The 144,179-nt window shown below is 44.9% G+C and overlaps 1 protein-coding gene across 1 annotated transcript; it reads left to right on the top strand.

Annotated features, from left to right (window-relative positions):
* Window positions 1-28,977: 28,977 nt before the first annotated feature.
* On the top strand, window positions 28,978-109,360 carry tmie (transmembrane inner ear). Its single transcript, XM_041189299.1, has 4 exons — window positions 28,978-29,073; window positions 52,011-52,125; window positions 101,913-102,062; window positions 109,254-109,360. Exons 1-4 carry the CDS (start codon window positions 28,978-28,980, stop codon window positions 109,358-109,360), a joined length of 468 nt encoding a protein of 155 aa, XP_041045233.1.
* The last annotated feature ends 34,819 nt before the right edge of the window (window positions 109,361-144,179 follow it).

Here is a 144,179-nt window from a genome sequence, read left to right as displayed (position 1 = left end):
GCCATGATCTTATTAAATGGCAGAGCAGGCTTGAGGGGCTGAATGGCCTACTCCTGCTCCTTGTCCGTATGCTTTTATGTTCATACGTGACTCCAGCCTCACTCTGTGGTTCACTCATAATTGCCATCTGAAGTGATTGAATAAAGCCACTCAGTTGTATCAAACTACTAACAGAAATTTGGTTCAATCGAATCATTCCTGGGACAAGGGGCTTATCTTATGAAGAAAGGTTGAACAGGTTGGGCCTATACCCATTGGAGTTAGAAGAATGAGAGAAGATCTTATTACAACATAAAAGACCATGAAAAGGCTTGATAGGATAGATACCATGGGGAGACCAGAACCAGGGGATACATTTAAGAATAAGATGCCATGCTTTTAAGGCGGAGATGAGAAGTTTTTTCTCTCAGGATTGTTAGTTTGTGGAATTCTCCTCCCTAGAAAGCAATGGAGGCTGGATTATTGAGTATATTCAAGGCTGAATTAGGTAGATTTTTGATAGACAAGGAAGTCAAGGGTTATGGGTGGGCATTTAGCAAAGTAGAGTTGAGACCACAACCAGATCAGCCATGATCTCATTGAACGGTAGAGCAGAATGACCTATTCATGCTCCTAAGTCCTACGTTCTTATGTGCCTCTGTTCCTAAGTTCTCAGAGTAAATAGAAATGGGCAATACATGCCAGCCTGGTCAGTGAAGTTCAGATCCCAAGAATAAATAATATGAAGAAGTTTACCCAGGAATTCTAACAGAGAAAGATGAGCAAAAGCGGAAAGAACTAAGCTCACTGGCAAAAGCAATTAGCAAACTACATGGTTGAACAGAGGTGGAAGAAGCTTCCGGAAAAGTAATCGATACCATCCTAATGAGATATAATGAAAGTTAAAAGGACAGATGACTCCTTGTGTTTATCAGAACAGTTCTCTCAGAACTTGGCCTCGGCACCTCTGAGTGAATCAACAATGGTATTGATATCATTCTAATTGCTTTTTGGAAAGATTTAAATTCCAGATAATTGTTTAAAAAGAAGAATCTGACTCTATTCAGACAATAGAGGTGCTTTCCTAGATGTCATTTCATATAATTAAAAAAATGATAACTTTGACCCTACCTCTTGGTGGTTATAATAGCAAGTAAGGCAATGGCCAGGTGAACAGTTCGCCAAATCCAATCACTTGTCAGCCAGTACCATAAAATCTGTCAGATTGTGTATCAAACCAGTTTATTAATTTTCTTCATAGAAGAGAGAGAGAGAGAGGAGGGGTGTTGAAATGGTGAGCTGAAGCAGGGATCATTCTTACAGACAGAAAAGAGCTGTTCAGCTCTGTGGCCCGTTTTGCTTCTCAGATGCTGACTGACCAGTTGCATATTTCTGGTACTTCCTGGGTACAGTAGTGTCATGGTTAAAGTGTGACTAGACTTGCAGAGGTTGTGAATGCAAATCCCAACGTGGCAATTTAGGAAAATGGTGGCCTGGATTTTTATCAAGTTGGGTTGACTTGGAGCCCTTTTAAAAATGGCTGGCAGGTCCTGATTCCTGGATTCCCGACCCCATTCCTGGGTTGTGTGGTTTTTGAGCGTGCCTTTAAAGGGTGTGGATCAATTCCTGTCAGAAGCCCACGTTCGGCACTCCCAACCTGACCGGCTCCACTGCTGAGATAGACATGTCCTACTTTTCTGCAATTTTCATGGAGTCAGGCCAGGTTTTTAAAGAGTCCTGGTTCACAGCCCCTCAGATGAGCCGTGAACCCTAGACTGCATGAGGGGACCTTTTTAAAGGTAAGTTCAGAAGGTGCCCCTCATGCCCCTATGCCAAGTTATGGCACCCCTACCACCCGTGTCCCCTCATGCACCGTATGCCAAACTCTGCCCTTTCATCCACTCCCTATATCCCCTCATGCCCCTAAACCGTATTGACATAAAGTAATTCATTGATAACTTTGTCCTATGTTTAAAAAAAAATCTGCACTACCAGCTAATAAAAATGTCAATTATCCAGGCCCTTTGAAATCTCCAGAACCACAATCCCTTGAAGCCACTAACCTTGTACAAAGAAACATTGACAGAGATCAGAGAGCCTGAGTTGTCAAACAAGCAATCTTTCCTCCAGGGAGCAGCTGTCCTAATATTCTAATGGCTGTTTGGGCATTCAGCCAAGCCTCATTATGTGTGCTTGGCTTAGTTTCTTTATCGTCACTGGGTCAAAATCTTGGAATTCCCTTCCTAACATCACTGTTTGTGCACCTACACCACATTGACTGCAGTGGATAAAGAAAGCAGCTCATCAAACCTTCCCAAGGGTATTTAGGGATGGACGATAAATAATGGCCTAGCCAGAGATGCCCACGTCCCATGAAGGAATTTTTAAAAAATTATTTTTTTTTCAAAGTTCTTTTTTTTTATATACACTTCACTATGCACTATAGGGTTCATTGGTTCTAGAAAGTGTACACTGGGTCTGTGGGCAGTTTGGCATAGGTGGCACAAGGGGACATAGAGAGTGGATGGGGAGGGCATGAGGTGCACTGGATGGGCCATGCGCAGTGTTTGCAGGATGAAGGGGTGTGAAGAGTGAGGGCTGGAGGGCCTTTGTGTTGTCATTTTAACTGGGACAAACTCCTATGGCATCAAGGTGGGCCTTTTAAACAGCTCACCTCCATATCTGGCAACCCCTATGGCTGCCTCCAAACTCCTTCCCAGATTGGCTGGCCTGACTCCAGCCTGCACCAGCCCCCATATCACCTCCCTTCCTACCCCCTGCCCCACCCCAGCAATGAAGATCCTGCCTTTGTGAGCATTGTCTCCCAACTCCCCCTACCTACCTTGAGGATGAAAATCCAGGCCGGCATCTGCAAAAAACATCTGTAAACTGTTATAAAAGCTGAACTGATTGGCTAATTTCCTTCAGGAAGAAAGCTTTACATTAATAAAGCAGTCTTCACAATCAAAGGATGTCCCAAAATGCTTTACAGCCAATGAAGTACTTTTGACATGTACTCACTGTTGTAATATGGAAAACGTGGCAGCCAATTTTGGGCACAGCAAGTTCCCACAGACAACAATATGATAGTGGTCAGATAATCTGTTCTTGTAACATTGGTTGAGGGATAATTATTGGCCAGAACACCAGGATAATACACCCACTCTAAGAATTGTTATGGGATCTTTTACATCTGCCTGAGAGTCCTTCAGTTTAACATCCAAACATCAGCAACTCTAACAGCGCAGCACTCCCTCAGTATTGTACAGGAGAAGCAGCTTTAATTTTTGTGGTTAACTTCTGGGGCAGAGTTTTACATCCCACGGGTGGGTGTGTGTCCAATCGGGAGTAAAATAGTGTGTGATGACCTCGGGCAAGCGTCCCAACATCATCGCACACTCGCATGATATTTCAGTCGGCAGGCACGCGCAAGAGTCTGCAGCACACCCGCTGACAATTAAGAAGCCTATTAAGATCATTAATCATTTAATTTAATCCTATTTTTCGCTGTCCGTCCAACCTTATGTTTGGCGAGCGAATAGGCTAGGTGGCCTTTGCATTTTTTAGGAAACCTCATCCACAGGCAGGATAAAGTTTCTAACAATAATTTTTTAAAAATTAAACATCAGGTGACTGGAGCAAAGAAATCATGTAAAACGACCATGTGTTATGCCAATGGACTTTCTTTTGCCCAAATTAAGAAATTGAATTAAATAACTTTCATGACCTCAGACTACTTCACAGCTAATTAAGGGTTGTACAGAAACACAATAGCCAATTTGCACACAGCAAGGTCCACAAATAACAATGAGATAAATAACCGTATTTTCTGATTTTGTTCTTGCTGGAGAAGAATAAGTGGTGGCCAGGACACTGGGGAGAACCTGCCTCCTCTTTTGCAAATAGTGCTACAGAATGTGTTACATCCACTTGAGAAGGCAGGATGGAAGGTTTTGGTATAATCTCTCTTCCAAAAGATGTACTACACTGGTGTCAGCCTGTGATCAAGTTTCTAGAGTGGAGTTGTAACTCCATAACCTTGTGAATCAGAGGTGGGAATGCTAGCACTGAGCCAAGGCTGTCACCTTAGTGGAGTTGCCTACCCATAGCCATCCCAAGAAGGTGATGTTGATCCTTCGTCTTGGATCCAGAGTAGTGATGTTGAACAAAGTGGAAGGGGAGGTTGATGAGGGTAAGTGCTTTCAGGCTTTAAAGGAGTCTTTTGAAGCTGGGGAAAGTGGTGGTAAGGCAAAGAGCTTTGTGAACAGGGTTGAAAGTTAATTTCCCTAAATGTGTGGAAGGAGCAAAGTTTTTTTTAAAGTATTTCTTGGGATGTGGGCATCGCAGGCAAAGTCAGCCATCAATGCTGGAGCAGAGGGAGTGGTAGGACAGGAATACTACATAGGATACCAAAGTTGGAAGGGCAGAGTGCATGCTGGTAAATAGGGCTGGAAAAAGCTGCAAGATGGAGAAAAGTCACAAGAAAGGATTTCGGAGCATAGGAATCGCTAGACAAAGAAAAATTAGTCATGTGATTTGAAGACACATTAAATGAAAATATTGAAACCACCAGTGATTTGTGATTAATAAAAAATTCAAAGATCTCAAATGCTGATCAGTGACACCCTCAAGATGGAAGCAACTTATTAAAAATAAATATTTTCAACGCAAGCAGCAGTCTCATCTTGGCAAAATTACACCATAAAAATATTTCTGATTGACCAAGATATGAACGTCCTGTCGCATGCTTTTCCTGTGACATTTATCTGTCAGTTTCTGATCAAACTTTCAGCTAAATTACTGGAGATCACTGAAGCAGATATGGTTTTATTAAGAAGCTCAGTTGCAGGACCAAACCACATGATACAGGACACCTAGGCTGAAGAGGATAGGAGAAAAGATGGGATGAATCAAGACATAATAGAAATGTTTGCAATTATGAAAGAAAGGGACCGAATAGATAGAAGCAGACAGACTTCAGTTGTTGAGAGATCAAGAATGGGTCATCACCACCTTCTCAAGGTCAGTTAGAGATGGGCAATAAATGCTGGCCTAGCCAGTGAAGCCCAGATCCCTTGAATGAATAAAAAAAAGATAAGATTAAATGCAAGAGATTTAGAACAGAAGTCATGTGAAATCTCTTTACACACAGAAGTTTGAGGCACAGTGGTATTCACTTACAAGGTTAGTAATGTCAGCAGAAATGCTGTAAATTATCAAAATTAGATTGGATAAATGGATGAAGGGAAAATGTTTGAAGGGGGATGAGAACAGGACGGATAAATATGATTAGAACTATTTGTTCATGTGGAAGGCAAACGCCAATATGGCTAAATAGCCTATTTTCATGTTGTACCTTATCCGTTTGCATTGAGTGACAATGGCAGATCATGGGAAGACTTACTAATGTGGTCATTGGCATAATTACTGGTGATCATTCTTATTCTGCAGTTTTTGAAATCCCGAAGGTACAGGAACCCCTGGTTTGGAGGAGCTCTACCATGAGAAGAAAAAAAATAAAAACAAAAAACTGCGGATGCTGGAAATCCAAAACAAAAACAGAAATACCTGGAAAAACTCAGCAGGTCTGGCAGCATCGGCGGAGAAGAACAAAGTTGACGTTTCGAGTCCTCATGACGCTTCAACAGAACTAAGTAAAAATAGGAGAGGGGTGAAATATAAGCTGGTTTAAAGTGGGGGGGGGTGTGTGGGAGGAGAGAAGTGGGGGGGTGGGGGGGTGGTGGTAGGGACAAGCAAGCAGTAATAGGAGCAGATAATCAAAATATGTCACAAACAAAAGAACAAAGAGGTGTTGAAGGTGGTGATGTTATCAAAAAGAATGTGCTAATTAAGAATGGATGGCAGGACATGCAAGGTACAAATAGCTCTAGTGGGGGTGGGGTGAAATAAGACTAAAAGAGCATAAAAGGTATAAATTTAAAAATAATGGAAATAGGTGGGAAAAGAAAAATCTACATAAATTATTGGAAAAAACAAAAGGGAGGGGGAAGAAACGGAAAGGGGGTGGGGATGGAGGAGGGAGTTCAAGATCTAAAGTTGTTGAACTCAATATTCAATCCAGAAGGCTGTAAAATGCCTAGTCGGAAGATGAGGTGCTGTTCCTCAAGTTTGCGTTGAGCTTCACTGGAACAATGCAGCAAGCCAAGGACAGACATGTGGGCAAGAGAGCAGGGTGGAGTGTTAAAATGGCAAGTGACAGGGAGGTTTGGGTCATTCGTGCGGATAGACCGAAGGTGTTCTGCAAAGCAGTCGCCCAGTCTGCATTTGGTCCCTCCAATGTAGAGGAGACCGCATTGGAAGCAACGAATGCAGTAGAATAATTTGGGAGAAATGCAAGTGAAATGCTGCTTCACTTGAAAGGAGTGTTTGGGCCCTTGGATGGTGAGGAAAGAGGAAGTGAAGAGGCAGGTGTTGCATATTTTGCGTATGTATCTCCCCTTGTCCAGTCCCTTCCCAGCTACATCCGTGATTCCTCTGACACCTTAAGTCACATCAACAATTTCCAGTTCCCTGGCCACAACTGCCTTCTCCTCACCATGGACGTCCAATCCATCTACACCTCTATCCCCCACCAGGATGGTCTGAGGGCTCTCCGCTTCTTCCTCGAACAAAGGCCCAAACAATCCCCATCCACCACTACTCTCCTCCGTCTGGCTGAACTTGTTCTCACACTGAACAATTTCTCCTTTAACTCCTCTCATTTCCTCCAAATAAAAGGTGTGGCTATGGGTACCCGCATGGGACCCAGCTATGCCTGTCTCTTTATGGGGTATGTGGAACATTCCTTGTTCCAGTCCTACTCCGGCCCCGTCCCACAACTCTTTGTCTGGTACATCGATGATTACTTCGGTGCTGCTTCATGCTCTCGTCGGGACCTGGAAAAATTTATTAATTTTGCTTCCAACCTCCACCCCTCCATCATTTTCACATGGTCCATCTCTGACACTTCCCTTCCCTTCCTTGACCTCTCTGTCTCAATTTCTGGTGATAGACTGTTCACCAATATCCATTACAAGACTACCAACTCCCACAGCTCCCTCGACTACAGCTCCTCACACCCTGCTTCCTGCAAGGACTCCATCCCATTCTCTCAGTTCCTTCGCCTCCGTCACATCTGTTCTGGTGATGCTACCTTCAAAAACAGTTCCTCTGACATGTCCTCCTTCTTCCTTAACCAAGGTTTTCCACCCGCGGTCGTTGACAGAGCCCTCAACCGTGTCCGGCCCATCTCCCGCGCATCCGCCCTCATGCCTTCTCCTCCCTCCCAGAAACATGATAGTGTCTCCCTTGTACTTACTTATCACCCCATCAGCCTCCACATTCAAAGGATCATCCTCTGCCATTTCCGCCAACTCCACCCCCCCAGCGGCATTCCATAGGGATCATTCCCTCTGTGACACCCTGGTCCACTCCTCCATCACCCCCTACTCCCCAACCCCCACCTACGGCACCTCCCCATGCATACGCAAAATATGCAACAGCTGCCCTTTCACTTCCTCTCTCCTCACCCTCCAAGGGCCCAAACACTCCTTTCAAGTGAAGCAGCATTTCACTTGCATTTCCCCCAACTTAGTCTACTGCATTCATTGCTCCTAATGCGGTCTCCTCTACATTGGAGAGACCAAACGCAGACTGGGCGACCGCTTTGCAGAACACCTTTGGTCTGTCTGCAAGAATGACCAGACCTCCCTGTCGCTTGCCATTTTAACACACCACCCTGCTCTCTTGCCCACATGTCTGTCCTTGCCTGCTGCATTGTTCCAGTGAAGCTCAATGCAAACTGGAGGAACAGCACCTCATCTTCCGACTAGGCAGTTTACAGTCTTCCGGACTGAATATTTAGTTCAACTTTAGATCTGGAACTCCCTCCTCCATCCCCACCCCGTTTCCATTTCTTCCCCCTCCCTTTTGTTTTTTCTAATAAGTTATGTAGATTTTTCTTTTCCCACCTATTTCCATTATTTTTAAATCTATACTTTTTATGCTCTTTTAGTCTTATTTCACCCCACCCCCACTTGAGCTATCTGTACCTTGCGTGTCCTGCCATCCATTCTTAATTAGCACATTTTTTTAGATAATATCACCGCCTTCAACGCCTCTTTGTTCTTTTGTTTGTGACATCTTTTGATTATCTGCTCCTATCACTGCTTGCTTGTCCCTACAACCACTGCCCCCCCCCCCCACTTCTCTCCCCCCACCTTAAACCAGCTTATATTTCACCCCTCTCCTATTTTTACTTATTTCTGTTGAAGGGTCATGAGAACTCGAAACGTCAACTTTGTTCTTCTCCGCCGATGTTGCCAAACCTGCTGAGTTTTTCCAGGTATTTCTGTTTTTGTTTTCTACCATGAGAAGATTCCTTCCATATGTCTGCACCTTTCTTCAGCTGACTCACATCTGTTTGGTTCAAACTTGTAAATTGCTCTTGTGGTTGTAGTGCACCATCTACCTCCATCTGCAGCCGCCCACTCCCACACCTATTGATCAATGTCAGCCACAGAGAGAGTTGTCTTTTCAATTGGTTTTTAAAGCATTTGTGAAGTGAAGTGCACCACAATCTTACTTACCGGAGCATAGTTCACTCTAAAACACTGCTTTAGACATTCTGCAATCTTCTATGCGTGATATATGTCCTGCTCAGTGCAATTGAATTTACAAGAGAATGCATTCAAGACTGGACAGTGAGGACTTCGTGTGATCTGATGTCCATGATAGGTTGAAGATAGCATTGATTGAAGTGCTACAGCATCACATTTGTTTCCTGTACAGAAACCATGATTCTGACCCATATAAGAGGACAGTGATGACAACTGTCTTGTGTACTTATATTTTGGTAGACATGTATAGTGAAATGGTTTCACCTGAAACACTCGAGAAGCAGCCAAAGGAGCTGTTGTCCTTGGACAGTCGATTGTCTATATTCTTGATGATGGCATAATTGTAACAATGATACCTAGGTTCTATTCTATTGCATTGAAGTTGCTGCTACCAGTACTGATCTGCAGTGGATTGTAATTTCCTCAGGCTATGCTTGGTACAGCACTTCTGTTTTCTTTAGGCTAAGAGAAAGATCAAAGACATTTGCTGCCTCGGAGAAACAATTTCACAATGAGCTGAAGTGCCTCCTCTGTGTATGTCATGTTATGATCCTGTTAGGGATCGTTAACATTTAAAGAAGAAATCTGAACACCCAGCAATTAACCGACCAAACTGCAACAAGATTTCACATTTTTAAACAGAAAACAACTTTATTGTATAAAAGAGAGAAATTAAACAAAGCAAGCACTGCTAACTTAACACTATGGGCGGGATTTTCCACACCCACCCACCCACGACGGGGTTGGAAAGTCCTTATAAAGACTTATGCCATAAACTAGGCTCTACTTCGTTTATTTGCCACCACCCCCACCCCGAGAGTTCCCTTATCTTACAAAATTTTGAAGGTTCATTCACTGTACCTGGGACCAACCCAAAAGGTATGCCACTGTTCAGAATTTACGTTAATTCTCTTTGGTATTCCAGCTATTCCTCAAGGTACACATTACATGAGATCCTTCCATTAGCTTTTGGCTAAGTGAGCCTGCAAGTTTCTTTAAAGGTCTCTTTAACTCCTTGCCCTGGCAATGAACATCCATACATAGACTGCTTTTCCCCAGTCTGCTCCCACAGCTTCTGTACAGCTCTTTCTAAGCTAACAATTCAAGCTGACTGCTTTCTGCCACAAGGCTCTTTGAAGGCAACTGTAGATTTTGTGCATTAGCTGCAAACTAGAGCAAACACGCCAGCTGCTTTTCCTTCATGAAACTCAAACTGAAGTGCATGCTTCTGTCAATAAACATACAGATAAATTAAACAAAAGAGCCTCCACCCTGAATTACTATCTGTATGGCAATGTGGCATGATTTAGGCTGATTCAAACAGAAATGCAAATTAATTATTTTACTTTGTTTATGCAACTCTGATTCTGCAACCCATAGGAATAATGTATATTGCTAATGGAGTTTTTCTCTCTCAGAATCCCTGATTTCATTACAAGCTTACAGATGGATGATTCACAGTTCAAGCTCATTCACCATCAACGCTGACCTTGTAAGAAAATAAAAGGCTGCCTTTTAAACTCAGGGCAGAATTTTTCATGCGTGTTGGTAGCGGGCGTGTTTGGCAGTGTGAGCGGACAATATGGTGAGAAGGCCATAAAGTCAGTTTCACAACGTCTTGAAACCAGTTTGTGATCATCCACTTAACCCATCAATGGCGGGCCATGTTTCCCTCTGTCGGACACCGGAACTTCATTGTAATACATCTGCATATTATTGTAAGCCCAGCTCACTGGAATCATCCTCCCCACCCCCCACATTGGATCATTCAAGCATGTTGGTGTGATTGCACGCCAATGTGTTTCACAACAGCATATATAAGGCATGCACCTGGTGAGCTGCACTTTGAGGGGAACTCAGAGGGGAGTCCACAGAAACATTGCACAGCACTCATAAGGGTTGTCTTTTGAACTTCAAGCCTGAGATTCCACATATTCAAGTAAGAACACACGCAAGTTGCTTTTTCCCAGCTGGCTGACATTGCTGTGCTGGGCCAAGGGAGTGGGCAAGGCCTGCCCTGCAGTTGAGGGGCGGGGGAAGAGGAGGGCAATAGCTGCACTGCGGTTGATGGTAATGCACAAGCAGGTGCAGAGTCAAGGCGGAAAGCAGTCACACATTAGGGTGAGCTTGTATAAAGTGACTACTTATCTGCAGCTGAGACAGTTCAGATGCAGATACATTGACACGATTGGAGTCGGGCCTCTAGCTTATCTGTCCATTCAAGCAATGCAGAGGCATGAAAGTGGTCCAGAACTTTTCACCCCTTGGGCACATATTGCAAACTAATAAGTGTTTTAGTGGACTGCAGAACAATTGGAAATTGGAGAACTGGGCAAGTTGTACAATCTCTTTGCTAAAGCTGGTCATGGAGCAGTCACTGGTGGAAGCCTCACAGCCCCTTGCAATGTCATCATCCCTGTTTGGACCAGTTTCCCCCATGACTCAAGCTAACAGTGCAGCCTTGCAGTGCAGATTAAGAGAATGCATACACCTAAGCTGAGAGGACAGCATGCAGTCCAGTGGGCTAAGCTGCTACCAGTCAAGTGAAGTGAGGCAGAGTTGGGTGGGGTTTCAGGCAGCCATTCAGTGCACTAAGCTCTGGCCATCCAAGTGGTGGTCAGAACTCCCTAGGGCACATTAAGTGGCCTTCAGACTTAACCAAGAGAGGTTCTCAGAGCTAACCCACGTCTCCCTTTCATCCTGCAGGAGTCCAACATCAGGAGCATAAAGCATGGTGACCTAGCTGTATGCCTCATGGCTTACAGGGAGTGGAGACGAAAGAGAGGAGGGCAAGGGCAGAGGGATCAGCAGCACCCTCAGGAAGAAGGGGAGGCTGGGGCTCTCGCACAAGCTGAAGAGCCACAATGAACCATCACTAGTGGGTGCCTAGCTAGACCCAGGGTCTATTGATGCTGCCATTTATTCCTGCAGATGACCGAGAACTAATGTCGTCAAAGACTGTGCATACCTAGGGAACTGGTTGGTCACATCTGCCACCTAATGCAGGATTTGGCATCACAGGGACTGGGAGGGCATCCACTACCCGTGGCCATGAAAGTGACCACGGTGCTCGATTTTTACACCAGCGGCTCATTTCAGGGCCCCACAGGTGACCTCTGAGAGATATCACAAGCCTCCACCCAAACATACATCTATGAGGTCATAGACACCATATTCGCGAAGAGACACAACTTGCATTGACTGCACTCATGTGGCTTTCAGATCTCCATGGCAGCAAGCGGTCAACTATACCAACTGCAAGGACTTCATTCGCTGAATGTTCAGCTGGTGTGTGACCACCACAAATGTATCATGCAGGTCTGTTGCAAGTTCCCAGGGAATGTCCATGCCTCCTACATTCTCAGTTGGTCTCAGATCCCTGACGTCTTCCAGGGTCCAGAGAGGCTGCAGGGTTGGTTTCTCGGGGACAAGGGCTGCCCACAGAGGACGTGGCTGATGACACCCGTGCATGGCCTCAGACCGAAGCAGAGGGAAAGGATAACAAGGCTTATGCTGCAACTTGGTGCAAACTATCGGGATGCTGAAAATGAGGTTCTGGTGCCTGGACCAGTCTGGTGGAGCCCTGCAATATAGTCTGCAGAAGGTGTCATGCAATTTTGTTGCCTGTTGTGCTCTTTACAACCTGGCACTGCAACAGAGAGAGGAGCTGGCTGAAGAGGAGATGGAGGAGCTGAACATCTCCAATGAGGAGGAGGAGGTTGATGGTGATAAGGGTGAGGAGCTCTTCGAAGGTGAGGATAATGGTGATGAGGTCATTGTACTGGCCAGTCAAGGCAGGCGTGCTCAGGGGGCCCTCATAGCTGCTAGATTTCTGGAGGATGATGACAATATGCAGTGGGGAGACACCATTGCATCTGTGAACATTCGACTCCAGTCTGGCTGATCACCACGCACATGCCCTCTACGATCAGGATCCTGTCATGGAGATGCAGCGGAGGCTGCAATAGTCACTGGATTCCAGGATATGTGGTGAGGGCACTCTATAGCTCTTCACATAGCCAGATGGGAGTCAGACATTCATAGAGGCTGAGGGCAGCTCACTTGCACTCTGTGATCAGGATCATATAATGGAGATCCGCCCCCCCGCCATCCCCCCCACCTTAAACCAGCTTATATTTCACCCCTCTCCTTATATTAACTCAGTTCTGTGGAAGGGTCATGAGGATTCAAAACGTCAACTCTTTTCTTCTCCGCCGATGCTGCCAGACCTGCTGAGTTTTTCCAGGTAATTCTGTTTTTGTTTCATAGCATGGAGACGCAGCCGTGAAACTTTAAATGTACCTGATCCTTTGCCAGCCTTCAGTGCCTTTCCCATTCAGGAGCATAACGTCACTGGTCACAGATGCTGAAGAGATGGGGGCCAGCCCCACTTTAAAAAGGTGCTGAGAGCACAGAGAAAGAATGACGGAACTCTGACTGCTGCCCACGACACTCTGGCAACAATGACAAGCACCACTGAGGTGCAGGCATCATAATATTTCCTGTGAGTGTGAAGAGGGACCATCACTTTGGTCTGAAGGCTGCACAAAACACAGGGAAGAGGCCCTGGATTGAGATACCTGCTTTTATCTTGTGCAGGAACCAAGGTTTTACATCTGAGTGATACGAACATTGCTCATCAGAACAAGTAGTCATAGGTAGGGGGACATTCTTGGAAGTTTATTTACAATAGTGAACATTATGTACATGATTAACACCCTTGGCCAGGCTGTGCAACTACATTTTCTTACACCTCCCCAACCCTGCCGCTATGTCTTAGCACTCACCCAGCATCCACAGTGGATGTGGAGGCAGCCTGCTGACTGCTATGCCCTGTCTATGATGACCTTGACGGATGTCCACTGGAGGGTTGAGACCTGGTGATCCCCAGCCTGCTTTCAGGGTCCTGATGTGTGGCCGTGGCACCCTCCTCAGCCTATGGAGCTGGAACTGCTGGGGTCACAGGGAGAGGGGATTCGGATGGGCCAGTAACTCCTGGAGTCACCTGGATGGATGGGTTCAGGGTGTGCACTTCCTGATCCTCCTCCCTATGAGTGCCTGAGGGCCCCTGGCTGACTCCATGAGAAGAAAGGGAAGCTGGAGTGAGATCGAGCTGCCCCACACCCCTCTTGTGTTTACACTGCTGGAGGCCAACCATGGCGCCAGCGATGACATTCAGCCCAAGCAACAGTGCAAGACCGAAGTCCTGGACCAAGGTCTACATGGCAGCTGCCATCCTACCGGCGTTGATCTCGGTGCGCTGGCATACTGGCGCTATCACCTCAGACTGAAGACTGAGAGGCTCCTCCATCGTGCCTTGCAATCTGAGGAGTGCAGCAGACATCCTTTCCTGATGTTCCTGAGCTTGCCTTTGCAGCTCCTGCAGCTGAGGCGTGACCGAGTCTATCTGACTTGGACTCAGCAGATTTCTGGCCTCCAGCAGTCCTCCAGGTGCCAGAAACCTGGGAAGTCCCTGCTGCCGCCTGCTGTAGATCAGACAGTGCGATATGCTCCCCAGATTGTGACCCCAAGGCTACTCTAGAACTAGGTCCCATCGAGGTGTGTGTTTCTGTGCTGGTGGGGCATGTGGCTGAGCGCAGTGACAGGTCTTCAATTAGGGTGTCATCAGATTTTTTTCCGTTGTGTCTTTGGGGCTTGAGTCGAGGATCTGGATTAAGGAACCCCCCTCCTCTGGCTGTTTCTCAGATGTGCCTATGAAAGCAGGGAGAGCTAATTAGTGCATGGCAGTGGCCTGTGAAACAGGACACATCACTCACAGCATGGTTGTCTGATGGATGTTGCACTGCACTGGATCCTCACTTGGTAGAGCACCACCGACCTCACTGTCAGCACAGGAATGGTCTAGATTCTCACCGGCCAGCTGGATGACTCTACTTTCAAAGTCCATGAGGACCTTGATTTCAGGCATTCCTCCACCAGTCTGTGACCTCTCCCTCTTGTTGTGTACAACCAGCTTGTCCTACATGATTAGAGCTGGAGAGTGTGTAAGCAGGACGCCTGCCAGGCCAGATGATAAGTATATCTGGCATGTGTGTGGTGAGTGGTCCCATGGACGACTTGAGGAGAATGAAGGTGTGTCTGAGAGAGTGAATGGTGATGTCTCTTGAAATGACAGTGAGTTTGATCCCTGTGGAAGCATGATGGGTTTGAGTGTGTGTGAGCTGAGAGTGATGGGAATAGTAACCTATCCTTGTGGAATGGAGGAGATCATTCATCCTCTTTTGGCAGTGGGTGGCTATCCTTTTTTGCAGGGCATTGGCACTGATCACCAGTGCCATTGCCTCCCAAGATGGAGTAGTGATGTTGCTGTCCCTCCTGCGGCCAGAGTGGGGGTAGAAGACATCACAGGGGGCCTCCGTGGCACCCAGAAGGCACTCGAGAGACCCATCACTCAACTTGGGAGGCTGCAGTCTTCTTGCCTTTTAGGGCCATGTCTTCTTTGCTTCAGTCATGAGCTGGAAGCACTGAGGTGTGCGCGCAGCTGCACTTTAAATATGGAACCCAGCATAATGAAGCGGTGAGGTGATGGCATGGAGGGCGAATTGGAGGCTGTCCACCAGCAAAACAGCATGGTTCCCGGGGATGCATGATTAATGAAGCAGGATTGGGACGATACAGTGTGAAAAGCTGCCATTGCTGTTGGCACGTAAAATGTTCTTTCTCCCGTCCGCTACCACACCTAGTGTAAATCTGGGACAATTCCACCCTCAGACATGTTTGAGTTGCATTTATTTCAGGATTGCTCATCAGTTTCTCAGTTGCCCCCAGATATCTTCCTTTAAAATTTTAAATTTCTAAAACCATAAGTTATATTCTAAAATTTTTAACCTTAAACTAGATTTTCATTACAGCCAGAGGAACAGAGGAGTGCTCCAGATGCTCTCCCATGGTTTTGGCATGTGCCAATAGTTGTCACAGGTTGAAGAGAACACCATCTGTTCAGAAGCTGCTGGATATACCCTCTGTCAAGCCTGCCTTTGCATCTCAAATCATCATGCTGAAGAAAATAGAGAAAAGGTTCAGTGCCAGAATACAAATTTTCTTAAGAGCATTGGAGAGAGAATGGAGCATTGGGCTCCATTCTGCTTGAGCTGACCTTTCTGGCCTTCGTGCAATTGACGAAGAATGGTGAAGCACCTTGGAGAGTACCTCAATCTCAACAGTATCTTCCAAAATCCACCACAGCTGTCTGTATTGAACACTTGTTGAGATCTATAAAAGTAGCATGATTCATTCTCTACACTTTTCCTGGATCTGTCTCAGCACAAAAACCATGCCTGTAGTTTGTCTATTATGTATGAATCTGCACTGACTTTCAGGGAAGCTTTCTTCAGCTGTTGTTGAAACAAGTCTGTTTGGAAGTACTCTGACCAAAATTTTACCTGCAATTCAGTGTAAGGTGATGCCTCTGTACGAAGAACCCTACTTCGGCCATGATAAAGTAGTCTTCATAGTCTTTAGTATATGTAATAGCAATTTGTCTTTTGTTATTCATTCATGGAATGTGGGTATCGCTGGCTAGGCCAGCATTTATTGCCCATTCCCCAATTACCCTTAAGGTGGTGATGAGCTGCCTTCTTGAATCACTGCAGTCCATGTGGTGTAGGTACGCCCACAGTGTTGTAAGTACACCCACAGTGCTGTTAGGGATGGAGTTCCAAGATTTTGGCCCAGCGATAGTGAAGGAATGGCGATATATTTCCAAGTCAGGATGATGAGTGACTTGGAGGGGAACTTCCAGGATGTGGTGTTCCCATATGTCAGCTTCTCTTGTCCTTCTAGATGGTAGCAGTCATGGGTTTGGAAGATGCTGTCTAAGGAGGCTTGGTGAGTTCCTGCAGTGCACCTTGTAAATGGTACGCACTACTGTTACTGTGTCAGTTGTGGAGAGAATAAATGTTTGTGGAAGGGATGCCAAGCAGGCAGGCTGCTTTGTCCTGGATGGTGTCAAGCTTCTTGAGTGTTGTGGGAGCTGCACTCATTCAGGCAAGTGGGGAGTATTCCATCACAATCCTGACTTGTGTCTTGTAAATGCTGGACAGGGTTTGGAGAGACAGGAGGCGAGTTACTCGCTGCAGGATTCCTAGCCTCTGACCTGCTCTTATAGCCACCGTGTTTATATGGTTAGTCAATTTCAGTTTTTCCCCTGATTCCCATCGACTTCAATTTTGCTCTTTGATGTCACATTTGGACGAATGCTGTCTTGATGTCAAGGGTAGTTATTCTCAACACCTCCCTGGAATTCAGCTCCTCGTCCATATTTGGACCAAGACTGGAGATCTGGAGCTCAATGCCCCAGGCAGAACCCAAACTGAGCATATTATTGCTGTTTAAGTGCTGCCTGATAGCACTTTCCATCGCTTTTCTGATGATCGAAACTAGACTCATAGGGTGGTAATTAGTGGGATTTGATTGCCCGGAATTTTGTGCAAGGACATACCTGGCCAATTTTCCATATTGTCAGGCAGATGAAGTACAGCTACAGTGTTGTAACTGTACTGGAGCAGCTTTCCCAAGAGTTTGGCTTGTTCTGGAGGACAAGTAATCAGCACCACATCTGGCATATTGTCAAGACCCACAGCCTTTGCTGTATCCAGTATCCAATGTGGCATAGATACATTAAGTGCTGTTAGGGATGGAGTTCCAGGATTTTGACCCAGCAATAGTGATATATTTCCAAGTCAGAATGATGTGTGTCTTGGAGCAAAACTTACAAGTTGAATGTTCCCTTCTGTCTGTTGCCTTGTCCTTTTAGACGGTAGAGATTGTGGGTTTGGAAGATGCTTTTGAAGGAATATGTTGGTGGGATAGGACATACCCAGGACTGGTGATGGAGGAGTCAGGCTTTTGCTTGGCTAATCTGTGTGACAACTCTCCCAATTTTGACACAGGTCCCAATATGTTTTTTTTGGTAAGGATGACAGTGCAGTGTCTGCCTTTATTATCTCCAGTGCCTAGGTCAGTGCTGGGTGGTGTGTCTGGTTTATTTCTTCAACTTTTCCATCACTTTGTTATAACTTGCTAGGCCATTTGTCCATAGATCTCTGAAGGCAGGGGGGCATGCTAGTGGGGTGGTGAAAAAGACGTATGGGACACTTGACTTTATCAATTGAGGCATAGATTACAAAAGTAGGGAGGTCATGTTGGAGTTGTATAGATCCTTGGTGAGGCCACAGCTGGAGTACTGTGTGCAGTTCTGGTCGCCATATTATAGGAAGGATGTGATTGCACTGGAGAGGGTGCAGAGGAGATTCACCAGGATGTTGCCTGGGATGAAACATTTAAGTTATGAAGAAGGGTTGGATAGACTTGGGTTATTTTCATTGGAGCAGAGAAGACTAAGGGCGACCTGATCGAGGTGTACAAGATTATGAGGGGCATGGACAGGGTGGATAGGGAGCAGCTGTTCCCCTCAATTGAAGGGTCAGTCACAAGGGGACATAAGTTCAAGGTGAGGGGCAGGAGGTTTAGGGGGGATGTGAGGAAAAACCTTTTTACCCAGAGGTTGGTGATGGTCTGGAATGCACTGCCTGGGAGGGTGGTAGAGGTGGGTGGCCTCACATCCTTTAAAAAGTACCTGGATGAGCACTTGGCACAGCATAACATTCAAAGCTATGGATCAAGTGCTGGTAAATGGGATTAGGTCAGGTGTTTCTCATGTGTCAGTGCAGACTCGATGGGCTGAAGGGCCCCTTCTGCACTGAGATTCTGTGATTTCAGAGGGCTGTTAAGATTCAAGCACAGTGCTGTGGATCCGGAGTCACATGTAGGCCAAGCCAGGTAAGGGCTGTAGATTTCCTTCCTGAAGGCCAATAGAGAACCAAATGGGTTTAACAACAATCCTGTTGTTTTACAATTATTAATGAGACTAGCATTTTATTTCAATTTTATTAACTCATTGAATTTAAATTCCTCCAGCTACCATGGTGGTATTTGAACTCATACCTCTGGAGCATTAGCCCTGGGTTTTGGATTACCAATCCAATAACATTAGTACTATGCTACTATCCCCCACTAGGCAACAATCAAGAGCTGTTACCTCAGGTTGAATTTTACACTCCATCCAAACACTGAAGGAAAATGATTATTCTGAGTTTATAGTAGTACAGGAACTGATCCCATGCTATCAACCCTTCCTCTTACCACCCCTCTGTTCTCAGCCCAGATGGTGCTCAAGGGAGTAATGGCGAGAAGCTAACCCACAGTGTTGCACTTTATAAATACAAGCTGGAAAGGCGGTGATAGTTTTACCCATGGCTGAACTTCAGATTTTCTAAATTCAATAAATCAGTGTCCCTATTGTATCTGTCATGAAATGGGCAATAAATTCCAATGTCAGGTTCAAATCACCAATAATCTGTTGAGATAAGCAGCATCAAAGCAGCAGCTGGACTAAGATAAGACAAACCATGTTGACATTTTTAAAAATTTGTCCTCATTAATGTCTTATTGCAGTCAATATAATGACAAAGCTTGGCTGCAGAAAAAGGATAATAGGAACATAAATGAGCACGAGAAAAGGCACAATCAAATGCCTCGCTGGAAAAATTAGATGAAATGAAAGTATGTTGAGCCATTAACACAGATAGCTTTTCTGATGGATCGATGTGTTTGTATTGAGGGGTAGATTACATGCTAATTATTGGCGAAAAGAGTCCATCATCAACATTGTGCCTTCTGGGTTAATTGTCCTATCAGGGGGAATTCTTTGAATTTAGCCACAGGAGTTAGAAATTACAGGGCCAGTTGAGCATGAACTTCCCAGCAACTGGAGGAGCCTTAATAAGCTTTGTAACTTCATTGAGAATGAAACCAAAGCCACTATTCAGTAGCCTCCGAATACTGAGTGATCAGTGGGGTACTCGCATCCAGTCAATCCTCTAAAAGATACCATCATTCTGAAAAAATGCAGTTCATTATCTGTAAAAAAGCAGCAGAAGAAATAGTTGTTTTATGTGCTGTTGGGCAACAGGAAAGGCAGAAGAATGAGCCTTGTAGGTATTTATGCACAGGCCGCCCATAGTCAATACAGGTGTTCGCCACATTCTGCCAGTTCATGGACCTCACTTCTTGGCCATTATCCTGAACATTTAACCTTGCCAATAGCTTTGTCCTGCAAATCCCACATTTGCTTCATCCCTCCCTTCAAGACCTCTTGAATATTGCCCGAATATCCACTCTGGGCAATTAGCCTTTGTATCTGATAGCTCTGTCACATGTCATGATCACTTATATTGGCTCTTCTGTTCCTCAAGACCTTCATCACAAAACATGGGAGCATTTGAGCTACAAAGTGGCTTGTTCACTTCTATCAGCTGCTCAGAGTCTGAGATTTTGTAATTAATTCTAATTAATCATGAGAAATGAAATTTAATAGTTTGATTGCCATGTTTGCTGAGTACTGTCCCGCCATCATTATCTGTTGCTTTACCAGTGTCTTCACCATTGTTCCTCTCTTGTTACACCAAATCTCCAGAATTGAATTCTGTCTTGAATAGGCTTTGTGATGACTCAGAGCTTTCAGAATTTTCCAAGTCATCAGCCTTGATGAAAGTCTATCTCCCAGCATGTAAAGCATTCAAATGTGCATAAAAAATAGAAATAATTGTAGAATCTTCTAAAGCAGGAGGACTATCACACAGCACAGAAGGCAATGCTAATAGATTAAATGATTATCCTTTAAACATCAGGAGTGAATTCTTTGCATGAACTTACAGTCTAACTGACCATCTAAAAGGATGATTCCTTTCACAGTCTATTATTGAAGGGCTTTAAACTGTGGTATTCATGACCATAATGTTCATGTTTTCACACATATCTCTAAACTCATCATTGAAAAATTCTCTTCCATTATCAATCAGGCACTTTGCTGTTCTCCCATGTCTGATCCCTGTCCATTTCTCCATCATTTTGTCTACAACACTTCTGTCCTCACTATTATAGAAAGGTTTAATCTGACTGGGGTCTATAAAATGTAGAAAGAAAATATTTCAGTCTTTGGCCTGTACCTTTAGATCCATATTTTGTTAAGGTCAAGTGCCAACTTTCACCTTTAGACATTCATCCTCTGCAATCATGTTCTCTCCAGAAAGCCAGCTTGTGAAGGATAGAACTAGAGCCAATTTTTTCACGTCTTGAAGATTTATTTAGAATTATGCTTTACAAGCATACAGTTCTGAATCCTAAAACTACAGTTTCAGTTAGTGTTCATTTATAGTGAATTCCCAGTTAATACCCAACACCTGCATGCAATTAACACAATTAGTATACAATTAACAATATTGTTACATACTAATGCTGAACCATAAACCTCTAATCCCTAATCCCAATACTTTGTTTGCACTTCAGTCCCACACTCCTGATCTACGGAAGGGGCCAGGAAGGAGAAGGACCTCCTCGTGAACCTACTCCTGGGCTTGGCCAAATTAGCCATTAACAGGTCCAGGCAGCTGGCGATCGAGGGGGTTGTCCCACCCGACATTCGCAGCCGGGTGTCCCTGGAAAGGGAGCATGCGGTGTCTGCCGGCACTGTTGAGGCCTTCCATTCCCAGAGGGCACCGAGGGAACTGGGGTGCTTTATCGACCCCCTTAATCACATTTTGATTTGATGTTTGTAAGTCTTCTTTAAACTTTGTCTTTGGTTTTACAGCTATCCTAATTTAGGAGCTGTGTTTACTTTATCCCTCATTTTGTTAATTTAATTTATTAGGTTGGCTTTTATAAAAATAAAGAGCTAATCCCAATACAGCCAACACTGACTCCAGCAGAATCATTGACCACAGTGCTACCTGGTTTGACTAACACTAACATGGACAACCTTTACATCCTACAGACTAACCCTAGGCCTGTAGATCATAACCAGACTTTCAACCTGCTGCCCAGGTGTAAAAGCGCTGACTGTATTGGCCGCAAATTACAGAAAGCGCCTAATTTTCATTTCCACTGATTTCAATTGACAATTGATTCGGATCATCACTTTTACATCTGGCCCATAAGTTGTACATCTGACCACAGACTGCCAACCTTGCAGATGAGATTGAATAACCAAAAACTAGCCATTAACAGAGCACCTTCTACAAAGATCACGGGCATGGAACAATGTAGTACTGGTAAACACCACGGAATCAGTAAAGTGAAATTATCCTCTTTGCACACCCTCTTCCTTCACTTCTCTCCCCAGCCTTCATCTCTCAGCCTGAGCACAAGTCAGGTAGCATACATCCGATCTGCAATCCACCTCATTTGACCGGAACATGGTTGAGACCAATACCAAGGTCCGTTCCTCTGTGGAACAGGTCATGTTACAGATTTAAGAGGCCTGTTGCCTTGTGAATGTTCTCCAGCTTCCAAAACCCCCTCTCCCTCCTTAATCTTTGGTAGAGGCATTTTAATCTGGAAAGAAGGACACAAATTTTTACTGTTATGACACAGCCGATGGCAAAGAGTGAGTTGTTCAAATCCCAGAGGGAAACTTGAAACAACTGTCATAACCCATTTTTGCAATTTGTATGTTTCGAGATGCAGGCTTTGAATTCAGTAATAAGACCACCGAGACTCAAGAGGTTTTTTTATAAAACTAAATTAAATATTTATTAATACAAAAAAACTTGTAAGCACATACGTGTGTCTACCATCTTATTACTATAGTAACTACAAAAATCCCCTAATTAATCTCTGTCACATCCACATTAAGGCAACAGTAAATTTCATAGATTTAAACAGATACCTGGCAAAGCACAACCTGGACAGTTGCATTCAAAATTAGTTTCTTTCAGTTCTGGGTCCCTGCAGACAGCAGCTTGAGGCTGTTCACAGTTGTTGGATCTCAAAATGCCTCTACCTTACACACAATCTCCTTTCTCATTTATACATATCTTTCTCTTTGAATGTAAATTTTCCATTGTATCTCTAGGCTTTTAACTTTACCTCTTCTAACAATAACATCCTTTCATCCCACCTATTTTATTAGTTAGCTGAAAAAAATAAACACATTGCTTGGCGTGCAAGATTTCACCCATTCTTTTGAATGGTTTATTTAAAAATGCAAATTGCCCTCTTGACACCTATGCTTCTAAAATTCCCCATGTTTATCTATTTCAAACTTACTTCTTTCTATACATCAGGGCTTCTAAACCAGATCGCTTTAGCCCAATGAGGACCACACACACAAACACACACACACACACACACACACACACACAGACACAGACACCACTAAACTCTATTTTAAAATAATAATTTCCAATAACATTGTAGACATTAATCTCTTCAGTACCCAGGTCCTGCGATGATCCCATGCCACTAATGGAAATTGAGTTCTCTGAGCATCTAGTCCAACATTCCTCCCTCAATCATAGCCACCAAAAATAGACTTATGGTCATTTTCCTCATTTGTTGTTTGTAGGGCTCTTGCAAACTGCCACAATTTTCAGCACAATAATAATGATCACACTCCAAAACTATTTCATTGCTGCTGGAACACCCTGATGATGAGAAAGATGCTTAATGAACAAAGGTTCTTTCTTTCTTGCAATGATTTCTTAGCTGTATTTCAGTGCTAGTGCTCTCAGCTCCGAATCAGAGGTGTTGGCTTTAACCCCCACTCGAGACTTGAACACATGGGGCAGGATTCTGCCCTTGGTGGGGTTGCTGGGTAGGGATAGTCAGGCAGCCGACCGCCACCCGCGATCTGCTGCGCACCACGATTTCACAAGGGCAGGCCAAGTTAGCCTGCCTGTTTGGGTGGGGTGGGGGTGGGGGGGGCAGAGTTGGGCCTAGCGCGCAGTTCGTGCATGCATGCGAAAGAGCGCTTCAATCTCCCTGAGGCACGGAGCTGCTTCAGACACATTGAAGCGCTTTTTAAAAAAATTAACAAAGACAGTAAAAATTTAATAAAACTTGTCCCCTCATGTGACTCTGTCACAAGAGATGGGACATGTTTTTAATTCCAAAATAAAGTTTTTATTTAATGTTTATTAGCTATAGGAAACCTCATCCTGCTCATGGATGAGGTTTCCTAAAAAATGTAAAGACCGCTTGGTCATTTCGCCTGACTGTCAACCATTAGGTTGGATGGGCAGCATAAATTTCAAGTTAATGAGGGTATTAATGGCCTTAACAGGCCTTATAATTATCGACTGGCACACAGCCGACTCCAGTGTGCACTCACTGAACGCAATATTGCATGAGTGCACAATGACTTTAGCACACATGCCTGATGTCATCGTGCAGAATTTTTCGTCCCGCAGGTGGACATGCACCCAACCTGATCGGGACTAAACTAGTGTGCGATGACGTTGGGCAAGCAAGACGATGTCATCACACACTCGCGTGATATTTCACTGGGTGGGCATACACAGGTGCCAGACTGGCACCACCATTAATTAAGCGGCTACTTAAGGCCCTTACTAATCCAATTGACAGAGATTTTTCCTTCCAATTTTCTGCTCGTCACATGGGCAAAACGGGCAGGCGGCCAGCCAACATTTTCACAAAACTCATCCAAGGGTGGGATAAAAAATGTCAGTAGCATTGCCCGTGTGACTAGAGAGGAGTTTTGGAGGTAGTTTGCAGCTAGTTTCTTAATGGTACTTGGCAGCTTAATCTCTGTTTGGGGTTTCATTCTTAGCATTTCCAGGCTTCATTTCAGGACACATTGCTGTCTGCCAGGTACCCAGAGGATTCAGACTGTGTGGACCCTTCCAGGTATTAGATAGCCTTTCCTTACCCTGGTAATAGGAATTGTGGCCTCCACTGGAGTTATCACCTTTGAGGAGGAAGAGAAAGGTAGAAGGGAGAGGAGGCCACGTAGCCTATGCAACTTCCGGGGGAGGGGCTTGTGGGGGGAACGGCGCAGGAATGAGGAATGCAGGGCCAGCAGGTAGTCCAAGGCGATGAGGCGCAGGAGACACCACTATCCTGCTGCCAGGGTTTATGGTGGCAATGCAGCTACCTCAATATGTCTGAGGTGCAATGCCAAAGGAGCCTCCGCCGCTCAAGGGAGAACGTGATTTCCATTTTCCAGATGATTGGGCCTGAGATCAGTTCTGACTGTGTGGGTGGACACCCCATGTCAGTCGCTCTGAAGGTCACAGTGGATCTCAACTGCTATGCCTTCGGTTCTTTCCAGGGGTCAGTGGAGGATCTGTGTGGCGCCTCCCAAACAGCTGTCCACAGTTGCGTCAAGCTGGTGACAGAAGTTCTGTTCAGGCTGGTACTGACATTTATTCATTACCACATGGACGAGGCCAGCCAGGCTGAGTGAGTCAGAGGCTTTGCAGTGATTGCTGGGTCCCCCCGTGTCCAGGGAGCCATCAACTGCACACACATGGTCATGAAGGCACCAGCAGGTCAGCTGGGTGCATTCGGAAGGGATTCCACTCAATGAACTTGCAGATAGTGTGTATATATGTAGATTCTGCAAGACTGTACAAGCTACCCTGGAAGCTCCCATGATGCGCACACCCTGAGACACTCTCAGGTGCCAAGGCTCTTCAGTGCTCCAGCCCAACTGGATGGATGACGAGGGCTATCCATTGAAGAGGTGGCTCATTACGCTCTCTCCGCCATCCAAGAATAGTGTTAGAGCAGTGTTACAATATGAATCATGCCTCCACAAGGGCAGTGGTAGAGAGGACCATAGATCTTCTCAAAATGCGCTCCCAATGAGGGACGGAATAGCCCTGGGAGTCTTCAACATCGAATCCAGACCCTATGAAGTCTCATGGCATTGGGTCAAACATGGGCAAGGAAACCTCCAGCTGATTATCAAGTACCGCCCTCCCTCAGCTGATGAATCAGTGCTCCACCATGTTAAACACCACTTGAAGGAAGCACTGAGAGTGGCAAGGGCGCAGAATGTACACTGGGTGGGGGACTTCAATGTTCATCACCAAGAGTGGCTCGGTAGCACCACTACTGACTGAGCTGGCACAGCCTGAAAGGATATCGCTGCTAGACTGGGTCTGCGGTAGGTGATGGGGGAATCGACAAGAGGAAAAAGATACTTGACCTCATCTGCACCAACCTGCCTGCTGCAGATGCAACTGTCCATGACAGTTTTGGCAGGAGTGACCACCACATAGTCGTTGTAGGGACAAAGTCCCGCTTCACATTGAGGATATCCTCCATCGTGTTGTGCGGCATTACCACTGTGCTAAATGGGAAAGATTTCGAACAGATCTAGCAACTGAAGAGTGGGCATCCATGAGACACTGTGGGCCATCTGTAGCAGCAGAACTGTGCTCGAACACAATCTGTAACCTCATGGCCCAGCGTATCCCCCGCTCTACCATTACCATCAAGCCAGGGGATCAACCCTGGCTCAATGAAGAGTGCAGAACAGCATGCCAGGAGCAGCACTAGGCATGCCTAAAAGATGAGGTGGTAACCTGGTGAAGCTATAACACAGGATTACTTGTGTGCCAAACAGCATAAGCAGCAAGTGATAAACAGAGCTAAGCGATCCCATTACCAACAAATCAAATCTAAGCTCTGCAGTCCTGCCACATCCAATTGTGAATGGTGGTGGACAATTGAACAAATTACTGGAGGAGGAGGCTTTACAAATATCCCCACCCTCAATGATGGGGGAGCCCAGCACATCAATGCAAAAGATAAGGCTGAAGCATTTGCAGCAATCTTAACCAGAAGTGCTGAGTGGATCATTCATCACAGATGCCAGTCTTCAGCCAATTCATCACTTACCTTTGGGAAAAGCAGTCAGAGTGGCAGACCTGTGGGAGATACACAGAGTGGAGAGATAATCAACAGCCCGGGGAGCGCGGCCTACATCAGCACCTTGGGGGAGATCTGTAGGAGAGGCGGACCTGTCAGCTGCTTGGAACCGGCCCATGCTGAGTTCAAAAGAAGAGTGAGCAAGAAACAAATTGTGACATCACAGGAAAGAAGCAATTTGATTAGTTGGAGAAGAGGCTAGCTGCTTGGTGAATACCTGGTGAGTGTTTAAGGTTTATTCTATTCCTAAGGTTTAAAATAAAGTAGGAACTGTACTTTTTGGTAAGGTTTATTAAGTAAGGCCAACTAAAATAATTTTCTACTTGGATAAAGCAGTGAGAGCTCAGGGGATAAAACAGTGAGACGCCGGGAAATAAAACAGCGAGAGTTCGGGAGATAAAACAGCAAGAGTTCAGGAGATAAAACAGCGAGAGTTCAGGAGATAAAACAGCGAGAGTTCAGGAGATAAAACAGCGAGATTCAGGAGATAAAACAGCGAGAGCTCAGGAGATAAAACAGCCAGAGTTCAGGAGATAAAGCAGTGAGGGTTCAGAGGATAAAATAACAAGAGTTCGGGGATAAAACAGTGAGAATTCAGGGGATAAAACAGCGAGAGTTCAGGAGATAAAGCAGCAAGAGTTCAGGGGATAAATCAGCGAGAGTTCGGGAGATAAGACAGCTGGGTGGAGAGACAGTCAGGAGATAGAAAGCAGTGCAAGTAAAGGAATGTAAATTTCTAAACAAGCACACGGAAAGTAAGAATTTATAGGGAAAGGAGAGAGAGCTGATTTGTGAGTGAGGGTGAAGAATTTCTACTTTCTACTAATCTCCAGTTTATAATTAATAGAACAAGAGTAAGGCTAAAGTAAGTAAAAGGAACTAAAGTTTATGGAAAAAACAAGATTTAAATGTTTAATGTTAAGACATGGCAGGACAGCTCAGCCAAGTTGAGTGCCCGTCCTGTGGCATGTGGGGAATTGTGGACACCTAGATGAGCTCATGTGTAGGAAGTATAATGGGCTGCACAAGCTTGAGCTTCACATTTCAGAGCTTGAGCAGCGGCTGCAGTGTTTCCATGAGGCAAAGAACTACGTGGATAGTACGTTCACAGAGGTGGACACACCGCAAGTTAGGAGCAAGCAGGAGAAACAAGCCGGCAGTGTAGGAGACCCCAGAGGGTCTCACTAACCCGTTTTCCATTCTGGGTATCGTGAAGATTAATGGCTCCTTGGAGGAGTGCAGCAGGAGCCAAGCCCATGGCACCATGGGTGGCCCAGCTATACAAGTGGGGAGGAAGAAGAGCGGAAGGGCATTACTGATAGGGGATTCTTTAGTTAGGGGAGCAGACAGACGTTTCTGTGGCCGTCAACGTGACTCCAGGATGGTTTGTTGCTTCCCTGGTTCTAGGGTCAAGGTTGTCACAGAACGGCTGCAGGATATTCTTGTGGGGGAGGGCAAACAGCCAGAGGTCATGGTCTACATTAGTACTAATGATATAGGTAGGAAGGGGGATGTGGTTCTGCAATCGGAATTTAGGGAGCTAGGTAGAAAACTAGCAAGCAGGACCTCTAAAGTAGTAATCTCCAGATTACTCCCAGTGCCATGTGCAAGTGAGTACAGAAATAGGAAGATAAGACAGATGAATGCGTGGCTGGAAAGATGGTGCAGGAGGGAGGGCTTTAGATTCCTGAGATACTGGGACTGGCTCTGGGGGAGATGGCACCTGTACAAGCCGGACAGGTTGCATCTGAACAGAACCAGGACTGAGTTCTTTGCGGGCAATTTCGCTAGTGCTGTTGGGGAGGGTTTAAACTAACTCAGCAGGGGTGTGGGAACCAGGAGAGAATATCAGAAAGTAATACCAGGGTGCACGGAATGTTGGGAGAGGCAGATAGTACTAAAATAGAGAATAGAATGTTAGTAGATGGAGTCAGACTAAAGGAGCAAGTAATGAAGTCCAAATCAGGGTTATACTGCATGTATATGAATGCACAGGGTACAGTTAATAAAATTGGGGAGTTAAAGGCACAAATTGTGCTTGTGTGATTATGATGTTGTGGTGATCACAGAAACCAGGCTTCAGGAAGGGCAGATCTGGGTGTTAAATATTCCTGGTTACAAAATGTTCAGAAAAGATAGGAAAGGGAAAAAAGGATGAGGGGTAGCATTTTTGGTTATGGAGAATATTGCAATACTGGAGAAGGAGGATGTGTCAGAGGATTCAAGGACAAAATCAAATTGCCTGGAGCTATGGAATACGAAGGGTGCAATTACATTGCTCGGTGTAATATATAGAACACCAGCCAGTGGGAGGATATAGAGGAACAAATCTGCAAGGAAATTACAGAGAGATGTAAACATCGTAGAGTAGCTATAATGGGGGACTTTAATTGCCTGTACATAGACTGGGATAGTGGTAGTGTAAGAGACAGTGAGAGACAAGCGTTCCTAAATTATATTCAGGAGAATTTCCTACAGCAGTGTGTGTCCAGTCCAACAAGAAATGAGGCACTGCTAAACCTAGTTCTTGGTAATGAGGTGGGCCAAGTAGATCAAGTGATAATGGGGGAGTATTTAGGGGACAGTGATCATTGTATCATAGGGTTTAGGACGATGGTGAAAAATGACGTTGGTCAACCGGAGTAAGGATAATCAACTGGCACGGAGCGGATTTCAATGGGGCAAGAACCGAGCTGGGCCAAATAGATTGGAACCAAAGGTTAGTGTGGAAAACCAGTAGCTGAACTAGCTGGGTTACCTTCAAAGAGGAGATGATTTGGGCACAGTCAAGGTATGTTCCCTCAGAAGGGAAGGGTAGGACAAAGAAATCCAGAGATCCCTGGATGACAAAGGAGATAGTAATTCAGTTAAAGAAGAAAAAGTATCCTTATGACAGGTGTCAGTAGCAAATACAATTGAGAACCAAGCTGAATACAAAAGGTTCAGAAGGGATGTGAAAAAGAAAATACGAGAAGCAAAGAGGAATTATGAAAAAAGACTGGCACCTAACATAAAAGAAAATCCCAAAGTATGCTTTAAGCACTATTCTATAGTAAAAAGGTGGTAAAAGGAGGAGTAACAGCAATTAAGGACAATAAAGGTGATTTACACATAGAGGCTGAGGTATTAAATGAATACTTTGCCCTGTCCTTACTTATGGGGTAGATGCTGCCCAGGCCATGGTGACAGAGGAGGAAACTCAGTCACTAGAAGGTTTAAAATTGATAAGGAGGCGATATTGGATAAGATGTCAGTACTTAAAGTTGATAAGGCACCGAGACCAGATGAGATGGAACCAAGAATACTGAAGTAAGTGAGAATGGAAATTGCAGTGGCACTGGCAATAATCTTTCAATGTTCCCTGGATTCAGGGGAGGTGCCAGAGGACTGGAGAATTGCAATCATTATGCCCTTGTAAAGATCTGCCCTGCAATACAGACCAGTCAGTTTAACTTCAGTGGTGGGGAAACTTTAAAAAGAGCGGGATCTAAGAGTCAGAGTGGAGATTTAAAAAGAGCGGGAGCTGGACTCGAGGCTGAAAATGGCGCGAGGACAGAGCGAGAGTTCCAGAGAATTTCAGCTGAAAGCGGCACGAGGACGTTGCGATTCAAAAAGTGACACAGGGGAGGCAGCTGATTGGTAAGAAGAGTCAAGTGAGTACTTCTTCTAAACTGCTGCAATCCATTAGCTTAAATAAAATAAGGTGAGGACTTTGGACTATAGTGGGAGTGTTTGGAGTGGAATAAGGCCGCTAGCAAAATTAGTATTCTTTAAAGGGAGTAACTAATGAGCTTATTCTAAAGGGAAGCCATGGCAGGAGAGCTCACACTTGTGATATGCTCCTCTTGCTCTATGTGGGAAGTCATGGACACTTCCAGTGTCCCTGGTGACCATGCGTGTAAGAGTTGTGTCCAGCTGCAGATACTGGTTAACCACATTTTGGAGCTGGAGCTGTGGGTGAATTCACTGTGGAGCATCCGCAATGCTGAGATTATCATGGACAGCACGTTCAGTGAGGTGGTCACACTGCAGGTAAACAGGCAGAAAGGAGATGGGTGTCCACCAGACAGAGCAGAAGAAGGCAGGTAGTACAGGAGTTCCCTGTGCCGTCCCCCTCTCTAACAGATATACCATTTTGGAAACTGTTGGGGGAGATGACTTCTCAAGGGAAAGAAGCAGAAGACAAGTCCATGGCACCACAGGTGGCTCTGCTGCACAGGAGGGGAAGAAGAAGAGTGGCAGGGCTATAGTGATAGAGGATTCAAGAGTAAGGGGAACAGATAGGCATTTCTGCGGCCACAAAAAAGATTCTGGAATGGTATATTGCCTCCCTGGTGCCAGGGTTAAGAATGTCTCGGAGAGGCTGCAGAGCATTCTAAAGGAGGAGGATGAACAGCCAGCGGTCGTGGTACATATTAGTACCAATAACATAGGTAAGAAAAGTCTTACAAGCTGAATATAGGGAGTTAGGACATAAATTAAAAGGTAGGACCTCAAAGAGAGTAATCTCAGGTTTACTACCAATGCCACACGCTAGTGAGAGTAGAAATAACAGGATATGTCAGGTGAATACGTGGCTGAAGAAATGGTGTAGGGGGGAGGGATTCAGATTCCTGGGACATTTGGACCAGTACTGGGGAAGGCGGGACCAGAACAAACGGGACGGGTTGCATCTGGTCAGGGCAAGGACCAATGCCCTCTGGGTTGGGGGGGAGGGGTGTTTGCTAGTGCGATCGGGGAGGGTTTAAACTAGAATGACAGGGGTATGGGAATCTGAGCAGGGAGACAGAGGAGGGGGAAACAAGGTAAAAAACAAAAGACAGAAAAAGAAAGCAAAAGTGGAAGGCAAAAAAACAAGGGTGAAAAACAAATGGGGTCATAGTGCAAAATAAATCTAAGATGACTAACAAGATTAAAAAGACAAGTCTAAAGGCATTGTATCTTAATGCGAGGAGCATTCTCAACAAGGTAAATATATTAGCAGCGCAAATAAATATAAATGGTTATGATATTGTTGCAATTACGGAGACATGGCTGCAGGGTGAACAAGATGAGAACTGAACATCCAGGGGTATTCAATATTTAGGAAGGACAGACAAATAAGGAAAGGAGGTGGGGTAGCATTGTTATTAAAGAGAAAATCAATGAAATAGTGAGGAAGGTTATTGACTCGGAAAATCATGATGTGTAATCTGTTTGAGTGGAGATAAGAAACACCAAGGGGCAGAAAATGTTGGTGGGGGTTATCTATAGGCCCACAATAACAGTAATGGAGATGTAAGGGAATGCATTAAGCAGGACATTAGAGATGCATGCAATAAGGGTACGCCTGTAACCACGGGTGACTTTAATCTACATATAGATTGGACAAACCAAACTAGCAATAATACTGTGGAGGAGGATTTCCTGGAGTGTAATTGATGGATTTTTAGACCAATACGTTGAGGAACCAACTAGAGAGCAGGCTATCCTAGACTGGGTATTGTGCAATGAGAAAGGATTCATTAACAATCATGTTGTGTGGTGCCCCTTGGGATGAGTGCCCATAAAATGAAGGAATGAATAGAGAGTGAAGAAGCTGAATCCAAAACTAGGGTCCTGAATTGAAATAAAGGGAAATACAAGTGTATGAGGTGCAAGTTGGCAATGATGGACTGGGGAACCTTACTAAAAGGGTTGATAGCGGATAGGCAATGGCTAATATTTAAGGAACGTATGCATAAATTACAACAATTATTCATTCCTCTCTGGTGCAGGAAAGGTGGCTCAACCATGGCTTACAAAAGAAATTAGGGATAGTATTAGATCCAAAGGGAAGACATATAAAATTGGCAAAAAAGCAGCAAGCAGAAATGTTGGGAAACCAAGGGTCTAGTGAGGAGGGAGGAATTGAAGAAAATCAGTATTACTAAAAAAATGGTGCTAAAGAAATTATTGTGGTTAAAGGCTGAAAAATCCCCAGGGCTTGATAATCTACATCCCAGAGTACTAAAGGAAGTGGCCATGGAAATATTGGATGCATTGGTGGTCATCTTCCAAAATTCTACAGACTCTGGAGCTGTTCCTATAGATTGGAGGGTGGCAAATGTAACCCCACTATTTAAAAAAGGAGGGAAAGGAAAAACAGAGAATTACAGACCAGTTAGCCTAACATCAGTAGTGGGGAAAATGCTATTACAAAAGACGTGATAACAGAACACTTGGAAAGCATTAACGGGATTAGGCAAAGTCAGCATGGGTTTATGAAAGGGAAATCATGCTTAACTAATTTACTGGAGTTTTTTGAGGATATAACTAGTAGAGTAGATAAGGGAGAACCAGTGGATGTGGTGTATTTGGATTTCAAGAAAGCTTTTGATAAGGTCCCACATAAGAGGCTAGTGGGCAAAATTAAAGCACATGGGACTGGGGGTAATATACTGGCATGGATTGAGAATTGGTTGACAAACCAGAAACAGAGAGTGGGAATAAATGGATCTTTTTCCGGGTGGCAGGCGATGACTAGTGGTGTACTGTAGGGATCAGTGCTTGGGTTCCAGCTATTCATGATGTATATAAATGACTTGGAGGAGGGAACCAAATGCAATATTTCCAGCTTGCTGATGACACAAAACTGAGCGGGGTTGTGAAGAGGATGCAAGGAGGCTTCAGGGTGATTTAGACAAGCTGTGTGTTTGGGCAAACACATGGCAGGTGCAGTATAACATGGATAAATGTGAAGTTATATGCTTGGGTGTGAAAAACAGAAAGGAAGAGTATACTTAAATGGTGAAATATTGGCAAATGTGGATGTACAAAGGGATCTGGGTGTCCCTGTGCACCAGTGAATGAAAGTAAATAGGCAGGCGCAGCAAGCAATTAGGAAGGCAAATGGTATGTTGGCCTTCATTGCAAGAGGATTTGAGTTCAGAGGTAGGGATGTCTTACTGAAGTTATACAGGGCCTTGGTGCGTACAGTTTTGGTCTCCCTACCTAAAAAAGGATATACTTGCCATAGAGGGAGTGCAGTGAAGGTTCACTAGGCTGATACCAGGGATGGCAGGATTGTTATATGAGGAGGGATTTTTTTTGACTTGGCCTGTATTCACTAGTGCTTAGAAGAATGAGAGGGCATCTGATTGAAACATATAAAGTTCGAACAGGGCTAGACAGACTGGATGCAGGGAGGATGTTTTCCCTGGTTGGGGAGTTTAGAACCAGGGGCTAATGTCTCAAGATATGGGGCAGGTCATTTAGGACTGAGGTGAGGAAAAATTTCTTCACTCAGAGGGTGGTCAACCTGTGGAATTCTCTACCACAGAAGGCTGTGGAGGCCGGGTCACTGAGTATATTCAAGAAAGAAATTGATAATTTTTTGGATATTAGGGGCATCAAGGGTATGGAGAGAAAGCAGGAATATGGCATTGAGAAAGAGGATCAGCCATGATCATATTGAAGGCAGAGCAGGCTCGATGGGCTGAATGGTCTACTCTTGCTCCTAGATTCTATGTTTCTAAAAACAATTATTCGGGATAGAATTAATTGTCACATGGAAAAATGTAGATTGTTTCGGAAGAGTCAGCATGGATTTGTTAAAGAAAAATTCTACCTAACTAACTTGCTGGAGATTTTTGAAGAGGTAATAGAGATGGTTGATGAAATGGTTAATGTGGTGTATATGGACTTCGAAAAGGCGTTCAATACAGTGTCACACAACAGAATTGTGAGGAAAGTTATTTCATGGAATAAAAGTGACAGTGGCAACATGGATACAAAATTGGCTGAGGGATAGGAAACAGAGAGTAATGATTAATGGGCATTTTTTAAGCTGGAAGAAGGTTTATAGTGGAGATCCCAGGAGTCGGTATTGGGACCCTTGCTTTTCCTGATATACATAAATGATCTAGATCTTGGTGTGCAGGGGACCATTTCAGTTTGCAGATGACACAAAACTTCGGAGAATTGTAAATTGTGAGGAGGACAGTGTGGAACTTCAAAAGGACATTGACACATTGGTGGAGTGGGCAGATAGGTAGCAGATGAAGTTCAATGCAGAGAAGTGTGAGGTGACACACTTCGGCACAAAGAACATGGAGAGACAGTATAAAATAAAGGATACTATTGTAAAGGATGTGCAGGAGTAGGAAGACTTGGGTGTATATGTACATAAGTCATTACGGGTGGCAGGACAGGTAGAGAGAGCTGTTTCTGAAGCATACAGTATTTTAGGTTTCATCAAAAGAGGCAGAGAGTACAAGAGCAGGGAGGTTATGATGAACTTAAATAAGACAGTGGTTAGACCTCAGCTGGGGTATTGTGCAAGTTCTGGGCACCACACTATAGGAAGGATGTGAACGCATTGGAGAAAGTGCAGGAGAGGTATACAAGAATGGTTCCAGGGATGAGACACTTCAGTTATGAGGAAAGATTGGAGAAGTTGGGACTGCTTTCCTTGGAGAGGAGAAGGCTAAGAGGAGACTTGATAGAAGTTTTCAAATCATGAGGGGTCTGGACAGAGTACATAGGGAGAAACGGCTCCTGCTTGTAAATGGATCGAGAACCAGAGGGCACAGTTTTAAACTGTTTTGCAAAAGAAGCAAATGCTAGGTGAGAAAAAATTTTTGCACACAGCGAGTAGCTAAGGTTTGGAATGCATTGCCTGGAAGTGTGGCAGGCTCAATGGAGGCATTCAAGAGGGCATTGAATGCTTATTTAAATAGAAGCAATGTGCAGGGTTATGAAGAAAAAGCAGGAGATTGACAATAAGGTAAATGCTCAAAGAGCCAGCGCAGGCACAATGGGTCGAATTGAAGTGGTCATCAACTGTGCTATCAAGAGGCACTTGCTTAGCAATAGCCTGTTCACTGACACCCAGTTTGGGTTCACCAGGACCAGTCAACTCCTGACCTCATTACAGCCTTGTTTCAAACATGGACACAAGAGCTGAACTCCTAAGGTGAGGTGAGAGTGACAGCCCATGACATCAAGGGAGAATTTGACTGAGAGTAGCACCTTAGGTAAGATGCTACATGATACATGAATGAATAAGATTAAAGACTACAGAGCCAGGGGACAAGTGGCAGAATGGGGAACAGAGAGCGGTAGTTATGGTATAGCATAGAGTGGCACAGTTATGGTACTAAGTGGTAGTTATTAAGAATGCCAGAAGGTGGGAACACTGACCAGTGTTGGGACCACAACGTGCACACTTTATATTAATGATTTAGACTTTGCAATCAAAAATAAAATTGCTAAGTTTACAGATGGCACTATTTTTTTAATTTTGTTGAGGGGGGAGGGAGGTGAAGAGGGGTAGTCAATCCAACAAGGAATGCAACAAATTACAAGGCATCAATAAATTTGTCGAGTGGGCACAGTATTTAATTGGGAAATGAATTTCAACATAGATAAATGTGAGGTATTACATTTTGGCAAGAAAAATAAGTAGGTGCATATGAGGTGAGGTGAGACCAAGTGTGATATTAAGGAGCCTCAGCAAAAACTAGAGTCAATGGGAATCAGGGGGAAAACTTTCCATTGGTTGGAATCATACCTAGCTCAAAGGAAGATGGTTATGGTAGTTGGAGGTCAGTCATCTCAGTTCCAGGAAATCACTGCAGGAGTTCCTCAGGGTAGTGTTCTCAGCCCAACCATCTTCAGCTGCTTCACCAATGACCTTTCTTCTATCATAAGGTCAGAAGTGGGGATGTTCGCTGATGATTGCACAATGTTCAGCACCATTCGTGACTCCTCAGATACTGAAGCAGTCCATGTTCAAATGCAGCAAGACCTGGATAATATCCAGGCTTGGGCTGACAAGTGGCAAGTAACATTTGCACCACACAAGTGCCTGACAATGACCATCTCCAACAAGAGAGAATCCAACCATTGCCCTTTAATGTTACCATTTACCATTAGCAACATCCTGGGGGTTACCATTGACCAGAAATTGAACTGGACTAGCCATATAAATACTGTAGCTATGAGAGCAGGTCAGAGGCTAAGAATCATGTAATGAGTAACCCACCCTCTGACTCCCCAAAGCCTGTCCACCATCTACAAGGCACAAGTCAGGAGTGTGATGGAATACTCCCCACATGTCTGGATGAGTGCAGCTCCCACAACACTAAAGAAGCTTAACACTATCCAGGGAGAAGCAGCCCGCTTGATTGGCACCACTTCCACAAACATTCACTCCCTCCACCACCATCACACAGTAGCAGCAGTGTGTACCATCTACAAGACGCACTGCAGGAATTCACCTAAGCTCCTTAGGCAGCACTTTCCAAACCCAGGACCACTACCATCTGGAAGGATAATGGCAGCAGATAGATGGGAACATCAACACTTGGAAGTTCTCCTCCAAGCCACTCACCATCCTGACTTGGAAATATATCACCGTTTCTTCATTGTCACTGGGTCAAAATCCTGGAACTCCCTCCCTAACAGCACTGTGGGTGTACCTACACCACATGGACTGCAGCGGTTCAAGAAGGCAACTCACCACCACTTTCTCAAGGGCAATTAGGGAATGGGCAATAAATGCTGGCCCAGCCAGCGAAGGCCACATCCTGCGAATGAATAAAAAAATGAGCTTCGATGGCTGAGGTGCCCTGGCAGATGTCAGTACCAACTAATGTACCTCAATGTTTCGATGTTGTCTCTGTAAAAAGATAAAGTGGACTCCTCCCCTAATGTCTGTAACATTCCAACATTATAATGACTGTATTCCAAAATTATTTCATTGATTGTAAAGCATTTGGGACTTCCTCAAACAATGAAAGGCACTGGTGTCATCGGATCTGAAACCCTTCTTGTTTTACAATGTGACATTGATGTTGGGATTCCACCTGGAATATAAACCCTCTAAAAATACAAGTAAGCACAACTAATAATCCCAATTTGGCAGTTTGGAATGAAAATTTGCTATCAGTAAAAGTGACTAGGAAGCTGTTGGATTGTTGTAAAAGCCCGACAGGTTCACGGATCTCCCTTTAGGAGCCTAATTGTCCTTAATTAGCCTCCATGTGATTCCGGTCGCACACAAATGGTTGACTATTATCAGTCCTCTGAAATGAACAACACTATTTTGAATTTTAATAATATAAAAATATCCCACAGCAATTCACAGGAGCATTATCAAACAGAATTTAATGCTAAGTCACGTAAAGAGATATTGGCCGGAGTTTTCCATCCCCGTTGGCGTCGGGTGTCATATCGGGTGTGATCAGACAATCTGGCGAGAAGGCCAAAAATCTGTTTTACGTTGTCGTGAAACCAGTTTGCGATTGTCCGCTCTGCCCTTCAATGGCGGGCTGCCTTTCTCGCTGTCCAACTTCGGAACCTAATTTCAATGCATTTGGCTTGGCCATCTTGCCTGCCTGTCGGAATCACCCCCGTTAGATCATCTGGGCACATAGGCGTGATTGCACATCGACGTGTTTCACAACCGAACATAAGCAACATGCACCTGGCGAGCTGCACTTCACTCATGACTTTGAGGCTTGTTTGCCTACTTTGCTTCGGCAGCGCTCACAGTCATCAGCGTGAGTCTTTGCTGGCAACACCACAGCACCACAGGGCTGACAGGCACGCCTCTAACTACCAGATCAACCGTAAGGTGTGGATGGCTTTTCAATGGCTGCAGGGCTAGGCCTTGCTTGGGGAAGGGAGAGAAGTAGCCTCAAGCAAGGGAAGAGGTTGCAGGGTTAGGACAGTACTGGGGAAGGGGGTTATCTCAGGGTGTCTGTGGGGACACATGTTGATTTGTGCAAGTGGCCTCGAAAGGTTGAGGGCTGAGGAGGCAGTCTCCAGAGGAGATAAGGCAAGATGGATATTTGAGGGTGTGTGTGAGGAAGTGAGTGGTGATGTCCCTTGAGCTGGCAGTGAATGAGATGCCAACGAATGTGTGATGGACTTGTCAGTGTGTGAGCTTAGAGTGATGAGATGGGTTGCCTTACCTTGGAAGCACAGATGAGATCATTCATCCTCTTTCTGCACTGGATGGCAAACCTCTTCTGTGCAGCATTGGCACTGACCACCACCACTGCCAGTGCCTCCCAAGCCGGAGTGGTAACACTGATAGGCCTCCTGTGGCCAGAGCAAGGGTGGAGGACTTTGTGGGGCCGCTCCACAGCATCCATAGTGTTCCAAGGACATGTCAGAAAAATGAGGGGGTGGGGGGGTTTGGGGGGCTGCAGTATTCTTGGCTTTCTGGGCCATGTCTTCTGTGCAGCAGTTCTGCGCTGCAAGCAATGAGAACTGTACACACAGTTACAGTTGAAATAAGGCGCCCAGCGTGAGGAAGCGGTGAGGTGATGCCGTACCAGGTGAATTGGTGGAACCCGCCAGTGATACGGCGTGTTTCCTGTGACTGCATAAATAATGAGATGGGAATAGGACGATAAGGCATGAAAACCCGCCATTGCAGCCAGCAGGTAAAACGTTATTTTACATGCCCGCTGCCACACACAACACAATTCTGGGACAATTCCACCCATTACAGCAGATATCCAAAAGATGATTCAAAGGAGTAAGTTTTAAGAAGCATCTTCAAAGAGAAAAGAGAAGTAAAGAGGCAAAGAGGTGTAGGGAGAATATTCCAGAGCTTAAACCCTTGGCAGTAGAAGGCATGGCCACTAATAGTGGAGCAATTAAAATCAGGGATGCTCAGGAGGCCAGAATGGGATAACTCAGAGGGTTGTAGATAACTCAGAGGCTGGAAGAGATGACAGATATAGGGAATGGCCAGGCCATGAGGGATTTGAAAACAAGGATGAAAATTTCAATATTGAGGCATTGCTTAACCAGAAACTAATGTAGGTCAGCAAGCATAGTGGTGATGGATAAGCAGAGCTTGGTGCTGGTTAGAACACAAGCAGTTGAGTTTTGGATTACCCCGAAGTTAATGGAGGGTAGATGGAATAGTCAAATCTAGAACAAAGGTATGGATGAGGATTTCAACAACAGATGGGCTGAGGCAATGATGGAGTCTGATATTTTGCAGAGCTGGGTGGTCTTAGTGATGCCATGGATATGTGTTCTGAAACTATGTGTTCAAGGCCAAATATGACATCAGGAACAGACCAGTTGAGCCTCAATTAGTTTGTAGGGAGAGGGCTGGAGTTGGTGTTAGGGAATGGAGTTTGCGGCAGGACTCAACGACAATGGTTTCAATCTTCCCAATATTTAGTTTGAGGCAATTTCTGCTCATCCAGTAATGAATGTCAGACATGTGGAGTGCTGAGGGAGAAGGTGGTGAGGTAAATCTGGGTTTCATCAGCGTGCAAGTGGAAACTGATGCTGTGTTTTCAGGTGATGTTGCTGAGGGACTGGCTATAAATGAGAAGTAGGAGGGAGTTAAAAACTCAGTTGTGTTAATTGTAAATAACTTTCAAATTCAGAGAATTATTATACAGTGTTAGCTACTTACCAGAACTGCAATTAAACCAACAGTTGATACTTTTTTTTTAATTCATTCACCGGATGTGGGCTTCACTGGCTGGGCAGAATTTATTGCCCATCCTTAGTTGCCCTTAAGAAGGTGGTGGTGATCTGCCTTCTTGAACCGCTGCAGTCCATGTGGTGTGGGTACACCCACAGTGCTGGTACGAAGGGAGTTCCAGGATTTTGACCCAGCGACAGTGAATGAACGGCAATATGTTTCCAAGTCAGGATGGTGAGTGACTTGAAGGGGAACTCCTAGGTGGTGGTGTTCCCATCTATCTGCTGTCCTTGTCCTTCTAGATGGCGGTGGTCATGGGTTTGGAAGGTGCTGTCGAAGGAGTCTTGGTGAATTCCTGCAGTGCATCTTGTAGATGCATAGAGACCAATGTGAACAAGGCAAAGTGTATCACTAACAGTTGTTACTAGAATTTAAGGCAGCAGAGATTGCAAAGTAAGAGCTTTTGAGCTTTAATCTCATCTAATTTTCTTTGCCTCAAGATTTGCTTCATTAAAAGTTATAAATCCTTCACTCCTCCGTTACAAAGCAAGTATTGACAAAAGTGCCCGGCAGATGACCAACAACTGACATTGGCAATGCTGTTAGTGAGTTTAATGTATAGCAGTCAGAAAGGAAGGAGAGTGATGAAAATAAGTTATTGTCATGCTTGTTGGGACCCAGTTGCTTAACAAGCTCTTATTGTTATTGTGAAAGGCCAAAGTTCAGAATTCAAGATAACATCAAAGCTGCAAATATCATTAGAGATAAAGTAGGAAGTATTGGTTAGACAAAGAAAAGCGCTGGAGATTTAAAAGGAAATCAAGTTTGAGAGGGGTAATGTCTTTGTTGGGTTGTGAAGAAATGAGTTAGCATAGGTATGGTGTGATGAGTCTTTACACAATGAGGATGAAGTGGGAAGGACGAGTCTGTGCAATGGTACATTTAGAGTTGAAAGAAATAAGAGAAAAGAGTTAAGAGGATACATGGAGAAAGATAACATCAATCTTAACAGGGTGCTTTTATCTTGAAGAACCTCCCAACCGAAACGAAAAAATCATACCAAGCTTTAATAAGGGAAGTGGAAGAGAAGACAGAAAGCAAGGTCAGAAAGATGAAATAAAATCAGGAAATGCTGGAAATATAGCAAGTCATGCAGCATCTGTGGAGATTGAGGAACAAAGTTAACCTTTCAGGTTAATGACCTTCCTTCACAACTGGAAAAAATTAGAGATATAACAGATTTTAAGCAAGAACAGGGGCAGAGGAAGGTTTGGAGAGGGATATAAAGAACTTGATTGGAAGATCCTTTATAGGATGGAGGGCAGTCATTAAATGACAAAAGGGATGATGGTGCAAGGCAAAAGGAGATTGTAATGGAACAAGTAACAAAACAAAAGATGGGTCTAGAGGAGGTGTAAAAGGAAAAGCATAATCATCACTAACAGATGCCATCCAAAAAAATGGGGATAGCATTTGTGATCTGAAATTATTGAACACAATATTGAACCTGGGAGGCTGTAAAGCGCCTAATTAGAAGATGAGGTCCTGTTCCTCAAGCTTACATTAAACTTCATTGGAACAGTATAGGAGGCTGGAGACAGAGAGGTAAGAGTGGGAGTTGGTTGGGGAATTTGCTCGTCATTTTAATTCTCCATTCCTGCCTCTCCTGGCACCCACAACGAAAGTAAAAACAGGCTCTGACTTTTCTTTCCACTATCTTTATTTGATGGGGAAACCACAACAGCTTCTCCGCTCAGGCCACTGGTTAAAACAAAGGTTGGGGGCCAATGATGTCATGGAGGCTGATCTGTATATTTAAAGCACTTCCAACTCCTGTCTGCTCTGAAGAGAAAGAAAGAACTTGCATTTATATAGCGCCTTTCACTTTAGGACATCCCAAAGCACTTGACAACCAACTAAATATTTATCAAGTAGTCACCGTTATAATGAGGTAAACGTGGCAGCCAATTTTCACTCAGCAAGCTCCCATAAATAACAATGAAATAAATGACCAAATCATCTGTTTAGTGATGTTGGTTGAGGGATGGATATTGGTCAAGATACTGGGGAGAATACCACTGCTCTGTTTGAAAATAGTGCCATGAGATTTTCTTTATCCAGTTAAGAGGGCAAGACAGGACTTTAACATCTCATTTGTCTGACAGCACAACATTCCCTCTGCACTGCATTGGTGTCAGTCTGGATTTTGTGCTCAATTCTCTTGTTGTGGGGCTTTGAGCTCATGATCTCCTACCTCAAGGTTGAGTGTGCTACCAATAAGCCAGACTACGCTCTATTCTATACCATTCACTGTGCTATATTTGTATTTTCTCATCTCGCTTCTCCTCAAGTGAATTGAGGAACTGGTTAAATTAAAATATCTAACCTTATGACATTGGAGCTACATGATTAGTGTAGTGATCAACATTACAATTCCCAACAAGCTTAAGTCTTGTTATTATAAATGGAATATTTCCTGTTGGAAAGCATTAATAAGGTTTCCTTTTCTGAGCCTACTTATCAGTTTAATTAAAATCTATGTGTCGATAAGAGAAGGGAATGAAAGAAATCATACCATGATCACCAAACTGAAGCACATTTATCCATAGCAGCTGTCGTCAACTATTAAACATTTACCTCACCGTTTTCTGTCCACAAAGAAAAATAAACTCTACAACCTAGAAATTTACCAATGCCATTCCCGCTTTATAGATGTAAAATGATGGCGGGTCGTATGAGGTACACATTATGTACTCGAATTGTGCCAGCAGCCATATTGGCAAAGTCTGAACTCTGGGGCGGAATTTTATGCCAGCAGGATTTTGAAGTCAATGGACTTTGAATGGCTTGCTGCATTTTATGCCCCCACCACTGCTGCAACCGGGCCGTAAAATTCCACCCTAGGTTTCCAGGGTCTAAGTTTAAAACAAACCCTTTACACGTGCTAATAAGGGGCTTAAATCTTGTTTCCAGACCCCTTTCAAAAATTGAGCTTCTCTGTTCACAGCCAGGGTGGGGTTGGCTGTGATTGGTATGACCAGTCAATTATCAGTTCTTAACGGGAACGCTGGAGACCGTCATCAAAAATTTATATTTAAAATGCTTATGTGGATGTAGATTTAGCAGGACCAAAGTCGGTTATCAGCTCTTTCCACCAAGTACTTCCTGAGGGCTACAGGCAGCAATGCAACCAGAGAAAATTTAATCTGCTTTACCTGAGAACTGCCTGGGATGCGCAGGAAGCACCCAAAGCTCACCAAACTAATTAAAGTGAGGATCATTATCAGGTGTACTTCTGGCCCACTTGTTCTGACACAGGAATCATTCATTACCCTCCGTTCTTGACATCAGGTTGGCATCGAATTTCAGTGTACCTGGGAGCAATAGCTGGCCATCACTCATATATATAGAGGGACTGGGTGGCCAAGGTATGGGGTGGGAGCTTAGACCACTGTGGGACTGATGCCCAGCCTGTAAGAACCAGCATCTTCAGAAGGGATGGGGAACATCTGAAAGGAATGAACCCCTTTAGGCTAGGGTGACAACTAAGCTGTAGTACCTTTCAGATTCAATAGATGACAGGAGTGAAGCATTTTGTAGAACTTAATGGATATTTTTTAATTAGTTTTTTCTCCAAGGTAATTGAATCATGGCCCAGAACCTTTGATCTCCAGATGGTCATACCCCAGAGCTACCCGGCAAGATGTGCTGGGGGACCCCTCGGAAGACCTCACGCACTGACTACATGGGAATTGTTGGGAAGTTTGGACTTCCGATGGGGGCAATTATCCTGAGTCTGGAACCCTACAAAGATCTGAGTTAAAGTCAGTGACTTTGGATGGTTCCAACTTACTTAGCAGAATAGTTACCCAGGAAATGTTAGAAGGATTAAAACCTGTTCTAAGTCCTGGATAACTGTGTTACTAACTGCCCCCTACTTCCTACTGGACCCCCCAGCTAGCCCACCACCCCCCCGAACCCCACTCCGACTAACCCACCCAGCCGAACTAGCTCCCCAAGCCCCTTGACTATCCCCAGACCACCAGACAACACTCTGACCCCCCAACCCAATTACAATTCTTGACTCCCCAGCAACCCCTGACATGAGCCGCTCAAGCCTCCCGACTACCACCCCCTACCCCCTACTACAAACCCCAACCTGACTACCCACCAACCCCCTGAGCCCTCGACCCACCCTACCATCTCACCCACTTACCTTACACACTTACATTCTCTCCATAGCTTGTCAAAGTGGCTTTGGGACATTTAAATTTACTGGAGCAAGGCAGCTGGTGCTGCAAAAAGTGGGCGTGGCTTGGTTTCCCCCCCCCAGACACTCCTGCACTACGAAGGAAGGGTTTCCAAAACAGGCATGCTCCACATTTCTGAGGAGACCCCGGTTCGGAACTCTGGGTGGAAACTGTGGAGCTCTGATGTAAGGTAAGTAAATAGGAGCAGAGTGGCAATCTGATGGTGATAATCCAGAGTGGTGACCTGGCATGTCCTGACTCAGAAAGAAACCTATAAATAACTTTTTAAAAACAAACCTGCCTGGGCTTCTTCTGGCTTTGAATCCAGCTCCTGACATACGCAATCTCGCATTGAAGCTATTACTGCTCCCCTGCCCAGAGTGCCAGTCAAAGCTTCAGAAAGTCTATCCCCTCCTCTGGATTTTCAATGGCATTACCATCATCGAATACCCCATCAACAGCCTAGAGTCACCATTGATGGGCAATAAATGTTGGCCTTACCAGCGATGTCTAAGTCTCACGAAAGAATCTTCTTTTGAAAATCAGGCTATGATAACAACACTGGAATCCGATCAACATATTTAAAGAGGGCAGCTTGGGGCAAATATCCTGGCTGCCTGCTGTATGAAATTATCAGGTCAGGGTGGGGAAGGAGTGAGTAAGTCACACTGCTCCATTTCGACTGCCCCCTGACCTCCTTCCAGCCAGGTGGAGGTAGTTAAAGTCAGAGACTTGTAGTCAACAAATTTCTAATTCCTGATTTACTTCATCTATTCTCTTAGGTAGGAAGATTCCTTGGAGCTGCTCCTGTCACACTGCCATAGCTTCACTCACGGAGCCTCAGCAGGTCTGAGGAAATTCCTGACCTTAGCCTTTTCTATCTTTGTGTTGTCGCTCATTGTGAGCTTTGGTTTGTCCCGGGCTGAGACTGCAACAACTCACTAGAGCTTCTTTAGAACTGTTCCCACTCAAAACTTCCACCATGTCAAAGGGCTAGAGCAGCAGGTGCATGAAAATACCGACCATCACTGCCAAGTTTCCCTCCCAGCCCCATTTCAACTTGGTCATGTATCTTCATTGTCACTGGGTCAAATCCTGGAAATTGCTACCTAACAACATTATGGGTGTACCTGCATCATAGGGACTGCAGCAGTTCAGGAAGAAGGCCACTACCACCTTCTCAAGATCAACCAGGAATGGACAATAAATACTTGCCAGTGACACCCACATTCCAGAGAGAGATAAATAAATAAAAGATAAAGTCTTAATATTTGAAACTTTAATGGTGAAATAAATAGAGCAGGAAGGATATGAATCTAAATGGAAATCAATTATTCGACCTGACTGAAATCACCATAACAATCTTAAGTGCTCTGGTTCAGATTTTCATCAGCAGGGATCAACTAACAGCATCAGTTAACAATAGTCTGTGTTCAATGATTGGCAGCTCTACCACAACTTCTTTTATTCAGATTTATGCTTTAGAAATTCAAGTATTTAATAGCTATGATTCAACGTTCCAAATATTTAAATATATACCATATTGCATTCAATGTTTGAAGAACCACCAAAAATATCTAGCCCTGTGTTATTATTCACAACTGTCCCTGTACTTTCAAGACAGAGAAACGTACTGATAGCAGAGAAAGCAAGAGGAAAGAGGGAAGGAGATAAAAAGCAAATGGAACCGGAAAGACAAGAAAGAAACAGAAATAGAGAGAGTAGGAAAGAGAGGAAGTCAGAAAAAAGAAGTATTAGAGAGAAAAAAGGGAGAATAATGAGCAGAGAGAAAAAATAAGTGAGTCGGTCAAAGGGGAGAAAATAAAGAGAGACAAAAACAACATAATTGTGCTAATTCAGTGATTTATGAGTAAGGCCCTTCAGCAAAATACATAGCAAGAATTGTGGTTCAGAAGTCAAGATAGAAAGGTCTGTATGAATAAGGTCTGCTTGAATAAATATTCAAGAGGTGTGGGTATTGTAATTGCTACTTTTATTTCAAGCTCTCTGGAACGTTCTCTTTAATATAACAAACATTATTTTAAAATAGTGATAGGGAATCTACTGTCCATTTTATATCACTCCTGATTTTTATTTCTGTTGAAATTTAGATTCATTATCACCTGTTTGCAAAAAGTCAAGATCCACCCCAAAAAACTTGATTCCATTAGGGGCCCCTTTAGTGTAATATTGATATTATGCAAGTACAATACAAATCTCTGGCCTCTATGTCTGTACATGTGTTACAACTGAGAGAAACTCCATTCTGGGCTTTGCAAGGCCCACAGTTTGTGCTTTTCACCATCCCCTCAGCCCAACAAATCCTTTGCAAAATTGATTGCAGTGCCCAGACCTCTAAGTCCAATTATTGCTCTCAAAACTTCAGTGAGGTGGGACAGGAAATTACAAAGGGGCATATATCATTTTGATACATTAACGACCTGGACTTGTGTATGAACAGCGTAATTTGAAAAATTACAAATGACACAATATTCAGAAATGCAGTATATAATGAAGAAAGCAGTAACAGGCTTCAGAGAACATAGACCAGTGAAATGGGCAGACACATTATCATGTTATTATAATGATATAATAACTTGGCCATATTTACTGTACAAGACACAAGGCACCAATCGCTCATAAGCAACTGGGTAAACATGTTGTGGGTTCAAAGCAAAAGTGAAACTAAGACTGGATCACATGACTCATTTCCCTTCCAGTGATGTCATGCTGACATCCCGTAAAGTCATACTACAACACATATGTCAACAACACAACTTATATAGTGTACTTAATGCAGTGACATGCCCTGAAGCACTTAACAAGCGCAATATCAATGAAAACATCTTTGATACTGAGCCACAGAAGGAGACATCAGGATAGATGACCGAAGCTTGGTCAAAGAAGTAGGCTTTAAAGAAAATCTTAAAGAAGATAAAATTTAAAATAAATACAAGTGTGAAATGATACATTTTGGTAAGAAGAATGTAGAGAGGCAATATGAACTAAATGGAACAATTTTAAAGGATGTACAGGAATAGAGAAGCTTGAGGATGTATGTACCCAAATCTTTGAAGATAGCTGGACCAGTTGAGAAGACTGTTTAAAAAAAGGGATACAAGATTTTTGGTTTTACTAATAGAAAAGTAGGGTGAATCATCCCAGATTTGCACTAAGTGCAGTGGTGGACATAAAACATGACGTTTTACCCACCGGCTGCAATGGCGGGTTTTGCACAGTATCATCTGCTTCCCAGCGCGTCCTGCCTCATTAATAATGCATTCACAGGAAATACATTGGATCATTGGTGGGCAGGCTCAGATTTGCCTGCCACACCGTGGCATCAGCACTACCTTGATCCTGGCACCATATTTAAAGTGTACCAGAGCACAACCTACTTCATCTCTACAGACCAGGACTGCTCCAGGTGACATATGGCCCCAAAAGCAAAGGTGACAGCAGATGCTAAATTTAGTTACACCTCTTTGGGCTGCCTGCTGGGCACAGTGGAAGGCTGCCATGATATCCTCTACCCCTTCTCCACAGGAGGTCCACCAGAGTCACCCTAGGAGGTGGTGGCGATGATGGTCAGTACCGATGGAGCACAGAGGAGGTCAGCCATCCAGTGCAAGAAGAGCCTGACTGATCTCATCCATTCCACCAGCGTAAGTCAACCATCGCATCCCTCTCAATTCATACACTCTCAAACCCATTACACATCCACAGGGATCTCACATCTCAAGGAGCAACACCAATAACTCTCACACACACTCTCATATCTCCATCAGGCTCATATCCTCTGGTGCTGGCATCCTCATCCTGTCCATGGCTCCGCCCACCACACAAACATTCCATGCATCCTTATCGTCTGCTGTGCCATGTGTCTTGCTCACAGTCGCAGGAGAAGCTGGCTCACAACAGCGGGGAGAGGACCCAGACTGGGGGTGTGGAGTGGCCAACATTAGGCTCCACACTCACTTTGAGGATCATACCATTGTGCTGACTGGTGAGGACAGTGAGGTCCGCGGCGAACGCCCATGTGAGGATTCTATACCAGATCTTCCCTCTCTCAATGCAGCTGTGTGTGCTCTCTCTCCTGGTTTTGACTCTACTGCCATGCACTAATTATCATTACTTGGGTTCACAGGGAGCTCTGCCAAGTGACCAACGCTCTTAGCTAACCAACGCCTCAGATTCCTTACCTCCAGCTAAAAGGACACCTCCTCCATGAAAGAGCTAGAAATAAACAGCCTGGAAGACCCGTCACAGTACTTACCCACACCCTCCTCCAGCGCAGAGACACACACCTCAGTGGGACCTAGATCTAGAGCAGGCTCAGGTTCCTAATCTGGTGGTCACCACATGGACACATGTCTGCAGCAGGAGGAGGCAGATTCAGCTGATCACTCCAGCAGTCAAAAGATTGCTGGGGAAGAGGCACCTGTAAGGCAGAGTCATATGATGAGCCTCTGGAGTCGGCCTTCCAACTCATTGTGGAGAGCCAGCAGAAGGTGGAGGAATATCACACAGAGTTGTTGGAAGCCCTCAGCAGAGTGGCTCCTGAGTTGAAGGAGTGCATCCGCCTGCTCTCTGATGAAGTGGTGCCCATATGTGCATGTATGGAGATCTCCATGGGAAGGATGACAGATGCCATGGAGACCCTGGTCCAGCAGAATGTGGAGATGTGCACAGATCTCTACTCCATTACTGTAGTCATGGCTGAGTTCCTGCAGTAGCAACACAAGAGGTAAGTGGGGCACCTCGACGGCCCCCCCAGATGCTTCTTCCCCTCAAGGAGTCAGGCTGGGGCCCTTGGGCATCCGAAGGGACAAGGAACAGCAGCTGGACATCCTTGGGTTATCCACTCAGGAGTCTCAGAGGCTGTCCGCTCCCTCCAAGTCCCGTTTGCCTACGACCCCCTTAACCTCATCTTCTGTCACTACAAAGGGAGCAGCTGGCCCACAGGACAGCCAAAGCAAGCTGGGGTTCTCAAGGACTCAGCTCTTCAGAGGACACACGTCAAAGTTATTAGAGGGAACAGAGCCAACCATTGCACAAGCTGTCTCTACCCCTGCTACTGATGTCAGTTGAGCACCTAGAAGAAGTGGTAGGCCTAGAAAAGTTAAGAATTTCTGATCACATGTGGTTGCACGGGTGAACACATTTTGTCATTTTATAATCTGAAAATATATTCACTTTCATGTAATGTTGTATTTCAGGTTCATTTACAGGCTTCATGAGTGCTCCCCCCACATCCCCCACACCAACTGCCCCCACTAGCAGTTCAACTGCAGCTAGACCACGAGTGCACGAGTGATTCTGAAGGTGAAAGTCTATGTGGAAGGGTCTTTCGGAACCTCATGTAAGCACTCTCCCATGCACACAGAGCCTTTCTCCATCACACTCATTTCACTGTCGCGAGCATATTCAATGTTACCTGTTGGGGTTCTCTTTCAGTTGGCCACCTGAGCTGACCTGCATCTCCACCCATCCACCAGTTGCCTGTGCCCATCCAACACGAGGCTCCACTTACTTTTAATTTCAAAAAGACTGTAGTGGTTAAATTCCACATGAGCTCCCTCACCATTGTCCTGTGCCTGTCACCTATGCCCATTCCTCATAACCATAGACACCCCAGGCTTCCCAACCATAAACTTCCAGACTAAACCCTTGTCAGCCCAGGAGAATGAGCACATTCCCAACTTCCTGCAAATCCCACCCCAATCCACATTGGCCTCCCCAGCCTCCTTCTTCCACCCCCTATGTCCGTGTTTACCTCCATGTCCCCACCAACCACCCTTTTTACTGATATTGTCACCCTCCCACCCTACCAGCTCTCTCTGCCACCTGTTACTCTATCCCTTCCTGCCACGCCCACCATCAGTTTGCTCTCCAGGACGCTGCCATTGACTCCACAGACCCATCCCTCATATGTTTACCTGTTTCCCCGCAGCACACCACCCCCCCAACCCCGTACCAGCCTATGGCAAAGTCTATGAATTTCCGAAGCCTCAACGCAGTTGAAGCTACTGTGTGGAGACATCCCAACACCCGAGTGCTGCTTTGCGGCAGAGCCATATGCATGAGGATCCACGCACCACGCGATTCACATGTTCCCTCAGAGTCTGGTAGCTGTAGGCATCTTTTTCTCCTCAGATGTCCGCGATCTGAGCAAGGTCCTAAAGGTAATCCTGACTTCTGCACGTCACGCTTTTCCAGACATGTTCTGGGCCGGTGTGTTTTCCTACTGGCATAACGGTAAAATGGGCGTGGGGGGACAATTCTGGCTGGGCCTTACTTTGCATCCCATTAGCAGGATGCAAATCAAGATCATGCCAGCCTCGAGTGGGATTTGTGATTCGCCATGGTGGACACCATCAAATGATCCTGCAGTGATTTCAAGCTAGCATGAAACTGATCTCTGCCCCTCCTGCCAAATTCTGTCCCCTTCCACCCGCCATGATGGCCATTGCAAACGGGAGATGATTCCACCCTTAGGGTACAAAAGCTGGGAGGTTATGTTAAATATTTATAAAACACTGTTTAGGCCCCAAGAGATTTACTGTATTCACTTCTGATCACCACACTTTAGCAGGGCTGTCAAGGCCTTAGAGAGGGAGCAGAAGAGATTTACTGGAATGGTGTCATGGATGAAAAACTTCAGTTATGTGGAGAGACTAGAGAAACTTGGTTGTTCCCCTCAGAGCCTAGAAAGTGAAGTAAGAGGAAATTTGATAGAAGTGAAGGGAAAATCCTGAAAGGTTTTAATAGAATGAATATGGAGAAACTGTTTCTATTGTGAGAAACGTTGATAACCAGAGGATGCAGTTTTAAGGTGTTTGACAAAAAATCCAGCAGTGCCTGAGGAAACATTTTTTATACAGTGAGGAGTTGTGATCTGGAATGCGAAGGATGGTGGAAGCAGAGCCTGTAGTAACTTTCAAGAGAATTGGTAAAAAATTGAAGGGGAAATAATTACAGAGCTAAGAAGAAAGGGCAGGGGAGTAGAACTAGTTGGATAGCTCTACCAAAGAGCTGGCACAGGAACAATGAGTCAAATAGCTTTACTTCGCTGCTGTATCATTCTCTGACTCTACAAACAGATGAAATGAGTGGGAAAAATTATGGCGCGTAGAATTCAATGTGGGGAAGCATGAGGTCATTCACTTTGGATCTGAAAAAGACCAATCAAAGTGTTTTTTATCCGGCAGAGACTATAGGAACCGTAGATGATCAAAGGATTTGTGTGTCCACGTACACAAATCTAGTGCATAGAACAAAAATTAATCAAAAAGATAATTAAATATTGGCCTTTATCACTATGGGGTTGGCATAAGAAGGGGAGGAAGTTATTCTTCAGTTTCACAGCCCCTGTAAAGTGCAGACCTGAAGTACTGTGCTCCGTTTTGGACATGGAAGCATAGGAAAAATCTGTTGGCTGTGGAGCAGGGACACTGCAGATTCAATTAAGGGTTAAATTGTGAGGACAGGTTGCATAAACTTGACTTGTATTCATCAGCTTAGATGGTTGAGAGATCATCAGGTGTTTAAAATGATAAAGGAATTAACTATGCAGATATAGGAAAACTATTTCATTTGGTGGGGGAAACCAGAACAAGGGGCATATTCATTAAAGCTAAGCTATTCAGGAATGAAATCAGGAAGCACTTTTCACAAAAATTGTGATAGAAACCTGGAGCTCGATTCCACAAAAGACTGTGGATGCTGTGACAGCTGAAATTATCGAGACTGAAATTGATAATGTATTATGAGGAAAGAATATCAAGAAACAAAGTGGGTAAATGGAATTGGGATACAATTCAGCTATCATTTAATTGTATAGCAGACTAGGCTCATAGGGCTGAATAGTCCACTCCTGCTCCTATATTTCCAGTAAGTTTACACCATTTCATATTAAGTGAATGCAGTTATAGCATGTTTTAAAACCAGCAAAAGGGTTAGTGACATTCTTTTATTTTGCAGTCCACTACAATTCCTCCAAAAAAATCGGACCCTGTGACATCAGAAACTGTGGTTTTCTGGGGACTGCGACTATGGCAGGTGATCGGGGTCTTCTCCATATTCGTCTTGGCCGTGAGTAAGTCATGGTAACCAATTAGTTCTTGTTCTTATGGGCAATAAGAAATATGGCCAGGGCTAGCTGTGGCCTGTTGGGATATTGACTGAGATGGGAGTCAATGCCTTTCCATTCCTTGCTCTCGAGTAAAGAAAATGTAGAATGCTTTTGGGAGATAGTCTTCGTATTGAGTGAGAGGGTCTATTAAAGATGGACTATTGAATAGACATATTAGCCCTATATATTTCCCTCTTTTTGTAGGGAAGTGTTGGCTTCTGTGTGACAACTGCTCTGTAGATATGTGATGCTTGGCTGAACTCACTAAAGGTGGAATCACAGCTGTGGGTTTGAGCCCCATCACTGAATATTATGCTGTATTTCTTGAAATTGGTTCTTAAGTAAGACAGTAATTATGATTCACATAACATCCTTCCAAAGACTGAATTCCTGCTCCTGAACATTCCTATACTTTGATAGTTAATTGTTGCTCCGTTTGTAATTTTTAAAACTCAATGCATTACTACAAGATATATATGGGCAGGTACTCCACCTTTGAAATTATGGCTAAATTGGTGAAGAGCCATTCAGTAGTTTTGATTTACAGGGCTTTCAGAAGGCAAATGATAAGTGTCCTGAAGTGAGGTTTTGAAGACAATGAAGGATCAATTGAACTTATGATGCATTGGTTAATTTGCTTGGGAATTGGTTTTGCAATAGAAAATAAAAGACGATAAATGTTGAAATTCTTATCTATGAGGAAAAGCTTGTATTCACATATCACCTTTCACAACCTCAGGACATCCCAACGCACTTTACAGCCAATTAAATAATTTTTGTTGTGCAAATATCAGCTGTCCCATTTCCTACTTTACAACAAGCTTCATAAGTATTTCATTGGTTACAAAGCGCTTTCAAATGTCCTGAGAATATGAACCAAAAACAAAAATAGCTGGAAAAACTCAGCAAGTATGACAGCATCTGCGACGAGGAATACAGTTAACGTTTCGAGTCCATATGACTCTTCATCAGAACTCTTCATGAGACTATGAAATGTGTTATATAAATTAAAACATTGCTTAATTAATATATTGGATCTCTAATGGTATTGTTCGTGGTGAGTTGAAGTATATGACTCCTCCTTATCCTCTCTGCAGTTTTTGGCATGGTTGACAACACTGTTTTCCTCCAAAGCTTCTCCTCTATCATGCAATTTAGTGGGATTACCCTCACTTAGTTCCACTTTTACCTTTCTAATAATAATCAGCCAATCTCCAGGAATACCTTTCCAGCAGTATTACCTCTGGAGTCGCCCAAGGATCTGTCCTTGGTCCCTCCTTTTTCCTATTTGCATGTTGCCCCTTTTGCTGAAACATAAAATAGACCGGCTGTGCTGAGTAAAGGATTTTAAAATAATTTGAAAGAGATCTTATTTATTTTCCCACTGTATTCAGTCACCGTGATCATCTGTTATAGGAGATAGGCATTTTAAGATTCCCCAGAATTTCCGGGCTTATACATGGGCATCAGGGGCAGAATCCTGCGGGTGGGCGCGCGCCCGACCCAATCGGGAGTAAAATAGTGCGCGATGACATCGGACGAGCGTCTCGACATCATTGCATACTCGCATAATATTTTGGTCGGCGGGCATGCGTGAAACTAGGCAGCACTCCCGTTGAAAATTAAGAGGCCTATTAGGGCATTAATCAATGAATTTAAATCTATTTTTTGCTGTCGGTCCAACCTTACAGTTGGCGGGCAGGTGACTAGGCCAGGCAGCTTTTGCACTTTTCAGGAAACCTCATCACAGAATCACACAGTGCAGAAGAGGCCCTTCAGCCCATCGGGCCTGCACCGACACGTGAGAAACACCTCACCTACCGACCCAATCCCATTTGCCAGCACTTGGCCAATAGCCTTGAATGTTATGACGTGTCAAGTGCTCATCCAGGTACTTTTTAAAGGATGTAAGGGAACCCGCCTTCAACACCCTCCCAGGCAGTGCATTCCAGACCGTCACCACCCCCTGGGTAAAAAAGTTTTTCCTCAAATTCCTGCTAAATCTCCTACCCCTCACCTTGAACTTTTGGCCCCTAGTGACTTACCCTTCAATTAAGGGGAACAGCTGTTCCCTATCAACCCTGTCCTTGCCCTTCATAATCTTGTACACCTTGATCAGGTTGCCCCTCAGTCTTCTCTGCTCCAACAAAAACAACCCAAGTCTATCCAACCTCTCTTCATAAATTAAATGTTTCATCCCAGGCAACATCCTGGTGAATCTCCTCTGCACCCCCTCCAGTGCAATCACATCCTTCCTATAATATGGCGACCAGAGCTGCACACAATAGTCCAGCTGTGGCCTCAGCAAGGTTCTATACAACTCCAACATGACCTCCCTACTTTTGTAATCCATGCCTCAATTGATAAGGGCAAGTGTCCCATATGCCTTTTTCACCACCCCACTAACATGCCCCTCTGCCTTCAGATTCTATGGACACACATGCCAAGGTCCCTTTGTTCCTCAGAACTTTCTGGTGTCATGCCATTCATTGAATACTTCTTTGTCAAATTACTTCTTCCAAAGTGTATCACCTCACACTTTTCAGGGTTAAATTCCATCTGCCACTAATCTGCCCATTTGACCATCCCTTCCTGTGGCCCAAGACACTCAACCTCACTGTTAACCACCCAGCCAATCTTTGTGTCATCCATAAATTTACTAACCCTACCCCCCACATAGTCATCTATGTCATTTATATAAATGACGAATAATTGGGGACACAGCAGAGATTCCTGTGGTACACCACTGGACACTGGCTTCCAGGCACTAAAGCATCCTTCTGTCATCACCCTCTGTCTCCTACAACTAAGCCAATTTTAAATCCACCTTATCAAATTACCCTGTATCCCATGTGCATTTCCCTTCTTTGTAAGTCTCCCATGTGGGACCTTGTCAAAGGTTTTGCTGAAATCCATATAAACTACATCAACCGCACTACCCTCATCTACACACCTGGTCACCTCCTCCAAAAATTCAATCAAATTTGTTAGGCATGACCTCCCTCTGACAAAGCTACGCTGACTATCTCTGATCAAACCTTGCCTCTCCAAGTGGAGATAGATTCCCTCCTTCAGAATTTTCTCCAATAGTTTCCCCACCACTAACGTGAGACTCACTGGCCTATAGTTTCCTGGCTTATCTCTCCAACTCTTCTTAAATAGCGGAACCACATTAGCTGTCCTCCAGTCCTCTGGCAACTCCCCCGTGGCCGGAGAGGAATTAAAAATTTGGTCAGAGCCCCTGCGATCTCCTCCCTTGCCTCCCTCAGCAGTCTGGGACACAAATCATCCGGACCTGGAGATTTGTCCACTTTTAAGCCTGCCAACACCTCCAGTAGCTTGTCACTTCTTATATCGACTTGCTTAAGAACCTCGCAGTCTCCCTCCCCGAGTTTGATACCTTCATCCTCATTCTCTTGTGTGAAGTATTGGTTCAACACTCTAGCGATGTCCTCTGGCTCCACCCATAGATTGCCCTCATGGTCCCTTATGGGCCCTACTCTTTCCCTGGATATCCTCTTCCCTTTGATATACTTATAGAATATCTTAGGATTTTCCCTACTTTTACCAGCTAAAGCTTTACTCTCCTAATTGCTTTCTTAAGCTCCACCCTGCACCTTCTGTGCTCCACTAATGCCTCCACTGATTTGCTTCCCTTGTACCTGGTAAAAGCCTCTCTTTTCCTCTTCGTTGTATCCTGAAAATTGCTGGTCATCCATGGTTTTCTGGGCTTGTTACTCCTTCCCATCACCCGAGAGGGAACATGTTGAGCCTGTACCCTCCCTATTTCCTTTTTCAATGACCCCACTGCTCCTCTGTAGATTTCCCCACAAGCAACTGTTCCCAGTCTACCTTGGCCAGACCCTGCCTTATTTTACTAAAATCCACTCTCCCGCAATCCAAAACATTTTTTGAAACTTGTCTATTTCTTTGTCCATAACAAGCTTAAATTGTACCATAACAAAAACAGAATTACCTGGAAAAACTCAGCAGGTCTGGCAGCATCGGCGGAGAAGAAAAGAGTTGACGTTTCGAGTCCTCATGACCATTCCACAGAACTGAGTGAATATAAGGAGAGGGGTGAAATATAAGCTGGTTTAAGGTGAGGATGGGTGGTGTGGTTGTAGGGACAAGCAAGCAGTGATAGGAGCAGATAATCAAAAGATGTCACAGACAAAAGAACAAAAGAACACAGTGTTGAAGGTGGTGATATTATCTAAACAAATGTGCTAATTAAGAATGGATGGTAGGGCACTCAAGGTACAGCTCTGGTGGGGGTGGGGTGGAAAGACTAGCGGGGCATAAAAGATTTAAAAATAATGGAAATAGGTGGGAAAAGAAAAATCTATATAAATTATTGGAAAAAACAAAAGAAAGGGGAAGAAACAGAAAGGGGGTGGGGATGGAGGAGGGAGTTCAAGATCTAAAGTTGTTGAATTCAATATTCAGTCCGGAAGGCTGTAAAGTGCCTAGTCGGAAGATGAGGTGCAGTTCCTCCAGTTTGTGTTGGGCTTCACTGAAACAATGTAGCAAACCAAGGACAGACATGTGGGCAAGTGAGCAGGGTGGTGTGTTAAAATGGCAAGCGACAGGGGGGTTTGGGTCATTCTTGCAGACAGACCGCATGTGTTCTGCAAAGTGGTCGCCCACTTTACGATTGGTCTCTCCAATGTAGAGGAGACTGCATTGGGAGCAACAAATGCAGTAGACTAGGTTGGGGGAAATGCAAGTGAAATGCTGTTTCACTTGAAAGGAGTGTCTGGGCCCTTGGACGGTGAGGAGAGAGGAAGTGAAGGGGCAGGTGTTGCATCTTTTGTGTGGGCATGGGGAGGTGCCATAGGTGGGGGTTGAGGAGTAGGGGGTGATGGAGGAGTGGACCAGGGTGACCCAGAGGGAACGATCCCTACAGAATGCCACCGGGGGGGTGAAAGGAAGATGTGTTTGGTGGTGGCATCATGTTGGAGTTGGCGGAAATGGCGGAGGATGATCCTTTGAATGCGGAGGCTGGTGGGGTGATAAGTGAGGACAAGGGGGAACCCTATCATGTTTCTGGGAGGGAGGAGAAAGCGTGAGGGCAGATGCTTGGGAGATGGACCAGACATGGTTGAGAGCCCTGTCAACGACTGTGGGTGGAAAACCTCAGTTAAGGAAGAAGGAGGACATGTCAGAGGAACTGTTTTTGAAGGTAGCATCATCAGAACAGATGCGATGGAGGTGAGGGAACTGAGATAATGGGATGGAGTCGTAACAGGAAGCGGGGTGTGAGGAGCTGTATTCAAGGTAGCTGTGGGAGTCGGTAGACTTGTAATGGATATTGGTGGACAGTCTATCACCAGAGATTGAGACAGAGAGGTCAAGGAAGGGAAGTGTCAGTGATGGACCATGTGAAAATGATGGAGGGGTGGAGATTTAAAGCAAAATTAATGAATTTTTCCAAGTCCCGATGAGAGCATGAAGCAGCACCGAAGTAATCATCGATGTACCAGAGAAAGAGTTGTGGGATGGGGCCGGAATAGGACTGGAACAAGGAATGTTCCACATACCCCATGAAGAGACAGGCATAGCTGGGGCCCATGCGGGGCCCCTTTTATTTGGAGTAAGTGAAAGGAGTTAAAGGAGAACCATGTTGTGGTCGCTATCACTAAAATGCTCCCCCACTACCACCACAGCCACCCCAGAATTAGGTCCAGCACTGCACCGTCCCTTGTTGGACCCTCTACATTTTGACCTAAAACATTCTCCTGTACACATTTCAAGAAATCCACTCCATCCGAGCCCTTAACACTATGTCTATCCCAATTAATGTTGGGAAAGTTGAAATCACCTAATATAATTACCCTATTGTTGTTGTTTTTACACACCTCCGCAAATTGTGCACATATTTGCTCCTCAATTTCCCACTGACTATCTGGGGGGTCTATAATAAACACCTAACAATGTGGCTGCCCCTTTTTTATTCCTAAGCTCACACTAGTTAAGCTTCAAATAGTAATTAGCACCTATTCAGTCCTTAATCAGGCTTCAGGTGATGGAGAGTTAACTGTCACACAGTCAGCTGAGTCAGCTATCTTACCAACCTTTTAACGAGACTACTGAACTTACAAAAATTAGAGAAATTAAAGAGAAAGACTTACCAGTTCAATTCCATCTGTGCACCAAATTGCCAATACCCACACTCACTCTGGCTGTGTCTCACTCAGGATGAGCTCTCTCCCCTGTTCGTGTACAAGCTCACATGAGTGAGATGATATTTCCAACAGTAATTTTAAAAAATAAAAGTTTTGAAACATCATTTTTATTATATTTTATTATGTCACATGTGGGGACATGTTTCCCTTATTTTTAAAATCTTTATTTTTCATTTTAAAATTCTTCAGCTTCCTGAGGCAGCTCTTGTGCTCCGTCTGCCCTCACCCCAGCAGCGTGGAGGCTCTCAGCAGGCATTTCACTCTGGCTGACCGTTAATTGGCCAGCCAGTGTGAAATCGTGGATGGGGTCCAATCGTAGGCGGCAGTCCATTTCGTGGCCATTCCTAGGCCTGCCCGCCACACACGCCCAACAAAGGGAAAATCATTGTAAAACCACACATTTTTTTTAAATTAGTGGCCTGGATGAAACCCTGAATGTCAGCAAGTTTGTAGATATAACAAAGACAAATGGAAATGTGAGGATTATGGCTTGAATTTTCCACAACGAAAGAGAGCCTCTCCGCCAATGAGAAAATGGCAGAGGCGCCCGGAAATTGCAAGTCCCGCCCCTGCACATAGCACCTACCATTTTCGCGTGGGTGGGAGTGGGGTCGGCTTGCATTTCGAGTATGTGTGTTTCAAGGAGGCAGCTGCCCATATAAATCAGCGACTGCCTCCGCTCAAATTGGATTTTGATCTCACAGCCTAGTGAAATGCAATATGTGCAGGGTAGAGCTGGTAGGAGCAGGTCCGAGCTTTGTGCACCCTTTGGAGACGTGCAGGTACCCCTGTGGAATTAACTTTAACCTTATCTTAACTGCCCCAGAATTGGCAAAAACTCAATTCAAACTGTCTTGCTTTAACCCAAGGGTGTAGGAGGGTGAGTCTGCTAGACTCACAGGGCAATGTTTTTTTGCCTCTACTGACTCATGCAACCAGGTACCTGAAATAACTTTGTGCTTGGGAAGGGTGCATAGTGCTTCATGCGAAGGAAAATACAAGGTGAGCATGGCACCCTTGCACATAGACACCTTAGAAGTTAGTCAGCATGAGCAGCTGGAAGCTAGGGGGAGGGCAGAGGTCAGGAGGAAGAGACTGTGCCTCATGCACCAGGATGAGGAGGAGGAGAGGCAGGACAATGAGGTACTCCCCAACAGGACAGGTGTATAGGCCTATAGCATCATACCTCAATATGATGGAGAACCAGTACTGAAGGCGACTGATATTAAGTTGTGAGGTGATGACAGACATATGTCACATGGTCCAGCAACAGCTCGAGCCACTCTCTATTGACCCTCAGGCCTTGCCAGCAGCTGTAAAGGTAACTGTCGCTCTTAACCTTTATGCCTCAGGCACTTTCCAGGGCTCAGCAGGAGACCTGTCTAGCACATCCCAATCAACTGCATTAAGGTTCTAATTAGTGCCCAGTTTGCTTGTGTGGGGGATCACATTAATTTTCCTATAGATTTGATATCTCAGACACAAAGAGCCACAACCCTGACCAATTAATAGGCTTTTCTCACGTGCAGGTTGTTATTGATTGCACCCATGTTACCATGAAGGCTCTATCTCATAATTCGGACATCTTCGTCACCAAAAGTCCATCCACTCACTCAACATACAGGTGGTTCGTGACCACAACAAGGTTTTCCTTCAAGTGTATACAAGGTTCCCAGGTAGCTGCCACAGCCCCTTCGTACGAAGGAGTTCCCAACTCCCTCACATATTTCACCCACCATTGCAGATCTGTGGTTTGCTTCTAGGGAGCAAAGGCTACCTCTTTAGAACCTGGCTAATGATTACTTTTAAGGGCCCTCAAACTGAGGCAGAGAGCAACTTTAACAGCAACCATGTCATCACAAGGAGTACAATCAAGCATGGCATTTGCATTTTAAAAATGCACTTCAGGTACCTTGATTGCTCAGATGGAGCCCTGCAATATGCCCCAGCAAGAACAGTAGTGGTGTGCTGCATGCTGCACAACGTCACACATTGGAGGGGCTTAGAAATCAATGATGATGATGCCAGAGGCAGTGCTCCAATCTCTGAGGAGGGGAGGAAGATGAGGAGGAGGAGGAAGCCCCTGTCCATTCTGAGGATTCCAAGACAGATGAAGATGAGAAGTCCTTCAATGCAGAGCAGCTGGGAGGCATGGCCACTGTGCAGGAGGGGATCATCACCTGATGTGTGTCTGTGCAAAATCAATTCACAGGTTCTTCTGTCTCAAACTTGCCATCAGCAAGTCCTGGTGAGCAATTTCCAAGTAAGAAACTTTTTACATTGATGCCACAATTACTCAGGGGAACGTCCATCCCGCACAAGGGATAGAATCAACATCAATGTGTTTGACTCACTTACACTAAAATGGCTAAAACCCTCACCGTCATATTCATGGGCCTAAACATGTTACAAACACATATGGTAAGAAGTCCTTCACAAGCTGGCCGTGCCCCTTAAGCTGCCACCTTGTCGACAATCAAACCATGCCCACAATGCTGAGCATGACATGACTCAAGACTTTACACCTTCTACATGCTGATAGGATTGTATGTACCAGCAAACATGAAGCTAAGGCTTATTGCGCAGGATGAGTCCACAAGTGTGCAACAACAGCCCTTTGAAAAAACTTGCGTACCATCCCTTTCAGTCAATGGTACAGTGTCTGAGGTGGGTGCTCTATGCAACTTTCCAGGCTTCCATAAACCTCTGATTCCCTCGCAAAGCACATCCTCTGCCACCTGGAATGCAAATGCTGCCAAAATCAGGGGGACAGCAGGCCAACAATATTCCCTGAAGGGTATATGGCCTGTCGAGCTGTAACGCTTACACCTAGGCCAATGTGTAATGGTGCCATGCGTATGAATGCCTTGCATCAGCACTCATGCTTGAGATGCACCTGCTGCTCAGCATCTGTTCATGGAGTCTGACCGATGAGCCTCCCTTAAAGTCAAATTTGGATGAAAGATGTAAGGAACATTTCAGTGTTTGAGCCTTTGAACACTGGAATCTTACATGATAGACCAGAGAAGGAAGAAGTCCTCCAATACTTCACAAATATGGTCATAATTTTGCTCCATGAGATGGACCTCAGCATGTTGCCTTCATTATCATTGGTAAGAATGTCCTTCATAATACTCTTTTGGAGTTCTGTAGTATACAAGCACACACTGAGTCATCTATGAGTGTATGTAAATATATTCAAAAGTGCTCAAATGTGATATATATATGCAATGTGATATGTAATCACAGTGAATCCATTAGTGCTGTAGGAAACAGTGCCCTGTACTCACACACACTCTTAAGTGACCCCCAGCACCCCCCACCAGCTCCCCCTCCCCCAGTTTCCTTGAAGGAGGTGGAGGCAGGCTGCTTACTTTTTGGTCTATGCGGCAGTGAAGGGCATGGTGGCTGGTCCAGTCGTGCAGACACGCATTGGGGATTTACTTCAGAATGCAGATTCTGTACCTCTGCATGGGCAGCCATGGTCACTGCCACATGTGCAGCAGATGAGGGCTCTGTCGGAGAGGCTGGAAGAAGATGAGAATACTAAGAAGTTCCCAGCACCTTCACCCTCCTCAGTTACTTCCATACTTCCACAGTCCTGGGTTGGCCTTCAGGTGGGATTGGTGGGGCTGGCTGCTGCTGCGCAGTCCAGCACCAGCAATAGATGGGCCAACAGTGTGACCATTTATGAAGGGTACACAGCTCCTCATGTATTTCATGGATGTCAGCACTCATCCTCTGAGTAGACTGATCCAGGTTACTGAGGGAGGCTTGAACCCTTTCCTGGCCGATAGCTGCTCTTTCATCCAACCTGACTGCTGTTCATCTGTCTCTCTATGAGAGTGGTCAATCTCTCATGGTAAGAGCTCATGCGATTGAGGCCTCGGGGCAATGGGGAGCTCATGACGATGAAGGACTCTCCCATTTGCAATCCCAGAGCTTCCACTGGCTCAGGGAACTCCACCAGATGTCCACATACCTGCTGCTCCAAAAGGTGACTCGGAGGTTCCATGCTCCTGCCCACAAACTGTGTGCCCTTCACCCTGTGCCATTGACTCTAAATGTTTCTGAAGTGCAGAGTGGGCTAGTATGGTGTGACCCTACACTTCGGACATCTCTTCCTCCTCTTGATGCCTGAGGGATGGACTGGTCCAATGGGGATTAGGGAGTAGAACTGGAATCTGTGTGAGACACAAAAGGAGTTATTTAGGTATAGCCCTTTTCATTGTGAAAGCATGCTCAATTGCACGACACTGTCTTTAACCATGTTCATTCTGCCCATATGACACAGCCCACCCTTGATTTCCCTTTCATGCCACTGTCCAAATGTGCTCAGTGAACTAACATCATGACCTCCACCATTAGAACCATGTACCAAGGCGATTTTAACACTGCTTTTATCACCTACTACTGGTGATTCACCATCACTAACAGAACGCTGCTCAGGCACCAGGGCAATCTCCATGGCCATCTATTCAACTGAGCAAATTGTTCTCAGCCAGGCTGTCCCACCCCGAGCCTGGGCCATCTCCATAAAATCCTTTGCCCACTTCAACTGCAATGACAACATGATTTCATGTTAGCCTGATATTTAGTGCATGCAGCGATATTTCCCTTCACCATGGACAGAATTTCACCCAAATTGGGTGGGCTTGGCGGGGGTGGGCGGGGGTGGTTGGGAAGGCAGCCACCGCCCGCAATCGGGGCTGGAAGGCGATTTCACGCTGGCGGGCCTTAATTGGCCTACCCAGCATGAATCCCAAGTGACGCCTGCATGGGCTGGCGGGAGGGAGTGGTGGAGCGCAAGCGGAGCGAGTGTGAACTTCACACATCTGCGTGAGTGCCATTTGCAAATCTCCCTGAGGCACAGAGCTGCTTCAGGGAGATTATCCAGATTTCAAAAAAAACAAAAAAGATTTTAGAAATGTTACAAAATATGTCACCTCAGGTGACTCTGCCACATGAGCAGGGACATGTTATTAATGAAAAAATAAAGTTTTTATCTTCTTTTTATTTGCTTTTGTAAACCTCATCCTGCCTGTGCATGAAGTTTCCAAAAAAGTGCAAAAGTCACATGTCCTTTTTGCTTGCCCACCAACCATAAGGTTGGACGGGCAGCAAAAATTTTCTTTCAATTAGCTTTTTAATGGCCTTAATAGGCCATGCTGCCAACTCCGCCGCGCCCCACCGACCGAAATATCACGCGAGTGCGCGATGATGTCAGGATGTTCGCCCGACATCATCACGCATCACTTTATGCTCAGTTGGGTCAGGCACGCGCCCGCTGAGCTAAAAGTTTTACCCTATGTCTGTGCATCACATGCTCATTCACATCTGTTCTGTGTGCACGTAAATGAGCAGCTTACATATACAAGCCTCACTGCTGAAGCAGAGGTATGTGCCAAGTCTCGCACCTTAGCTGCCGCATGCAGATATGACCCTTCCTTTAGGCCTCTGTGTGTGGATGAGTCAAGCTCATCCGTAAAGTTCCCCGGGTGGCTTTCCCATCAGCTTTCGGCCTACCTGCAACCTGTCCCGCAATTCAACGTGGGTCAGGCGAAGCCTAGGGCAGCCGGCCCACCCTTGCCCCAGCTGAGGCCCTTAAGGGACACTTCCTGCCATCCGCAATTTTGAGGCTGGAAGTAGGAGTTCTGGGGCAGGGGGTAAGCCTGACAGGTCACCCAACCTTGGATGGAAAGGTGGGTGTTTGGGTTTGAAATGTAATCAGTTCTACACGTCCCATGTGGGTTTCCATAGACAGGTGATCTCATCCATGTGGCAATCCCTGTAGGCAGACATCTCAAGTTCAGTTCAATAAAGACCGACAATGATAAAGCCCTAAAGAAGAACGCTGTCCTTAAACTTAAAACATGGTGTCCGGAAGTGGGGAGCAAACAGATTTTTGAACCTTGGAAATGTGGCAGAGAAGACATAACCCAGAAAGGCACACAGAAATGTTTAAACTGCAAAAAAGCTGCTGAAAAAGGACAAAGAAAAGTGAACGCATACCGAAGGCTGCAAGTAAATACTGGGTGAGTGAACGTTGTAAACTTTGTAAATTTTCCAATCCCAGGTCTAGTAGAAATGACATGGCAGAATTGGCAGTTTTTCCATTTGCAATGGCAAAACTACGAGCTGGCAATAGAGTTGCGTTATAAGCCAGAACCGATAAGAGCAGCCACACTTCTAACAGCTGGGGAGAGTCTGCTACAAAGTGTATACAACTCTAAATCTAAATCTAACTGACAAACAAGGAAAACAGATGGCAAAGATTTTCAAGGCCTTGAATGAATGCTTTGAACCCTGAGTGAACATTACTTATGAATATTATGTATTCAACGCTAGAGCTCAAGGTAAAAACAAGATTATTGAACAGTATGTGACTGCAGTAACACAGCTTTCAGAATCATTTGAATTCAGACAGCCAAAAGATGATCTGATTAAAGATCAAATAGTCTAAGACGTATGAGAACCCTGCAGTGAGAGAAAATCTACTGAAAGAGGAAAAACTTACGCTCAGGAAAACGATAGACCTGTGTAGAAATGCAAAGCCTGTGAAACATCAGTTAGAGCACATGTATGGCAGAACAGACCAGGAGATGCATCATGCTGAGAGATATAACAGGCTGAAAGGGCAGAGCAATCAGGGACAAAGGGCAGTTTGCAAAAACTGCAGTTGGGGGAGGCAATGGCATAGTGGTATTGTCCCTGGACTAGTCATCCAAAGACCCAAGGGAATCCTCTGGGGACCCAGGTTCAAATCCTGCCAAGGCAGATGGTAGAATTTGAATTTGTTAAAAATCTGGAATTAAAAAGTCTAATGATAACCACAAAACAATTGGCAATTGTTATAAAAGCCCATCTGGTCCTTAATGGAAGGAAATCTGCTGGCCTACATGTGACTCCAGACCCCACAAAAATGTGGTTGACTCTTAAATGCCCCCCTGAACTAGGGCAACTAGGCATGCTGGCCTGGGCAGTGACACCCACATCCCATGAATGAATATAAAAAAAGTCATACCAAAAAAAAGTAGGATTACCCAGCATGGGGAAAGCAGTGTCTTAACTGCAAGAAGCTGAATCATTTTGCAGACAAGTGTTTGGTGAGAAAAAGCAAAACAAGCAAGATTGCCACTGGAGAGATATCAGCAGAAGAGCCTGATGAAGAAGTATACATGATACAACAGATTTGTTCTGTCAAGTCTATAGGTGATAAATGGTTTGTGATGACTGCAGAAGGACAGCATCAAGTGAACAAGAAGTGTCAGATAGACACTGGTGTGTCATGCAACAAAATGACCTTCACAGACCTGTGCGAGGTGGCTCTGCATGACAATCCAAAAATGAAGCCCTCGAAAGTAAGGTCGAGGCTATATGATGGCATGATACTCATACCGAGAGGTCAAATTAGTCTGAAAGCCCAATGCAAAGGCAAGAAGGAAGATCTAGAGTTCCAGATCATAGATGGGACCCCACAGCTACTCATCTCAGCTGGAGCAAGCTTCTTGGAGTGGTAACCCTGAATGTGCCAACAGAGATTTACAATCTGTCTCAGCACACTAAACCATTGACACCCGAGCAGGTCCTAGAGGAGTACAAAGGTGTGTTTACAAGTTTGGGATATCTACCAGGAGAATCATCTGGAAGTAGTTGAGAGTGTAAGACCAATTCAACTTCTGCTGAGAAGAGTTCTAGTTGCCCTTAAGTCAAACCTAAAAGACAAGATAGAAGAGCTGGAAAAGAAGGGAATAATCAAGAAAGTGACAATTCCTACAGACTGGATTAGCAGTTTAGAAAAATAAGGCAGAATTTTCCATGCCAGTTGGCGGCAGGTATGTTTGGCAGCATGAACGGACAATGTGGCCAGAAGGCCAAAAATCGGTTTCACAACATCGTGAAACCAGTTTGCAATCGTCTGCACTGCCTGTCAAGGGCGGGTTGCATTTCCAACCGTCAGACATCGGAAACTTCATTGTAGTATATCTGCAAATTATTATAAGCCCAGCTTGCCAGAATCATCCCCCCCACGCTGGACCATCACGCCGATGTGTTTCACAACTGTACATAAGCGATGTGCACCTGGCGAGCTGCACTTCACTCGGGACTTCGTGGTTTGTTTGCCTACCTTGCTTTGGGCAGCACTCACGGTCATCAGCACCAGGCTTCACAGGCAGCACCACATAAATTTTAAGAGGGCTCACAGGCAGGTCTCTACCTACCAGACTAGCCATAATGTGGGGGTGGCTTTTCAACAGCTGCAGGGCTAGGGCTTGCTTGGGAAAGGAGAGAAGCGGCCTCAGGCAAGGGAAGAGAATGCAGGGCGAGGGCTGTCCTAGGGAAGCGGGTGTACCAAGGTGTGTGTGGGGGCACATGTTGAGTTGTGCAAGTGGCTTCAAGGTGGTGAGGGCTGAGGAAGCTTTCTCCAGAGGAGATAAGGCCAGATGGAGATGTGAGGGTGTGTGTGAGAGAGTGAGTGGTGATGTCCCTTGAGCTGGCAGTGTGTGAGATGCCAGTGAATGTGTGATTGGCTTGAGTATGTGAGTTTAGTGTGATGACATGGTTGCCTTACCCCGGTGGCACAGATGAGACTATTTATCCTCTTTCTGCACTGGATGGCCAACCTCTTCTGTGCAACATTGGCACTGATCACCACTGGCAATGCCTACCAAGCTGGAGTTGTGATGCTGGTGCCCCTCCTGTGGCCAGAGCAGGGTAAAGGATATCACAGCGAGCCTCCACAACGTCCAAAAGGCATTCCAGTGATGTATCACTGAATTGGGGGGCTGCAGTTTTCTTGCCTTTCAGGGCAAGCAGTCCTGGACTGGAAGCACTGAGAGGTGTGCACGTGGCTGCACTTTAAATATGGCATTCGGCAAGAGGAAGCAACAAAGTGATGGCATGTTGGGCAACTGAGAGACCATACGCCATCGAAATGGTGTGTTTCCTGGGACTGTATGATTAATGAGCCATAGAAAATAGGAGCAGGAATAGGTCATTCGGCACTTCGAGCCTACTTCGCCATTCAATATGATCATGGCTGATCCTCTATCTCAACACCATACTCCCACTCTCTCCCCATAGCCCTTGACGTCTATAGAGTCTAGAAATCTATCTACTTGCTTCTTAAAAATATTTGGCGACTTGGCCTCCACAGCCTTCTGTAGTAGAGAATTTCACAGGTTCACCATCCTCTGAGTGAAGAAGTTTCTCCTCATCTCAGTCCTAAATGGCCTACCACATATCCTGGGATTATGACCCCTTGTTTTATACCAGCAGCCAGAGGAAACATCGTCCCTGCATCCAGTCTGTCCAGGCCTGTCAGAATTTTATACTTTTCAATGAGATCTCCTCTCATTCTTCTAAACTCTAGTGAATACAGGCCTAGTCAGCCCAATCTCCCCTCATATGACAATCCTGCCATACCAGGAATCAGTCTGGTGAACCTTCACTGCACTCCCTCTATGGCAAGTATATCCTTTCTTAGGTAAGGAGACCACAATACTCACCAAGGCCCTTTACAGCTGTAGTAAGACATCCTTGCTCCTGTACTCAAGTCCTAATACAATGAAAGACAACATACCATTTGCCTTCTTAACTGCTTGCTGCTTCTACATACTTGCTTTCAGTGATTGGTGTAGAAGAACACCCAGGTTGTTTTGTACATCAACATTTCCCATTCTATCACCATTTAAATAATACTCTGCCATTCTGTTTTTCCTACTGATGTTATATCCACGTTATACTGCATCTGCCATGTATTTGCCCACTCACTTACCTTGTCTAAATCACTTGGAAGCCTCTTAGCATCCTCCTCACCACTCACATTCCCACCAAATTTTGCATCATTAGCAAACTTGCAAATATTACATTTGGTTCCCTCATCCAAATCGTTGATATATATTGTGAATAGTTGGGGCCCAAGCACTGATCCCTGCGGTACCCCACTATTCACTATCTTCCACTCTGAAAAAGACCCGTTTATTCCTACTCTCTGTTTCCTTTCTGCTAACCAATTGTCATTCCATGCCAATATATTAACCCCAATCCCATGTGCTTTAGTTTTACACACTAACCTCTTATGTGGGACTTTATTAATGTCAACACACATGCGCAGTATTTAGAGACCGGCACGATTTAAAGACTATGTGTGCAATCAGGTGCAGAGACTGATTAGTAGGACAAATTGTTGTTAATGCAGGAGAACAGTGGTTGCATAATGGTTAATTTGGGTAACACACAGTTACTCATGATCGTGCATGCAAATTTTTGTTTGCTAGGAAAGGAGGGATGTCTGTATCCTTTGTTCAGTATGAAAAAGGGGATGTTTGGGTTTGAAATGTAATCAGTTTTCCATGTCCCACCTGGCTTTCCAAAGTCATGTGACTTCAGCTGTGGGGCAATCTCTGTAAGCAGACATCTTGAGTTCAGTTCAATATAGACTTACAACGGTAATGCACAGCAGTCCTTACACTTGAAACAGTGGGGGTGGAGGTCTCCGTCAGTGCTCCCCTTTCCACCTGTGTACCCACCCCCACCATCTGCCCACCCACCACCCCTGCACGTGCTCCCTCCCCTCCACCTCTCATTCAAGTCTTCCCCTTCCCGCCATGAGACCCTCTGCACTTACCTGATCTTAGACTCTGGGACTTAGAATCTCGAGACTGCTTGTAGCCCAGTCCTGGCCACTGCTGCTCCTGGCAACCTGATTGGTCGATATCTCTCTGAGGTGGGACTTCCATCCGAGTGAGCAATGCAATTCCCATCTCCAGCCAATTAACACCCTGGAATGGATGGAAACACTGAATTTAAAGGATCCAAAAAACACAGGGCAGGATTAGGTCTCTTAGCCCTTTGAGGGCAGAATAACTGTTCCATTATTCAATGAGATCATGGGCTGGATTTTATTTTCGTGGTGAGGGTCCCGCCAGTAGGCCCAAAAGCATGAGGCGAGCCTCCCCAGCACTCTGCGGGACCCAGGCCTGCATCTTGTAAGCAATAGCCAGCTAACTGGCTGCTGACCAGGTGGCTGTCAGTCGGAGGGCTGGTAGCTCAGCAGCCTAAACAGTGCCACTGGGAGCAATGGCTACTGCTGGGGCTGCACCTGGAGGAACTAGGGCTCATCAATGGACCTACTCCTTCACAATCAGGTAATTGGGGTCTGGGGCCTTCAGGTCCAGCCTGGCTGGTCCCGGAGAGGGGAATGGTGTGGAATTGGTGAGGGGAGGTGGTGCCTTTACCAGATGAGAAGCTATTGCAGCTGTCAGGCCTTGTTTGGGTCATAGAGTGCCTGATTAGGATAGTCTCCCAAGCTGAGTTTGCTGGCAGGCCCCCAGAATTTACCTGGTACTTTCCCCATGTGACAGAGGGTTCCTGCTGCTGCTGCTGATAAAATGCTATTTGGTGGGGTAGCTCTTAATTGGCCACTTAAGTTGCTCAATTGTACTGGGCAGAAGGGCCGTCTGCCACCTTCCCCACCTCTGACAAGATGGCATGCCAGCAGGAAGGCATGGACACTCCATCCTTGTGCCATCCCTCATCATTTTACTGGCCCCCCACCTCCCAGCCCATTCCCAAATGGCTGGTAAAATTCAACCTTATGGTTCACCTGCAATTTAACTTCATATACTCGTCTTTGCCACAAAAGCAAAATACTGCAGACGCTGGAAATCAGCCAAAAACAGAAAATGCTGGAAGTGCTCAGCAGGTCAGGCAGCATCTGTGGAGAGAAACAAGGTTAATGTTTCAAGTCGATGGTCTTTCATCTAAACCTTAATACCTTTGGTTAATAAAAATCAAACAATCTCAGATTTAAAATTAGTAATTGATTCAGCATTGCTTGCCATTTACAGGAGAAAATTCAAAACTTCTATCACCTTTTGCGTGTAGAAGCGTTTCTTAACTTCACTCCTGAAAGATTGGACTGTAATCTCACTTGATTCTGGACTCCTCTGCCAGCAGTTTTATTTGCCTATCTGTTCCCTTTGATCACTCCTTAACTTTCTAAATTCCAGGGAGTGCAAATCTAGTATGTGTAATATATTTTCCTAACCTTAAAAAGTCCAGGAATCATTCTGATAAACCCATGCTGCACTCCTTCCAAGGCCTTCCATATTCTACCTAAGGTGTGGTTCCCAGAACTCCTCATGGTACTCCAAGTATGACCTAACCAGCGCTTTGTATATCTGAAGTATGACTTCTATCCCCTTGTGTACTAGTCCCCCAAATATAAAGGCCAGCATTCCATTAGCCTTTTGATTATTTTCTGCACCTGTTTATGCCATTTTAATGAAAAATGTACTTGGACCTCCATGTCCCTTTGGAACTCAAATAAAAGCAAAATACTGCAAATGCTGGAGATCTGAAATAAACCAGAAAGTGGTGGGAAAACTCAACAGGTCTGACATCACCTGTGGAGAGAGAGACAGAATTAATGTTTCAAGTCCATCTGACTCTCCTTCAGAACTCCAACTGTCCCAAAGAAGAGTCATATTGGACTTGAAACATTAATTCTGTACCAGCCCTGCTCAGTTTTACTACCACTTTCTGTTTTCATCTCTTTGGAACTCCACTGTTTCTAGCTTTTCTCCATTTAGAAAGTATCCTATTGTATCATTTTTAGGTCCAAAGTGTATGGCTGGGAAAATATGGGGTGTGTGGACGACACACTCCCCTAACCCCCAACCCACCCCCATGAACAGGAAACAACATCAGTGTGGAGCCAACATGCTCCACGCCAATCTGCCCCGCAGCAATAAAGCACTGTAGGGCGGATTAACGAGGTCAAAGTGGGAATTCTGCTCCTCACTGGAGCAGAGGCCCCGCCCTCTGGAGATGCCAGCCAATCCAATTGACAGGCAGCTCCATCAGTCCCAGCAGCGCCACAAAGGAGTCAGTGGCCACTGCCGGGACTGCAACAGATGGAGAAGATGGATACCTGGAGCAGGCAAGTCTGGAGTCTTGGGCCGGGAGGATTTGGGTAGGTTAAGGAGAGAAGTGGGAGTGGGGGAGGGGATGGGTTTAAGAGAGGGAGCGGGTAGGAAGGGAGGGGGGAAGTGTTCGATATTGAGGGGCCACCCTGCAATTGGAAAAGGGCAGCCCCAGAAGTATGACAACCCTTCTTCCTTCCCATCCTTTAAACATCTCAGGGAAAAAAAATCAGGCTGCCCGTTCCCACCTTGATGCCCACACCAACTCTTTTATGGCATGGGCAGTGTATTATAACGGTCAATTGGCTTGATAATTTATTTAAATATGGTGGGTGGGCTGCCAATTTTGGCACCCGCTGACACTTCATATTATGGGGGTGAGCTCACGGGTAGGCAGGAAGGTGGTGGGGTGGGGTTTGGGGGAGTGGTTAGAGTTAGGGTTAGCTCCTGATGACCCTCTTTTTCCTATGTCAAAAAAAGTGTTAATTTTAATATGTCTTGCAAGTTTCTTTTCATACTTTCTTTTTGTAGCTCTTACTATTTATTTTGTCACTCTTTGCACTGATCTGGTGAATGGGAAAGAAACAAGGAAAGAGCTACATTTAGGTAATATCCATGGGAGGTGTTCAAAAACGAATTTAACTGAACCAGTTTATAACCCCAACGGGCAAGAACTCTACTTGCTAAAAAAAAGCAATCATAGACAACAAAAGAGGTAAAAGACAACATAAAACTAAAAGAAATAGTTTACAAAAATGCAAAGATTTGGTGAATGAAAAGAAACGAGAACAACTTAGTTCTTCCCTTCAAACACTATGTTAAACTTGGTCATATTATGCTCACCATTAGAAAAATGTATACGCACTGTTATTAACTAAATTTAGCTCATTTGAACCAGAATATGACTTCAAGTTCATTCTTTCACTTTCTTTAACTGCGTTCCATTTATTTTCCCTGACCAGCTAAGATTCCAGGTGCAGACATCGATCAAATTTGCAACCTATGGAATTTATTTTCCCTTCGGCGCTTTTTCTAATGCAAAGCATTTCATTATGCAAGCAGAACAAATTCACAATGACATGACACCATTAGAGACGAGGTCTGGGGTAGCTGATGAGTTTTTTTTTGGTGTACTATAAACCCTGTGCATGATTGCATTGCAGCCTTGAGTACAACAGCACCAGAGCAACATCATTCCAGGGAACTATTGAGGGAGCTTGTAAACTCTCTGACTAATTCCTGATGGAGGCCATTTCTACTTTAACGCCTGGGCTGCCAAATTGATGTGCACAGTTATGTTCTACATAACTTCACATGTGACATAAGCACAGTGGAGTAAGGTTATAGTGAGGTCCAGACAAGCTCATCAAATCCAAGGGCGTCATGTGTTCTTCATCTGAAATGACTGCATCAGTGTTTCCCCACTCCGAAATGTCTAATGGGATAATGTAGAGGGAGCTTTAGTCTATTTAACTCATGCTGTACTGAGTGTTTAATGGGCTAGCGTAGAAGGGTATTATTCTATCCCTGTCCCGTGCACTGTCTATCCTACAATATGGGAGGTGCATCGGGTGAATAATGCTCAGCTAGCCCATCCTCTACCTGACCTGGAGTATTTGATGGGTCAGCAAATCACAAACTTGAACTAAAGGGAGGCTCCTTGTCCTCCAATTCCCATGGCCGGAATTTTATCTTGCAGGTGCAACATGTCCAACCTGAATGAGCGCGAAATCGGGTGAGAATATGTCGGGTGAGCATCCTGATGTCTTCGCACCCTCACGCCATAATGCGGTTGGCAGGCATGCACAGGAGTCGGAAGCACGCCCGCGGACAATTAAACGAGCAATTAAGCCTATTAAAAGCCAATTGTCTTGAATTTTACATTGCCCCTGTGATTTTGCAGGTAACACGGACTGGCGGCCATTCCGTTTTGATGGATTTTTCATTCCAGGGCAGGATAGAAGGGGACTGGTGCCCTGGCAGTGTGAATAGTTAGGAGTTTTGGTGAGAGTTTGCTGATAGTTCATAGTTTTTTCTGTTTTTTCTACTGGACTCTTTGCATTGTTAGCGTTTTTTTTAAACTCTTTTGTCTGTCCAACTTGCTTGGAGGCTTTCTGCAGAGTGTACCTTTCAGTGCACAAGACACAAGAGGGGTTGTCACGGGTGATATTACTTCAGTTGAAATGGGTTTTATGTTCAAATTGCATAAACATGACCACCATTTAAAGATGTTATTATGTTTCATGGCCTTAATGTGTTTTATGTTTCTCAGCTGGGCATGGGAATGGCTTGTGACAGACAGGAAGGGCTGTAAAGTGCTCACGGTCTGCATGGACTCCTCCATGACAGAGATCATGGCACACAGATCCTCAGAGACTACCGCCAGATCTTCCCACACATCATGCCGGACATCCAGCATCTGCTGCCTGGCGGATGACTCGAGAGGCTCATCATCTGCTTCGGATTCAGCATGGTCCTGGTCTCCAGCAGTCCTCTGACTGCCGGTGCCCTGGGCACTCTCTCCCTCCACCAGCTCCTCAAGTGAGTGCAATGTGCCCTCACCACTGTGCACTACCAACTGATCCAACAAACTACTGTCCATCGATGTGCCGTTATCTGCACTGATGTTTGGATCGGAGAGATGATGTGACCCGGGCGCATCTGTCCACGTCTCCTCTCGGATGTCAATGGAGGGTCCTCAGGGTCTATCGGGCATCGTGAGGATGAAGGTTCTGTGGAAGGAACAGAATATCTCAATTGATTACATTGTAACAAAGTGACTGTGCCTAAACTACAGTTGCTTGTCAAAATGGACAACTGTCTCACCAAGGCATTGTGATTGGATGAGCAATGGGGACTATTGATTAGAACTTCTCATTGGAAATGCCATGATTCTAAAGCTCTTACACACTTCCCCAGTCTCTCACTGGACTCTTATCTTCATCTGAGACCCCTGCCTTTCCATGACCTTTGGACCTTGCCCCACACTTGCATCCCATGTCCAGGGCGTCCATCTCAAACTTGGAAAGTATCAGTGTGTTGGGGACCCCACCACTTATTCGTGTGTGCTCCAGTGCATTATGACTTCTCTTCTCCTGTACAGGTAAAAGTGCATTCATTAGTGCACCCCCTGATTGCCACACCATCCAAGTGGATGCAGGTTGAAGTGCATGTCAGATTGGTAAACTTCACCATTTTATGCACACAAGACAAGCGGGCACTTCTCCCAGTCTTGGCCAGCACAGAGATTTTGCCATTTGGCATTCTTCATTTCACACCCCTGAGCATCATGAAGAATGGCCACCCTCCAAGACATCTGCACACAGTTCCATGCAAAGTCAGTACTCACCTGTGTAGATCGCAGAAGGTCACTGAATCTTTTCTGGCACTGGATCCATGTGTGGTGCACAACATCATGCCCACTCACCTGGCCAACCACCTCCACCCAGGCCATCTTCATCAGCTGGGGTAATCTCCTCTTGCCATCCTGCACCATGAATATATCACACCATGCTCTCACTGCCTTCACGAGAGAATTGTGGGGCAGTGTGCTCACCGTCATTGTCCTCCCACCTGGTGTGCCCAGTCGGTGCTGAGGCAATAACTACTGCCAGATTTTAGACTCTCTCCTGGACAGCTCTCTGAGGCTCCTCCCCATCTCCTGACAACCTTTAGGAAGCTGCCTGTACAGTTGTTGAAACCTCTCTCTGGGTCCCCATTGGACCCAGTGCCTGCCATGCTCCTGCCCCCGCCAGCATCGCTGTCCCAATGTCTGGGCGTGTTTCACACTGGCCGGGCCTTAATTGGCCAGCTAGTGTGAAATTGCATGTCAGTTGTGATTGCAGCCAGGCCCACCAATCACATGCACACAATGTGAGCAAAATTCAGGCCCATTTATTGGATCTTTGTTGGAATAGAACTTTTGCGTTTCTATGAAAGTGAGGCTTTTTAGAACATCAGTACAGCTCGTTAGATTGTCATTCTGCTTCACAGATCAGCCCTTGAGCCAGTTGCCCCCACCAGAGATATAATTGCTGCAGAAAAAAAATTCATAGTTGGCATCTCCCTGATCTCTCAGGGATTGGATTAGAGGAAGCAGTCGGTGCCCAGGGCCCTGATCATATCTGTCTGACTTAGAATCAGACCAGACTTTGTCCAGTTGACAGTCAAACGCAAACGCTTAATGACAGAATTCTCATTCCTCATCCCAGAAATAAGATTGATTGGAGCAAGGGTGGGAGAACGGTTCTAGTTATTGCCTCCCCACCTGTGGTTACTCTGGGAGTCAGCAACTAGCACAGCAAGGATTTTAGCAATTCAGGTTGGGAGCTCCCAGTTCTCAATATTTCCCATGATAGAAAAATCATAAGTTGCTTAAAAAACATGTTTTTGTTTCTTTGATGTGACAACTTGTGCCCTGCAGCAAACTTTGGGGATGTGTTAGGCCATATGCCACCCACAGCTCGCTGCATTAATGTGATGTAACTTGAACATAGGAACAGGAGCAAACTATTCAGCCACACAAGTCTGTTCCATCTTTCAATGTGATCATACTGATCTGTATCTCAGCATTATTTAGCAACATTTGTTCCATTTCCCTTCACGCCAAGTGTTAGCTGTAGCTCTCTGAGTCATACAGATATGGGTTCACGACCTACTCCAGGATTTTAAGCTGAAAAATCTAGGTTGATGCTGCACTGTTGGAGATCTTTCAGATAAGATGTTAAACTGGATTCACGTTTTCTGGATGATTAATCCAGTAATATAACCACTATACAACATGAGTCCCCAATTCCCTCATACCACTACTGCAGAAACCTTTAACTAAGTTTTTATTACCACAAGGACATGCGGTATTCTGCCCACTGACCATCAGTGTTTCTGCTGAAAAATATCCAACCCCTACTAGCCATCCCCTTCAATATCCTGCCTCTGATTTGCTCTGTACTCCCTACATTCCACCATCAGTGGTTGTTCTTCAGTCACCATCACTCTGGAATTCTCTGCCCAAGTCACTTTGCCTCACTCCCTCTTTCTCCCCTTCTGAAGATGTAGATCTCTTTGCAGATACTTCACCTCCTAAATGGTGTCCTCTTTACCTGAAAACATGAGACGTGAGCCAATTAAGCGGGGAAGCCTTGTTGGGGCCAATCAGGCAGGCCCCAGCAAGACAAAGCAGCACTGCTGTTACTGGATCTAGGAGGTGGCATCCACATTGCCACCAGAAGCAGAGGCCATCATCTTGACTGGGCCAATCAGTTCGGAGGGGTCAATGATACCGGGCCAATTTTAATCCTACTCGCGCAAATCCCAACCATTTCAAATAGTAACTTGTAAGATATTGCAGGCAGTTAAGGCAGCCACCTTAAGCAAGTAAATTTATGCCAATGGAATCAACAAGAATTCGATGTACGTTTTAAAAAGAGCCTGAGTTGCGATGTTGCCATGGTATGCGTGTCAAACTGAAGCAGGTCTGTAACTAGTCTGAATTCAGAGAAAGCCCAGTCCTCTGATGGGTGAGTCCTTCCTTTGCAGGGCCAGGAGGAGTAGAATCTGTCCCAGAGGCCATGTATGAAAGACATGGCCATGTCCTGCACCAGAATCTCCTCCAATCTTAGGCCTTCCCAAAACCCTTTCCCTACAACCTGGAATTCAGCAGGTGACCAAAGGCCTCTGACACTCAGCTGCTGGCAGCCACCATGACCCTCTAGCTGGACAGGAAGTAGACAGGCAGTAATTAAAATAACGGCCTCCTGCTCCATCTGACAGTCTGAAGATTAAGTGGCCGGAGCGGTTTCCCACCAGAAGCCAGTTCCAAATTAAAATCCACCCCAGTTTCTCACTGGTCTGTCTGAATGTTCCCTAGACAGAAACAAGTTCATGGGCTGTCAGTTTAACACAGCATCCATGCGTTGTTATTTTCCCACTGCCCCGATGTGACAAACCTGCCACAAGATATAAACAGGATGCTTTCCATAGCGCTATGACTGTCGGAGAGTATCAGTGTGTAAGCGGAGCATCAGTGTAATTCGTTTGTAAATGCCTCTTCAGCGGGAATAGTTGGAGCTTTATCACAAGTGGAGGAAGATTCAGGCAAGGATTGTAAAAATATAAGAAAGCAAAATGCTGCAGATGCTGGAAATCCGAAACAATAACAGAAAATGTTGAAAATACTCAGCAGGTCTGGTAGCATCTGTGGTGAGAGAAACAGAGTTAACAGGCAGAATTTAATGGCCATGGGGGTGGCCCCATCCCCCAGCCGGAGAGCTGGGGCCATTTTTGGAATCCCCAAAGTGATTAAATCCCAATCAAGCACTTACCTGTCTGCCATCAGGGCTCTCAGGATCTTCAAGATCTGCCAGCGATTCAGAGGGCTGGCAGCTCTTCAGACCCAACAGTGCCACTGTGGAGCAGTGGCCATTACTGGGACTGCAGTAGGCATGAGACAAGGCGCAATCCTGGAGGCTCTGGAACCCAGGTAAGTGGGGCAGCCTTATTGGAGGCAGTCAGGCAGGCCCCAGAGATGCAGTAGAAGGGCAGTTGGTATGGAGACCAGGTGGGAGTCTTCCAACAGGGGCGGCCCTTGCTGCCAGTGGGGCCCCCATTGTGCACAGGGGGCCCGAGCAGGGGCTCCCCCACTCCCCCAGCCCAGAATCAGGCCCACCAGGATATACCTGGTGAATACCTAATGGCCACAATTAGCATAGAGAAGACCAACCTTGACCTTCCAACTCCAACACAATCGGGGTGATTCGGGAACATGAGAGGCTTGGCTCACCCCCATGCCCTCCTACCCAATTAAGCATCTAGAGCCCGCCTCCCATCCCACTCCAGAAGGGGGGGTATTAAATTTCACCCAACATTACAAGTCAATGAGTACTTCCAGCATTCTCTGTTTTTATCTTAACAAATGTACAAACAATCTAGATTAGGGCCTTTCTTTACTTGGCACCTTTTTGCATCTCAAAGCACTTCACAGTTTACTTTGCACTGTGCTATCTATTTTTAGGCAGGACGCCATTTTTAATGTCCCATGAAGTGAAGTCCAGGTGAGGGAGGTTTTTGTCCCATCTAGCTCATCGGTCCAGCCTATCCCTGTACTGTCAAATGCAGAACTCTTACTGATATTAACCCTGAGATCATCCAAAACTCTACCGTCCAAGTTTTTACTCACTCCACGTCACATTCACCTATCATCTCTCTGCTCACTGAGCTACATTGATTCCAGGTCAAACAATGCCTCAATTCTAAAATTCTCATCCTTGGTTTCAAATCCATGGCCTTGCCCAACCCTGTGTCTGTAATCTCCTCCAGATGCACAATCCTCTGTGATATCTGTGATTATCAAATACTAGCCTCTGGAGTGTTCCTGATTTTAATTCCTTCACCATTGGTGGCCATGCCTTCAGCTGCCTAGGCCCTAAGTTCTAGAGTTCCTTCCCTAACTCTTCCCTCCTCTTTTGCGACTTTGGTTCCTTTGAGGCATTTTTTAAAATCTACCTCTTTGTCCAAGGCTCTGGCTGTCTTTCCTACTATTGCTGTAAGTGGGTTAGAGCAGAATCGTCCGCTCCAGTTTGTGGCAGACGTCATAGCAGGAGGAAGCAGAAAATTTTGGGAGATTGCAAAAATCAGTTTCATGTAGTCGTAAAACCAATTTGCGATCATCCGCTCCGCCCGTCAATAGCCGGCTGCGTTTCCTGCTGCCGCACATCAGGAACCTAATTTCAATACTTTTACATCTCATTATAAGCCCTTTATGCTGAAATCATCCCCCCACGCTGGATCACCCAGGCACATTGCTGTGATTGTACACCAATGTGTTTCTCAACTGTACATAAGCAACATGCACCTGGTGGGCTGCACTTCACTCGGGACTTTGGGGTTTTTTTTGCCTACCTTGCTTTGGGCATCACTTGCAGTCATCAGCACCAGGCTTCACAGGCAGCACCACATCACTTTTAGGGCGACTCACAGGCAGGTCTGTACCTACCAGACCAGCAGTAAGGCAGGGCGGCTTTTCAACAGCTGCAATGCTAGGGCTTACTTAGGGAAGGGGGAGAAGTGGCCTCAGGCAAGGGGAGAAGCTGCAGGATGAGGGCTGTAATGGGGAAGGGGGCTATCCCAGGGTGTGTGTGGGGGCACAGGTTGATCTGTGCAAGTGGCCTCAAGATGGTGAGGGCTGAGGAGGCAGTCTCCAGAGAAGATGAGGCCAGGTGGAGATATGAGGGTGTGTGTGAGGGAGTGAGAGGTGATGTCCCTTGAGCTGGCAGTGAGTGAGATGCCAGTGAATGTGTGATGGGCTTGTGAGTGTGTGAGTTTAGAGTGATGAGATGGTTGACTTACCCTGGCGGCACAGATGAGATCATTCATCCTCTTTCTGCACTGATGACCAACATCTTCGACCACCACTGCCACCACCTCCCAAGCCGAAGTGATGAGATTGCTGGACTTCCTCCAGCCAGAGTGGGGGTGGAGGACATCACGGTGGGCTTCCAAAAGATATTCTAGTGACAGGCCACTGAAGTCTCCTTGGCTTTCAGGACCATGTCTTCACTGGAGCATTCCTGGGCTGCAAGCATTAAGAACACTGTGCGCGACTGCAGTTTAGATATGGCAGCCGCAGTGAGGAAACAGTGAGGTAACATTGTGGCGGGTGATTCAGAGGCTGCCCAGCAGCAAGACAGCGTGTTTCCTGTGGCTGCACAATTAGTGAGGTGGGAAGCGGATGATACGGTGTGAAAACCTGCCATTGTTGCCAGCAGGAAAAACATCGTTTTTCTCACCCACTAGTGCAATTCTGGGACGATTTTGCCCTTGATGTCAAATTTTGCTTCATAATGTTCTTGTGAAGCACCTTGACATGTTTTGTTATGTTGAAGGCACTATGTTAATACAAAGTCTTGTTGTTGTAACCTGAAGATCAGTCCCCAGACGTGAGCTCATAAGGCAAGTGCTTACTGTTGGTTTGGCTGGTTAAAAGATTTGAGAAATGATTGTTAACGAGTAAAATGGAAAAAGTCCAAAAGAAAGGAAAACAATTACAAAATAAGTGGGAACCATTCTAGTTCTTAACTTCTGTGATTATCTCCCATTTTTTTCTGAAAATTAATGCTCAGCGAGTTACTGGACTTAATTAATGAAAAAATAATCTTCCGAAGTGTGCAATTGGATAATTATACTCAAGGTGAGAACATGCTGAGTCTTAACTTGACTGGAGCATGAATGCTGGAAGGATCAACAAGATCAGGATTAGTGCAGATAAATTACCAACCCAAGGCACAGTCTTGAGATATAGCTCATGTCATTATCTACATAGAGACCAATAACTTTTAAAAATAGAGGTGAATTTCCCAGCAACTGATGGAAAGAACCACACATGATTCAATGTTTTAAGACATGTTTCAAGTCCCTTCATGGCCTCGCCCAGCTCTGTTTCTGTAACCTCTTCCAGCCCTGCAATCCTATGGGATATCTGCACTCTTTGAATTCTAGTCTCGAGCGTTCCTGATTTTAACTGCTCCAGCATTGGTCGCCATGCTTTCAGCTGCCTAGGCCTGAAGTTCTGGAATTCCCACTGTAACCCTCCCCTCCTCTCTACCTTTTGTTTCTTCCTTTAAGATATTTCTTAAAATCTACCTCTTTGACCAAGGTCTGGCTGTCTTTCCTATTATTACCTTATATAACTTAGTGTCAAATGTTGCTTCATAACGCTCCTGTGGAGCACCTTGACAAAAAAACAAAAAACTGCGGATGCTGGAGATCCAAAACAAAAACAGAATTACCTGGAAAACTCAGCAGGTCTGGCAGTATCGGCGGAGAAGAACAAAGTTGACATTTCGAGTCCTCATGACCCTTCAACAGAACTAAGTAAAAATAGGAGAGGGGTAAAAATATAACCTGGTTTAAGGTGGGGGGTGCGGGGGTGGAGAAAAGTGGGGGGGTTGGTTGTACGGACAAGCAAGCAGTGATAGGAGCAGATAATCAAAAGATGTCACAGACAAAAGAACAAAGAGGTGTTGAAGGTGGTGATATTATCTAAAAGAATGTGCTAATTAAGAATGGATGGCAGGACACATAAGGTACAGCTCTAGTGGGGGTAGGGTGAAATAAGACTACAATGGCATAAAAGGTATAGATTTAAAAATAATGGAAATAGGTGGGAAAAGAAAAATCTATATAAATTATTGGAAAAAACAAAAGGGAGGGGGAAGAAACGGAAAGGGGGTGGGGATGGTGGAGGGAGTTCAAGATCTAAAGTTGTTGAATTCAATATTCAGTCCGGAAGGCTGTAAAGTGCCTAGTCGGAAATTAAGGTGCTGTTCCTCCAGTTTGCGTTGAGCTTCACTGGAACAATGCAGCAAGCCAAGGACAGACATGTGGGCAAGAGAGCAGGGTGGAGTGTTAAAATGGCAAGCAACAGGGAGGTCTGGGTCATTGTTGCGCACAGACCGAAGGTGTTCTGCAAAGCGGTCGCCCAGTCTGCGTTTGGTCTCTCCAATGTAGAGGAGACTGCATTGGGAGCAACGAATGCAGTAGACTAAGTTTGGGAAAATGCAAGTGAAATGCTGCTTCACTTGAAAGGAGTGTTTGGGCCCTTGGACGGGGAGGAGAGAGGAAGTGAAGGGGCAGGTGTTGCAACTTTTGCATATGCATGGGAACGTGCCATAGGTGGGGATTGAGGAGTAGGGGGTGATGGAGGAGTGGACCAGGGTGACCCAGAGGGAACGATCACTATGGAATGCTGCCAGGGGGGGTGAAGGGAAGATGTGTTTGGTGGTGGCATCATGCTGGAGTTCGCGGAAATGGCAGAGGATGATCCTTTGAATGCGGAGGCTGGTGGGGTGATAAGTGAGGATAAGGGAGACCCTATCATGTTTCTTGGGAGGGAGGAGAAGGCATGAGGGCATATGCGAGGGAGATGGGCCAGACACGGTTGAGGGCCCTGTCAATGACGGTGGGTGGAAAACCTCGGTTAAGGAAGGAGAACATGTCAGAAGAACTGTTTTTGAAGGTAGCATCATCAGAACAGATATGACGGAGGAGAAGGAACTGAGAGAATGGGATGGAGTCCTTACAGGAAGTGGGGTGTGAGGAGCTGTAGTCGAGGTAGCTGTGGGAGTCGGTAGACTTGTAATGGATATTGTTGGACAGTCTATCACCAGAAATTGAGACAGAGAGGTCAAGGAAGAGAAGGGAAGTGTCAGAGATGGACCAGGGGGAAATGATGGAGGGGTGGAGATTTAAAGCAAAATTAATAAATTTTTCCAAGTCCCGACGAGAGCATGAAGCAGCACCAAAGTAATCATCGATGTACCGGAGAAAGAGTTGCGGGAGGGGGCTGGAGTAGGACTGGAACAAGGAATGTTCCACATACCCCATAAAGAGACAGGCATAGCTGGGGCCCATGTGGGTACCCATAGCCATACCTTTTATTTGGAGGAAGTGAGAGGAGTTAAAGGAGAAATTGTTCAGTGTGAGAACAAGTTCAGCCAGATGGAGGAGAGTAGTGGAGGATGGGGATTGTTCGGGCCTCTGTTCGAGGAAGAAGCTGAGAGCCCTCAGACCATCCTGGTGGGGGATGGAGGTGTAGAGGGATTGGACGTCCATGGTGAAGAGGAGGCGGTTGGGGCCAGGGAACTGGAAATCATTGATGTGACGTAAGGTGTCAGAGGAATCACGGCTGTAGGTGGGAAGGGACTGGACAAGGGGAGAGAGAAGGGAGTCAAGATAACGAGAAATGAGTTCCGTGGGGCAGGAACAGGCTGACACGATCGGTCTGCCAGGACAGTCCTGTTTGTGGATTTTAGGTAGGGTGTAGAAGCGGGCCATCCGAGGTTGGCCGACTCTCAGCTTGGAAGCTGTGGGAGGAAGATCTCCAGAGGAGATGAGGTCAGTGATAGTTCTGGAAACAATAGCTTGATGTTCAGTGGTGGGGTCATGGTCCAGGGAGAGGTAGGAGGAAGTGTCTGCGAGTTGACGCTCAGCATCCGCGAGGTAGAGGTCAGTGCACCAGACAACAACAGCACCACCCTTGTCAGCGGGTTTGATGACAATGTTAGGGTTGGACCTGAGAGAACAGAGTGCAGTAAGTTCAGAGAGAGACAGGTTAGAATGGGTGAGAGGACTAGAGAAATTGAGACAACTAATGTCATGCCGACAGTTCTCAATGAAAAGATCAAGAGAAGGTAAGAATCCAGAGGGAGGGGTCCTGTTGGAGGGAGAATATTGGAGGTGGGTAAAAGGATCCATTGAACAGGGAGAGGACTCCTGCCCAAAGAAGTGCGCCCGGAGACGAAGGCGGCGGAAGAAGAGTTCAGCATCATGCCAGGCCCAAAATTCATTGAGATGAGGGCGTAAGGGTATGAAACTAAGTCCTTTGCTGAGCACTGAACGTTCAGCATCGGAGAGGGGAAGGTCAGGGGGTATAGTGAATACATGGCTGGGGTTGGGACTGGAAGAAAGGGTGGGGACGGAGGGACAGGCAGGGGTGGAGGGTCCTAGATGGGTGTTGGTGTCGATGAGTTGTTGGAGCTTGCGTTCCTTAGCACTTGAGAGAAAGAGAAAAAGTTTCTTGTTGAGGCGTCGGATGAGACGAAGAATAAAATGAAATTGGGGACACGTGCAGCTTTGAAAAAGGGTACGGCGATGCTGCTGGAGGGAGAGGTCGAGTGTGTTCATATGGCGGCACATGGCACTGAGTGTGGATCTCAGAATGCAACGGGAACAGCAGTCCGAGAAACGTTTTATGTCCCGGATATACCTGTAATCCTGGGTGGGTTCGAAACATGAGAGATGGAATTTCAGTTGAAATCCACGTAGGGTAAGTCGGAGACGGAGACAGTCACTGATAAAGGAGATATGGCTGTGAAAGTGGGTTTTAGTAAACACCTTGTCCATTACATTCCATCCATTACAAGCCTACCGACTCACACGCTACCTCGACTACAGCTTCTCAAACCCCGCTTCCTGTAAGGAATCCATCCCATTCTCTCAGTTCCTTCGCCTCCATCGCATCTGTTCTGATGATGCTACCTTCAAAAACAGTTCCTTTGACATGTCCTCCATCTTCCTTAACCGAGGTTTTCCACCCACGGTTGTTGACACGGCCCTCAATCATGTCCGGCCCATCACCCACGCATCTGCCCTCACGCTTTCTCCTCCCTCCCAGAAACATGATAGGGTCCCCCTTTTCCTCACTTATCACCCCACCAGCCTCCGCATTCAAAGGATCATCCTCTGCCATTTCCGCCAACTCCAGCATGATGCCACCACCAAACGCATCTCCCCTTCACCCCCTCCGGCAGCATTCCGTAGGGATCGTTCCCTCTGGGACACCCTGGTCCACTCCTCCATCACCCCCTACTCCTCAACCCCCACCTACAGCACCTCCCCATGCATACGCAAACGATGCAACACCTGCCCCTTCACTTCCTCTCTCCTCCCCGTCCAAGGGCCCAAACACTCCTTTCAAGTGAAGCAGTATTTCGCTTGCATTTTCCCCAACTTAGTCTACTGCATTCGTTGCTCCCAATGCAGTCTCCTCTACATTGCAGAGACCAAACGCAGACTGGGCAACCGCTTTGCAGAACACCTTCGGTCTGTCCGCAAGAATGACCCAGACCTCCCTGTCGCTTGCCATTTTAACACTCCACCCTGCTCTCTTGCCCACATGTCTGTCCTTAGCTTGCTGCATTGTTCCAGTGAAGCTCAACGCAAACTGGAGGAACAGCACCTCAATTTCCAACTAGGCACTTTACAGCCTTCCGGACTGAATATTGAATTCAACAACTTTAGACCTTGAACTCCCTCCTCCATCCCCACCCCATTTCCATTTCTTCCCCCTCCCTTTTGTTTTTTCCAATAATTTATATAGATTTTTCTTTTCCCACCTATTTCCATTATTTTTAACTTTATACCTTTTATGCCCTTTTAGTCTTATTTCACCCTACCCCCACTAGAGCTGTACCTTGTGTGTCCTGCCATCCATTCTTCATTAGCACATTCTTTTAGATAATATCACCACCTTCAACACCTCTTTGTTCTTTTGTCTGTGACATCTTTTGATTATCTGCTCCTATCACTGCTTGCTTGTCCCTACAACCACCCACCCCCACTTCTCTCCCCCCATCCCCCCACCTTAAACCAGCTTATATTTCACCCCTCTCCTATTTTTACTTAGATCTGTTGACGAGTCATGAGGACTCGAAATGTCAACTTTGTTCTTCTCCACCAATGCTGCCAGCTCTGCTAAGCACCTTGACATGTTTTATTATGATAAAATCATATTATAACATATATCTTTCCTTGCGACTCTCATGTCAGTATTGATTGTGGCTGGGCCTTTCTTCAAAGTATTCCTTTCCTTTGTTGCATCAGTAGCTTTAAGTTCTGCTGCTGTCTGCTTTAATACACCTTGCTCAGGTTTTACCTGCATGTCTCCAACTACCTTTTAACTTGTTCTTTTCTGTCTGATGCTCCAATGTCCTTTTAACATAAGCAATTTGAGTTTCTGACTCTTTGAACACATCTTTAGTTGAAACATTAATTTTCACAGCATGGACAGAAAATCATGGATATTTGTACGTCACTTGATTTTTACTGGTACAACTTCAGTTCTCTGCAGCCTCAATAATTTGTTCTGGAGATGTCAATACCCCAGTCAAGTCATTTTCTAATAAAAAACAAATCTACACCATAAGTGGGAAAACTAGGCACAATTACAGGACCATTAATTAAACAACATTTTAAATGAACTCTGTACAAAAGAATGAGTAAACAGTTCCCATCAATACCCTGTATCAGTACATTTTTATGTAGCAAATTTTCTGGAGGAAATGTCCTGTCACCTGCCAACATCAGCGACTAGGCTGATCCAATATCTCTAAGAATAACAAATTGCTTTCCTGCCCCACCAGACAAAAATGAGAACATTTCACCTTTGAACAGAAAACTTCCATAATTTCCTGCACACTTTCAACTCTACTAGTGAATACAGGAGAACCTACAAGTTTGCTAACGGCTTTACCCACTGGGGCAGTAATTTCTCGAGGAGTACAGTGCAATCTTATCATGTTACAGTCTGCTTTTTAATTTCCAGCATTCAGCCTTTAAATGCCAGTACCAATGAATCATCCTTAGCATCCAGACCATCTTTTGCTGTATTCAGTGAAAAATCAACAAGGATAAATTCGAGGCTCATGTGTTTCTAGAAATAGATTACCTCTCTGTTAATGCCTTAGAACAGCTAATAAAGGTTAATTTGAAGGCTGTGGCAGAGAAATTAGAAGTTGATTTGAAAGTAGGGGCTAAAAAGGCAAAGATTGTTGAAGTATTGGCTCAGTACTTGAAACTTGAGGAGGATAAGGGTGGTCCCAATATCACTCAAGTTGAGTTAGCTAGATTCAATCACAAATGAAACAACTGGAATTGAAGTCAGAAAGGCAAAAACTTAAAAAGGAAAGAGAAATGTGAAAATTTGAATTAGAAAAGGGAAGTAAAGGGAGAAGACAGAGAGTTGCAAAGAGAGAGAAAGTGAAAAGCTAGAATGAGAAAACTTAGAAAGAAAATTCAAACTGGACAGAGAAAGGCATAGATTATATGAACAGAGGTGGCAGGAGAACTTGAGGGTGATTTAGATTTAACTCCTGGTTTTGATTTGGTGAGGAATATTTGCCTCGTGTACAGTGATGAAGAATTTGAAATTTATTTTGTGTCATTTGAGGAAATTTCTACAAAACTGCAATGGCCAAAAGAAAGCTGGACTATTTTATTGTAGAATGTGTTCATGGGAAGGCTTTGGAAGTATACTCATCTCTTTCAGACATACAGCCTGATGACTATGCTACAGTGAAAACTGTTGTTCTCAATGCCTATATGTTAGTGCTGGAGGCTTACAGACAGAAATCTAGAAATTTAAGGAAGAAACAGAGTCAGACTTTTGTGGGATTTGCTAGAGACAAGGAATTATATTTGATAGGTGGCATGAGTTGATGAAGGTTGAAAACCTTAGTGAATTGATGCCAGTGGAAGAATTTAAAAATAGTGTCCCCTTGGGAAAACAGTCCCACCTGGAAGACCATAAAGTTTCTAAGAGAAGAGATGCTGCATTAATGGCAGATAACTATGAGTTTGAATGTTATTTGACCCAGTCTCCTGAGTATCCCTGAACCAACTTTCAGAAGCAAGGTCCAATTCATCGACTCCTTGTTCCTTAAATCTTCACAAGTCCTGTTTCTTCGAATAGAGAACCAGTTGCAACCAGCATCCTGCTTGGTGGCTACCACAAAAACACAGCCTTTCCCTCTGCCTTTCACAGCAGCAGCTGTTTCTATCTCCCTCTCTAGGTCTCTGTCAGTATGTGTGTCTTTGTCCAGAAAAACCAGCTGCCCCTCTTTTGTGTCAAGGCGTGAAAACTTGTACTTGATTTTTCATAGGTTTTAGTTGCAGGTCACATGGGCCTTTCTCTGAGCAGAATTAGTATGATCACAACATCCTCTATAGAGAACATTCTGTTTCACCTTAAATTAAAGGAGACAGTTTAAAACATAACCATCTTATAAAATCTCGCATTCGTAATACTAGAGGTGTAATGCCTAGAATAGAAAAAGGTGCTGGAGATAGACATCTGGTCAGCTGGTATTAATAAAGAGATAACAAAGGTTAGAAGGTAAGCATTTCAGACAGGAGAAAAACATCAGTTCAGTGTTCTCGTGGTCTATTTCTAATCACCTTGAATATTTGTTGACATGAACTTAATTGTCTTAGTAAAAAAAGTTCCTCCTCTATTTCCTATCATTCTTCACTTGTAAGAGTGACCCTTATACTTAAATTCTGTGAAATTTGGTAAAGTTTAGCCAAACCATCCACTCCCTCACATCGGTACACAATGGCTGCACTGCAACAACTCTCCAAGTTGCCTTCGGCAGCACATCCTAAATCTGTGACTTCTACTGCCTGAGACAAGGAAAGCAGGCATATTGGAATATCATCACCTCTGAGTCACATAACATCCTAAATTGGAACTATATTGTCCTTCCTTCACTGTTGTTAGGTCAAAATCTGGGACCTCCTTCCCTAACAGCGCTCTGAGTGTACCTACACCACATGGACTGAAGTGATTCATGAAGGCCCTTCATCACATTCTCAAGGGCAACTAGGGATGCGCAGTAAATGGCAGCCTTGTCAGCAATGCTTTGAATCTTTGAATGGATAAAAATCCAATTCGTGGAAGAGTTAATTAAGGTTTGAGGTATATTCCCTTCATCGGAACTGATGACTGAGAGGACTTTAGTCATGTTGGCTTAAGAGAGGGAAAGGAGGTGGCAGAATGGAGGGAAAGTTAATGGGTGAAAGAATCTGAATAATAAAAAATAATAATAATAAAAACATAAATAAAAATAGTCAGGTGACATGAAAGATCTTTACTGAAACCCAGCAGATATTGACAGGCCCAAAGAACATGTTTATACTGGAGCGAAGGATGAAAAGAATCTATGTACAAGAAAAGCTTGGGAAATAAAGAAACAATAAAGCAAGAGGAAAGGCATAGCTGCCAAAGTTTTCATTCAATTGCAGCACTGCTGAGACTGGTTCCATAGTTTTAATAAAGGATATCCCAAGATCCATAGCTGCACCCAAAGAAAAAATGCACTTGTAAATCTTAGGGCCAGCATGTTGGCAGTTGGAAAAAAAAAGGGAATGCAAAAACTGGGAGAAAGAGAGAAAGAGAGAATGGTGGAAAATAAGAGGAAGGGAAAAATGGGAAGAGAATGTATCTCTGTCAGTGATCAGCACCCTGCCGGACAGCAGACAGAATTATTGGTTTAAGATATGCTCGTGTTTTGTTTTGATCACTATCTTAGGTTATCCGGTTCCCAATGGAAAACCTCTCAACTCAGATTTTGTCCCATGTTGACAGCTGTAGATTAAGATAGCAGAGCGAAATACCATGCTGGAAATCTGAAATAAAATGAGAAATTGCCGGGAATACTCAGCAGGTCAGGAAGCACATGTGGAGTTAGAAACAGAGTTAAAGGCCTACATATTAACCATGAAGTGGTGAGGACTTCAGAGGAGGAGGCAGTTTAGTAGTCAAGAAACTTGGAAGAATGGTCCTACAAATTTAATGCAGGATTTATGAAGAACCTGTTTCCAGGCCAGATTGAGAGGCTGGCAGGCTGTTGGGGGTGAGAGGATTTGGGGGTCAGCTTTCAGCACCAGACAGCAGCCAGAAGGCAGAGAAGCGAGGGAGAGATCAAGCATCAGAAGAGATCAAATGTCAGAAGGGGAACACAGGTCAGGGGAAGTGTGGAGAAATCAGGATTGGGGGGCTGACATCAATGGATGGGGGCTAGAAGTGATTGGGATCAGGAGAATATTGGTTTGGACGCTGGGAGAGATCGAGTTTGAGTTGGAACTTCAGTGGATACTCGGAGAGAGGGGCTTGGTGGCAGGCCATGGGGAGCCTGGAGAGGTCAAGGGTCAGTGGGAAATCAGTGGCATCACTTGGGAAAGGTCAGAGTTTGGGGGACATCAGATCCCTAGGACAGATCAGAAGTTAGAGGGGAACATCAGTGGGGGAGAAGCAGGAGAGATCAGAGTTCAAGGGGAAACATCAATGTGGGGTGGGTGGGGGTCTCAAGAGAGAACGAGACTGTGGTAATCCGAGGTGCAATACACCTTTAAGAGAATGTGAGCTGACTGACCAAGTGATTGTATTACCCAATTGCTGTGTAGCGTGGGCTACAATATTAATCAGTAGTTTAGAATAGGGCCTGGTTTGAGAAGCACACATGTGTTAGTGATCTGTTACTTGTGTTAATAACCAGCATGTGCTTCATCTTACATTGGTCTCTGCGTCTGCAGTATCTTGTTTACCAACTCACTCACCAGTAGCTAGGCATGAAGCTGTGCTCACTAAGCAAAGTGACCCAACAGAAGGAACATAACAGGGGCTCAAAGAGATGTTGATGGATGGGACTGGGAGATATGGGGAGCTGGTGAGGGGGGCATCATGGAAGGATGACGGACATCCAGGGAGAGATCATGGAAAGGGTTGAGGAGATCAGGGGAAGAGGGCAGAAGATCACCAAGGCCCATGGAGGACATGCAGGAGTGGCATGTGGGAGCGTGGTGGCGAAAAGACCACAGACCGTGGTCTATGGAAGACATGGGCCAGGGTAGGAAGAAATCAAACGGCAATGTAAAGTGGTCGTGACAAGGTGCGGGAGTGTGGTCACTGGGGAGATTAGCAGGTTTGCCTGAGAAGTCCTAGGGGAGATTCGGGGGGCAGGTTGGGAGGTGCATAATGGAAAGCGCAATCAATCCTGAGCTGGAAATGCTCTTTTTACATGTTCCATGTAGTAGTCCTCACCTCCTTTTAGCTGCCAGATTTCCACAGGCCTAGGAAATCCAGTCAGCCAGTTTGAGTAGCTAAAAGACTTCAGAAGTGATAGGTGACAAGAAAATATTGAAAAATCTGAAAAAAGCAAAGAAATTGCATCCTAGCACTCAACCTCTATGATTATCTGCTTTTTATCTGAAAATTGATGTCCAACATATATTACTGGGCATGCTGTAAAGAAGAAAAAGCCCTGTCTACCACAGTGCATAATTAGGTAATTAGACTCAAGAGAGAAAGCTGAAGTCTTAATCTGACTGGAGTCGTGAGTGCTGGGAGGATCAACAAGATCAATTTTAGTGCAGATAATTGCCAGCCTATGGCACGTGCTGAAGTATAAAGAGCTGAGATGCCTAGAATAAAAAGGAAAACAAATACTGGAGATGTACAGCAGGTATCAGGAAAGAGAATGCACAGGTTACATGGTTTCAGATAGGAGAAAAACCTGATAACTGCTCAATGAGATTAGTGAGGTAATATGAAGGATCTTTCTTTTGACCCTGCAGACATTGATAGGACAAAAGAAAGTGCATATCCTGGGGTGAAGAGTTAAAATGGTCTGTGAACAAGAAAAGCATGAGAAACAAGTCAGGAAGAGGAAAAGCCCAAGCTCCCGAAGTGTTAGTTCAATAGCAGTATTGCTCTAGTTGGTCCCATAGTTTTAATAGAAGATATCCTGAGATCCTCTGCACTCTAAGAAATTACTAGTCAATCTCAGGACCAGGTTTGCTAGCAGTGGAGAAAAAGGGAATGCAAAAAAATGGGAGGAAGAGAGACAGCAAGAATGGTGGAGAATAAGAGGAGGGGAGAAAGGGGAAGAGAATATATCACTGTCAATGAGCAGTCCCTTTCCACCCTGAAGACAGAATTGTCAGTTTCAGACACGCTGCTGTTTCATTGTGGATCACCACCTCAGGTTATCTGGCTTCCAGCAGAAAATCTCTCAACTTCGATTTTGCCACTGTTGACAGCTGTGACAATAAATGAAAATGGAAGGTTTACTTGCAATGTACAGAGGCAATGTAAGCTGTTAGCACAGGCCTGTTCGAATCAATGAGGCAGTGACTGTATATGACAGATGTGGAAATACTATAAAAAGCATGTGAACTGAAATGTAAGCATGGAGGATATGATGGATGAAATTCCAAAAGTAAGAGTGGAATGGGAGATTTTGAAAGTCATCACCCTTGCTTCAGAGTAATTTGTGGGTTCAAATCCCACTCCAGAGACTTTAGCATTGATGGAAAATCTAAAATCACACTTCATTGCAGTACCGAGATACAGGTGCACTGTTGGATACATTGTGTTATTATAACGATAAAATACCTTGGATTTATTTACTGTACAAGACACAAGGCATTGGGTAAACATGCTGTGGGTTCATTTATTAAGACTGGGCACGAGATCAATTATACATAGGTATAAAGCTTGAAGGCATCAGAGCTACTTGTGTGCTCTGCTCAAAGCAAAAGTGAACCTCGTTGAGCCCTGTTGAGTGTGATGGCAGGGAAGGTGGACAATATGGTGCGAGGTCAAAAGTTGGCATTACGCCATTGTGAAACCAGTTTGTGATTGTCTGCTCCATCCATCAATGGCGGGCAGTGTTTCCTGCTGCTGGACACTGGGGACATCATGTTAATACATTTGCAGGTAACTATAAGCCTTGCTTGCTGGAATTATCCTCCATGTCAAATTTACCGCCACGCCAGCGTGACTTCAGAGCGGCGTGCTTACGACTGCCTTTAAAAGGCATGCACCTGGTGAGCTGAATGTCGAGGGGAACTCAGAGGTGAGTGCACACAACCTTGCGCAGCCCTGGTGAGCATCACCAGTAGGAGATCAAGAAACAGGGACTGCGCATTCGTGGCGAGCACAGGCAAGTTGCTTTATCCCCGGATGGCTTTCAGTGTGATGCCTGGACAAGGGCTTTGGTATGGGTCTTGGTGGGGGGGGGTGGGGTGGTGGTGAGGGGGGTGCGGTGGGGTTGGGGGTCAAGGCAGAGCAGACTGAAGGAAATACTCGAGCACATGCCAGAGGGTGGGGGTGGGGGGGGGGGGGATTGTGGGGGGAAGGGGTTGAGGGAAGCACTTGGAAAAGCTTGTCAAAAGTGAGCATTCTTCCACAGCTGAGACCATTTAGCTGCAGCTCCATTTACTTGCTTGCAACCAGGCCTCCGAATCTTTTCTGCCCACTCAAGCGTTGCCAGCAAATGCTCCAGAACTTTTCACTCCTTGGACGCAGACTGCAAATTAATGTGCTTTTTAGGGGACAGCAGAGCAATTGGCTGACTGGGCAAGCTGTGGCCATGGTGCAGTTACTGGCAGAGATGCTCACCGCCACCTGCAATGTCTTTATTAAGTTTTGGACCAGTATCCATTATGCTTCAAGCTGACAACACAGCCTTGCAGTGTGGGTTAGGAGAATGTCTGTGCCTAAGCTGAGAGCACAGCATGCAGTCCAATGGGCAAAGCTGCTGTCAACCTGTCAGGTGGAGCGGGGGGAGATGGCTGGGGTTTCTGACAGCACTACACACTGGCCAGCACTCTCCTGCATGTGTGAAGGGCCTTCAGATTTAGCCAAGAGAGATTCTTAGTACACCCATGCTAACCCACGCGCCTCTGTCTTGCATCCTGCAAGAGGAGAACATCAGGATCATGGAGCCTGGTGATTTAGCGGTATGCCTCATGGCTGACAGAGACTAGAGAAGAAGAAGAAGAGAGCAGCGAAGGTGTCTGGATCAGCAAAGGGAGGTGCACCTCCCTCAAAATGAAGAGGTGGCAGCTGCACACGCAGCTGAAGATCCAAAGCTCGTAGGCACCTTGCTAGACCCAGGGTCTATGGACGGCGCCTGTCATTCCTGCAGATGACCGAAAACCAGTGTCATCAAAGACTTCACATGCCTTGGGAACTAGTTAGTCACATATGCCACCTGCTGCATGATTTGGTGCCACAGGGTCATGGGTTTCCACTGCCAATTACCATGGAAGTGACTGCGGCGATCGATTTTACACCAGTGGCTTCTTCCAGGAATCCACAAGTGTATCCAGGATGCCAGGGACACAAAGGCACAGAACTTTGTGCATTTTGCCCAGGATCAGGAAAGCCATGAAGCAAGAGCACTGGGATTTGCCCAGATCTCTGGTTTTCCACAAGTGCAGGGTGCCATCAACTACAGTCATCTGGTGCTTAGTTCTCCTTGGCAACAAGCTGTCAACTACATCAACCGCAAGGGATTCCATTCACTGAATGTTCAGCTGGCGTGCAACCACCACAAACGCATCCTACAGGCCTGCACATGATTCCCAGGGAGTGTCCATGACTCTTACATCATTAGCAGGTCTCAGATCCTTGACATCTTCCAGAGTCCAGGGAAGCTGCTGGGTTGGCTCCTCAGGGACAAAGGCTACCTGCAGAGGATGTGGCTGATGACGGAGGCATCGTTAAATTTGGGAGCAGCATGTTTCCTCCCTTTGGCAGCAACTTCTGACGCCTTAGAGAGTGCTAGCTCTGTGCAAGGCACCCTTTAAATATGGTGCCCGGATTACCGAAGGCCTGAAGCGAAGGCACAGCAGGCGAATTAGAGGCTGCCCTGCCAGCGATTTGGCGTGTTTCCCTGGAATGCATTATTGATGAGGCAGGATGCGCCCGGGATGGGACGATAATGCACGACAATCTGCCATTGTGGCCCGTAGGTAAAACGTCCTTTTTCCAGCCCACCACCGTATTTTGTGCAAATCTGGGACATTCCACCCTAAGACTAGTGATGTCATGCTGATATCCCTTAAAGGCATATTACATTTGATTTGGCGGGTGGTTTTATAGCCCTTGCTGCCACTAACACTAAGCATTTATCCAAGCTGGGGACCAGCACTGTTACGCACTGGGTTGCCTGCACCAGCTGTTGGGCACTTTCATAGCCAACAAGTCCTGGAGTGGGACTTGAATCCACAGCCTCTAGTTTAGAAGCAGGAGAGCTACTTGCTGAGCCACTCCAGCTCCTAATCTAAGATTATCTTCCAAATGTCTTTTTTAGGACAAAGGTAAAAAGGAAAAGTGGGAGCTGGGGGTGGGGAGGGGGTCAAAAATCTTCAACAGATGGTGAGAGATCACTAGATTTGAAACAGATGGAGGAACAATGAAGGGGAGAGGCAGACTATGGATGAGGTAAAGGGATAAATGGTGGGAGAAGGGGAATGAGCAATGTTCTCAGTAAATTGTTGTTGTTGCGTGGAGCCAGGTTTTTCAATGCTTGGGACATTTAATTATTTTTGGGCAGCTGTGTAGATAGGGCATTTAACCTGGAAACATGGCCTGTGTGCTGACTTCCATGGCAGTGCATGCAGACAGATTAGTGGGAAAATTGGTAGTGAGAAACACAGAGAGAAAGAAGTAAGGAGATAGACATATTGAGGGTGAGAAATAAAGATAAGAAATGTGAGAAACAACGAGAGAAATGTGGGGAAATAGGGTGCTAGGGCTTAGCTCATTGCAACAACTCTCGACTTTGAGGGTAAAAATGGTTGATAGTGAATCGGCAGCCTGTTTTTCCAATGGAAAAGAAATTGGAGCTCTATTTCAACTCTTCAAGGACAGCAGAACCCAGGGACACAGCCTATGTTTGAAGCAGGGTAAACTTAAAACCAATCTGTGAAAACAATGGGCTGACTTTTCCCCCCGTCGGGTTGGGGGGGTTGGGCGGGCAGGAGCCAGCGTGAACCCGATCAGCACCCCTGATCTGGTGCGTGCTGCCATTTTACATGGCCGGGCCAGTTAAGGCCTGCCCAGCGTGACGCTCAGCCAGAAGCGCGGAGCGCTCCCTTTGTGGATGGGGGGGGGTTGGGGGGGGGGGGGGCGGTGGGGGGGGGTGCGGGGGGTGATTCCCTGAGTCAGGGCTGGCGCCCTTTCGCGCATGCGCATGAAAGAGAGCAGAAATCTCCCTGAGACACGGAGGTGCTTCAGGGAGATTAGTTTAAGTCTTGAAAAATGTAATAGAGGGCAAAAAGAATTTTGAGGACATGTCCCCTCATTTGAAACTGTCACATGAGCTGGGACATGTCCATTCATTTTTTCAAAAAAATTTATTTAATTAATGAACCCTTCATGAAACATCATCCCGCTCATGGATGAGGCTTCATGAAAAATGTGAAGGCCGCCTGGGCTCTTTGCCTGCCCACCAACCTTAAGGTTAGACAAGCAGCCTTCTTAACAACTTTAATTACTTTCTTAATGGCCTTAAGGGGTCTTTGACATTTGGCGAGCATGCAGCTGATGTGGCTGCAAGCCCGCCAAACTGACAATCTAACTGACGCACGATGATGTCGGGACGCCCGCCTGACATCACCACACGTCATTTTATGTGTCGGCGAGCGGGCCCCACCCCCACTTGCTAACGGAAAAATTCTTCCCAATGATAAAAGCAAAACACTGCGGATGCTGGAAATCTGTGTTTGTGTGAAAACAATGGGCCTGATTTTAACTATGCAAGCGGGTGGGTTTTGAATGGAATCATATCAGGACAATATTTGAGTAAGTGGTCAAGTTTTGGAACAAGCTCCATTGCGAGACAGTGGAAATGGTTAGTATTAACTTATTTGAATACAAATTAAATTTCTTCCAGAAAACAGACAGATTGGTGGAATGGGTGAATGAGTGGCAGATGGAATTTAATGCAGAGAAATGTGAAGTGATTTATTTTGGTAGGAAGAACACCGGGAGACAATATAAAATAAAGGGTACAATTCTAAAGAGGGTGCAGGAGAGAGGGACCTGAGTGTATATGTGCATAAATCATTGAAGGTGGCAGCTTGAGAGAGCAGTAAAGCCTCAAGTATGCAGTATCCTAAGCTTTATTAATAGGGGCATAGTGTACAAGAGCAAGGAAGTTATGTTAAATTTGTATAAAATAATAATTTTGCCTCAAATGGAATATTGCATCACAATTCCGGGCACCACACTTTAGGAAGGATGTGAAGGCATTAAAGAAGCTTTTTAAAATCTTTTATGGGACGTGGACTTTGCTGGCTATTTGTTTTTATATTCATTCATGGGATGTGGGCATCACTGGCTAAGCCAGCATTTATTTCCCATCTCTTATTGCCCTTGAGAAGGAGGTGGTGAGCTGTCTTCTTGAATTGTTGCAGTCCATGTGGTGCAGGTACACTGCAGTGCTGCTGGAAAGGGAATTCCAGGATTTTGATCTAGTGACAGTGAAGGAATTGTGATATAGTTCCAAGTCAGGATGGTGCGTGGCTTGCAAGTGGTGGCGTTTCCATGCATCTGCTGCCCTGTCCTTCTAGATGGTAGAGGTCGTAGGTTTGGAAGGTGCTGTCAAAGGAGCCTTGGTGAATTCCTGCAGCGCATCTTGTAGATGGTACACACTGCTGCTGCTGTGCATCGATGGTGAAAGGTGTGAATATTTAAGGTGTTGGAAGGGGTGTCAATCAAGGCAGCTGCTTTGACCTGGATGGTGTCTAGCTTCTTGAGTGTTGTTGGAGCTGCACTCATCCAGGCAAGTGGGGAGTATTCCATCACACTCCTGACTTGTGCCTTGTAGATGGCAGTCAGGCTTTGGGGATTCAGGAGGTGAGCTATTCACCACAGAACTCCCAGTCTCTGAGCTTCTCTTCTGGCCACGATATTTATTTGGCTAATCCAGTTCAGTTTCTGTTCAACGGTAACCCCCAAGATGTTGATGATGGTAATGCCATTTAATGTCAAGGAGAGATGGTTGGATTCTCTCTTGTTGGAGATGATCATTGCCTGGCACTTGTGTGGCATGAATGGTACTTGCCATTCATCAGCCCAAACCTAAATGTTGTCCATGTCTTGCTACATGTGGATATGGACTGCTTTAGTATCTGAGGATCCATGAATAGTACTGAACATTATGCAATCATCAGAAAACAGTGTAGGAAGAAGATGAATGATCTCATCCAATCTGCCAGGGTAAGTCATTCTTCAGCTCCCTCCAATATCAAGCTCTCATCATTGCATCATGTAATCAAAGGATTACTCTCTTCAGGGATCTCACACAGCCAGTAAAGTAATGGAAAGGGTAATCAATAGTGCTATCAAGCTGTACTTGCTTAGCAACAACCTGCTCACAGATGCCCAGTTTGAGTTCCACCAGGGCCACTCTGCTCCTGATCTCATTACAGCCTTGATTCAAACATGGACATAAGAACTGAACTCCCAAGGTGAGGTGAGAGAGACTGCCCATGACATCAAGGCAGCATTTGACCAGGTGTGGCATCAAGGAGCTCTAGCAAAGCTGAAGTCAGTGGGAATCATGGAGAAAACTCTCCGCTGGTTGGAGTCATTGGTTGCACGACGAAAGATGGTTGTGGTTGTTGGAGGTCAGTCATCTCAGCTCCAGGACATCACTGCAGGAGTTCCTCAGGGTAGTGTCCTTGGCCCAACCATCTTCAGCTGCTTCATCAATGACCTTCCGTCCATCATAAGGTCAGAAGTGGGGATGTTCTCTGATGATTGCACATTGTTCAGCACCATTCACGACTCCTCAGATACTGAAGAAGTTCCTATCCAAATGCAGCAAGACCTGGACAATATCCAGGCTTAGGCTGACAAGTGGCAAGTGACATTCATGCCACACAAGTGTCAGGCATGACCATCTCCAACAAAAGAGAATCTAACTCTTAATGTTCAATGACATTACCATCACTGAATCCCCCCTATCAACATCCTGGGGATTTCCATTGACCAGAAACTGTACTAGAGTAGCCATATAAATACTGTGGCTATGAGAGCAGGCCAGAGGCTAGGAATAGTGCAATGAATAACTCATCTCCTGACTCCCCAAAGCCTGTCCACAATCTACAAGGCACAAGTCAGGAGTGTGATGGAATACTCCCCACTTGCCTGGATGAGCGCAGCTCCCACAACACTCAAGAAGCTTCACACCAACCAGGACAAAGCAGTCTGCTTGATTGGCACCATATTCACCAACATTTACTCCCTCCACCACCGATGCATTGTAGCAGAATTTGTACCGTCTACAAGGTGCACAGCAGAAATTCACCAAGGCTCTTTGACAGCACTTTACAAATCCACAACCACTACCACCTAGAAGGACAAGGGCAGCAGATAGATGGGAACACCATCACCTGGAAGTTCCCCTTATGCCGACTCAGCTGCACGCCCGACGAACTGAAAATCTAAGTGACACGCGGTGACGTCAGGACACACGCCTAACATCACTGCACATCATTTTACATGTCGGTAAGCGGGCCCCGCCCCCACTCGCAGACCTGAAAATTCTTCCCATCCTTTCAATGTCCACCTTGTCAAGGCCGTTCAGGATTTTGTCTATGTCTGTAAAGAATAGGGTAAAAGAATAGTGTGATTTGAATCATTTTATTGGCTTTGTATTGAGATCTTTCCAACTTTTATGTCTGGCGTAGCATAGTTTGTTTTTTCTTGCTTAATAAATGTTTTATTCTTTTCATTAAAAATTCACCAGTAAACTCCTGTGAATTGTCCAGTAACCTATCTCCATCATTTCTAAAAGAAAATGTTAGGATCTATCAAGCCAGGTTTTACTTTGGTATCTGACTTGTCCAGTAGTAACAGCAGCTGGGATCGTAACACTCTCCTGAGTCCAATTTGAATCAGGCCATTTTTAAAATTGTAATCTTTAAAATACAGTTTTCACAATTTACAATACAGTCATGACAGTAGTCTTGAGTATTAAGTCCTATTCCTCCTGGCTGTAACAGGATCCCATCTTCCAGCATTTTTTTAAACAAAATCCATTTTACTGAACCCCTTAAGCATAATCAAATGGACTTCCCAAAGCCAAGTACCCTCTGGTGATTCCCTGGTCCTTCACTCTTCACAATCCTTGTTTCCTTGAACAGTGGTACAGAATAATACTAGAGATTAAAGAGTTAAATTGAGAGGTTGCATCAATTTGGCTTCCATTCCTTTGAATTTAGAAAGGTTGTCTACTTAATGTATTTAAAGTGATAAAAGAATTAAAAGGAGTACATATGGAGAAACTATTTCCTCTGGTGAAGGAATGCTGAACAAGAGGGCATAATGTCAGAATTAGAGATGAACCATTTAGAATTGGCACAAATTGTGGAAATCTGGAAAAATGCTCCCCAAAGTGTTTGTGGGTGCTGGGTCAATTGAAGTTTTCTTGCCTGTCTTCAAGGTGACCCCAGCAACACTCCTGCAACTAGAAACTCGGACGCCGGTAGCAATTTTTGGCTCCCGATGTTACACAGTAGAGCTATGAAAACAAGAAACCAGATGTAAGCTAGTATGAACTGCAAGCCGGGGGCTTGGACGACTGATTAAGTACAGAAGTCATGTACTGCCCACAGGAGATAAAGCCCACTCGAATGGTATTGTTAAAATTGGTTGCTGTCCAATTCCTTGCTTGACATATATTCTTGATTTAGTTGTTTTTATTCAGTCCTTTGCTCATACCCAGGGGAACAATGCCAACATGAATTCACATGAGAGGAAGGAAAACATGTTTTTTTTGGAAAGTTGTGACTTTTCAATTAAGGGAATTAGTGAAAAGTAGTCCCCACCTGAAAATGCTAAAATTCTCCCTGTGCCAGATGTCAGACTCCCAGACTAACCACAGGTAGAGAGGCAATAATTAGCATCACTCTGTTCCCATGCTGCCTTCAGTCTTGTTGCTGTGCCAGGGGATGAAGAGTCAGAGTTCTGTCATTGAGTGTTTGTGTTTGACCCAAATGTCCTGTCACCTGGACAAGGTCTGGCCTGATTCTAAGGCAGGTGCATGTGATGAGGACCTCAGGCACTGACCACTTCCTTGCACTCAATCTCTGATACAGCAGCGAAATGCTAACTGTGATTTTTTTTTTTCTGCAGCAATTACGTCTGGGCTGATCAGTGAGACAGAATGACAATCTATTATGCTGTGCTGGCATTCTTCAAAGCTTCATTTAAAAAGAAACAAAAAAAAAACTCTCTTTCTGCAAAGATTACAGTTACTGCCTGTTCCCTCTTACCTAATCTGTTTGAATGAGCAGAGGCCAACTGCTATTATTTTCTGTAGCAATCATATCCTCCCCTTGACAGAAAGGAGATGATGAGGTGCGGCTAAAAAGAATTCAACCCCAACCTCAAGAGCAATAGATTTTGGGGTGTGCGAGTGACCTGGAGAAGCAGGGGACTTATTAACATATTTAAATTGGGCTCCTCCAGAGTAACCTGAAGCCTAATTTTAAAGTTAACTGGTGCTGAACAGGTTTCCCAGGAGTCAGGAATCTTAATTGCGAAATGAAGGCGGGAGTTGACAGCTTTGCAAGTTAATTGGCTGCTTCAGCATTCCTTGTGGATCAGGAGGAGCTGAATGGTTTCCCCAGGCTTCTCAAGGAGGCTTTGGCCTCTCCCAACCTGTCCCATAGCTGATCATCCTAGCCAACTCTAATCGCCAGCCTTCTCCCTCCATCTTGTTTACCAACCTATTCCCCTCCTCCCAACTGCTGACTTTCCTCCCATCTCTCCTGATTATTAGGATCTTCTCCAAGAGTCCCTCTAGCCCATTTCCCAGGCTTCCCACTTGGCTAGCTGCTAAAGGCAGGAGATGGAGCTACAATATGTTAATGAAGCCCTGCCAATAAGGTCGGCAAGGCCTCCATTTACCTGACCTTGCCAGTTTCTTTGACCGTTTGTAGCCTCACCCCTTCCCATCTTCCCACAACTAATGGACCAATAGCCTGGATATTTCTAGGGGTGGTTTGCTTACGTAGGAAGGCAGATTTTCAGATGGGAAATGCAGAAGTCTGTGTACCCCTACATGCTTTTGAGTTTTAATTCCATTTCGCACATCTTTTGGTCATGACAGGTTCTTGTTATAATTGCTTCAACATTGGTGGCTAGTGCCTTCAGTCGCCTAGGCCCTAAGCTCTGGAATTCCTTCCCTACACCTCCCCACCTCTTTAACTCACTTTCATTCCTTAAGACACTCCTTAAAACCTACCCCATGGGATCTTTAATGTCCATCTGAGAAGGCAGACAGGGCCTCAGTTTAAGGTCTCATCAGAAAGACACAGCAACCCTGATAGTGCAGCACTCCCTCAGTACTGCACTGGAGTGGCAGCCTAGATTTTGTGCTTGTCTCTGGAATGGGACTTGAACCCATAACATCCTGATTCAGAGGTGACGCTACTACAGCTTAAAGATCACCAATTTCCTTTGCCCAGATAGTCATGAGATCCTTCTGCTTCTTTTCAGTAATTGTACTGTGTTGCATCTTCAAGTGCCGAATACCCAGGACAAAGAAGGAGATCGAAGCACGATACGCCCAGCGTCAGGCTGCAAAGAAATATGCCAACACCTTGGATAATGTTCCACCACTGAATGAGCTGACAGAGATGCCAGGAGGTGAGCAATGAGTTTCCTAACTATCCAAAGATTCTCTCAAAAATAAGTTTCTGTGAAGAAACCCTCTTATATCCCGTAATGCTGAGGTTTCATAAGGATAAGTATAGATGGCAATCAAATGAAATCAAACAATGAAATCTTTGAATGCTGGAACTTTGGAACTGCTGTACTGAAGGATATTAGCTGGTGATGGGTGTCCAATTGTAATATAAGTTTAGGTGTGGAATTCTGGAAATCTTTTAAATTAATTTTTCTGGCATGAGAAACTTTCCTCAGTATTTGAAATGGGGAGTCCATGATGGAATGGATTTAAAGGGATTGTAGTTTGAAAAAGAATGGGCTTGATGAGCCAAATGGAGTTGTCCCATTCTTTCCATTTACACCTCCTCCTTGTGTTAGCAGACAGCAACGAGAACATTGCGAGCCTAAATTTGTAAGAAAGCTTGAATGAGGAAAGGACATTTAATTCAAACTATTAGGAGCCTTAGTGTGTTTATTCTATCATACATTTCCTTCCCTTCCTTTCCTACTCCCTAATTTAGGGAACACTAAATTCCTTCCCAAAACTCCCTTGAAATAAAGTCCGTTAATATCTACTTAACAGATTCCAATCCAGCTGCTTTTAAAGGCAACCTTTGGCCCTAAATCACTAGTATAAAAAATATAAACCACAGGAAACACCCACAAGTCCATCAGCTTCAGTGCAATAATGTTATGTTGTTCACTGATGATTGCACAATGTTCGGCTCCATTTGGAATTCTTCAGATAAAGAAACAATTCATGCCCGCATGCAGCAAGACCTGGACAATATCCAGGCTTGGGCTGGTAAGTAGCAAGTAACAGCCACGTCACTCCAAAGCCAGGCAATGATTATCTCCACTGGAGATTTTCCAACATTATCAGGGACAAAATAAACTTGCATTTGGAAAGGCATATGTTAGTTAAGAAGAACCAGCAAGGATTTCTTAAAGGCAAATCATGCCTGACTGACTCGATTGAACTCTTTGATGAGGTAACAGAGAAGCCTGATCAATGTAGTGCAGTAGATATATATATGAACTTTCACAGGCATTCATCAAAATGCCACACAGAATTCAGATAAAATTGGTGATTTGGATACAAAATTAGCTCAGTGACAGGAAGCAAAAGATGGCGATGGATGGATGTTCTAAAGACTGAAAGATGCTTTGCAGTGGTTTTCCCCAAGTTTTGGGTTTATCACTCTTTTCAATTTTTATAAATGACCTAGCATCTGGTATAGAAAGCAGCATTATGAAGTTTGCAGATGATACAAAACTTGGCAAAGTAATGATAAGGATAGTTCCAAGCTTCAGGATGGCATTAACAGGATGGCAAAATAGGCAAAAGCATGGCAAATGGAAGTTCAATGCGGAGAAATGAGTGATGCACTTTGGGAGGACTAATATGGAAAGCACGTATTGTGAATTGAATGATTTTGACAAGTGTAGATGAGCACAGAGAGAAATCCTTAAAGCTGGCAGGACAAGTTAAAGAAGTGTTTGTGTCTGGAATCTGTGAAATAATAGAATATAAAAGCAAAGAGATCTTGCTAGAAGTTTATAAATCACTGATTAGGCCTCAACTGGAATATTGTAGACAATTCTGGCTACCAAACTACAGGAAGGATGTCACCAGGTTTGAAAGACTTCAGTTTTGTGGACAGTGCACAACTGCCTTAGTACTGACCCTCTGACAGTGCAGCGCTTCCTCAGTACAGACACTCCGACAGTACAATGCCCCCCTCAATACTGATCTTCGGCAGTGCAGCGCTTGCTCAGTTCTGCCCTCCAACAGTGCAGCATGTCCTCAGTACTGACCCTCCAACAGAGTAACATTTTCCCAATACTGACCCTCTGACAGTGCAGAAGTCCCTCAGTACTGACCTTGTGACACTGCACCGGTCCCTCAGTATTGACCCTCCAGCAGTGCAGCATTTGCTCAATACTCACCTTTCGACAATGCAACTCTTGCTCAGTACTTACTCTCCGACAGCGCAACACTCCTTCAGTATTGACCCTCCGACTGCGCAGCACTCCCTCGGTAGTGAACCTCCGACAGTGTAGCACTCCCTCAGTACTGACCCTCTGACAGTGCAGCACTTGCTCAGTATTGACGCTCCAACAGTACAGTCTTTCACTCAGTATTTATCCTACGACAGCACAGCGCTCCCTGAGTATTGACCCTCCGGCAGTGTAGCACTTCCTGCATACTGGACCTCTGACAGTGCAGTAGTCCCTCCATATTGACCCACCAACAGAGTAACATTTTCCCAGTACTGACCCTCCAACAGTGCAGAAGTCCCTCAGTACTGACCCTGTGACAGCGCAGTGCTCCCTCAGTACTGACCCTTCGGCAGTGCAGCATTTGCTCAGCATTCACTGTCCAACAGTGCAACGCTTGTTCAGTACTTACTCTCTGACTGTGCAGCACTCTCTCAGACATGAAGCTCCGACAGTGCAACTCTCCCTCAATACTGACCTTCCGACAGTGCAGCACTTGCTCAGTATTAACCCTCCGACAGTGCGGCACTCCCACAGTACTGACCCTCCGACAGAGTAACATTTTCCCAGTACTGACCCTCTGACAGTGCAGAAGTCCCTCAGTACTGACCCTGTGACAGTGCAGCACTCCCTCAGTACTGATGCTCTGACAGTGCAATGCTCCCTCAGTATTGACCTTCGGGCAGTGCAGCATTTTCCCTGTACTCACTGTCCGACAGTGCAACACTTGCTCAGTATTATACTCCGACTGTGTAGCACTCCCTCAGTACTGACCCTCCGACTGTGCAGTACTCCCTCAGTCGTGAAGCTCCAACAGTGCAGCACTTGCTCAATATTAACCCTCTGACATTGTGATACTCCCTCAGTACTGACACTCCATTAGCGCAGCACTTGTTCATTATTGACCCTCCGACAGTACAGCCTTTTGCTCAGTATTGATCCTCTGACAGTACAGCACTCCCTGAGAATTGACCTTCAGGCAGTGCGGGACTTCCTGAGTACTGACCCTCCAACAGTGCAGTGGTCCCTCTGTACTGACCCTCGACAGAGCAGTGCTCCCTCAGCACTTGCCCTCTGACAGTACTGACCGGGAGTGTTTTCTAGCAAACAGATATAGTTAAGAGGTAATTTAATAGAAGTTTTCAAGATGATGAGGGGGTTTGATGGGGTAAATTGAGAACAAATATTCTCTGGTGAGTGGGTAAATAACCAGAGGTGATAGATTCAAAATCAATGGCAAAAGATCTAACAGAGAGATGAGGAGAAATTATTTCACTCAAAGAGTTATCAAGATCTGGATGGTTGTACCTGAAAAGGTGGTGCAAGCTGAATTCTGTGATTACTTTAAAAAAGAAATTGGACAGATATTTGAGAATGAGGAACTCACAGGGTTATGAAGAAAAAGTAGGAATGTGGGACCCAGCACAACTGCTTTTCTATGAATCAGCACAGACATGACAGATAAATGGCCTAATTCTATATTTCTATGGCTCAAATAAGTAAGTCTGACCACCTCAACTTGATATTTCATCAGATCAGCATTGCTGCACTCCTCGCCATTAAATTTCTGTGGGTCTGTATTGATAAACTGGATCAACCACATAACCACTGTGGCTGCTAGAATTGGCCAGAGACTAGATATTCAGTATGATGTGGCTCACTCTCTTACTCCCTAAATCCTCTACATCACTAACAAGGCACATCAGGAGTGTGATGGAATACTCTTCACATACCCAGATGGGTGAAATAACACTCAAGAGACTCTACACCATCCAGGACTAAACAGTCCATTTGATCAGCAACTCATCTACTGACTCAAACATCCAACCCTTCCACCCTAGATGCACCATGGTAGCAGTGTGTACTAACTACAGAATATATAGCAGCAAGTCTTCAAGGTTTCTCCAGCAGCACCTTCCAAATCAACAACCTCCATCACCTGGAAAGACAAGGATATCAGTTCCCCCCCAAGTCACACACACTTGGTCATTGAGCACTGTTCCTCCTTCAGCATTAGAATCCTGGCCCTCCCTACTGGCAGCATTTCGAGAGTACCTTTACCATAATGACTGTAGTGGCTCAAGAAGAAGGCCCATCATCTACCTTTTAAAGGGGAACAAGGGATGAGCAATAAATGCTGGTCTTGCTAATGATAACCACATACCAAAAATTAATTTTTAAAAAGAATAAAGAGAAGGGGCTAGTTAACATTTGGGGTATAGGTCCTGCTTCAGGATATGTGAGAGGCAGGAAAAACTCCACAGAAATTCAGGACCATCACTCCACATTTGGGTTGCAAACTCTGGTTGGATGTAAGCCTGGGCGTTTCACCACATGATGGTCTCCCTCGACTGCCCAGCTCCCTTACTGGTTGCCCAACATGTCCATTCTCGCACCTTCATGTGAAAAGCAAACAGACTCTTTGTTATCTGATTGTCAAACACCCTTTTATTCCCACTCCAACCTTTTTTATAACTATTAGAAAGAAGTGTTGAAAGAAAATTATTTTTCAAGGCCCCTCATGTTTTTCTCCTGGGTTTCTCCCAGCAGTGACTTGGAGATTAATCAGAATTTCCTGGAGACTAGGACAATCCTAGAGGGCTTGGCCACTTATTTTTTTTTCCATGGAATGTGGGTGTCGCTGGCAAGACCAGCATTTGTTGTCCATCACTAATTACTCTTGAACTGAGTGGCTTGCTGGGGCCACTTCAGAGCACAGTTAAGAGTCAACCACATTGCTATGGGCTGGAGTCATATGTAGGTGGATGGCAGATTTCCTTCCCTTGAGGACATTAGTGGTTTTTACAACATCAATAGCTTCATGGTCACCATTACTGAGACTAGCTTTATGTTCAAAATTTTATTAATTGAATTTAAACTCCACCAGCGACCATGGTGGGATTTGAACCCATGTCCCCAGAGCATTAGCCTGGGCCTCTGGATTACTAGTCTACTGATGAGTATTTCAATAAGGAGGGACAAATAGACACAAGCAGAATTTCAGACAAATCTCCTTTGCCTTCCTCCATGTTGAACAATGAATCAACAGACACTCCCTAGGCCTCATAGGAAGAGGAGCATACCATTCAGCCCCTTGAGCCTGTTCTGCATTCTATTAGATTATGGCTGATCTTTAGCTCATCTAGCTTCACCCAGCATGGTTTCAGAGATTAGCCTGCAGATGTTAAAGATTAAATTAGAAGATTTCATTAAACTGATTTGCTTTCATTACTTTGTAACCCAATTAAAAGTTACAGGCTCTATGTAATCTCTTATTATAATGCACCTGTGAAGTGCTTTGCGACATGCTTCTACCTTATGGGCGCTAGACAAATGCTAGTTTTTGTTGTTGTTATTTTGATTTACGTACTTTGTAATTAGATCAGTGTCACATCAGTGTTTATCTTCCTCCTCTGTGCTGTTGCATCTAATTGAAATGTTTCTGGTTGAGATGCCCTCGGGTTGCAATTCCATTTGAATCTCTGAGCTTTCAATCAGTTCATTTGCGGTTATTTGATCTCAGCTGAATCAGCAGATGGAACAACTTGAATTGATGTTCCGGAAGAGATTTTTAAACATACAGTCAGTGTTCTTGTTCTGAATTGCTTAAGTGTGTGTGTGTGTGTGTCTGTGTGTGTCTCTATCTGTGTGTGTGTGTCTGAGAGTGTGTCTGTGTGTGCATGCTCCTCGACACATGTGAGTGTGCAGCTGTGTGCAGATGTATGTTTTTGTACCTATGTGAGGATGACCATCTTCAGCTGCTTCATCAATGACCTTCCTTCCATCATAAGGTCAGAAGTGGGGATGTTCGCTGATGATTGCACAATGTTCAGCACCATTTGTGAATCTTCAGATATTGAAGCAGTCCATGTCCAAGTGCAGCAAGACCTGGACAATATCCAGGCTTGGGCTGACAAGTGACAGGTAACATTCGCAGCACATAAATGTCAGGCAATGACCATCTCCAACAAGTGAGAATCCAACCATCACCCCTTGATGTTCAATGGAATTACCATCACTGAATCCCCCACTAGCAACATCCTGGGGGTTACTATTGACCGGAAACTGAACTGGACTAGCCATATAAATACTGTGGCTACAAGAGCAGGTCAGAGGCTAGGAATTGTGCAATGAGTAACTCACCTCCTGACTCCACAAAGCCTGTTCACCATCTATAAGGCACAAGTCAGGAGTGTGATGGAGTACTCCTCACTTGCCTGGATGAGTGCTGCTCCCACAACACTCAAGAAGCTTGACATCGTCAAGAGCAAAGCAGCCCACTTGATTGACACCACATCCACAAACATTCACTGCCTCCACGACCAACACACAGTAGCAGCAGTGTTCACATCTACAAGATGCACTGCAGGAATTCACCAAGGCTCCTTCAACAGCATCTTCCAAACCCATGACTACTACCATCTAGAAGGATAAGGGCAGCAGATAGATGGGAACACTACCACCTGGAAGTTCCCTTCCAAGCCACTCACCATCCTGACTTGGAAATATGTTGCTGTTCCTTCAATGTCGCTAGGTCAACATCCTGGAACTCCCTTCCTAACAGCACTGTGGGTGTACCTACACCACATGGACTGCAGCGGTTCAAGAAGGCAGCTCACTTCAACCTTCTGAAGGGCAACTAGGGATGGGCAATAAATGTTGACCCAGCCAGCGAAGCCCAAATTCCTGTGAATGAATTTTTTTTAAAGTGTGTGCATCCATGGGCAGAGTTTTACGGTGGGGCCGTAAAATGCGGTGAGACTTTCTAAACTTCATTGGCTTCGGCGGGAACGTAAAATCCCACTGCTGTAAAATTTCACCCCATGTGTTTATTTGTGAGTGTGTCTCCATACAGGCATTGTGTGTGTGTGTGTGTTCGGGCATGCACATACATGTGTGCGCATACCTGTGTGCATGTGTCTGTGCCCTCATGTGCATGTGGGTGTGCATATCTGGAAAGTACAGGAACAGGCCGGGTAATGATGCCTTCCAGTCATATAACCACATGTGCAAAGTAATGTAAGACTAATAGTCCTTGTGAATCTATATTTCAGCTTCAGAACATAAGGAAGAAAAAAATATCACTAGGATAAAAGCCTTGCTTTCCTTGTCCTGATCTGCTTTCTCTTTTCTCTCCCTTTTTCTTTCTCTCTTTCCCCTGAATCCTAGATTCCTCTGACACTATCCCTCTGCAAACTGTCTCTGGTCAGCTCCAGCACAGATCTGTCCACTCTCTACCTGTCCTTCAGGAGGAAGATGAAATGGCGCCTCTCTGAATTCAAGACCACCACTCACTGGGTCAGCTTCTGTCCTTTCATTTTAACCCTTCCGCCGACAGGAAGCTGTAACTGAAGACACATGCCTCTTCTGTCTTTCTGTCTCCGGGTTCTCCAGCTTTATTTGAAGGGCTTTCGGCGGATTTGCTATTTTAAGTGAATTGTAGGTTTTGATGATTGCATGTTGTGAAGGCCTGATTTGCAACATTTCTTTTTTAGTAAGGATGCTACATTCAGTCCTCATGCAGTCCCTGAGCTGAAGTGGAGGTTTCAGGGCTGGCATGAAAAGGCAGAATCCAACATCCCAGTCAACCCATACAACTACTGCTGCTTGTTTTTGAAGGTGCTATAACAGATATGATAATTTATCGCTTATGAAATGTGGACACAATACATCTCCATTCCCTGTATCTGAAGGAGTCAGTGATTTATTGCACCAAGTGACCTTTCCATTCAACTGTTGAATTCACTCAAGGAACTGAGTGAAGGTGAATAAATAAATAACCAGTCATTAAAAAAAAGCAAAATACTACAGGTGTTGGAAATCTGCACTAAAAACAGAAAATGCTGGAAATATTCAGCAGGTCAGGCACCATCAGTGAAGCGAGAAACAGGGTTAATATGTTTCACAGAATCACAGAATTGTTATGTTGTAGAAGGAGGCCACTCAGCCCATCGTGTGTGCCCCAGCTCTCCAAATAAGCATCATGACTTCATGCCATTCTCCTGCCTTTTCCCTGTAACCCTACATGTTGTTTCTATTTAAATAATCATCCAGTGCCCTCTTGAATGCTTCAATTGAACCTGCTTTCACGACACCGCCAGACAGTATTCCAGACCCGAACAACTCACTGTGTGAAAAAGCTTTTTTACACAGTACATGTACTTCTTTTGCAAATCACATTAAATTTGTGCTCTTGCATTCTTGATCCTTTTACGAGCAGGAACAATTTCTCCCTATCTACTTTTTCAGCCCCCAGATGATTTTGCACATCTCTATCAAATCTCCTCTTAGCTTTATCCTCTCCAAGGAGAATGGTCTCAAATTCTCCAGTCTATCTTCATAACTGAAGTTTCTCATCCCTGGAACCATTTTTGTAAACTTCACTCCACTGCGTTTCAGGTCAAGCAACTTTCATCTGAACTGAAACAGGTGAGAGACGTAATAGGTTTTAAGAAGGCACAGGGACAGAGAAAAGGGGAGTGGGGTAAAGAACAAAAGGAAAAGATATGTGAAAGGAAGAGAGGCAGGAGAGATTAAATTACAAAATCAATGATCGTGCAAGGCAAAATAGGGTGATAAAGTAACAAACAAAAGATGGGTCTGAAGGTATGACTGTGAAAAGCTCAGAAGCTGCAAGACCTGTTGAATATTTCCAGCAATTCCTGCTTCTGTTAAATAAATAACCAGTATGGTGTTATCACTGATCCACAGACAGTTGTTACATTGAGTAGATGTACTGGCATTGGGGCTTTACTATCCATTATACTGAACAGGATTCACCCCTCCTTTCCCATCCAGTGGATAATGGAAATGTTTGCTGATAACTAATATAGTTTTAGCTTCTGATTATTTCATTTCAATTGACTCAAGTTTCCAGCAAGTGCAGGTAGAAGCCAAAAAATCTGAAAAAAATGCCTGATCAAAAACCTGTGGGCTACTTGATCTAAAACCCTATCCCCTAAAGCCCTGAAACATTCCTGTCTTTCCTACCCAAAACCTGAGTCTAGCTTGTCGCTTTGATTTAATGCCTGACTCCTATTGGTTGCCCACTCTGAGCCCTGACTCCCATTAGTTGCCGATACTGAAGCCTGATTCTTATTGGTTGCCCGCACTGAGCCCCGACTCTTATTGGTTGTCCATACTGAATCCTGACTCCTACTGGTTGTCCACAGTGAGTCCTGACTCCCATTGATTGTCCACTCTGAGGGCTGAGTCTTGCTGCTTTCCTGTTTATTTGAGGATCCGAGTTTGGGGCAAAATCTTCTCAGTTTCATAATGGGTTTGTTAGGTTATCAGCCTGAATCAGCAGCTACTGTGTGGTTGAAGTGGAAGAGGAACATGGAAATTGCTACACAAAAAAAGAGCAAGGTCTTTCTATTTCACCTTCTATTGTCCAAGTAGTTACATGGAAACACCAAAAATAAAGTTAAATCTACATTTCCATTAATTTTCATATCTTTTAAGTAGACTTTTCAGCACAGAGTGCTAAAGCTATATTACTGGAATAGTAATTAAAAGTCCTTGACAAATAATCCAGAGAACAAAAATTCAAATCCCACTCTGGCAATTACACAAGACCTGAAAATAAAATGGTTGCAACAATAAAATTAATGATGAAGCTGTCAGATTGTTATAAATCGTCAACTGGTTGATTCATGTCCTTTAGGGAAGGAAACCTGCTGTCCCTACCTGGTTTTGTCTGCACGTGGCTTCAGACTCACAACATATCTTAAATGTCTTCTAAAGTGATCAAATGAGGCACTCAGTTATATCAAATCACTAGAACCATCACCTTCTCTGGGCAATTAAGAATGGGAAATAAATGCCAGTCCTGTCAGTGACACCAACATTGCAAGAATGAATAATAAAATATTTCAAAGCATAGTTTTAACCAAAAAGGTTCAGAGGAGTAAAGCCATCCAGACCTTGAGGAAAATGATTTTCTAGTTCTTTCAAAGTCCATCTTTGAATGGGAAGGACTGTGGGGCACTTACCTGGTGTTCCATCATCCTTTGTTTACACTCAACAATATCTGACTTACAAACTGAATAACTATAAGAATGTGGTAATTTTCATTAATATGCTGTTAATTTGCAGAGGTCATCCTGGTCATTGTCCATTTTCTTTTCAGTAGCTTTAATACCCTTCCATCTCTTTCACCTTTGTTCATGCTTTATTTTAAAGAGAAATATTTAACAGGTGTGAATGATGCTACAATATTGTGACTGTTTAATCTAACTTCTTTTCTCTCTTTCATATATTTCATCCTTTTCACAGTCTGTCCTTCACTGGGTATCTCTCACTCATTGTCTCAACCCCTGTTGCTATCTCTCATACACATTATCACCTATTTTCTTTTTAATGTATTCTTCTATGATGCTTCCATCTCCTCCTGCTATTGTTCATATTCTCAGTCTGTCCTGCTGTGGCTTTTTCTTTATGTCTTAGTCTCTCAAGCACATTTTTATTGGGGCTAAAAATCTACTGGTTGTGGTCCAGTTATGAATCCAAGATTGAACTGGGCACCAGCCATTGCCTCCCATTGCTCACCTCACTAGGGTTTGTGGGGGACGTGGGACAGAACCTATTTCTTTGGGTCAGCATGAGCACAGGCACCTAGGGGAAGGAATTGGGGGCAGTACAAACACCTGACCTTTTCCATGTAAGAATGCTGATCTACAAAATTTTACAAAAAATCTTTACTTGACTTAGATCCCAGTGGTTGGGCCCAGATCCATCCCTATGGAGACCAGTACACATCAACTCTTCACATCAGCCTCCACTAGTACAACATTCCTCACTGAAGCTAAAGAAGCAGCAACTCCACATGTAGGGAGTCCCTATGGCCCAACAATCCCTGTCAATCATAGGATTATGAATGGTTGCAGCACATCGGCCTATCAGGTCTGATGGGGCAATTCACTTAGTGCCACTCCCCTGCCTTCTCCTGTAGCCGTGCAAAATGGTCCTTTTCAGATGATGATCCAATTCCCTTTTGAAAATCTCAGTTGACCTTGCCTGCACCATACTCTCAGGCAGTGCATGGCAGATCCTAACCACTCGCTGCATGAAAAAAGTTTTTCCTCAATGTCGCCATTGCATCTTTTGCCAATTACCTTACATCTGTGCCCTCTGGTTCTCAATCCTTTCAACTGTAAATTTTTAAATTGTACCCTGTACAACAAGGCCTAGGTCATTAATATGTATCAGGCAGGGCAGAGGTCCTAACACTGACCTCTGGAGAACCTCGCTATAAATCTTCCTCTAGTCTGAAAACAACTGTTCACATTACTCTTTGTTTCCTATCACTTAGCCAATTTCATATCCATGCTGCTATTGCCTCTTTTATTCCTTGAGCTTTAATTTTGCTCAGAAATCTGTTGTGCAACACTTTATTAAGCATGTTTTAGATGTCCATGTACACCACATCAACAACATAGGAACAGGAGTAGGCCATTCAGCCCGTCAAGCCTGCTCTGTCATTTAATTAGCCCATGTCTGACCATCTACCTCAACACCACTTTCCCATGCTATTGCCATATCCCTTAATATTAGAAGTCACCAGAAGTCTGTCGATTTCTGTCTTGAGCATGCTCAATGATTGAGCTTCCATGGTCCTCTGGGATAGAGAATTGGAAAGATTCACCACGCCCTGAATGAAGAAATTCCAACTGATCTCAGTCTTAAATGGCCTACCCCTTATCCTGAGACTGTGTCCCCTACTTCTAGACACCCCAGCCAGGGGAAACATCTTATCTACATTCACCCTGTCATGCCCTGTAAGAATTTTGTAAGTTTCAATGAGATCACCTCTCATTCTCAAAACTCCAGAGAATACAGGCCTAGTCTCCTCAATCTCTTCTCATAAGACAATCCCGCCATCCGAGGCATTAATCTAGTGCATCAGCATTGCATTCCCCCTATGGCAAATATATCCTTCCTTAGATAAGGAGACCAACTGTACACAGTACTCCAGGTGCAGTTTCACCAAGGTTCTACACAAATGCAGCAAGACACCTTTACTCCTGTACTCAAATCCCCTTGTGATGAAGGCCAACATACCGTTTGCCTTCCTCATTGATTGTTGCACCTGCATGCTAGCTTTTAGTGACTCATGAACAAGGACATCCAGGTCCCTTTGGAAATCAACACTTCCCTGCTTCTCACCATTTAAGAAGTGTTCTGTCTTTTTGTTTTTTCTACCAAAGTGAATAACTTCATACTTATTCACATTATATTCCATCTGTCATGTTCTTGCCCATTCACTTAGCCTTTCCAAGTCTGCTTGAAGCCACTTTGCATCTTCCTCACAACTTACATTCCCAACTAGTTTTGCGTCATCAGCAGATTTGGAAATATTACAATTGATCCCCCACGTCCAAATTGTTTATATAGTTTGTGAACAGCTGTGGCTGATCCTTGCAGTACCCCACTAGTAACAGCCTGCCATCCTGAGGATGACTTGTTTATTCCTACTCTTTGTTTTCTGACTGTTAACCAATTCTCAACCCATACTAGTATATTACCCCCAATCGCATAAACTCAAATTTTATTTACTAACTTCTCGTGTGGGGCTTTATCAAAAGCCTTCTGAAAATCCAAATACACCACATCCGCTGGTTTTCCTTTATCTATGCTACAAGTAACATCCTCAAAGAACTGCAACAGGTTTGTCAAACATGATTTCCCTTTCATAAATCCATGTTGCCTTTGCCCAATTTTACCATTATTTTTTAAATGCAGTTATCACATCCTTTAGAATTGATTCAAACATTTTCCCTACTATTGATGTCAAACTAACAGGTCTGTAGTTCTCCAATCCCCCTCTCCCTCCCTTCTTAAACATTATCCTCATCTACCCTCTCTGTTAACTCATCAAAAAAACTCAAGCTAGATAATTAAACACAATTTTCTCTTTAGAAATCCATGATGAATTTCCTTAATTAACCCATTTTTGCCCAGGTGACTATTAATTTTGTTCTGGATTATCATTTTCAAAAGCTTCCCCACCACCAAAATTAAACTGACCGGTCTGTAGTTGCCTTTCTTGAACAAGGGTGTAACATTTGCAATTCTCCAGTCCTCTGTCACCAACCCTGAGTCTAAGGAAGATTGGAAAATTACTGCCAGTATCTCTGCAATTTCCACTTTCACTTCCCTCAGTATCCTTGGATGCATCTCATCTATCCTGGTGCCTTTTCGACTTCGCTTATCCAAGTATCTCCTCATTAATTTTAAACCCTTCAAGTGCCTGAGCTACCTTCACTTTCTCAATGATCTGGGCAGGATCTTCTTCCTTAGTAAAGACAGATGCAAAATATTGATTTAATACCCGAGTCATGTGCCCTGCCTCCATGCGTAAATCCCCTTTTTTGGACCCTAATCAGCCCACTCCGCCACTTACCACCCTTTTACTATTTATGTGCCTATAGAAGTATTTTAGATTCCCTTTCATGTTAGATGCTGGGCTCTTTGCTTCTGCCCTTTGCTTTTTCAATTCCCCTCTGAACCTTCTACATTTGGGCTGGTTCTCAATAGTATTATCCACTTGACATCTCTCATAAGCACACTTTTTCTGATTTATTTTAATCTCTATATCTTTCTTCATCCAGGGAGCTCTGGTTTTGTTTGCCCTGCCTTTCCCTTTTAAGGGAATATACCTTGACTGTGCCTTAAATACCTTTCCTTTGAAAGTAGCCCATTGTTGAGCTACAATTTTTCCTGCCAATCTTTGACTCCAATTTATTCAGGCCAGATCTGTTCTTACCCCATTGAAGTTGGCTTTCCCTAAGTTAATTATTCTTACTCTGGATTGTTTCTTATCCTTTTCCATAATCGCTCTAAGCCTTATAATACAATGATCACTGTCTCTGAAATATTCCCCAACTGTCACCTGATCCATATAACCCCGCTTCATTCCCAAGAACCAGGTCCAGCAATGCTTCCTTTCTTGCTGGACTGAAAACAAACTGCTGTAGAAAATCTTCTGGAACATACTCTAAGAACTCTCATCCTTCTTTGCCCTTTACACTGTTACTATTCCAATCATTATTAAGATAATTAAAGTCCCCATTATAACTATTCTATATTCTTGCACTCCTCTATAATTTCCTTGCAAATTTGTTCCTCTACATCCTTCCTTTTAGGCCACTAGTTGGTATCCTATAGACTACACCTGGCAATTGCACCTTTTTTGTTCCTTAGCTTTAGATTCTGTCCTTGACCCCTTCGGGACATCCTCTCTCTCCAGCACTGCAATGTTCTCCTTATTCAATACTGCCACCCCGTTCTCCTTCCTTTCCTTTCCTGAATACCTTGTATCCATGTGGTAATCTGAGGTGAAATACACCTTTAAGAGAATGTGAGCAGATTGACCACGTGACTGTATTACCCAATTGCTGTGTAGTGCGGGCTACAATGTTAATCAGTAGTTTAGAATTGGGTCTGGTGGGAGAAGCACACATTGTGTTAGTGCTCTGTTAATTGTGTAAATAAACAGCATGTGCCTCATTTTATATTGGTCTCTGCATTTGCAGTATATTGTTTACAAACTCACCCACCGGTAGATAGGCATGCACCCATGTGTGAACAAAGCGACCTGACAGAAGGAACCTAACAATCCAAGAATATTTAACACCCAGTACTGCCCTCCTTTGAGCCAGGTCTCTGTTATCATCACATATCTTATTTCCACATGGCTATCTGTATCTGCAACTCACCAATCTTATTTACCACACTCTATGCATTCATGTAAATGGACTGTAACCTTAATTTAGGCTTTATTACTTTTCCCCTTACTCTAAGCCCTATTGATAACTAACTATTTCCTACTTTAATGCTATCTATCCCTTTCTAGTATTCGTTCCTGGTTTACACATCCCTGACAACTTAGTTTAAGCCCTTCTAAATAGCACTAGAAAATTGCCCCTCAAGGAAATTGATCACAGACCCATCCAGCCTGTTGAGAGCCCATCTCCCCCAATGTCCCAGTCATGCATTCATCTACTTTATTCTCCTATTTCTATACAAATTTGCAGGAGGTATCAGGAGTAATCCAAAGATCTTTGGCATATACTTTTGAGGACCTGTTGTTAATTTTCTACATATCTCCCTAAATTTTAACTGCAGGACAACATCCCTCATTCTACTTATGTCATTCATACCGATGTGGACCACAACTGCTGGCTGTTTACCCTCCCCTGTCAGGATGCGATACAGCCATTCTATGACACCCCTGGCCCTGGCACCAGGGAGGCAACACACCATCCTGGGTTCATGTCTGTGGCCACAGAAACTCCAGCCTGTTCCCCGAAGTATTGAATCTCCTATCACTATTGTTCTTCCAGCCTTTGTACTCCCCTGTACAGTTGAGCCACCTTTGATGCCATAGACTTAGCTCTGGCTGCACTCACCAGATGAACCATCATTTTCATCAGCATTCAGAACTGGCTGGAGAGTGAGATGCACTAAGAAGACTCCTGAAGTACCTGCCTACTTCTTCTTGACCACCCATTCCCCCGCTCCCTGCGGGGTGACCCCATCTATAAATGTGTTACCCACAAAGCCCAAGCTCCAAAACCTAGAACTCAAACTGCTGCAGCTGACGGTACTTCCTACACATATAGTGATCTAGGACACAGGGAATGTCTTGGAGTTACCACATAGAACTGGATGTACACTCCAGGAGTCAGAGCTTCTCTGTCATTTCTCTGTTAGATGAAAAAGCTTACTGGTTAAAAAATGGATTCACCGGCTACTCATTTCTCATCTTCTGTTGTCACTTAAACATAGGTATGTTAATTGAAATGCTTTATTTAATTATCAAAAAATGGAAATTTTTAATCTCTCATGTCCTAAGATTAACTACCTAAGTTTGGAGAAAGAGAAACAAAGCTACAATACTCACCAATCAATTAATGCAAACCTTCATGTGATGTCACAGTTTGTTTTTCTCCTCTCTCGTCTGATTCACGTGATTCCCGTCTGCTTCACGGTGATTCCTGTCAGCTTCATGGTGATCCGGTCCACTTCTCGGTGATCCCACCCTGCTTCACAGTGATCCTGGTCTGATTCACAGTGATCCCGGTCAGCTTCACAGTGTTCCCAGTCTGATGCATGGTGTTCCCAGTCTGCTTCACAGTGATCTCAGTCTGCTTCATAGTGATCTCAGTCTGATTCACAGTGATCTCAGTCTGGTTCAGAGTAATCTCAGTCTGATTCACAGTGATCTCAGTCTGCTTCATAGTGATCTCAGTCTGCTTCATGGCATTCCTGACTGGCTTCACAGTGATCCCAATCTATGTCACGGTATTCCTGACCTGCTTCACAGTGATTCTGGTCTGCTTCACAGTGATCCCAGTCTGCTTCATGGTATTCCTGACCAGCTTCACAGGAGGATTTAGACAGACTTAGTGCGTGGGCAAGAACATAGCAGATGGAATAAAAGCACTTGGGATAGGAAGAAATATACTGGCATGGATTAAGGATTGGCTAACAGGCAGAAAATAGAGAGTAGGAATAAACGGGCCATTCTCACGTTGGCAGGCTGTGACTAGTGAGGTACCACAAGGGTCAGTACTTGGGCCCCAGCTGTTCACAATGTATATCAATGATTTGGATGTGGGGACCAAATGTAATATTTCCAATTTCGCAGATGATACAAAGCTGGGTGGGAATGTGTGTTGTAAGGAAGAGGTAAAGCAGCTTCAGGAGGATTTGGACCGACTTAGTGATTGGGCAAGAACATAGCGGATGGAATATAATGTGGAAAAATGTGAAGTTATCCATTTTGGTAGAAGGAACAGATGCACAGAGTATTTCCTAAATTGTAAGAGATTAGAAAGTGTAGATATGCAAAGGGACCTGGGTGTCCTTATCCATAAGTCACTGAAAGCTAACATGCAGGTTCAGCAGGCAATTAGGAAGGCTAATGTTAGCCTTTATCGTAAGAGGATTTGAGTACAGGAGTCGGGAAGTCTTGCTTCAATTGTGTAGAAGCTTGGTTAGACCACACCTGGAGTTTGTGTGCAGTTCTGGTCACCTTACCTCAGAAAGGATATTATTGCCACAGAAGGAGTGCAAAAAATCTTGTTCCGGGGATGGCAGGACTGTCTTATGAAGAGAGATTGGGCAAACTGGGCCTGTATTCTCTAGAGTTTCGAAGAATGAGGGGTGATCTCATTAAAATCTACAAAATACGTAAAGGAATAGACAGGGTAAATGCAGGTAAGATGTTTCCCCTGGTTGGGGAGCCTAGGACCGGGGGCACAATTTCAAAATAAGAGGGAAGCCACTTAGGACCAAGATGAGGAGAAATTTCTTTACTCAGAGGGTTGTGAATCTTTGGAATTCTCTACCCCAGATGGCCATGGAAGCTAAGTCATTGAGTATGTTTAAGGTAGAGATTGATAGATTTCTGATTAACAATAACGTAAAGGGTTAAGGGGATAGTGTGGGTAAAAGACATTGAAATGTTCGATCAGCTATGATCATGTTGAATTGTGGAACAGGCTCGACAGCAGAATGGCCTTCTCCTGTTCCTATGTTCCTATGTTCACAGTGATTCTGGTCTGCTTCACAGTGATCCCAGATTGCTTCACAGGGATCCCATTCTGTTTCACGGAATTCCTGACCTGTTTCACAGTGAACCCGGCCTGTTTCAAAGTGAGCTGGACCTGTTTCATGGTGAACTTGACCTGTTTCACAGTAATCCCAACCTGCTTCCCAGTGATTCTGACTTGCTGCATACTCCTCCCAGTCTGCTTCATAGTGATCCCAGTCTTTTTGTTTATTCGTTCGTGGGATGTGGGTGTCACTGGCTAGGCCAACATTTATTACTCATCCCTAATTGCCCTTGTTCAGAGGGCATTTTAAGAGTCAACCAAATTGCTATGGGTCTGGAGTTACATGTAGGCCAGACCAGGTAAGGATGGCAGATTTCCTTCCCTAAAGGACATAATAAACAAGATGTGTTTTCATAGTCATCACCAGATTTATAATTCCGGATTTTTATTGAATTCAAATTTCACCACCTGCCATGGTAAGATTCAAACCCATGTCCTCACGGCATTGCCCTGGGTCTCTGGATTACCAGTCCAGTGACAATACCACTATGCCACCACCTCCCCAGCTTCACGATATTCCTGACCGGCTTCACATTGATCCTGGTCTGATTCAGGGTGATCCCATTCTGCTTTACAGTGACCCCGGTCTGCTTCACAGTGATCCCTGATCTTCCTTGTAATGGGTGGGCAGAGGTTTTGCACCTTACAATAAAACTAAAATACACCTGAAAACTGTGGAGATTTGGCACAGCCAGAGTTCTGGTAGGATATAAGAGGAACCCCTCTGGAATTTCAGGCCATTTGGCTTTATCTGTTTTCCTGAGGGGCTCTCTCTCTCATTTTCTTACAGATCCTCTTTCTCGCCAAGTCTTTTGTGGGCACCAGTGTCGCTATTGCACACACTTTCTCACTGTTACATTTTTACCTTTTATCTGTTTATTTCATTTTAGCACTCATGCTGTCTCAGTTTCATCCTGTTTTATCATCCTCACTTTCTATCACTCCCTTAATACTTCTGGTTCTCCAAGAAAGAAAAACAATTCTTCCCTCGTATTCGTCTTGTACCTACAGAGTGAAGTATGGATTTGATCCAATATCCTACCGCTGGCTGTCTCTCCAGTGCGTTGTACCACCCCAGCGTCTAATCCCTCCCTGCCCATCCTTGTACTTCATTTTCCACATTCCTATTCAAAGTTTTAGTTTCACCTGGATTTATTCCTCTATTAATCTATACTATATTTTATCTTCTCCATGTTTTTTCTGTTCACTTCTCTCCATTGCTCTCTGTCTCTCTTTCTTACTTTTTGCTCGCTTTTCCTTGGCTCTCTCTTTCTTGCTCGCTCTTTTTCTTCATTGCTCAATCCTTCCCTCTGACCCCTTGCTCATTGTAAAGAATCCAGATAGTTACTTGAATTAAAAAGCGTTCTTTGGGCAATTGCGATGGACTGATCCCTGTGGAAATTGTGTTTTCTGTCTCTCTCTTTTGTATTGTTGTTGTTCCACACATCAGATTTTTAAATATCAGCGGAACACTCTTGTCCATTTTTTAAGAATCCATTTGAAGGAAAGTCACATGATCACAATAACCATTAAACAATTAAGGAGAAATTCACCTAAAAGAATCAATTTCTCTTCCTCTTCGGAAGGTGTCAGCTCAAAATGAGTAGAAGGAACAAAAAACTTTATAATACTTATTGCACATCTTGAGGACATCACCAAACCCTTTGAAACTAGCACTCACAGTTACTGCCTGTCGCAAGTTTGGTGGCCGGGGTGGCATTTAACTGAGCCGGGAGGTCGCCACCCCAATTAAGGCTATGGTGGGAAGGTCTGTGGATGAACCTCCCACCCCGCTGCCAATTGAGACCCTTGGTAGGCAAATAATGCCACTAAAGGGCCTTATCCTGCCACTGCTGGTATTAACCCAACAACGGGCGGTAGGTCTTGCCATGCAGGGAGCAGAATAATAAAACCCTGACGTGTTAGCTTGTGGGTTTCAGGTTGGGGGCAGGGGCTCATTCAAAGGCACTTAGTATCTAATCAAGGAATCCAGCATCGGGAAGGAGGGCACCTACTAAAAGCTACCTCCCTGCCCTCACTACTGACCACCCTCACCCGATTCCTCCATAACCCAACACCCCCACACCATCACTCACCGTGCCTCGGTCCATCCTCGATCCAAGGCCTCAGGTATGTGTATTACCAGCAGCAGCCACCGTGTCCCTAGTAGTGCTGATAAGTACAGAAGAGCTGCTGGTCTCTGATTGCTGGCATCTCTGCAGGTGGGATTTCTGCCCTCAGGTCCTTGGCCCTGGGAGAAGGCCCGCTGCTGGCCTGTCAAGTGCCAAAGAGTCGATACCTCTTCTGAGGTTATGTCTGCACCTGGGTGTCCCTGGAGAGGGACCATGCAGTATTCATGGTACACTTAAGGCCTTCCATTACCAGTGGTTGCCACAGGGAATGGAGTGCATCATCTCCCCCCAAAATGGTATTTTAATTTAAATTTGCTAAGTTTCCTGTAAAGTTTAAGTTCTTGTTACAGTGCACATTTAAGAGCTGGCTCTTTAGTTAATTAGGTTATTTGAATTAGGCAATAGAGTAAAAGAGTTGACGTGGGACACCCAGCCAGTGGGCAAGGCCCCAGTCCCCTCCATTAAATCCAGCCAATTGTGTCCAGTAAATTGTGGTTATGACATCAAATCATACCTTGCAATCTTGAGCACTTCAATGTAATGTCTCACCACAGGGTTTCACATTGCTCTGAAATGTCAAGCCACATTTTGTGATAAGTCTCAGGACTTCCTAACAACCCCGTCTGAGCTCAGAGCTCCGGCTGCCTGACTGGACTGAACCCAGAGCTCCGTCTGTCTGACTGGACCGAACCCAGAGTTCAGACTGTCTGCCTAGGCTGAACCCAGAGCTCAGACTGTCTGACTAGACCTAACCAAGAGCTCAGACTTTGTGACTAGACTAAACCCAGAGTTCAGTTACCCTGGACCGAACCCAGAGCTCAGATTGTCTGACTGGACTGAACCCAGAGCTCAGTCACTCTGGATGGAACCCCAAGGCCCAGATATTCATCATGATGGTGTAGCAATAATGGTAGATATGGCCAAAAATTAGGCCCTGTCCCCGAACACAGCACACTTCCCATTTTTGCAGGGGTGGAAATAGCAGCCGAGCACATTTTGCATATACACAGTTATGGAGACAGCTGGCTATTTAAATCTGTGAAGTATGATTTTGGTAAACTAGGGGTATGAAACCTAAAGTGTCCAGATTAGACAAGGTAACAGCAGTTCTGAATCTTGGGGATTAATTTGGATAGCCAGGGTACCCCTCTGGTGAACTGTTAAAAATATGGGTAAAAAGTGCACAAGCTCATCGGAACCGTCAACAGACCTGTCAAAATCAACTGTCAGAAGCACTAGTCAAAGGACCTGTCAAAAGTATCAAGGCATTTAAAAGTCCTGACCTTTAAATCCCTGAATAAAAATGTCTGGAGTGTTAAAAAAGAATCATTGCTTGCTATTTTACTATGTTTGTTGACATACGCCTGAGGATTTAAATTACTGGATTAGTGCTGCATGACTGATTTAACAACCATTTATTATCACAGTAAGGTGTCTGCCATTTCAGTTTGTTTGACAGCTGCAAGTGGTTATGGACTCTTTGGTGTAGAATTATCAATGCAAAACTTGTTGTTATAAGGGATTATGCACTTGAATGAATTGTTTGTTGTTATAAGTTTTTATTTAGTTGAAGGAATGTAAATGTAGCAAATGTTTTACTTAAGAATGAGAGTTTTTTTTTAATATAGTGAAATCTGCAAAAAAACACCTAGAACTTTATCTTATAGAACTTTATTTTTTCTCATCTCTGCATGGGTCCTGAGGTTCACCTATGATGGATACTGGGTGAGTTGGCATAGTAGGTGTAAGGGCAAAGGGTGGTAAGTGGATGTCATTGCTACATTGGCATAGGGGCTATAAAGGGCCATAGGGGTGATTAAAGGAGCACAGGTTAGCATAGGGGCTATAAAGGGCCATGGGTGTGGTTGGAGGGGCATAGGCTGATATAAGGGCGATAAGGGGCCATAAGGGTGGGTGAAGGGGCATTGATTGGTGCGGAAGATATGAAGGGTTATGGGGTGGGTGGAGAGGCATAGGTTGAAATAGGGGCTATGAGGGGTTATGGAGAGTTGATGGGAGGCATGAGATGGCATAGGTTGTCATGGAGAGTGTGTGGGGTGAGAGGGATTCAGGGATGAAGGCTGAAGGGATGTTTCTTCAAGTTTTTACCTTTGTTTTTCAACCTTGAACACAGTGCTGGAGCCCCGAAAGGCAGGACTTCTGCCCAGCATGCTTCAACACCCAGCAGCCTCCGCACTTCTTCCCGGATCACCCACCCTGACTTCTAATCCAGCCCAACCCCATGGGCCGAAAATCCAACACCAGGCAGCATAAAAGATCTTGTTCATGCAGCTGGGAACTCGCCCATCTTTGCACGTTAAACCCAGGAGCAAAAATGTGAGCCAAAGCTCAGACTGTCTGACTGGACTGAACCCAGAGCTCGGAATGTCTGACTGGACTGAACCCAGAGCTCGGACTATCTGACTGGACTGAACCCAGAGCTCAGAATGTCTGACTGGACTGAACCCAGAGCTCAGACTGTCTGACTGGACTGAACCCAGAGCTCAGACTGTCTGACTGGACTGAACCCAGAGCTCAGACTGTCTGACTGGATTGAACCCAGAATTCAGATTGTCTGACTGGGCTGAACCCAGAGCTCAGACTGTCTGACTGGACTGAACCCAGAGCTCAGACTGTCTGACTGGACTGAACCCAGAATTCAGACTGTCTGACTGGACTGAACCCAGAGCTCAGACTGTCTGACTGGACTGAACCCAGAGCCCGGACTGTCTGACTGGACTGAACCCAGGGCTCAGACCGTCTGACTGGACTGAACCCAGAGCTCAGACCATCTGACTGGACTGAACCCAGAGCTCAGACTGACTAGACTGAACCCAGAATTCAGACTGTCTGCCTGGACTGAACCCAGAGCTCAGACTGTCTGACTGGACTGAACCCAGAGCTCAGACTGTCTGACTGCACTGAACCCAGAATTCAGACTGTCTGACTGGACTGAACCCAGAGCTCAGACTGTCTGACTGGACTGAACCCAGAGCTCAGACTGTCTGACTGGACTGAACCCAGAGCTCAGACTGTCTGACTGGACTGAACCCAGAACTCAGACTGTCTGACTGGACTGAACCCAGAGCTCAGACTATCTGACTGGACTTCTGTTTTTATTCATTCATGGGATGTGGGCTTTGTTGGATGGGCCAGCATTTATTGCCCATCCCTAGTTGCCCTTGAGAAGATGGTAGTGAGCTGCTTTCTTGAAGCACTGCCATCCATGTGGTGTAGGTACATCCACAGTGCTGTTAGGGAGGGAGTTCCAGGATTTTGACCCAGCGACAGTGAAGGAACGGCAATATATACTTTCATTTGGTGGTGTTCCCATGTATCTGCAGCTCTTGTCCTTCTAGGTGGTTTTGTTCGTGAGTTTGGAAGGTGCTGTTTAAGGAACATTGGTGAATTCTTGCAGTGCATTTTGTAGATGGTGCACACTGCTGCTCCTGTGCGTCGGTGGTTGAGGGAGTGCATGTCTACGGATGTGGTGCCAATCAAGTAGGCTGCTTTGCCCTGGATGGTGTTGAGTTTGAGTGTTGTGGGAACTGCACTCATCCAGGAAAGTGGAGATTGTTCCATCACACTCCTGACTTGTGCCTTGTAGAAGGTGAACAGGCTTTGGGGAGTCAGGAGGTGGGTTACTCATCGCAGGATTCCCAGCCTCTGACCTGCTCTTGTAGCCACAGTAGTTATATGGTTGACCAGTTCAGTTTATGATCAATGTGAATCCCAGGATGTTGATGCTGGGGGATTCAGTGATGGTAATGCCATTGGACATCAAGGGGTGATGGTTAGACTGAACTCAGGGTTTGGACTGTCTGACTGGACTGAACCCATATCATGGCCTGTCTGACTGAACTGAATCAGGAGCTCAGACTGTCTGACTGAACTGAATCCGGAGCTCGGACTGTCTGACTAGACTGAACCCAGAGCTCGGACTATCTGACTGGACTGAACCCAGAGTTCAGACTGTCTGACTGGACTGAACCCAGAGTTCGGACTGTTTGACTGAATTGAATCAGGAGCTCGGACTGTCAGACTGGACTGAATCAAGAGCTCAGACTGTCTGACTGGACTGAATCAAGAGCTCTGACTGTCTGACTGGACTAAACCCAGAGCTCGGACCGTCTGACTGGACTGAACCCAGAACTCGGCCTGTCTGACTGGGCTGAACCCAGAGCCTGGACTATCTGACTGGGCTGAACCCAGAGCATGGACTGTCTGTCTGGACTGAATTGAGAGCTTGGGCTGTCTAACTGGACCTTCTAAAGCCCATGGCTTGGGTACCAATGATGGGAGATGGTGATGAATGCTGTTGAGTGTCAGGAAACTATCGTTTGGATTTTTTCTTGAAGCAAGTGATCATTGCGCTTACTCATACTTTGCATAATTGCTTTACATAAGAAAGACCCTAAAGTTAGAGCACCTAGGAAACTAATTATCTTAGAATGTCAGCAACCCTAAAGAGATTCCAGCCTCCTGTGTGTTTGTAAGTTTTCAGCTCACATATACAGTGATGCTGAAACTGGCCTGTATGTTATGTTAACGTAAACAAACTCAGAAATCCATTGAATACAGCTTCAACAGAATATTAACCAGACACTGCACCAATGCTTTAACATTTAAAATTCTTTTGAAACTTTCCTTTCTAAGCTTCTAGGATAATCCCTTCTAATTTGAAGAGGGTGCAGATGAGAACTAATAGAATTACACCAGGAATGAGAGACTTCAATTATGTGGAATGACTACAGAAGCTGCGTTTGGTCTGAGAGCAGAGATGTTACAAGGAGTTTTAATAGCAGCTGTTCAAAATTGAATAATGGTGTAGTTCGGAAGAAACTATTTCCACTGGCAGGAGGGTTGAGGAGACAGATTTAAGAGAAAGAACCAGAGGTGAGATGAATAGAAAAATATTATGCAATGAGTTGTAATGATCTGGAATGTGCTAACTGAAAAAGATGATGGAGGTAGATTTCAAACTAACTTCCAAAAGGGAATTGGATATAAACTTAACAGAACTATGGGAAACGAGCGAGTGAATGGGTCGAACTGCAAGCTTGCTCAAAGAGTCAGCACAAGCATAATGGGCTGAACATCCTCTTTTTATGCTTAAGGTTATATGATTTTATGAAGATACCAAAGACTGTACCATTGACAATGCAACTCCCTCAGCACTGCAAAAGTGTCAGCCTAGATTATTTGCTCAAATCTTTGGAGCAGGAATAAAGCCACAAACCATAGTCATAGGGTGTCCAAAAAACAACTTCTACCATAAAGCTTTTGTTGCTCAAAACAAAATTCAGATCCAGTGACACTGATAACTTGGGGGGGAGGCGGCCTTTCCAAGTGGTGAGGAGGAATCCTGGTCGGAAATATCAGGAATTGAGGTTTCCCAGAACATTGTGGAGTGTTAACTCCAAAGTGTACATGGTTATTTTTAAACAAAACTGATTGACAGGCTTGGCTTGCACTCAGGCTGGAAATGCTGCAGCAGAGGTTGCAGCCTAGGAACCAGTAAGTTTGTGCGCCTGGGGTAGCGACAGATCAGGGACAGAGATTAGGGGCGGAATCATCCTAGATTTGCACCAAGTGCGGTGGTGTGAGGGAAAAAAATGTTTTACTCACTAGCGTCAATGGCGTCTTTTCATGTTGTATCATCCCAATCCCGCCTCATTAATCATACATTCCCGGGAAACACAACGTTTCGCTGGCAGGCGGCCTCCAATTTGCCCGCCAGCTATCAACCCGCTGCTTCCTCACACCGGGCGCCATATTTAAAATGCATCCACACACACACCTCTCAGTGCTTCCAGCCCAGGATGCTGCACAGAAGACATGGCTCCGAAAGGCAAGAAGTATTTCGACCACCTGATTCAGTGATGCACTCCTGGAATGCCTTTTGGACACTGTGGAGGCATGTTGTGGTACCCTCTACCCCTGGTCTGGCTGGTGGAGGGGCAGCCACATCACCAATTTGGCTTGGGAGGTGGTGGCAGTGGTGGTCAGTGCCAACGCCCTGCAAAAGAGGACAGCCACCCAATGCGGAAAGAAGATGAATGACCTCCTCCGTTCTGCCAGGGTAAGTCACTCTTCTCATCACTCTCAACTCACACACACAAACCCATCACACATCCACAGGGATCTCAGTCACTGCCAGTTCAAGGGACAAGACCATTCACTCTCTCACACACACCGTCATTGTCCTCATCAAGAAGAGTCAGCATGGCTTCATGAAGGGGAAATCATGCTTGACAAATTTATTAGAATTCTTTGAGGAGATAACAAGCAGGATAGATAAAGGGGAATCAATAGATGTAATATATTTGGATTTCTAAAAGATGCTTGATAAGATACCGCATATAAGGCTACTTATTAAGATGAGCTCATGGTGTTAGATGAAGCATATTAGCATGGATAGAGAATTGGTTAACTAATAGAAGACAGGGAGTTGGGATAAGGGGAGCATTTTCAGGATGGAAACCTGTGGAGTGCCACAGGGATCAATGCTGGGGTCACAATTATTTACAATATATAATAATGTCTTAGATAAGGGAAGTGAATGTATTATCACCAAGTTTGTGGCTGACACAAAAATAGGTGTGAAGGCAAGTGGTGAGGATGATACAAAGAGTCTACAGACGGATATAGACAGGTTAAGTAAATGGGCAAAACTTGGCAGATGGAATATAATGTGATAAAATGTGAGGTTATGCATTTCGGCAGGAAGAATAGAGGAGCTGAATATTATTTAAATGAAGAAAGACAGCAGAAAGCTGCAGCACAGAGGGATTTGGAAGGACTCGTGCATGAATCCTAATCTACAGTACAGAGGGAATAGGGAGGTCTTGTGCATGAATCCCAAAAAGCTAACATATACATTCAACAGGCAATAGGGAAGGCAAATGGAATGTTGGCCTTTATTTCAAAGGGAATGGAGTATAAAAATAGGGAAGCCTTGCGAAAACTATATAAGGCACTAGTTAGACTACACCTCAAATACTGTGAACAGTTTTGATCCTCTTACCTCAAGAAAGATATACTGGCATTGGAGGACATCCAGAAGAAGTTCACCAGGTTGATCCCAGGTATGGAGGGATTTTCTTATGAAGGGAGGTTGAGTAGGTTGAGCCTGCACTCATTGGAGTTTAGAGGAATGAGAGGCGACCTTTTTGAAACATATAAGATTCTTAGGGGGCTTGACAGGGTAGATGCTGAGAGGTTGTTTCCCCATGTGTGGGAGTCGAGGGCCAGAGGGCATAATCTCAGAGTAAGGGGTCATCCAATTAAGACAGAGATGAGTGAATCTGCGCAAGCCTTTACCACAGAGGGCTGTAGAGGCTGGGTCGTTAAGTATATTCAAGGTTAGATAGACAGATTTTTAATCAGTAAGGGAATCAAGGGTTGTGGGGAAAAGGCAGGAAAGTGGAATTGAGGATTATCAGATCAGACATGATCTCATTGAATGGCAGGGCAGACTTGCTGGGCCGAATGGCCTACTTCTGTTCCTACGTCTTATGGTCTTATGGTTTTATTCTGTCCATGGCACTAAGCACCACCAAAACATACCAGGCATTCTTATCATCTGGCCTGGCAGGTGACCTGCTTACACTCCCTCCATTTGTATTCATGCAGAACAAGCTGGCACACAACAAAAGGGAGAGATCGCAAACTGTTGAAGGAATGCCTGAAATCAAGGTCCTCATGGATTTTGAAAATCCAGCTGGTCAGCAAAGATCAGGACCATACCTGTGTTGACACTGAGGCCGGTGGTATTCTACCAAGTGAGGATCCAGCAGTGCAACATCCATCAGACAACCATGCTGTGAATGATGTGTCCTGTTTCACAGGCCATTGTCATGCATGAATTATCTCCCCTTGCTTTCGCAGGCACAGCTGGGAAACAGCCAAGGGAGTCCACGACCCAGGTGCTCGACTTAAGCCCTGAAGACACCTTGGAAAAGGAATCTGCTGAAACCCCAATTGAAGACTCGTCACAGCCCTCACCCACATGCTCCACCTGCACAGAGGCACACACCTTGGTGGGACCTAGTTCTAGTAGCCTCGAGATCACAATCTGGTGAGCACATCGCACTGTTTGATCCACAGTAGGTGGCAGCAGGGACATCCCAGGTTTCCGGCACTTGGAAGACTGCTGGAGGCCAGAAATCTGCTGAGTCCAAGTCAGATGATGAGCCTCTGGACCTGATCATATCTCAGTTCCTTCAGCTGCAAAGGCAAGCACAGGAACATCAGGAAATGATATTCCTCAGATAGCAAGGCTTGATGAAGGAGTCCATCTGCCTTCAGTCTGAGGTGATTGCACCGGCATGCCAATGAGCCAAGGTCAACACTGGTAGGGTGACAACCAACACGGAAACCCTGGTCCAGGATATCGGTCCTGCACTGCCGTATGGGCTGAACTCCATCACTAGTGCCATAGTTGGCCTCCAACAGTGTCAACATCAGAGGGGTTCGGGCAGCTCACCCCACCACACTGTCAGCATTCCATTCCCTCTGGGACACCCTGGTCCACTCCCCCACCACCTCCAACACCTCATCCCCCTCCCACAGCACCTTCCCATGCAATCGCTGAAGATGCAATACCTGCTCCTTTACCTCCTCCCTCCTACCATCCAAGGGCCTAAACACTCTTTTCAGTTGAAGCACCCTTTCACTTGCACCTCTTTCAATTTGATCTACTGCATTCGCTGCTCCCAATGCAGTCTCCTCTACATTGGAGAGACCAAACGCAGACTGGGTGACCGCTTTGCGGGACACCTTCGCTCAGTCCGCAAACATGACCCAGACTATCCTGCCGTTTGCCATTTCAACACACCACCTTGCTCTCATGCCCACATGTCCGTTCTTGGCCTGCTGCAATGTCCCAGTGAAGCCCGGCGCAAACTGGAGGAACAGCACCTCATCTTCCAACTAGGTCCAGCCTTCCGGACTTAACATTGAGTTCAACAACATCAGGCCATGAACCCTCTCTTCTATCCTCAACCCTCATTTTTACCCCATTTTTCCATATTCATTGTTATGTTTTAATTTTTATTTTTTATCTACTTATTTTTATTCTTATTTATTTTCATTTTTATTGAATCATTCATTGTTTTATCTCCAACTTTTATCCTATTTTCGATCTTTTTTCCCCACCACCATCCCCTCTCCCACCATGTGACAAAGGCCATCTGTTACTTGTTCATGTTGTTCCTTTCACAGTGCCTACCCTTGTCCTGCTAACATCACATTCTGCTTTCTCACCTTAATGCCACGATCAGCACCTCCTTTAGCCAGTGCGACTACTATTAACACCCACTTTATCCTTTTGTTCATGACATCTTTGTCAATTTCTCCTTTGCCCCCATCTATTTCTGGCCTTTTATCTTCACCTGCTCCACCCCCCACCCCTTAAACAGTATAAATTTCATCACATCTTTACTTCTCTTTAGCTCTGAAGAAGAGTCATACGGACTCGAAATGTTAACTCTGTTTTTTTCTCCAAAGATGCTGTTGGACTTGCTGAGTTTTTCCAACATTTTCTGTTTTTGTTTCAGTTTTCCAGCATCTGCAGTATTTTGCTTTTATCTGAAAATCTATGGTGTCTCCTCACAGCATGTCACCATCATCTTCCTGGAATTTAGCAATTATTAGGGCTCCCACTGTGTTTCCAATAACAGGAGCCTTATCACAGAGGGTATGTGACAGACTGGAGTCAAATATTCACAGAGGCTATGTGAGGATCCATGGCATCTCCTCACTGTATGTAGTCATCATCCTCCAAGAATCTAGCAGCTATGAGGGCTTCCAGAATGCACCTGCCTCAGCTGGTCTGTGCGATGGCCTCATCATTTTCATCCTTGCCTTCGAAGACCTCCTCACCCTCATCCCCATCGACAACCTCCTCATCAGAGGAAGCCTCAATCACCTCGTCAGCCAGCTCCTCTCCCCGTTGCAGCACCAGATTGTGAAGTGTGCAGCAGATGACGACGATGCATGACATTCTCTGTGGACTATATTGCAGGGCTCCACCAGACCGGTCCAGGCACCAGAACCTTATTTTCAACATTCTGATGGTTTGCTCCACCAAGGTGAGACTTGCAGCATGAGCCTTGTTTTACCTTCTATCTGCTGCAGTCTGAGGCTGCACAAGGGTTCATCAGCCACGCCCTCTGCGGGTAACCCTTGACCCCAAGGGACTAACCCTCAGCCTCTCTGAACCCTGGAAGACATCAGGGACCTGAGAGCAACTGAGAATGTAGGTGTCATGGACACTCCCCGGAAACCGTGCGCAGACCTGCAGGATGTGTTTGTGGTGGTCGCACACAGGCTGGACATTCAGCGAATGTAAGCCCTTGCAGTTGACATAGTTAAATGCTTGTTGCCATAGAGATCTGAGCGCCATGTGAGTGCAGTCGATGGCACACTGTACCTGTAGGAAATTTGAAATCTGTACAAATCCCAGTGCCCTTGCATCCTGACTTTCCTGGTCCCATGCGAAATGTGCAAAGTTGTGTGCCCTTGCAAAGATGGCGTCCGTGGCCTCAGAGATGCATTTGTGGGTGGAGGCTTGCAATATCCCACAGAGGTCACCTGTGGAGCCCTGAAAGGAGCCACTGACATAAAAATTGAGCGCTGCAGTCACTTTCATGGGCATTGGCAGCAGGTGCCCTCCATGTCCCTGTGGCACCAAATCTTGCAGAAGGTGGCAGATGTGATTGACCAGTTTCCTAGACATGCGCAGTCTTCAGCAACACTGGTTCTTATCATCTGCAGGAATGAAAGGCAGTGTCTATAGACTCTGGGCCTAGCTAAGTATCGGCCAGCGATGGCTCGCTTTGGCTCTTCAGCAGCGTGTGAAGGAGCCCCAGCCGCCCCTGAGGGTGTTGCTCCTCCCTCTGCCCAGCCAAGCACCTCTGTCGCTCTGCTTTTCTTCATCTCAACTCCCTGTAAGCCATGAGGCATGCAGCTAATTCACCAGGCTCCAAGCTCCTGATGTACTCCTCCTGCAGGATGAAAGAGAGAGATGCGTGGATTAGCTTGGGGGGTTCTAAGAAGCTCTCTAGGATAGGTCTGAAGGGCCCTTAATGCATCCCAGAAAGTGTTGGCAACCACTTGGATGGCCAGAGTTTAGTGCACTGCATGGCGGCCCAAAACCCCACCCACCTCCATCCCACTCCACCTGACTGACTGGCAGCAGCTTTGCCCATTGGACTGCATGCTGTGCTCTCAGATCAGGCACAGGCATTCTCCTAGCCCGCACTGCAAGTCTGCACTGTTAGCCTGACCAATGGGGGAGACTGTTCCAAACCTGAATAATGACATTGCAATGAGCTGTAAGCACCTCCACCAGTGACTGCTCCATGACCAGCTTTAGCAAGGAGATTGTACAACATGCGCAGGCATCCAATTGTTCTGCAGTCCACTAAAATGCTCATTATTTTCCATTCGGCGCCCGAGGGATGAAAAGCTCTGGAGCATTTGGTGGCACTTCCAGGCTTCTGCATTTCTTGAGTGGACAGATAAGCTAGAGACCCACTCCATGTATGTCAATGTGGCTGCACCTGAACTGTCTCAGCTGCAGGAGAATGGTCACTTTATACAGGTTTGCCTAATGCGTGGCTGCTTCCCTCCCCCACTACCCTTTATGTGCTTGCGTACGACCATCAACTGGAGTGCTGCCCTTGCACTGGAAGCGACTTGCCTGTGCCCTCTCCTGAATGCACAGCGCCTCAACCTTGAGTTTCAACAGGCCAGCCTCACGAGCGCAACGCAACATTACTGCGCACTTACCTCCAAGTTCCCCTCAAAGCGCAGCTCGCCAGGTGCATGCCTTACAAATGCTGTTGTGAAACATGTCAACGTGCAATCATGCTTATGTGCTCAGATGATCCAGTGTGGCTGGATGACTCCGGCAAGCTGGGTTTATAATGAAATGCAGATGTATTACAATGAAGTTCCAAAACATCTGGCAGCGGGAACCGCAGCCTGCCATTGATGAGCGGAGCAGACGATTGTTTTATGACAGTGTGAAACCGACTTTTGGCCTTGCCACCTTAGCGTTTGCTCACGCTGCTAAGCAGACCCGCCGCCAGTGGGAGCGGACGATTCCACCCAAGGTGTCAGTGTTTTGGGTAGGGGTTGTGAGGATTCAGTGCTATAAAGGTGGGGAGATATCTGAACATGGGGTGGGGAGGGAAGCAGATTAGCTGGGCTTGGGGTGGTTTGAATGGGAAGCACACCTGCTCCCCTTGCAACACAGTCACTTCATCCACACAGCAGCCTTTGTCTCCTCTTAGCTGCCAGGTTTCCTGAAGCTGGAGGAAGCTGGCCATCCAAGGCTAAATTTAAATTGGAGTAAATCTGAAGCCTCATTAAAATATTTAACTGATTAACTTGCCTCCTGGGAGCAAGTTGGTCACCCACCCTCACCCTGCCTCTCTTAAAACTGAAAGTGGGTAAACTTGAGGTGGGATGAGGTTTTAAAATTTTTTACATCCCACCCAACCTGTGGCCAACCCCAATCTTGCCAGGATCACAAAATTGACACTTTATTGTTTAGGCAGAAACATAACTGTGCCTGTGGAACTGTATCCCAAAACAAGTCACCAAGGAGGAGGAAATGGAATGGAAGAAATAGAAAGAAATGACAGACAGGATCAGCAGTGAAGCAATACTGTGCGATGATTTGCTAATTGGCTCCATCTTAATCAAGATAAGGGAATGAGCAGATAATTCATGCTTTGATAATTAGAAGCCACAATTGCTCATCCATCATACATGTGTCTCAGCCGATTGTTGTACATGATTGCAGTTGACCTTTCTGTCTTGTTTTCTGTGACCCATGTCTGATTAGATCTAATTAGAAGCCGACTTGATTGCATAGCCGGCATGAAGAGTTGCGATTTGACAGGTGATAATTGTTAAGCTACTCTGAGCATCTAAGTATAAGTCAGACTAAACAGCTACCTGATTACACTTCCTCGCACCTTGCTTCCTGTAAGGACTCTATTTCTCCCGTCTCCATAGCATCTGTTCAGATAATGCAAAATTCCATACTAGTACTTCTGATATGTCATTCTTTTCCCTCAATGAGGGAAATCCCCCACTGTGGTTGACAGGGCACCTGACTATGTTCATTCTATTTCGTGCACTTCTGCTCTCACCCTTTCCCCTCCTTTTCAGAACTACGCTAAGGTCCCCCTCACCTTCCACCCCACCCACCCAACTCTGTAATCAACAGATCATCCTCTGCCATTTCTGCCACCTCCAGCATGATGCCACGACATCTTCCCTTCCCTTTCTTTTCAGCATTCCAAAGAGACCATTCCCTCCTTTGACAATACCTTCCACATCCGCAACTTCTATCACCTAGAAGGACAGGCGCAGCGGACGCATTGGAATACCACCAGTTGCAAGTCCCTTCCTAGCCATACACCATCCTGGTGTGGAACTATATAGCTATTCCTTTACTGTCACTGGGTCAAAATCCTGGAACTCCCTTCCTAACAGCACTATGGGTGTAACTACACCAGATGAATTGCAGAGATTCAAGAAGAGCTCACCACCACCTTTTCATGGGCAACTAGGGGTGAGCAGCAAATACTCACATCCCATAAAATAATTTAAAAAACCTATCCTGATCCAATCCTTTATCAACCACCATACCCAATCCCTTTCCTATAAAACCTTTCCATACAACTGTGATGCTGTATATTTGATATCTCAGAGCAACGCAGAGATGGCACTAGTTCCTTTGTGTGTAACAGATTTTATTCACAGTGCTTTAAGATGTCAACTCCATGCATCAGCTCGAGCATCCAGTTCTTTCTTCCACTTTGTTTACTTTTCCCTGAGTCCACACCCAGGCTAAACTAATCAAGCACAGTGAGCATGGATCAGTTATCATACTTCCTTAATCCAACACAGAATAATTCAACACTACATGCAGGAAATGCAACAAGTGCCCTGCTACTTCTTGCCTTCTCATGGTTCAAGGTTCCAAACGCTTCTCCCAAGTGTGAAACAGTAATTTACTTGTACTTTTTTCAATTAGTGTACTTCTAAACTGTATTCGCAGCTCTTCTCTGCTTAGGGGGGATCAAGTGCAGGTTGAGTGATCACCTTGTGGAGCATCTTAGTTCAGTCCACAAGCATGAGACCCCGAATTACAGTCACCTGTCAATTTAATTCTCCAACTTGCTCCCACTCTGAACTTTGCTTGTGCAGTGTTCCAATGAAATTCAATGCAAGCTCAAGGTACAGCACCTCAAACTTCAGCTAGGCACTTTACAGCTTTCTGGAATTAGTACTGATTTCAAGAATTTTAGATCAGAACCTCTGCCTTCATTTTGTTTTCTGTTCTTTTGATGATTTTTTTTCTCTCATTGCCCTCTTAACTCCTCTACTTTGTTGCCAGTGTATGGCTGCTATCCTGCCATTCACACCTTCTCTGGACACACCTTTTGTTTCTTTATTTGTCCAATTACCATTCCCTTTGGCCTTGCACCATGAAGCTTTTTCTAGTTACTCTCCCTGCCCTCCACCCTATCACAGACTTTTCCTTTGGTTCTTCTTCCTACATCCCCCCATTTTACTTACTCAAAACCAAAATTACATTTCTAAATTTTCCCATTCTGATGATAGGTCGCAGACCTGAAATGTTAATTCTGCTTATCTCTCCACAAATGTTGCCTGGCCTGCTGAGTATTTCCAGCAATTTCTGCTTTTATTTCAGATTTACAGCGTGTGTAGTATTTTCAATTAGTTGTCACGCCAAACATCCTTGTTTCTTCTCTTTTTAATCCTCATCATTCCCTGTCCCGTCAGACAGTAAGTGCTGAGAGTATTCCATCAAATTCACGACTTGTGTCTGATAGGTGATGGAAAGGATTTGGACAGTCGGGTTGTGTGTCACCACCTTCAGGGCTCTCAGCGAAGGAATTAATTGAGATGGTCTGTGATCTAATGTAGCATGAATTGGGAATGCTTTCAGTGTTTCCTCAGTGAAGGCTCAAAATGAAGAAAAGGCATGGTGTGAACTTTAAATTCATAGCACTTAATGAAGCAAATAGTCATTCTATTGCAAAACCACCTCCTCATTAAGACATCAGTATAAATTGGCTTGAATCCCATCGTTTAGATGTGCACCATGTTGTTTTACTGCACTATCGTGAAGCTTGGTGAAGGTTGGACGACCTTGAATCATAGTTCATAATTATACAATTCAATTGGGAAGCTTTGTCAACTTTCCTCCCAAAGGAACACATTTTTATCATAACTATTTGGCTTTACTCCTTATTAGCATTTCAATACCCTAAAAACACTGGAAGAAAGGAGAGCACAATAAAATTTGCATTTATATAACACCACTAACATAGCTTAAAAAGTTCCCGAGCTGTTTCACAGGAGCATTATCAAACAAAATTTGACACTGCGTCATATAGGTAAATTGGGGCAGATAACCAAAACCTTGATCAAGGAGGTAAGTTTTAAGGAGCTTGTGAAAGGAGGAAAGAGAGGGAGAGAAGAGGAAGTTTAGGAAGGAAATTCCAGAGCTTAGGACCTTGGCAGCTAAGGGCTTGACTCCAAATGATGATGATGGAAGATTCTTCATAGGAAAAAATCATGGGAAGGCTGATCCCTGTGGTAGTTGACATGATCGTTGGTGAACGAAGAGGCCAATTCTTCATCTGCAGGCTTTTGAGCATTTGGGCACAGGAAACCCTGGTTTGGAGGAGCTCTGGTGTGCACAGGTTCCTTCCATTGTCTATCCTTTCTTAGCAGTCTCGCATTTGTTTGTTTCAAACTTGTAGGCTGCTTTCTTGGTTGTTATATAACAGCTATGTCTGTTAGCAGCCTCTTGCTCTCGCATCCAATTGTCAATATCACCCAGCGAAAGCTGTTTATCAGCTGGCCTTTGAAGCATTTTTGAAGTGCATCTGAGTTTTGCTTCTCATATACAGCATTGTTCACTAAGCATTGGTTTTGGCCTTCTGGATATATGTCCAACCCAGCACAATTGGTGTTGCGAGAGATTGCTTTACAGATTGGCTCTGTTGAGGACTTGGCTATGATATAGTCTTACCATCATGATAGATTGAAGGCAACATTGTTGGAAGTTCTCCAGCATCACATTAATTTTCTGTACAGAACCATGATTCTGATCCATACAAAAGACAATGATGACAAGCGCTCTGTATACTTGAATTTTGGTAGAGAATAGTTTTGACACACTTTGGGAGACAGTCATTGGCCTTGGACAGTTAATTGCCTATAATCCTTGTTGACACCAGCATCATTGTAATAGTGCTACCTAGATCTACCTAGATAGGGAAACTGTTCAACTACACTGAGGTTTCTGCTGTCAATGCTGATCTGTGGTGGATTGTAATTTCCTCAGGCTGTGGTTGGTACAGCATTTCTGGTTTCTTTAGGCTAATACTAAGGCCAAAGACATTTGTTGCCTCAGGGAAACAGTTTGCAAGAGCTGAAGTGCCCCCTGTGTGTGTGGCAGAAGGTTGCAATCATCTGCAAACAGAAGCTCCACGACAAACTCTTCTGTGATTTTTTTTTTATGTGCCAGTAGTCATCACAGGCTGAAGAGACTGCCGTCTATTCAGAAGCAGATGTACAATCACTCCCATCAAGCCTGCCTTTGCCTCCTGGTGCATCACGTTGAAGAAAATAGAGAACATACTCTTGCTTAACACCACTGGAGAAGCTTACTGAGAGACTCCATTCTGCTTGACCTGACCTTTCTGGCCTTCTTCCAGTTGACATCTTGACCACCAATTGTGGAACAATTAAATTCAGGGATACTCAGAAGTCCAGAAGACTGCAGATATCTCAGAGCATTATGGGGGTGGAGGAAATTACAGCCATGGAGGGATTTGAAAGCAGGGATGACAATTTTAAAATTATTTATCATGTTCATCACAGCTTGACAGAGTGCAGTAATATAACATTTTTTTTGTTCATTCATGGGATGCCAGCATTTATTGTCCATCCATAATTGCCCTTGAGGGGGTGGTGGTAAGCTGCCATCTTGAAGTGCTGCAGTCCATGTGGTGTAGGTACACCCAAAGCGTTATTAGGGAGGGAGTTCCAGGATTTTGACCCAGCAACAGTGAAGGAACAGCAATATATTTCCAAGTCAGGATGGTGAATGGCTTGGAGGGGCTTCCAGGTGGGCTCTAATTTGTCTGCTGCCCTTGTCCTTCTAGGTGGTAGTGGTCATGGTGTTGTCTAAGAATACCTGATGAATTCCTGCAGTGCATCTTGTAGATGGTACACACTGCTGTCATTGTGCTTTGGTGGTGGAGGGAGTGAATGTTTGTGGATGTGATGCCAATCAAGCAGGCTTCTTTGTCTTGGTGTCAAGTTTTTTGAGTGTTGTAGGAGCTGCACCCATCCAGGCAAGTGGGGAGTATTCCATCACAATCCTGACTTGTGCCTTGTAGATGGTGGACAGGCTTTGGGGAGTCAGGAGGTGAGTTACTCACCCCAGGATTCCTAGCCTCTGACCTGCTCTTTGGGCCACAGTATTTATATGGCTAGTCCAGTTCAGTTTCTGGTCAATGGTAACACCTCAGGATGTTGCTGGTGGAGGATTCAGCGATCGTAATGCCATTGAATTTTAGGGCATCCATATAGATGAGTAATCCATGCCAAATTGTACAGATGTCTTTGTGAGCAGATGATTTTATAATAAAATGACTGTTTTATTTAATTAAGTGCTATGAATTTGAAGTTTTAACCATGCATTTTCTTAGCTTTGACTGAAGAGACTATGAATGCATTTCCAGTTCATGCTACTTTGCAGTCACTTCAAGTAACTTGAGGCACAGCATGACTTCTAATTCCACTGCAGTTTGACACTCTCTAAGTGACTTTAAAGTGTTGCTTAACCTGGAGCCAATATAGATCAGTGAATACAGGCATGATATGAACAGAACTCAATATGATTTAGGTTGTGAGCAGTAGAGTTTTGGATGCCTTCAAGTTTACGGAGAGTAGAACATGTGAGGACAGCTAGAAGTGCATTTAAATAGTTGAGGTTAGAGATAACCAACTGCCTGGGTGAGGACTTCTGTAGCAGATGGGTTGAGACGGGGTGAATTGGTGCAATGTTATGGAGTGGTCTTGGTGATGGCATGAATATAAGATCAGTACCTCACGTCAAGGTCATTAGACAGTTCATGGCTATAGGTAACTGAGTATGTGGCAGGAACTGAAGGCAATGGTTTTGGTCTTGCCAATATTAGTTTGAGCAAATTTCTACTCATCCATCTCTGGATGTCAGATAAGCAGTCTGATCATTAAGAGACTGTGCAGGGGTCAAGAGAGATGGTGGTTCTGTGAGCCAGTTACATTTAGCAGATGGTGCTGTGTTTTTGGGTGATAACCAAGAGGCAATAGGTAGATGATAAGTGGGAGGGGGCTAAGGATAGATCCACATGGGACTCCCGAGGTTACAGTGCAAAAGCAGGAAGAGAAACCATTGCAGGAGATTCTCTGGCTATGACTGGAGAGGTAGAATGGAACCAGGAAAGATACAAGGATAGTGATAAAAACAGAACATGCTGGAAATACTCAGTCGGTCCAGCAGCATCTGTAGAAAGAGAAACAGAGTTAATATTTCAAATTGAATATGACTCTTCTTCAGAACTGAAGGCAGTTATGGGTTTTATGCCCTTGAAAGGGGGAGAGATTAAATGACAAAGATGTCGTGGAATAAAAGACTAAGGTAATATTTCCAAAAGGCAATGTCGCAAATCTGCCAAATGAGAGAGATTACTCATCCCTGTAGATACCTTCATTGTGAACATTTGGATTTGGTTAAACTTATTATACATTTGTCTGTAATTGTTTTGAAAAGTCTAGTCTACAGTCTAACAGTGAAAGCACTTCTTAAGATTATTTCCTTTTGATGCTACAGCTTTCAGCAGACCATGATAAGATCATGTAAAGGCTATAGGTTTACTGCATGACATTTGGTAATTACATCTTATTTGTAGTTCAGCCTTAATGAGATCAACACCGCACCTATACCTACAACCACCCCACCTCTATCCCATCAATGAGAACACGCTTGGCTTGTGCATTTGGTGGGGGTGTGTCAAGGCAAATGACACCAGTGTGAACAGGTTTCTCAATTTCATGCAGACTCCACTTCTCTGGAGCTGATTTCTCCTGACCAACATCCTTTAACAGTGATGTTAGAATCAACTGACAGCGTGTCTTGAAACTGGAAACTTGCCGTCCACTAAACTAGGGAATCAAAGTTGAAATCTTCATTATTCAAGTTCAGACATCTCAGGGAAGACAGCAGATTGCTAGTTGTCTGGTCTGACTACTCAAGATAGAAACTTTTTTCCTGGATGCAAGTAATGAAGTTATTCGTTATTTCTTCCCTTTGGTGATCAGGAAGCTGAACCACTGTATGCTGTGTTTGCTAGCCAAATAAATGATCCATTAATCTTTTGTAGACCTTACTATCTAAGTACTGAATGAGATCATACAGCTCAGGTGTGAATGTTTGCATTGCTTATAGCTTTAGGTTGGCTTCTTCAAACTTTGAGCATCAGTTAGCTACATTTGCACTGTGTTATGACACAGCCGATGGTAAAGGCTAAGTTGTGCAAATCCCAGAGGGAAACTTGAAATAACTCTCATAACCTATTTTTGCAATTCATATGTTTCGAGATGCAGGCTTTGAATTCAGACCACCATAATAAGACCACCAAGTCTCAAGAAGTTTTTTTATAAAGCTAAATTAAACATTTATTAATACAAGTTGTAAACACATACATATGTCTAGAAAATTGCTATTATAATAACTACGAAAATCCCCTACTTAATCTGACTCTCAGTTACACCACTGTTAAGGCAACAGTAAATCTCATAGATTTAAAGAGTCATCTGGCAAAGCACACCCTGGACAGTCGCATTCAAAACAAGTTTCTTTCAGCTCTGGTTCCTTGCAGGCAACAGCTTGAGGCTTACAGGCTGGAGGCTTCTCACACTTGTTGGATCTTAAAATGCCTCTACCTTACACAAACTCCTTTCTAATACCATCCTTTCATCCCATCAATTTTATTAGTAAGAGAAAAAAATAAACACATTGCTTGAGATCTTCTAGCTAGGTGCATGATTTCACCTGCAGTCTTGAATGGTTTCTTCTGACAAATGCAAATTTACACTACACCTTCTATTCTCCTTATGTTTACCTAATTAACATCTACTATGCAGCAAAGCACCCAGACTAACTGGCTTTAATCCAATTAAGACATACACATAGATTCAGACCACACTAGGACTCTATTTTAAAGAATAATTTCCAATAACATTATAACTTCATGACAACTGGCAGAATCATTATCACCTGCATGCTGCTCTTCATCTATCATAAGGAACTTTCTCAAATGCTTTGAACAATTTGTGATGCTGAAGTACAAGAACAAAGCACGCCACACTTTCAAACTATGATCCCCAGCTCTTTCCAATGATAACCAGTATGTAACTACATGCTTGATGAGCTCAGCCCACTGCAGATCAACAAATTCTACAAACCCGTTGTGGTTTTCATGCTGCACTGCCAATGAAGTGAAGTAACCATATATTTTCATCACCACAACATCAATGTCAACATCTAATTCCTATTCTGAATGCACATGAGCCAAAGCTTTAAAAAGCTTTGAGTTCTTTCCAGAAAGTGTTATGTTTGCAGAGTGGTGAATCCCAAAATTGGCATTGGTATTATCACTGAAAAACTGACACTTGTTGGAAATCAAATCTTTTCTTTTCCAGAACTATCAGAACTTGATCTGTGGTAACCTCAGCACATTCAAATGGATGTTCAGAAACAAAGATGGACACAAGCCATCTTTGACAAGGTAGTATACAAACAGGGTACATTAAATTCATTGGATGTGGGCATCACTGCCTAGGCCAGCATTTATTGCCTATCCCTAATTGCCCTTGAGAAGGTGATGGTGCCATTTTGAAGAGTGCATTTTTAAGAGTCAACCACATTGCTATGAGTCTGGAGTCACATCAGGCAAGGACAGCCTAAAGGGCATTAGTAAACCAGATGGCTTTTTATCACAATCAATAATGGTTTTATTCAATCATTCCAGATTGCTTTTTGAATTCAAATTCCACCATCTGCCATGATGGGATTTGAATCCATGTCCCCAGAGCCTCTGGATTAACAGTCCAGTGACAATACCACTACACCACCGGCTCACCTGATATAGGGTACATCTCCCTATTTCCTTTATTAGAGGTGTCCATTGCAACCAAAAAAAGAGGAGATCATATGATTCAGAACTTTTCAGTCCAGACACCAATTCTGATACCGTATGGTATTCAATAAGTGCCACCTTTTCTGCCTCCAAAAAATCTTTGGTGATGAGGAAAGCTTGGATCCCTTGTCCTTAACCAAGAGTCACCCTTACTTTCGCCAAGTGTTACTGGCTCAGAGCGTGTTGTTTCTCAATGCTCAGCCTATCATGACTTATTGAGAACCTTTTGTAACAGGTAGTGCAGTATGCTTCATGCATACTCCCAATGTTGAATTCAGCCAGTCTTGTAGTCCTGTTCATCCTTAAACATGCACATTTTTTTTAAGCGGGGCAGATGGCTCTGGGGAAGACTAAGGGAGGAATCATCCCTGCCCATTGGGGTCGGACGTATTCATGGCGTCAGCGGACAACGTGGCGAGAAGGCCAAAAATCAGTTTCATGATGTTGTGAAACCAGTTTGCAATCGGCCGCTCAGTCCGTTGATGGCGGGCCACATTCTCCCCCATCGGATGTCAGGGACCTCATCATAATATATCAGCATATCGTTATAAGGCCACCACCCAGAGAGGGGGATATCATGGTGAGCATGCAAAGGAGGAGTCTGATGGGTCCATGGCTGCCTCCTGGGGTGCGAACTGAGGGTGGGCGCAGTAAGAGGGAATGGTGAGAATGACCGAAGGCAGAGTGAGCCGGTAGGGTGGGAGGGTGAGGGTTTGACAGTAGCAGTAGCAGGGATGGCAGGGATGGACACCGGAAGTGGGAAGGAAGAGGTCGGGGAGGTTAATGTGGATGAGAGTAGGATGTTCGGGAAGGAAGGGAATGTACACATTCACCAGGACACCCCCAAAAGAAAAGGGATGTGGCTGGTAGGTCACGGAGTGGAGGTGGAAGGTGATGCCGGTGGGGGGGGGGTCAACTGGGATGGGGGAGAGGAAATGGGTGACAGGGGGAGGGTGAAGGATTGGGGAGTGAAAGTAAAACTGAATTAGCACCATGCTGTCCAAATCGAAAATGAAACGAGAGTCGTGG

Source organism: Carcharodon carcharias, chromosome 6, assembly GCF_017639515.1.
Source record: "Carcharodon carcharias isolate sCarCar2 chromosome 6, sCarCar2.pri, whole genome shotgun sequence".
NCBI lineage: Eukaryota > Metazoa > Chordata > Chondrichthyes > Lamniformes > Lamnidae > Carcharodon > Carcharodon carcharias.
This window is presented reverse-complemented; position numbering and strand designations above follow the sequence as displayed.

Bases quoted from the DNA above. Each gene is read 5' to 3' on its own strand.
- tmie (XM_041189299.1), top strand. From the start codon at position 28,978: ATGACGTTGGTCAACCGGAGTAAGGATAATCAACTGGCACGGAGCGGA. The intron at 29,074-52,010 runs GTTAGTGTGGAA...TTTATTTTGCAG, and splicing joins CAAATAGATTGGAACCAAAG to TCCACTACAATTCCTCCAAA. The intron at 52,126-101,912 runs GTAAGTCATGGT...GCTTCTTTTCAG, and splicing joins CATATTCGTCTTGGCCGTGA to TAATTGTACTGTGTTGCATC.